Below are 144,179 nucleotides of genomic sequence, written 5' to 3' on the forward strand. Positions count from 1 at the left end.
TGTGCCTATGAGGACAGTTTTATACAAATTAAGTACACCTTGCTACTTAACTCTTGTTGGCACTTATGTAAGGAAGCTGTGGACAATGGGTGGGCAGACTCAGAATGTTCTTCCCACAAGGTAGCTTTCTAGAACGAATTGCATAAACCACGACACAGAAGAGGACCTGACAGCAATGACATGAAGGAAATGAATTGGCATCTCAACAGTATCTCTTGGAACTGTGTTGTTTTTCTCCTGACTTCTGAGGCCAGACTTAAGGGCTCTGAAGCTAAGCAGCATCCTGTGCATCATTGAATGAGGTTGAGGAGGCTATTGCCTGGTTCACCTGAAGATGGGAATGGAGAGGGAAGACATGAGCTGACCTCTGAGTAAGCCCTCCATAGAGACATGTAGACTAGACTTTAATAGCAATTGCATCTCAAATGTGATCTTTGAGAACAAGCTAGGCAACATCTTATCTGTCAGTTTCCTTCCTGAACACCCCAGTGTGCCAAAGGTGGGCTGAGATGAAGCACTGTAGAAGTTAGGTGCTCTCCCTTATTAGCTGACTCTCACAGAATACTGGGAAGCTTCTGCTAAGGGAGATCACTGTGATAAGAGATAGGCAGATATGTGTTAGGGTTCAGTATGAGTTTGCCTGGGGTCCAGTAACTGTATATCCCAGGCTTTGGTTTTACTCATGGAAATGTCATGTCTCACAATTATTTGAGAGAAAAGACAAACTGTCTGAAGTCCCAAGAATCTTTGGCTCCAGGTCTCTTATTTGTTGGGATTTGCAGGAAATCTTTCATATTTTGATTTCTACATCCAATGCCTCAACTCTGACTTTGTGTTTGCAAGGAATAATCTCTAATTCTGTCTGTCTGTCTGTCTCTGGCTCTGGCTCTCTCTCTTTCCATCTCTCCTATTTTCTTTTCCACCATTCCTCTCTCTATGTTCAGAAAATATTTCATAACAATTTTTGCACATGCTTTACTCATAAACTACATTGTGGCCTCAATTTGCTGGCCTCTGATCTCTACCAGACACTATTTAGGAATACAATTGAGTCAGTTGTTATATGCTCTGGCCTCTGCAACAATTCAGAAACTTGGTCAGCCCGTGCCCTTGCCGCCTGCTAATGCTGCCCACTGGTCTCGTGGCTCTAGACTATGTCCCTGGAGGCCTGGTCTAGGCTGCTGTGTGCAGACTGTCCCTCAAGTCTCTGGCCCCAAACCTAAGTCTGAAGCATCCAGCAAGTGACTTGGACTTCCCTAAACTACCTGACTGCTTATGGATTGTATCAGTTTTCTCAAAAATTATGAAAGTTCATGGCTTAGGGCTCTAAAACCAAGTTGCCTACTGTGCAGCTGTGAATAAGCCTGAGCAGGCTGATCCCTGGGTCAGCTTGTGCAGGGAGGTGGAAGAACCCAGATTATCATGAGGCACCCACCTCCCCATAGAGAGACGGGAGAGTTGACCTCCACAGTGGGGGAGACTCAAGTCTCTCAAGCCAGCTAGGGCAAAGTATCACCTGTCTGTTTACTTGTTGACCACCCTTCTGTGTGCCAGGTTTGGGCTCAAAAGAAGTAGTCTTTAGGGAATGTGCTGTCACTTCACTTCTCTAATTGGGTATTGCTAAGGTAGCTAACCTCATCTAGCGTATCTTGCCAGTGTGATACAGAATGGTATCAGCTCTTCATTTCGACAACTGTCACTGATTTTTAACAATTGTGAAATAAGACTCTGGTAATTCTCTAGGGCAAAGGCACCTTAGTAATCTGTTTCCTTGTGAACTTTGCTTGCCCTTCTTATGTTCCAGTGAAAATGTAGCTGGCTATATCACCCTTCCTAAGAGCATATGCATTGTCACTTCAGGCTCCAGATCAAGAAATTGGAATTTTTTGTATCTCTGGGTGGAGAACAATAACAGTGACACACCACATATTCTCCACATGACTGATAGATTTTTTTATTCATTTTAAATTTATATTCATTGTATAACTTAATTGTAGCTCCCTCCTTTAACTCTCCTCATTCCAAACCTCCCTTCCTCTTCCCCTCTATCCTTTTCCTTAGTCCATTGAAAGGGCATTTGTCCTCACCTGCCATCTGCCCCTGGCTTATCAAGTCTCATCAGGATTGCCAGAAACCTTTTTCTCTGTGGCTTGGAAAGACCTCCTTACCAGGGGTCAGTCATTAAGGAGCAGGCAACTGAGTTCATGTCAGAGGCAGCCTCTGCTCCTCTTAGCCAAGGAGCCACATGGAGACTGAGCTGCCTTTGTGCTACAAATGAACAGGGGGTCTAGATCCTCTCCATGCTTCATGATCCTTAGTTGGTGCATCAGTCTCTGTAGACTGATTGATATATTTAATTTTGCCACTGAGAATGCTATTACATAGCAGAATCTGCCCTCACACTAGCCAGTCAACATTCCCAAAAACTTGTTGCAGATTGGGCCATGAATCTTCTTGTGAGTGTTGGATCCTGGTGTCTGAGGTCTCACCTGGGATCCCAAGTCCTTATGATCTTCTTCCTACCCTGTCAATAGTTGATCACACATTTGTTAACATTATGGCTAGAATGTTGTTCTGTTGAATCTCTGAGGGAAATTTTCATCATTACTTATCTTTGTTCTAACAGGACCCCCACATCTCCTAAAAAACCCAGAACATTGTAACAGCTCTATGGATTATCCTTGACATGCTTCTTGATATCAAGGGGAATGATATTTCTTCCCCATCATCCTGACCTAAATTCCTAGCAACCTTTAGTTTTTATTTTATTGTTAGAGACTTTAAGGAGGGGGAGAGCCAATGCTTATCTGTGTTTGGAAAATGAGTCTTCTTCTACAGAAGTAGTAGTGACAGGATCCTAATGAACCAGAGAGATATGTGGATAGGAAGGAGGAGATGCTAAAGGCCTTCCCTTGTGTCTCAAGGAAGGCTACTGAAAGGGACAGTTTGTCTTTGGATGATTTAGGGCAGAGCTATTTAGAATTTTGATGAGGGTTGCTGCAGGGGACTCAAACAGTCCCTTTTCTGGACATTTTGTTGTCTCCTAGTGAGCTCTCTGCATTCTCTCTGATGTCATCAGTGTTGTGGCAACAGTAAATACTGTTGTTGACATTTGGTCAGTGCTCATAGGTTTTTCCTGTAGAAATGTTGTCTAGGCTGAGCAGGCTATTGGGAAGAGCAAACTGAGAATGTGGTGAGGCCAGAGGTAAGCAGAAGGAATCTGACCTTCCATCTTGGTGCAGAAGAACAAGAAATAAGTGGTTCTGTGGAAATCACAGTGAGTTGAGGGCAGGGGTTGGTGAGCTTCTCAGAAGAGATGGGGTTTGAGCTAGGCCTTCCAGGAATGGGGCTCAACAGCTGATCGCCTCTGGGAAGGAAAGGGTCTATCCTGATTTTGTTTCCTAAAGAACAGACCCAGGTCAAGGATTTGTGATAGTGATTTTGGCAGGGAGTCAGCAATTGACAAGACTGTAGCTCCATTCTTGGAGACCCTTAATTTCATCCCTAGGGTGGGAGAAGGCCAGCATAAAGATTAATGAGGTGTCTTTCTCAGGGAAGCCTGTGGATGCACTACATTTTCAGAAGATTTCTGTAGGTTCCTTAGGTATCTGATACCAATAATAGGAAAGAATATTCTCCTGGGCAATTGCCAAGGACTGAGACATTTAGATCCATTGGGTGTAGGCATGTGATCAGAGCTTGGTGGTGCTAATAGTGAAGGATTTTGGAACTTGCTTTCATTCCCTTAGATATCAGCCGACATTCCCCTCTAAATCTGCATGTCTGGGCTAGCTATAACTTGCAGGGCCAAGCAGAATGCAGCACATAATGAGACACATATCTAGCCAGGGTGGTTAGGGGCAGAGCATGCCTTATGGACTCCAGCTTGAGGATAACTCCCTGTTCTTTCAGGACTTCACTGGGTCCCTCGTAATCCCTCTCACTTAGGCTTGTTTTGAGACTCAGCATGATGGTCTCTCTGTCCCTGAGCCATTCACCTGTAAAAGTTCATTTGTGTTCATCTACCTATAGGCTCTACTGGAAAGGCATCAGCCCATTGCTCCAAAATCAATGAGCAGAAGTTGGAGAAAATGATCATTCAGCTAAAGGCAATGACCTGTGATAGGGATGAACTGCATGGAATCCTGGCCAATTATGCTGATAAGGATTTGAACATCAGGTAGTCACTATGCCAAGCTCTCTGTTGACTGTGTTGACCCCTATGTGTCATCCACATCTTTCCTCCCATCACAGGAGGCTGCACCTCCAAGGTGTCCTCATGCCCAAACTAATTTTCCTTAGTGCATCTGAAAATCAGACCTTGAAGCCTGGGTAAGAGTAAGATATGGACATAGGCATATGCTATTCTGCTTCCTCCAAATGAAAAGCAGATCCTATGGCATGAATCACAGTGTGGGGATAACGCAATAGTGTGTGAGCTATCATCATGCATTTTAAAGGCCTTAACAGATGTTGGCTTGAGGGAGATGCTAGGTGCTGTGAGTTTATGGTGAATCTGTGTATTTGACGAGCAGGTGCATGGAGACTGGTTGCTCTTGGCAGGAGCTGGAGGAGCCTGATCCCACATGGTGCATCTCAAGGTGTGACTACTATGCCTGGAGCTCATCACTGCTCCTCTCTGATCTTGTTCACTGTACTCTGAGACAATTTCACCTCCCTGAATTTGGAATCCTTTGAGTGAGTGAGTGAATGTGTGTGTTTGTGGGTGTGTTTGTTTGTCATCACATTCCCAAAGGCACATGCATGCATGAGTGCTGTCTAATGTGTGCACTCCCTTAAGATTCTGGAAGTTGGTGGTAGGTGATGTGACCTGAGAATTTACCTGTCTCATAGTTTTCAGGGGATGCCAGTGCTAAAGCCTGGGTGCCTCTCTTTGGGAACCACAGCAATTGGCCCTTGTCCTCACCTTGGTGGCCCATTGGAATCTCCATGGGAGTTAATAAATACTCCTATCTGGAAATATTTATGATGTACTCTCGGCATCTATTGTAGCAACATGAACCCAGCACTGAGAGTCCCTGCTATGAAAACAGGAGAACTGTCATCACTTGTTTCTGGGAGGTCAAGGTGTGTGGCATGGACTTTTGCAACTTCTAGAAAGCTGATCTCTTCCTTCAGGCCAACAGGGGAGTTCATGCAGCTCAGATTTTGATATCCCTGCCTCTGCTGGCATGAGGCCAGCATGTTAAGTTTATTAAACACCCTAAGGTCCTAGTGCTTAGGAGTCAGGATATAGCATCTCCTGGGATGGGGTAATCCAGGATGCAGACTAAATTTGTGTGTTCCTTGAAGCCTATGTTTATAGGTTTCTTTGCTTCTGAAGTCCATACTTTAAAACAGGTTCCATTTTGAATTTATACCACTGAATATGGAACATCAGAAGGTGATATAAGATCTGAAGACATTATCCCAGAATTTAAGAGAGGCCTCAGTATGACAGGAGTCTACTGAGCACATCTGAAAGACTCTAACTAGGAGTGTTTTCAAAGCAAAGACTCATGACCAAACCTTTGGCAGAGTACAGGGAATCATAAGAAAGAAGGGGAGTTAGTCAGATGGGGAAAGGATAGGAGCTCCACAAGGACCAAATATATCTGGGCACAGGGTCTTTTCTGAGACTGACATTCAATCAAGGACCATGTATGGATATAACCTAGAACACCCCACTCTCAAAAAAGGACAAGTCAACAATACAGAAACTAAACAAAGACACAATGACTCTGACAGAGGTCATGAATCAAATGGACCTAACAGACATTTACAGAACCTTACACCCAAACACAAAAGAATTTACCTTCTTCTCAGCACCTCATGGAACCTTCTCCAAAATAGATCATATAGTTGGTCACAAAGCAAGCCTCAACAAGATTCAAATAATCCCTTGTATCCTATCTGATCAACATGGAATAAGCTGGACCTCAACAACAACAGAAATAACAAAAAGCCTACACACACTTGGAAACTGAACAACTTGCAACTAAATGACAGCTTGGTGAGGGAAGAAATAAAGAAAGAAATTAAAGTCTTTCTAGAACTCAATGAAAATGAAGACACAACATACCCAAACTTATGGGACATAATGAAAGCAGTGCTAAGAGGAAAGTTCATAGCACTAAGTGCCTTCAAGAAGAAATTTGAGACAGCTCATTCAAGCAACTTAATAGCTCACTTAAAAACCCTAGAAATAAAGAACCAGACACACCAAAAAGGAGTAGATGTATGGAAATAATCAAACTCAGGGCTGAAATCAATCAATTAGAAACAAATAAAACAATTCAAAGAATCAATTAAACCAAGAGCTGGTTCTTTGAGAAAATCAATAAGACAGACAAACCATTAGCCAAGCTAACTAAAAGTCAGAGAGACACCATCCAAATCCACAAAATCAAAAATGAAAAGAGGGACAAAGCTGCAGACACTGAGGAAATCCAAACAATCATAAGTACTTACTTCAAAAGTCTGTATATCACAAAATTTGAAAATCTAAATGAAATGAACAATTTTCTTGATCGATTTGACTTACCACAGCTGAATCAGGACAGGTTAATCAATTAAATACTCCCAAGGAAATAGAAGTGGACATAGAAAACCTCCCATCCAAAAAAATTCCAGGACCAAATGGTTTCAGCGCAGAATTCTACCAGACCTTCAAGAAAGAGCTAACTCCAGCTCTCTTTAAACTATTCCACAAAACAGAAGAAACATTACCAAACTCATTCTATGAAGCCACAGTCACCTTGGTACCTAAACCTTACAAGGAACCAACAGAGAATGAGAATTTCAAGCCAATCTCCCTTATTAACATTGATGCTAAAATACTCAACAAAATATTTGCAAACCGAATCCAAGAACACATCAAAGATATCATCCAATATGACCAAGTAAGCTTCATCCCAGGTATGCAGGGGTGGTTCAATATATGGAAATCCATCAATATAATCCACCATATACACAAACTGAAAGAAAAAAAAACACATGATAGTCTCCCTAAATGCTGAAAAAGCATTTGACAAAATCCAACATCCATTCATGTTTAAAGTATTGGAGAGATCAGGGATATAAGGCACATATCTAAACATAGTAAAGGCGATATATAGCAAGCCTATAGCCAACATCAAACTAAACAGAGAAAAACGTAAAGAAATCCCACTGAAATCAGGCTCAAGACAAGGCTGCCCACTCTCTACAAAATTCTTCAACATAGCTCTGGAAGTCCTTGCTGCAGCAATAAGACAGTTGACGGAGATCAAGGGATACAATTTGGAAAGGAAGAAGTCAAATTATCACTATTTGCAGATGATATGATAGTATACATGAGTGACCCCAAAAATTTTACTAGGGAACTCCTACAGCTGAGAAACACCTTCAGCAAAGTGGCCAGAAACAAATTTAACTGAAAAGAATCAGTAGGCCTCCTGTATACAAAAGACAAAAGGGCTGAGAAAGAAATTAGGGAAACAACACCCTTCACAATAGCCACAAATGACATAAAGTACCTTGGTGTAACCGTAACCAAGCTAGTCAAAGACTAGTATGGAAAAACAAAACAAAACAAAACAAAACAAAAAAAAACTTTCAAGTCTCTGAAGAAAGAAATAGAACATATTAGAAGATGCCCATGCTCATGGCTTGGCAGGATTTACATCCTCAAAATGGCCATCTTACCAAAACCAATCTATAGATTCAATGAAATCCCCATCAAATTACCAACACAATTCTTTACAGAACTGGAAAGAAAAAATTCTTAACATCATTTGGAATAACAAGGAACTAAGAATTGCTAAAACAATCCTCTACAATAAAAGATCTTCTCTACTCTCTCCATCCCTGCTCTAAGCTGTACTATAGAGCAACAGTACTAAAAACTGCATGGTACTGGCATAGAAACAAAATGGTTGATAAATGGAACCAAATAGAAGACCCAGAAATAAACCCACAAACCTATGGACACCTGATCTTTGACAAAGATGTGAACACCATACAATGGAAATAAAGATAACATCTTCAACAAATGGTGCTGGACTAACTGGATGTCTACATGTAGAAAAATGCAAATAGATCCATACTTAACACCCTGCACAAGACTAAAGTTCAAATGGATCAAATTCTTCAACATAAAACCAGACACACTAAATTGGTTAGAAGAAAAATTGGGGAAGACCCTAGAACTCATTGGTACAGGAGAGAACTTACTGAACAGAAAATCAATAGCTCTAAGAGAAACAATCAGTAAATGGGACATCATGAAACTGAAAATCTTTTGTAAAGCAAATGTCAGCATCATCAAAGCAAAATGAATGCCTACAGATTGGAAAAGAATGTTCACCAACCCTTTATCTGACAGAGGGCTAATATCCAGTATATATAAAGAACTAAAGAAGCTGAGAAGCAATAAAAAAAAAGTAATCCAATTAAAAAATGGGGATCAGAGCTAAACAGAGGATTCTCTGTAGAGGAAAAACTCAAGTGACAACACATGCTGGAAAGGTTGTTGAGAAAGTGTAACCCTCCTCCATTGATGGTGGGATTTTCCTAAACTAGTACAATCTCTTCGGAAGTCAATCTGGCACTTTCTCAAACAATTACGAATAGTGCTTCCTCAATACCCAGCTATACCACTGCTGGGTATATATCCAAAATTTGCTCAAGTACACAACAAGGACCTTTGCTCATCCATGTTTGTAGCAGCTTTATTTGTAATAGTTAGAACCTGGAAACAACCCAGATGTTCATCAATGGAGGAATGGATACAGAAATTGTGGTATTTTTACACAATGGAATACTACTCAGCAATCAAAAAGGAGGAAATCATCAAATTTGCAGGCAAATGGTGGGATCTAGAAAAGATCATTCTGAGTGAAATATCCCAGATGGAGAAAGACAAACACGGTATATACTCACTTATATAGACCTATAAGATATGATAAACATAATGAAATCTATACACCTAAAAAAGATAATCAAGAGAGTGGACATGGGGTAAGATGATCAATCCTAGTTTAGAAAGAGAGATGGGATGTGCATTCAACTTTTGACAGGAGTCTACTGAGGGCATCTGAAAGACTCTAACTAGCAGTGTTTTCAAAGCAGATACAAAGACTCATGACTAAACCTTCGACACAGTACAGGGAATGATATGAAAGAAGGGGAGTTAGTATGATGGGGAAAGGATAGGAGCTCCACAAGGACCAAATATATCTGGGCACAGGGTCTTTTCTGAGACTGACATTCAACCAAGGACCATGTATAGATATAACCTAGAACCTCAGCTCAGATGTAGCCCGTGGTAGCTCATTTACCAATTGGTTTCCCATAGTGAGGGGAACAAGGACTATTTCTAAAAGGAACACAATGACTAGCTCTTTGACCTCCCCACCCCCCAAGGGAGGAGCAGTCCTGTTAAGAAACAGAGGAGGGCTTTACATCCAGTCCTGAAGATACCTGATAAAACAGGATTGGATGAATGGGGGGAGCCCCCCCCCCCATGGACTTGGAAAGTTGCACAGTGGAGATGAGGGAGGGAGGGTGGGATTGGGAGGGAATGAGGGAGCAGGATACAGCTGGGATACAGAGTTAATAAAATGTACTGATAAGAAAAAATAAAATTAAAAAAAAAATTTACTCTATTGCATGTAATAATCCAATTCTGTCTTTAGATGTGGAGGAAAAAAGACCTGAAGAAAAGATGGCCCCACATAACTTCATTGTTCCACAAGGGTTCTGTGACCCAACATGACAAAATGAGCACTGCCCAGGCATTGGAGAAGCAAGGAAAAATATTCGGAAAAAAATGGTTGCTATTTGCAAGGATGGCATTCTGCCCAGTGAAATTGTGGTGGGTCTCACAAGGTTCTTTTCTGGCTGTCCTAAGGATAAGAGCTGCTTCTTAAATACCCCCTCCCTAGCCTTCAATTCTGTCCTCAAGTTGAGAAACTATTGTGATTCAAAGGGATGGCTTCAGAATAGGTAGGTAAAAGAGGGCTATTCACCTAAAACAGGTATTGGGAATGGTGGGTATATTCACTTTACTATGGTGGAAAACATGATAAGAAAATGTTTCCTGGGGTTTCAATTATCATTAAGGCGGTATGAGAACAAGATATGGGGGCAGCCAAGCAGTTCAAGGTCCTCTTCATCCATGCCAGCTTTTGCATTGCACCTGTGAGCAGGGTTGGTATGGTTCATAAAAAGCAAAGAGTGACATGTGCTGTAGATGGAATGACAGGTTCTTTCCTTTCATCCACTCAGGACATGCTGTCTGTCATCAAGCAAAAAGAGCCAAACATTGGGGGTGTTTTTATATTATCAGCAAACATTACTTCTTGCCATGTTTTGAAAGACAAACTAGACTGTGGGTAGCATGTAAATCTAAACAACGAAGGTGTTCATCATGTCACTTCTGTCCTAAAGGTAGGGAGATTCCTAGTGTCATCTATTCTGAAGATTCCTCTAGAGCTCTGTTAAGTAGTTTCTTCATAATGCATTTCCTGAGTGACAGTAGATACCACTGTTAGAAATCTGGTAACCTCAAAGGTTCCCCTGATATTCACAACAGAAGGAATAAGGATTCCAGCACAAATCATCCATCATAAACTGTAATGTAATGAAGACTATTCCATCCTCCTCATGGGACACATGAGCACTCATGGGACACATTGCTACACCCACTCCAGCATCTTCAGTGTAGCATATAAATAGATTTTGCTACTACGGGAGAGATACGCTTTCTTTGGAAATAGGCTCCCTGGAGGTCCCTAGCAAGTGTCTCCCAGACAACCTAAGCTATAAAGGGGCATTCTGAGATTCCTACACTTTCTTGGTTGTGGTTGTGGGGTTGGATTAATGAGTCTTTTGATCTTTCTCTATAATTCTTGGAACAGCACAATTAATTATTCAAGGAAACATATTTTTGATAGATTACTAAAAGCTTTAACAAGAACAGAATGGAAGAAAAATTATTTTAGAAGTACTGAATGAGATTTAGTATTAAAAACATTACAAGAATAGTGAAAAATAATCTCCTTCTTAGGTAAAGATAGCATGAGAAAGTACAGCTGGCTAGAGCATGCCTCCCTTTGGCCTCCTGTTTTTAAGGAAGATTATAAATCTTTAGCAAGGCATAATGGAGAATAGTTAACAAAGGTGTATTTAGACTTTAATGCAGAGAAAGATTTTGGCAGATATCTGACTTAACTCCTGACTTTCCTCTTCACTGGTTAGCAATAATGAAACTGCAGTGTGACGTGTTTTTTTTTTTTTTTTTTTTTTTTTTTTTTTGTCCCTTGTTTGCTTTGATCAGAAAGTCAAAAAGTTCTCAGGCCAAGATTTCTTGTGGGCACTGCTTTATGTTTGGTGTTTGAGTTAAAATGTAAACTTTGTATTCTTGGTAAAAATCTAACTGTTCTGGGAAGCATGCCAACTTTAAGGTGTTTCCTTATGTAATTACTATAAAATTATTAGCCTGACTTCAGTAAAATCGCAGCAGAATCAAACACTCTTCAGTGTGGTCTCTGACTGTCATTCCCCAAAACTGTGTCTTCCTGATATCCAAATCCCTGATTCTCCCGTGGTTTGTGGGACCCGGCTGGGTCAGTCCGTGGCAACACATATAATTTCAAAATAATAATAGTGTGTGGGAGGGTTCATTTCATATACACATGTGTCACCTGTTATGCATGTCTTGTCATACGCCTTTGTGACCAGTGTTCTCCATTTTCTGTCACTAAATCATTTCTGAGAGGCAGGTTTTTCTACCTTGATATACAGCATGTGTCTCTTTCACATATATCTTCATTACTGATCCCTTTAAGATCTTGTGATCTCTCTCTCTCTTTTTCTAACACACAGACACAAACATAACTAGTACTCAAATACAAATCCTCATGACAGGGAAACAGGTGTTCTTAATCACTGAGATATCCCCTCAGCTCCATGAAATGATATTTGTATTTCATTATTAAAATTAAAATTCAATTGCAACATTTCATTTCTTCCATTTCTTTTTTCTAAGATTCTTTTCCCCACACCCTCCCACTTCCTGTCAAATCTATGGCCCATTTTCTTTAATTGTTATTATTATATAAATACATATAAATCTGTTACTATGTTCAAACATCCTGATGAGTCCCTTTATGGTTGGTAGTATATGTATTATTTCTGAGCTAACCATTTGGTATTGGATCACCAATTAGGGGTTTATCTTGAGAAAGTCTAATGTTCTCACACTCAGTAGTATTTATGTGCTTATAGTTCTTTGTCTAGAGTTTGGCTTCAAGACATTTCTTCATCCAACTAACTTGGATGATGTTTCTCGTAAGGTATTATTAAAGCAACCATATTGTTGGATTATCATGACTGAAGCCTGCCCCTCATTTCTAGGAGACCCAGATTTAAGACAGATTATCTGATCCTCTGCTTTATAGTCTTTCAGAGTATTTTAATTAAGTTCCCTGAGTCCAGTGTTCAAGAGTTACCTTCATATGTGTCCATTGAGTTACAAACCACTGGAACATTTATTTTCTGTATTTTGAACAGCTATGGTTTTCTGTAATAATGTCATTCCATTGCAAAGAGAACCTTTGATGAAGGGGTAAGAGCCATATTATCTGTGTGTATTAGCTTAAATATTTAAAATGCCTTTAAGACAAGACCTTTTCCTCTAATAGGCATGACCTTAGTTGCAAGGTTTCCAGGACCAGGAATGGTTTTCTGCTGCTGAGAAATCACACAATTACTTACCACTTGTCATTTTTGTGGTTCATAGGTGCAGTTGTGTAGGATTAATTTTCCTGTCCCCAGCTCCTGCTGTAGCTTGCTTAGCCCCTTTAAATACTATTAAACCTGGTGCTCAGGGAGGAGCTTTACATGTCAGACCCAGCTGAGATCTTCCATCGCCTAAGTCTGAATTAATAGAGGATAAATTTCAAATGGTTACTTTGATTCTCAGTATTTGAGTTTCTGAGTTATTATTAATTGACCAATTGCTTTTGGACTGTAAGGAGTACATTAGAGGAAAGCCTAACTCAGAAAATCTTTCCCTCATGTTGTGCAGAATGAAAGGACAGGAGAAAAAAGTAAGGTCCCCTATATCCCTTATTCCAGGTCCTCCAAATCTCCCTGTTATTCCTCCCATGGAAGGTTCAGGAGATTCCCCAGGATGAAAGTGTCTTTCTCTACCAAAGCCACCTTGGTCCAAGAAAGAGCTATCTCAGAACTCACCTTTGCCTCTACATCTGAACATTCCTCCAGATGCACCAGGATCCATAAGTCCTCCTCTTCTTCCATGCATGCCATCAGGCCCACAGTCACCATCAGGAGGTGGGAAAGGTGGCAGAAGGAAGTCCTTGGTCCCAAAGGAATTACAGTGACATATTCTATTCCCCAGCAAAGTTCTGGTTTCCAGAACCCATGCTAGGATACTGCCACTTGCCACCTCAGGCTGGACTAATCCTCTTCTAGAGGAGGATCCCCCTTGAGCCCTGGCGTCCATTTCAGGGTGTAGTCTCCTAAGAACTGGCATTGCAGAAACATAACTATCCAGTTCTCCACAAAAAGGCCTTAGTTCAAATACCTTTCAATATAACACGCTTGTGGATGAAGCTTTTACCTTTGAGTCTGCACTGAGCAATCAGAGACCATGACTGCTGCTGCTAAAGTGGTTTTTCCTGTGTCTTCTTTTTCAGCACCTAATGGGAATGTTCAATTGGATGGTGCCCACTTTCAAAGGTGCTACATTCCCTTCTGAGTTGTGTTTCTATGAGCATCCTTTCAGAACATGCTCATCCATGAGAGTGACAAGTGGAAGTAAAATTACTCAGGTTGACACTATATTCTAGCCATTGCAATGAGAAAACTGGAAGTCACCTCTGTTATAGAAGATTCCACAGTGATGATCATATTTTAACATCCGATCTCAAAATCAACTTTTAAATTTCTAACAGAAAAATTCACCCCTTTATAACAGCTGACTCTTTCTCAGAATATTGCAATGCATATTGTTAGCCTCCAAGACTCATATATCAAATGTGATTTAAAGACCTTTGCTATTTCTCTGTTTCTGACACAGATTCCTTTGGTAAATTTTCTTATTAAAAACTTCCCGCAAATATTTGGAGAGCACACGGTTTGCTACGAAACATCATTGTTAAATCCACACAGAAAGAAAACTTCAGGTTCCCTGCAAAATATAACTGATGTTGGTGGCAGAAAAGAAATACAACAACCAGACAACCACTCACACAGTGGGATGACATGCCCCACAGATAGTGGCAAAGTGCTCAGAAGTCCAACAACTCCTATTGACAATGAGGGGATTATATGTAAGAATAGAAGTTCTATTATTGTTAATTTTTTTCACCACTTGTTTTAATGTTTCTTCACAAATGGTGACAATACTGAAGTAGAGCCAAGGAGTAATCAAAATGTTGCTGCCAACATTATAAATATGGAATTATACATTAAAAACTTTTTCTGGTGTAAAAATGAAACTGATTGTCAGTGAAGATCTGCAGGTCTCTAGTAGGGTGGGTCTCTGTATTCTTGAAGTTGCTTCCCTTTATCCCTTATCCCAGGTCCTCCATATCTGCCTGTTCTTCCTCCCATGGAAGTTCCAGGAGATACGCCAGGATCAAAAAGTCTTTCACCACCAAAGCCACCTCTCTCCAACCAAGGGCAAACTCAGAACTCAGAACTCACGTTTGTCTCTACATGTGAATATTCCTCTAGATCCACCAGAGTCCATAAGTCCTCCTTTTCTTCGTATGCCACCAGACCCACAATCACCCTTCGGAGGTGGAAAGGGTGGCAGAAGGAAGTCCTTGGTCCTCTGTGTATTACAGTGATTGCATTCTATTCCTCAGCAAATTTTCTGGTTTCCAGAGCCCATCCTGGAATACTGCCACTCTCCAGCTCAGGCTGGACTAATCCTCTTCCAGAGGAGGATCCCTCTTGAGCCTTGGCATCAATTTCAGCATTAAGTCTCCTCTGTCTCCTCCACAGACTTCCATGTCGCCAGTGTGTCCTCCCAAACTTCCTTGGCCACAAGGATCTCCACAATATCAATGCTTGATTGACCAAAAAGTGGCATTTACTGATTAAACCTAAAAGTATGAACTATATGTAATTGGCTATCAAGTGCCTCGTGATACAATCTTTTTATTATAAATATTACAATATTGATTATTTTCTGTGCATTTGTGGTGAGGCAGAAGGTATGCATGCTATAAAATGAAAAGAGCATCCAATCCTTAAGTGAGTTCAATTAGGATATACAATGACTGCCCTTTTTTCTTAGCTTCTGAGACATCTGAGAAGATATCATTCATAAATATGACAACTATATCAGGACCTGATAAGAACAATGAAACTGTGCACATAACTCCACCAGCACCCAATGAGGAAGATATCACTGTGTTTTCTTCCTCTCCACCAGGACCATTTGTGAGACACCTATTTGGCAGGTTTCTCATAAGCATTTGTAAGGATAGCAAGCTGCTCTCTGTTATGCTTGTAAGTTAATTTTTGGTCTCTCTGGCTGTCCTGTCCCACATATTTTCTGGGGAACCTGTGCTCTCAATTAATAATTTATCAAACATGTGAATGTTTAGTTAACCTATCCATGAGGGTGAGATCCTTTTAAAATAATGTCTCCAAGAAATTAATCCCAGTAAAATTTGAGTCATGTAATTAAACAAACTTGAAAAACAAATGTATAATATGCCCAAGTTTACCCCTGATTTCAGCACAAATCCCAATCCACCATCTAGTTGGAAGAAAGGATTCTATGGAAGCCAGTCCGTTGGTGTCCCCAACTGTCAAATCTTCCAGCTTCTTTTAACCTCCATATTATTCTAGAGTCTCCTTTAATAGCATTGCCTCTGAGATCATTCAGCCTTATAAGTCAATATATCTAGAGTGTTTTACATTACCATATCAGGGAATTAGGTGTAATCATTTTTCTTTGCTATATATTATCCTTTCATCCTAGAAAAATATATTTCAAATTAATCTAATATGGCTTGATCTATTTTAAATAAGTTATTAAATTGCCACAGAGAATGACAATATGTACTGTTCAGCAAGCATTTTAAAACTATATGGTAGCATGTCAACAAGATTATCATGTCAGACACATGACAATTACTGCACATACCTTGAGTATTTTACAGCAAACTCTTTTGGTAACCATGACTATAAAAATTCCAACATTGAAAAAAGCAAAAATAGTGAATAAAGCAGTATATGGTAGTTATTTTACACAGTGAAAGCATGAAAGAGGAATTAAAACTCCTTGGGTCTTTGACTGGGACAACAACTTTTTACATTGATAGCAAAAACTATAACATCTCAGGAGTAAGAAATGAAAATCTCTTTCAAAGGAACTTTCCTGATAAGCAAAATGTTTCCTAAGAAGACAGATTTTAATATTTACAACAGTATTCAGGACTGACAGGATGCGTTTGTGTTACTAAAAAAGAAATATCTCAATTGGAACTGGGAATGGCATGCTTGGGAAGGATATTCCTAAAGGAGAAGGAAAAAATAAGGGAGGAACAATCACCACAACTATTTAGGGAACCCAATTGTGACTCAATGCCAAGGAGGATCTGATTCCAACAAACCCCAATGTTTAAAATTGGGAAAAATGGATTGGGGAGAAAATATATTCATTAGTAATGAACTCAAGGATAGGCTCCTTTACCTCCACCCACTCCAAAGGGAAGAACACAGCTTTTCCTGGACACAGAGGACATTGCATCCATTACTGAAGATACCTGATATGCTAGGGTCAGATGGAAGGGGAGGAGTACTTCTCCTAGCAGTGGACTTGGAAAGGGATAGGAAGGACATGACAGAGGGGGCGGGATTGGGAGGAAATGAGGGAGGGGGTTATGTCTGGGATGCAAAGTAAATAACCTGTGATGAATATTAAAGAAAGAAAAAAAATACAAAATCTTCTTCATTACTCCCAGTTGTAATTACTGACTTATGATTGCCATTGCTCTGGTTCACAGTAACAGACACATTCGTTCTTCAAACTTTTGGATGTATAATAATAGAAACATGTGTTTATTTCATAGAGGACATGATATCAATCATTGGTGAAAATGGACTAGATGAACCCCATTTATTCAGAAAATTAGTAACCAATCCATACTGGGACCTACAGAAAAAGATTGACTTTCAACAGAAAGTAAATTTAAAAGAGGAATCTGTGGTTGTCATAGCAGCGGGCTTCATGGTAATGTTTTTACCATACTCCATGATTAGCATCCCTCTAGACATGTGTGAGTACTTTCCTTCCTTGAGATAAACTGCTGCTGACAGATTCCTTCAACTATGGAAACTGATGACCTGAGGACAAAAGGAAGATAAAATTCTGAGAAGCTAAGGGATTCATTACAATAGACCATTGAAAACCTTCTGTAGGCACATAACTTCCTCCCATGTCAGATGTGCTTTAGTCTGGCAATGCAAATCATCCTGCTGATTTTACCTATGACCATACTATTTGAGGTCACAACAAAAGAAGTAATAATACTGGTAATAATGTGACTTTAAAACTCAAGTCTTGAATCATACTTACCAAAAATATATCCTTCATAAATAAAGACAGTTCAATATGGTTAATGCATCACCAAACTGTTGTTTGTTGCCCTCTGTCCAGTACATACATGAAATTGTTTTCCTTCTCTACCAAAAAAATAATCAAGTACTTTTATATTTATTATATTATTATCCCTTGTCAGAAAATCAAGTGTTTTCTGAAGCTACTCAAAGTACTCTACTACAAGCTAAACTTACACAGGAGCAATCAGTGGTTCTAGAGAAATAACATTGCTTGGTTCAAATTGGGCCATTCTCTTGAGTTCACCACTCAGTAGACTCTGGAGCTATAGCCTCAGACATAAAGAGAGAAAGTACTGTTCTGAGAGAAGACAGGATAGGTAATATCAGGCAAAGCCAGCACTTGATCTCTCCTTGAACTAGAGCTTGCCATGTATGGCTTGCTCTCATTGCCAGAAAGCTGGGACCTCATAGTCAGGAAGAAAGTAATCATCAGTGATCAACAAGGCAGGGCTGTACACTTAGGGTACTTTAAAGGTACAGAAACATCTGGAGTTTTTCCATTATTCTCATTTCCCTACCATTGGAACCTCAAAACATAGCTGACACTTCACAGATCAGAAAGCATTGAAATTAATCATCCTTTACTGAATTATGAATTGTGTTTTTTACTGAACTAGTTAGTCCTGAACAATTTTGGGCTATTTAGTATGAAGAGAAGATACGTGTATTATGAGCTATATAATTTGATATCTCTTTTTATTACTCAGGTAATTAGGGATTTTTCCAAATTTTATTGGCATGTTTATTTTTAATTTTTATTTATGTATTTGCTTATTTATGTATTTTGACACATGTCTGTGTTGGACACCCACTCTAGTCTCTAACCTAAGGCCCTACTGATTCATTCTGAGTTGGGATTCTAAGTATATAGTATAAATGCTTGCCTTGGCTTCACACTTCTCAATGTCCCTAGTCTTTTGAAACTGCAGTGTATGTGTGACTAAGGACCAAGGTTGGAAGATTGAAATAAAGTCTTTGCTAGAACAATAAGACAATAAAAGGAGATCAAGAACATACAAATTCGAAAGGAAGAAGTCAAAGTATCACTATTTGCAGATGATATGATAGTATACAAGAGTGACCCCAAAAATTCTACTAGAAAATTCTTACAGCTGATTAACACCTTCAGCAAGTTCATTGCATGCAATCAGACTTTTTACATACTTATGATAAACAGAATGTAAATAGTGCTCCCTTGAAGAATACAGTTGTACTTGCTGGGATGTTATGACATTTGCAAGTTCTAGAGGGTACAAAGGATTAATGTCTAAGACTAAATGCTCTTTAAAGCTTCTTTATGCTTTTCTGAGTTCTAGGGAATGCAGAGCTATACAGGTACCCTGAATGCTCCAAAGTCTAAGGGAGGGCTTCGGGTTTCAGGAACTGAAATGGACACAGTATCCGAGGAGCTCCTGACTATAAATGGAAAATACCATGGCACATGTTTCTAAAGGCACCAATACTAGATCAATTCCATGACTTCCCAGAGTTCCCGATTTTTTATGTTTTTTTTGTTTGTTTGTTTGTTTTGTTTTTTATTTTCAGAGTCTGCAATTTGAACTTCAAAGCAGACATGCAGTAGAAAAATCAATCTTAGGGATGTAATTCTTTCCAGCATAATGAACAAAAAATGTCTAGACACCAAATTTTAAACGTTCAAATAGAATCAGAATAGTAATGACCAATAATTTTTGTTAGATTATGCACATCAACAAAAGAGGGTAATTCATCTTTCAGCGCTGAATAGCTAATATTTCATCATGAAAGGCCTAAACATCAATGGTTTAATTGTTGCATGACCACATTTACCTAAGAAACAATATGATCAGCAATAACATGTGCATTCAATAGAGACACCATAGCAAGGAGCAGCCGTTCATCAGTCATACCCTTCACACTTAGATTTCACTAACTAGTTTTCCTCAGTCACTAGTTTCTACATGAGTAGTTGGTAAAGAGACTCTGTTTTTCCTGGCTCCATATTTTAACTTATACTAACTGGGGACAAAATTAACATATGATCTGGCAGTAACCCTCTGGGAGTTACTGCACAAGAGATTAGAAGCTTGACTTAAACATAAAGGACATTTGTTAGCAATAAAGGGAGCCTGCTCTTTAGTTAGTGAAAAATGATATTTCAATGCTGATGAATTTTGATGAAAGCATTCCTGAAATCCTTGTGCTCTCTGTAGTTTAATACCTCCTAGGAAAAGAGGCAGTATTAAAAGGGAATTCTCCTTTGCATTTCTCTCAGATGAAAGTCTTAGAAGATTAGAATGTGATCTTCTATGACCAACATAAACTGGATATTCCTATGTTCTTAATTTCTGTTGAATCAATTGTAAAAAATCATGAATGGAGGTACCCGTTTAAGTAATCCATACTGATCCTAGATGCGACACTGCCAGCACTGGGCACTTTGAGTCAGAATATAAGTTTAAAGGTTGAGGGTAACATTTTAAGGCAATGCAAATTATGTGGAATTCCATTTGTTGTACAGAAGCTCTTGGGTGAGAAAAAAAATTATTGAAGCATCTCTAGAAACCAGGGATGTCTTACCATCTTTTGTGATATCTACAATTATTACTTTGCATAGGGTATGCTCTGAAACTTAGTACATTTAGCAAATAAATCCATTATCATGACTCTTAATTTTTCTTCTTGTTGTTTGCCCATATTATGGTTCTGTTCCCCCAAGAGGGCTAGAGTAAGAAATATATGCAGCCTTCAGTATATATAGACCCTTAGAGCAGTACAAAGACAATATAATCATTAATAACATCTTTATTTCCAAAGGGACAGAACCTATCTAGTATGCTGAATTAAGATTGTAATATACAAGTTTTTTGACAATAATAACTGCTGCCTCTTCTTCAGCAGTCAGGAGATTGATAGCCTGCAAAAGATGAGAAACAGAATCTTGATAAGGCTCATCAGACTGCTAGGCTGCTGTCTAATTTTAGAAAGTTCTTTTTTTTTTTTTTTTTTCAGAATTTAACTTACACCATGTTCGCAGTACCAAAGCATTTATTTGCCCATAAGCCTCAGATATGTAATGTGTCATTTCATGTGTCATTACTAAACAAGATTTCTCCTGATAACATCTCAAAAGTTTTAAGCACATTGTTTTGGTGAGTTTGTCAGCTTAGTATTGACATGTTTCTTAATAATCATTAGTACACAGTAAATATACACACCCAATAAGAGTAGCTATTGCTAAGATCTTCCAATCATAGAGAACAAAATTATCTCCAGAGACAGAATAAAAGACAGCCATGTAACAGGAGCAGTATACTCATATTGAGCACAAGGCTACTTAAGATCCTTAAGGGTCTTAAATGAAATGAGCATATAAGCGTAACTTGCTTCCTCACTTTATCTGAATCAGACACCTCACCAACGTGGAAAAGAGGAAATTGAACCATGTCTTCTTTCATCTCATGGACTTAATAGAGAGGTTATTGCATAGCATACCTGAAGTGTGACTTAAGAAAAGGTGATACTTTTATCTGGAGGCTACAAACCTTCTCAATAACCTCAGTAAGAGATGAAATGAGGGGAGAGCCAAGATGGCAGCGCTGGGAGAGCACTATGTCTGAGAAGCGGGATAGCACTCTCCATGCAGTGACCAGGAGACTGAACTCTGGGCCCTAAAACTAGAGCAATCATGTTTCCCAGATGAGGGGAGTCTCCCACAGCATGGGAATTGGTCGGGTCCACTCTCGGGCCACCCAGCCAGAACCCTGAAGAGATCCAGGGTAATGTGGGAATTGGGTCTCCAGGCTGCAGCTCCTGATCACTTTCCCAGGCTGATTGGTGGCCATTTAGGGTGCCAGAGACTGGGAGTCCCAGTCACAAGAAAACCCCATGGGGAAGGAAAGTTGCAAGTCTGATCACGGGTCACCCAGTCTTTCCCTGGAAGGTCTCACAGACCACAGGTACCTGATGCCATCACAACTGAGCTCCTGCCACGCAGAGAGCAGCTGCATGCCCAGCTCACCAGTACAGACGAGCTGCATGCCCCAGTGCAACAGAGACTGTGAACCCCCGTCCGGAGAGGGCCCCACAGGGAAGGTAGAAACCGTGCTGCTTGGGTCACCTAGGCTTTGCCTGGAGAAAGTCGCACAGACTGCAGATCATCTCAAACAGGAGAGTATGCACAGCCAATATGGATCCAGGCCCAGGCAGGGAGCACAGAGTTATTGGGAACCCAGATCCTTCAGACTAGCAGGCTGGCACATGCTCCACCAGCCCAGAGGCCTGCTTTGTACCAACTACTCCTTAAAGACAGAACTGTGTGCCCCAAGACACCAGAGTCTAAGAGTCACTGTCTGGAGAAACTCTCACAAGGAATAAGGAACGAAGCAAAGGCGATGGACTTAGGCAACCCAGTATATCCCCGGAAAAGGTCCCACAGAGTAGCCCAACCCAGGGAACTGCTGTGCACCAGATAGCCTGCTGTTACCAAGAGAGCAGTACTTACCTGCCACAGATTATCTCTTGGGTTCTGGGGCACAGAGCCCCAACCTCAGACCTATAAAAGACCGGGAGCCCTGAGATCAACCCCCAGATATTGCTCCAAGGGGTAACCAGTTATCCCTAACAAAACCCACCAAACCATGGGACACACAGGTTACAGCAGCTGAACACTAAATTTACAGCAAGAAACCCAGAAGGAGGGCAACTGTCTCCAGGATTTCTCCCAGTGAGAGGAGAGCCCTCCGGACTAATCAGGACCACAGTTACCACACAGGTCTCTATGCCTGAGGTGAGCTGTAGCAACTCCTGAAAAATACCGGCCATCCAGTGACTATACCCAAAAAGCTGAGAAGGCTTCCTTCGGGAAAAACCATCTTCCTGCCAAAGGGATTCTCTCCTCCACAGGAGTCCAGGAACAACCAGAAACTAACTTCAAACACCTGCCATAGCCTAATGTGTAGAGGACAGCATAAAAGTTTAACCAACAAAAGCCAGAGCAATATGGAATCTCCAGAACCCAGTTATCCAGGGGCAAATAGCCCTAAACACCCCAGCATAATTGAAATTCAAGAAGATGACCTAACATCTATGCTCGTGAAGAAGATAACAGAGGAAACAAATAAAATACAAAAAAGAAATAGAGGAAGCTGCAGCCAAACAGTTTCTGGCCTTTAGAGAGGAAATGCTTAAATCACTGAATGAAATAAAAGAAACAGAGAATTGTTCAAACAAACAGCTGAAAGAATTGATGGAAAAACATGAAAATACAGTCAGACTGGTGAAGGAAACCAACAAAATGGCTCAAGACCTGAAGATAGAATTGGAAAAATTAAAAAACACACAAATGGAAGAAATTGTGGAGAGAAAGAACTGAGGGAAGAAAACAGGAACTACAGAGGTTAGTATAACCAATAGGCTACAAGAAATGGAAGAAAGAATCTCAGGTGTGGAAGATACAATGAAGAAATAGATGCATCTGTCAAAGAAAATGTTAAATCTAAAAAATTCCTGACACCGACCATCCAAAAAATTCAAGACAATATAAAAAGACAAAACCTAAGAATAATAGGAATAGAGGAAAAAGAAGATTCCTTGCACCAAGGAACAGAAAATATTTTCAACAAAATCATTGAAGAAAATTTCCCCAAGTTAAAGGAGAGGCCAATAAGAATACAAGAGGCCTACAGAACACATAATAAATTAGAACAGAAAAGAAAATCCTCTGGGTCCAAAGCGGCTGACCCTGAGTGCAGTGCTTAGCCTCGCATCCTTAGCGTAACATTTTAGCTTTTTATGGTATCCAACCATGCTTAGGGAGAATGTCCTGCTTCAATGGCTGTAAAGGCCTGAATGATTATGGCTGCATCATACTGTTGTGAGACTCTAATCTTGCATATATACCACAGGCAAACCAAGGAGACCAACACCAGAAGACCTGCTAATGCTCCCATGCCCGCCCATTCCTTCAGATGATTCATGGCTGCAGCAATCCATGATGATAATCCTGTGGCTAGTCCTGTGTCCACTCTGGTAGAATTTACTGTGACAATGGCCACTCTCAGCTGCTCCATCATAGTATCGAATTCTCCAGTCCAATTACCTAAAAGAAAAAGGTATCGGACGGGTCTGATGCTCTTTGGGTGGATGACACCTAAATGAACATCAGTACAAAGTCCCAATTTATTTCTAATATCAGAGATCTGACCTCTACTCTTGCCTGATGCATCTAAAACAAAAAGGGGGAACTGTAGAGAGCTGCATAATGCCGTGCCTTAAAGATGGAGCTGGTTTCCGCCTTCCACCTTCCCGATGGTGAGTGCTCTCTGTCACGAACAATTCCACATTTGGCTAAGGCTGAGGATCTGGCTTGCTTCCATGTATGTGGACCTATCTGCATTGCCCACGTGGCACGCCTGGGTTGGCTACCCAGACGCTATTTAAGCTGTGGGCTGGCTTTCCCCAGGATCAGATGATTGTTCAAGGTTCCTGAATAAACTGCATTGAAAAAAAGAAGAAGAAGAAAATCCTCCCGCCACATAATAATCAAAACAGTAACTATACAGAACAAAGAAAAGATACTAAAAGCTGCAAGGGAAAAAGGCCAAGTAACATATAATGGCAAACCCATTAGAATCACACCTGACTTCTCAACAGAGACTATGAAAGCCAGAAGGGCCGGGACAGATATCATGCAGAACCTAAGAGAACATAGATGTCAGCCCAGGCTACTATACCCAGCAAAACTCTCAGTCCTAAAAGACAGAAAAAAAACAAGATATTCAATGACAAAAACAAATTTCAACAATACCTACAAACAAATCCAGCATTACAGAAGACACTAGAAGGGAAAATACAATTCAGGAAAGAACAGGAAATAACCTCACTACAGTAAAACAAAAAGCAACCAAGCACACAGCGGTATGACCACAGCCAACGTAAAATTAAAACGATCTAATAGTCACTGGTCATTAATCTCTCTCAACATCAATGGACTTAATTCTCCAATAAAAAGATACAAACAGACAGAATGGATGCCTAAACAAAACCAAACCAACAATCTGTGTATAAAAGAAACACACCTAAGGCACAAAGATAGACATTACCTGAGGGTAAAGGGATGGAAGACGGCTTTCCAAGCCAATAGATACAAGAAGCAAACAGGAGTACCAATTCTAATATCTGATAAAATCAACTTTCAACCAAAATTAATAAAAAGAGATGGGGAAGGACACTTCATACTCATCAAGGGAAAACTCCAATAAGAAGACATCACAATCCTGAACATCTATGCCCCAAATACAATGACACCTTCATTTGTGAAAGAAATGTTGATAAAAGTTAAACCACACATAGATCCCCACACACTAATAGTGGGAGACTTCAACACCCCACTCTCAACAAAGGACAGGTCAACTAAACAGAAATTAAACAAAGAAAAAATATCTCTAACAGAGGTCATGAATCAAATGGACCTAACAGACATTTACAGAACCTTACACCCAAACACAAAAGAATTTACCTTCTTCTCAGCACCTCATGGAACCTTCTCCAAAATAGACCACATAGTTGGTCACAAAGCAAGCCTTAATAGATACAAGAAGATTGAAATAATCCCTTATATCCTGTCTGATCACCATGGAATAAAGCTGGACTGCAACAATAACAGAAATGGCAAAAAGCCTACACATACATGGAAACTGAACAACTTGTTACTAAATGACAGCTGGGTCAGGGAAGAAATAAAGAAATAAATTAAAGTCTTCCTAGAACTCAATGAAAATGAAGAAACAACATACCCAAACTTGTGGGACACAATGAAGGCAGTGCTAAGAGGAAAGTTCATAGAACTAAGTGTCCTCAAGAAGAAAATCGAGACAGCTCATTCAAGCAAATTAATGGCTCACTTAAAAACCCTAGAAAAAGAAGAAACAGACACACCAAATAGGAGTAGATGGCTGGAAATATTCAAACTCAGGGCTGAAATCAATCAATTAGAAACAAGTAAAACAATTCAAAGAATCAATGGAACCAAGAGCTGCTTCTTTCAGAAGATCAAAAAGATAGACAAACCCTTAGCCAAGCTAACTAAAAGGCAGAGAGACACCATCCAAATTAAAAAAAAAAATCAGAAATGAAAAGGGGGAAATAACTACAGACACTGAGGAAATTCAAACAATAATTAGGACTTACTTCAAAAGTCTGCATGCAAGAAAATTTGAAAATCTAAATGAAATGGACAATTTTCTTGATCGATTCCACTTACCAAAGCTAAATCAGGACCAGGTAAATCAATCAAATAGTCCTATATAACCCAAGGAAATATAAGCAGTCATCGAAATTCCCCCATCCATAAAAAGCCCAGGACCTGATGGTTTCAGTGCAGAATTCTATCAGACATTCAAAGAATAGCTAACTCCAATTCTCTTCAAAACTATTCCACCAAATAGAAACAGAAGGAACATTACTAAACTCATTCTATGAAGCCACAATCACCGTGGTACCTAAACCTCACAAAGACCCAACAAGAAAAGAGAACTTCAGGCCAATCTCCCTTATGAACATTGATGCAAAAATACTCAACAAAATACTTGCAAACTGAATCCAAGATCACATCAAAGATATCATACATCATGACCAAGCAGGCTTCATGTGAGGTACGCAGGAGTGGTTCAATATACAGAAATCCATCCATGTGATCCACCATATTAACAAAGTGAAAGGAAAAAAACACATGATAATCTCCCTAGATGCTGAAAAACATTTGACAAATCCAACATCCATTCATGTTTAAAGTATTAGAGAGATCAGGGATAAAAGGCATATATCTAAACATAGTAAAGGCGATATACATCAAGCCTATAGCCAACATCAAACTGAACGAAGAGAAACTTAAAGTAATCCCACTGAAATCAGGGACAAGACAAGGCTGCCCACTCTTTCCATATCTCTTCAACATAGTGCTGGAAGTCCTTGCTAGAGCAATAAGACAGCTGAAGGAGATCAAGGGGATGCAAATTGGAAAGAAAAAAGTCAAATTATCACTATTTGCAGATGATATGATAGTATACCTGAGTGACCCCAAAAACTTTACCAGGGAATGCCTACAGCTGATAAACAACTTCAGCATAGTGGTCGGATACAAAATTAACTCAATAAAAAAATCAGTAACCCTCCTGTATACAAAAGATAAAAGGGCTGAGAAAGAAATTAGGGAAACAACACCCTTCACAATAGCCACAAATGACATAAGGTACCTCAGAGTAACCCTAACCAAGGAAGTCAAAGACTTGTATGAATAAAATATTAAGTCTCTGAAGAAAGAATTAGAAGAAGATATCAGAAGATGTAAAGATTTCCCATGCTCATTGCTTGGCAGGATTAACATAGTAAAAATGGCCATCTTACCAAAAGCAATCTACAGATTTAATGCAATTCCCATCAAATTACCAACACAATTCTTTACAGACCTGGAAAGAAAAATTCTCACTTTCATATGGAATAACAAGAAACCCAGAATTGCTAAAAGAATCCTCTACAATAAAAGATCTTCTGGAGGTATCTCCATCCCTGATATAAGTTGTACTATAGAGCAACAGTATTAAAAACTGCATGGTACTGGCATAGAAACAGATTGGTGGATCAATGGAACTGAACAGAGGACCCAGAAATAAACCCACACACTTATGGACACCTGACATTTGACAAAGACACCAAAACCATACAATGGAAAAAAGATAGCATCTTCAACAAATGGTGCTGGTCCAACTGGATGTCTACATGTAGAAAAATGAAAATAGATCTATACTTATCACCCTGCACAAAACTGAAGTCCAAGTGGATGAAAGACCTCAACATAAAACCAGACACATTAAATCGGCTAGAAAAAAAAAAAAAAAGTGGGGAATACCCTAGAACTCATTGGTACAGGAGAAAACTTACTGAACAGAACACCAACAGCACAGGATCTAAGAGCAACAATCAATAAATGGGACCTTACGAAACTGAAAAGCTTCTGTAAAGCAAAGGACACTGTCATCAAAACAAAAAAACTGCCTACAGATTGGGAAAGAATCTTCACCAACCCTTTATCTGACAGAGGATTCATATCCAGTATATATAAAGAACTAAAGAAGCTGAAAAGCAGCCAACCAAGTAATCCACTTAAAAAATGGGGAACAGAGCTAAACAGAGAATTCTCAATTGAGGAATATCGAATGGCAGAGAAATACTTAAAGAAATGCTCAACTTCATTAGTCATTAGGGAAATGCAAATCAAAACAACCCTGTGATTTCACCTTACACCCATAAGAATGGCCAAAATAAAAAACTCAAGTGACAACACATGCTGGAGACATTGTGGAGAAAGGGGAACCCTTCTACACTGCTGGTGGGAATGTAAACTTGTACAACTACTGTGGAAATCAATCTGTGCTTTCTCAGACAACTAGGAATAACACTTCCTCAAGATCCAGCTCTACCACTCCTAGGCATATATCCAAAAGAAGCTCAAGTACTCAACAAGGACATTTGCTCAACCATGTTTGTAGCAGCTTTATTTGTAATAGCCAGAAGCTGGAAACAACCTAGATGCCCCTCAACTGAAGAATGGATGCAGAAATTTGGTACATCTATAAAATGGAATATTACTCAGCAATGAAAAATAAGGAAATCATGAAATTTGCAGGTAAATGGTGGGACCTGGAAAGAATCATCCTGAGTGAGTTTTCCCAGAAGCAAAAATGCATACACGGTGTATACACACTCATATAGACATACAACATAGGACAAACCCACTAAAACCTGTGCATCTAAAGAAACTAAGCAAGAGAGAGGACCCTAACTAAAATGTCCAATACCCATCCGGAAAGGCAAAGAGGATGGACATCAGAAGAAGAAGGAAACAGGAAAGAACCTAGGAACCTGCTACAGAGGGCCTCTGAAAGCCAGAAGAAGAAAACAGGAAACAAACTAGGAACCTACTACAGAGGGCATCTGAAAGCCTCTGCCCTGCTGACTATCAAAGCAGATGCTGAGCCTGATGGCCAACTGTTGGGCAGAGTGAATGGAATTTTATGTAAGAAGTGGGAAATGGTAAGAGTTGGAGAGGAAAGGAACATCACAAGGAGAGCAACAGAAAAAGAAAATTTGAACACAGGGAACTTCCCAAAGACTCATACTCCAACCAAAGACTATTCATGGAGATAACCTAGAACCCCTTCACAGATGTAGCCCATGGCAGTTCAGTGTCCAAATGGGTTACATAGTAATGGGAAGAGGGACTGCCTCTGACATAATCTGATTGGCCTGCTCTTTGATCACCTCCCCCTGAGGGGGGAGCAGCCTTACCAGGCTATAGTAGAGGACAGTGCAGCCACTTTTGGTTTGAACTGATAGACTAAGATCAGAAATGAGAGGAGAACCTCCCCTATCAGTGGACTTGGGGAGGGGCATGCATGCAGAAAGTGGAGAGAGGGTGGGATCGGGAGGGGAGGAGGGAGGGGCTTATGGGGGGATACAAAATGAATAAAGTGTAATTAATAAAAAATAATAAAGTAAAAAAAAAGAGATGAAAGAAACAGTGAAAATTTTTTCCATATTATCAGGAAATGCACATGATAGATAGTGATTAGGAGTGATGGAAATTGGTGGTGGAGGTGGAGCAGTTTTTGCAGCGGAAGGAGTAGGAAGTCCATCAATAATCAAGGAGACTACATATAAATTTACAATAGATTATAATTTTATATTTTATTCATAATATATATTTTATTTATAATATATATTTGTATTCCAATCCAGATTTTTCTTTTATTCCCACTGTTAGTTCTGCTCTTTCCTGATCACTTTTACTTTTAATATTAACTGGGTCACTTTTTATCTGTTATGATTTTTATTTCTTTCAAAAGCTGAAATGCATCACTAGAATTTTTTTAGTTCCATTGCATCAAATTATTCCTTAATATCATTTCCTAAATTCAGGATTTGGACAGAACAGCAGACAGTAATGAGTGCCAAAGGTGAAAAGGATTAAGATGAGGGTGACTTAATGACAAGTTTTGAATTGATTCCTTTAAAAAAATACAAAAAAAAATGCTTTTATTTTAAACCCATGTATAAGGTTGTGGGACTGCTTAGGACTGACCACCGCAGCTGACTATGATTTGTCCCATAATCCAGCAGAGGAGTGCTTTGGCAGATAATTTCTGTGGTTGTGTGACATTTGAAATTCTGGAAACATTTCAAAAGGTATACAAATGCTAAGGCCCCAAGAGGCAAGGTTGTTGTTTGTTGGCTATCAGGGGTTTTTCCAGATTATTAGTAGTTGTGCTCATAAAGAAAAATGCAAGAACTAAAAGCAATTATATTCAGGGATCTCTTCCATTTCCTTTCTCTCCTTTCTTGTTTTTTCTCTCCTAGTGAAAGGGTAAAAAATGGATGGATAAGAGTGGAAAAAGCCCAAAGAGTAGCTAAACTAACTACCTACAAAATGAGTTATATGGGGAAACAAAATTCTCCAGCTACAACATGGCATATGCACATAAGAACTCCAAAAGACTGTGACAAAATTAAAAATTCAAAATTCAAAATGATTTATATGGGAAAAAGGGTCTTGGAATAGTTTGTGTTCATTTTATGAGCTATCCAATACCAATTTATATATTAAAATTGAAAGTTTAGAATTTAGGCCTTCACTACCAGTGTTCAGTGTGTATTACAGTCACAAAAAGACTAAGAGCCACAATCATATGACCTGTGTGAGGTCTTAGTTATGTTAGCCCATAGACAGGTTAAGAGTATAGAAGTAAGGTAAATTCATCAAGTTCATCAACCTGGTACGTTCTCTGGGTTTTAGATTTACCAAACTGTCCTAGACAAAGGAAGGCATTCCTAGACATTTCTAAGGGTTAATAATTTGTGAAAATTACCTGGAGCTTTTGACCAAATGGGTTCCTGAAAATGACCTAGGAAGTTTTTGGTTTTATATAAAGATTTCTTGGGAAATGGGAAGTTAAATGTAGCTTCAGGGATTTCTTGCCAGTCTGTACTTCCTGGACTATTTTTCTAGAGAAGACCATTTTAATTTTAGAGACTGCTTTGATCTGGTTATCAGCATACACGTTGTGGTAGGTGACTAGTTAGATGGTAACAGTGTGTAGGAAGGGGTTTTAACATGGAGCAGGGGTTTCCAGCAAACATTAAGGGAAATGGAAATTTCTAGGATCCAATTTTAAACTGTCTCTCCCTAACTCGTTATCCCCATCTTTCTCCAACCACTTTCATGATTACTACATCAAAATGCAGAAGACCTTAGTGAGTTTTAACCCTATAGTGTTATTTAAATCTTAGACTGTAAATATATTATTAATACTCACACACATCCTTTATCTGTGTACACTCATCCAAGTGATTATTTATTCCAACAAAATCTTACAATGATATCAGTACATGATTCCAAGGAGTGAATTGCCATGGAATACATTTGTTTCTGTGTCCTCCTCAGTTGGAGATATCAGAGAGATTGCTGGAGTTAGGTTGAGGCCAACCAGATCCACACAGAGGCCAAGAGAAAAGCCAGATTGAATTAGTGAGCTGGGAGAGGAGTTTGAGCCAGAACAGTTGAGCTGAACTTGCCAGTCCAGAAATCAGAAAGAGCAAGGAAAGGTGAGCTCATTCAGCAGTGAGGCTCAGAGGTTGAAAACATTCTAGGCCTGGGCTAGATTGTATGGAGGCTATCAGCTTTAAGGCTAAGCCTAGCATAGCAGAAGAGGGAATAAATTTCTCAGACGACAACCAAAACAGGAGAATAAAAGCTACTTTTACAGAAAGGTGCTATGACATTGCTGGATGAGAAAAGCAATATTCAGTCTCACCCAGATGTGAACTATTCTGACCAGCCTGAAATTTATGACCTCTGGTGCAATTGTGGCACAAATGTTATGGAAGTTAACAACCACTTTTAAAATTGGACTTCAGGCCCACTCTGTAAGATGGAACCTATGGCTGATACTGTCAATGAGGCCACAAAACAGAGAGCAGATAAATCATGAGCCCTAGAAGAAAACCTGCTACTATTGACATATTAAATTAATGTAACAATAAAAAGATTCCTAATGACACACAGCTATATCTGTAAAATAGTGGATGACTCAGTCCTTATCAGAGAAGCTTCATCCTGCAGTATAGAGTAATTAACAAGGAAACTTATGACCTGTAAACGTGAATGTTAGATACTTTGGAATTCTCAGCTCTCACTTAGGATGTTTATGTCATACCTCTCCCCTCAAGACCCAGGGATCTGTATGGAATAAAAGGCAGAAAGTTTGGAAGAACCAGAGGTAGTAGATGGCTTCAAGGAAACAAAATTTTCAAGCTACAACATGGCATATGCACATAAGAACTCCAAGATACTATGACAAAATTAAAAAGTTATGCACAAGATCAAACAAAGCAAAATCCTAGTGAGAAGGTTCTCAAAGTCCTACCCCTTGCTAAAGAGATATTGTCAACTGAAAGCTCCTGAGAGAGGAAACGTCCATTTTCTTTGATGGGGTGGCACGGGGTATATCAACTACTCTCCAGAGCAGGCCTCACGCACAGGGGTAGTTATCTAATATGAACTGGACTCCTTAGGTTTGGTTTTGTTTTGCTTTGTTTTGTTGTGAATCATTTGGAGAGAATGTAAAGGTAGTTGGGAACAGAAGTGGGAAGAATATAGGAGGAGATGGAGGAAAAGAACTAATATAATAAAAAAACATTGAATGATGCTCTTAATGAATATAAAACACTTTTAGAATCAGGTTTTTTGAAAGAGATGTGTATTTATATTTTATTGTAACTTTTATTGCAGAATATTGCAACTAAAACATCTTACACAGATTTTACAATTTGAGTTGTCACTATAGTTCATGTTTTCATCAAAAATTATTGATCAAAATACAGATATCTGGTTAATCTCAAAATAGCTCAAAAGAAATAGATGGATTCAATCACATGTGAATGGAGATGGTCCCATGAGAACCAGACATGATGAATTTCCTGTCCTGTTACTGACTTAGTCTTCTCCTTTAAATGATATGGATCTCTGTATAGACAGAGAAACATCAGTGGGTATACTGAATCAGGGCCAGTTGATTAATCCCTATCTCCATCTTGATTTTATTCATGATGAAAATTAAAGAGTTCAATGTTCTTCATCACCACCTTTCTGAAAAGCACAGCAGAACTCCTTGAGAGAAAGTCATGCTCCAGTTATGATTGCATCCCTTGACACAACCTTTAGAAAAATGGGTTTTTCTGGTTGAATAAGTGCTTTTCTGCTTAATTTCAGAGGTATCTGCAACAGTGGAAGAAAAATATTGAGAGGCAATGAATGAGCCGAAACAACTCCAGAAGAAAAGTAAAACAAACATTCAGTATAAGAATGCTTTGCAGAAACATAAAACCTACATTTGTCATCATATTTTTTACTTCCCCTTCCCCAAACTGTGTCAATTGGATGGTGAGAGTATGCAACCAAACATGCATTGGGTAAATTGATTGATACTCTACTTAATTCAGGCCCGAAACAAGTCATGTTGGTTCATATTATTTTTGTTCTCTGGTCATTTAGAGTAAAACAGGTAAGCTTAACATTTTCATCCTAATTTTTAGTTAATATGTCATACTATTGTTTTAAGTATTGAAAAGCTATTTTTGGTTTGTTGAAACTTACATGTTAATCCTGAGAGGATGCACTTCACATCAATGAATTATCCTCAGCTCCTAGGTCATGTATCAGTACTACAGTTGAGCCACTAAAAGCATATCTTCACGGGAAACTCACTTTATTGCCTTTCCTAGCGTCTGTTTTTTGTTTCAAAATACAGAATGAATGTATGGTGGAGAAAGTCTCAATTGCAGGAAATGGAAGGGAAACAAAGTTGTCATGGAGATAGAGAAATGTCAAGTTTAAGATCACTGGTGCTTGCCAGAGCATCTTCCCCTTGCCAATTGTGCCATGGGCTCTCAAAGCTAGACCCTTGCTTTGATTAAATCCTTGCACATGATTTAAATGCTTTATTGACAAGTACTAAAATTAGTGAAGTTGTATGTAGATAAAACTATATAACTTCCTTAAGCCACAAATCAAAGACTAAACACTTCCATTCCTTCATTTGCCCTGAAGTAAAACTAACTGTGAAAGAGAGCCACACTTCAGATAAACAAGTCCTGTAAATTTTAGCCATCCATTCACATGAAACAAAGAGCAAGTTGCTCAGGAAAATATAAATACTTTATCTAAATGTCTTATCTTATACTATTAAAACTTTAAGTACTACACAGGAGTCTTCCATGGAAACATACAAAAGATACCTTTTAATTTTAATTATTGTTTTTATGAAAGATGTTATAACTGTAAACCATGCTTTAAAACATTAACAAAAGGGTTCAATGTGCAAACCCTCCTCAAAGAACAACTTGGAGTTTGTAGAAGGAATAATATGAGGTGATACATAAATGAGAGGGGAGATCCTTTAATAGAAAATAAATGTAACCAAAATGGACTTTTTAATGACAAAATATTACCATAGGTAATGACAACAGCTTGTAGAATACAAAGGTAGAGCATAAATTAAATGAGGTTGGAAAGGTAACAGAAGATTAATATGGGGAGTGACTAAGAATATGAAGTATGAGAGAAGAATAAAGAGAAAAAATAAATTATTTCTGGAAATATCTGTCTTCTGGAGCAGAGCTCCTAAGAAATGATGCAAAATCATCTAGTTAGGATAGAGTCATCAAAACCAGCAACTTTTTTATAGGTTAATATTTTATGTATATGAGTGTTTACCTGCACATTTGCATGTATAACACACATGCACACTTTCAAATGATGCCAGAGTAGGACATCAGAACCCCAGGAACTGGTGTGACAATTAGTTTTTAGCTACCACATGGGTGCTGGAAACTGACCTCAGGTTCTTTGCAAGAATAGCAAGTGCTCTTTACCACTGAGCCATCTCATGAGCCCCAGAAATTGTATTTTGATTTTCAACTTGGCATAACATGGGAAATCAGAGATGAGCTTTTAAAGCCACATTCTGGGTGAACTGTTGTATGACCAGGCATCATGAGTTTCTGTTTTAATTTTTGAGACTGGTTGTCACATGGCCCATGCTGGCTTCATATTTACTAAGTGGTCTGGGATTCTTTGAATTTCTGATCCTCTAGCCTCTAGTTCAGAGATTAGAGGTAAACAATACCACCTCTAGTTCTTGTAGTTCTGCCAACTGAGGAACATCTATGAGTTTTAAATATCCTCATTGATTCTTATGATCAGTCAATGGTTGAGAGGACTGTGAGAATAAGACTTCTGTGAGATCTGTAAAAAGAGTTAACCACTCAACAAACACTGAAAATGTGACCATTACAACTCCTGGTGACACAAAACATAACCGATTTCAAATGGACATGATTATAACTTCAATAAAATGCATATAATTTGGTCCCATTTGTCTGCACTGAGCCTTCATAATGCTAAGTTGCATTATATACAGGCATAGAATAAAAGGCCCCTTAACTAATTCTTGAAGAGAAATAGCTCATTTGGCCAGAAAAAAACTTAAACCCCAAACAAATATATTCATTTTTATACACAAAACCTCAGTTTGAAAAATGTCTCCTGTAAAACTTCATTTATACAGATAATTTTCTCTCTCACCTGTGTTTCCTTACAAGGTTGGAAGGAGAAGTTCTGAAGGACTTTAGTGAGAGCAAGTTTCATATTCATGAGTGCAAACCTCATGCCAATGCAGTTTCTGGGTCCATATCCAAAGGGCAGGTATAGATAAGGATCAATTCTGCCCTTGTTCTCCTTGCTAAACCTGGAGACACAACAGTAGGTGACAAGTTAATGAAGAATAAAATCATAAGGACTACCTATGTGAAATTGCCTTACAACATCTATCCAGCAGCATACAGATAGTTTGGGTTAGATTCATTGAAGTTCTTCCTACAGGTATTTGGCCCAGAGAATTGTACATTAAAGGTCTTTTCCATTCCCCTTGCCTTATCAGGGTCCCCATATGGTTGAGATGAGACAAATGCTATTTGAAATAAATGAATCACTATGTGTTCACTAGTGTAATCATGGTGAGATGGCTAGATATAAGAACCATTTTCTGATTATAGTGGCAATCCAATTCCAAGAGGAAATTAATGTCTGGTATTGTAAGTATGGCTAGTGAGGTCACAGGCACTATAGGAGAGCTTACTACTATTGCTTTGCTAAGCAGATATGGTAACAGACTGTCTTCTAAATATTTATGGTTAGACACAAAAATTAGGGTTTATCTCAGCCTTGGTCAGTTTGCAGTGGGAGACAGTTAACTTAGAATCTCATCACTGGACAAAGTGCTGAGAATAAGTGATGGTGGAGTGCTCAACCTCCTCCAAGGCTCAGGGAACATCACAGAAATGGGGCAGCAAGAACTTGAGAGCCATAACATGAAATGGATGCTGTGAAATACTATCTTCTGAACATGGCATGACACTGCACACATGAACAAACATGTAACTACACAAGACTCTCAACACTCAACATGGGAAAGGGAGTTCATGAGACTCCACCTCCTTAAGAAGCTACTGCCAATTAATAGATGCTAGAGGAGGAAGAAGTTTATCTTCAATAGTGTAGCCATTGATGAGTAGCCCATTCTCCAGTAAACAACTGCTATACTTATATTTATTCAAGAAACCCCAATTAAACTTATAGTTCCAAGAAAACTAAAAGACATAAAAGCAGGAGAATTGTTGAGGAAAAGCAGGGATTCAACATGAGTTGGAAAGAGAAATAGCAAGATAATGTGATGTGAAAATGAGCAAAATACATTATACATTCACACAATTCTCAAATAATATGAGAAAGTAAGAGAGAGAAAGTAAGAAAGAGAAATACTCCTTTAAAGAATAAAAATCCGTTCAGTATAATGGCGTGTTCCAAGTCTGAAAAGCACATAACATTTAAACTGAAATAAAGTGGGTTCCTGCCTCACACTTAAGTTGCTCATTTACTACTTAAAGAATGAGGAAAAAACATTCTGTATTTAAATTGTCATATTGTCTTCCCAACTCATGCCCCCTCTCCTCTCTTTCTTCCTTTTCTCTGCCACTCTCATCACAGAATGCAGATGGATACAAAAATCAGAATTTTTGTATCTTCCTACAAGAGACACCATAGCATGAACAGACCAACATAATTCAGGGTTGCTTCTCATTCTTGGGATTCTGGTACCTTTCAGGGCAGAATTTCTCAGGCTCTGGCCAGTGCTGTGGGTCATGTTGAAGAGCATAAGATGGTATCATCACTATAGACCCTTTGGGAATAAACACACCATTGATTTCAACATCTTTTTTACAGACTCTCTCAAGTCTATTAGCAATTGGGTATAATCTGAGGGTTTCATTCAACACCATGTCCAGGTACTCCATCTCCATCACACTATCATAGCTGGGAGATGCCTGAGAAGAAAGAAAAAGATTTGTGATAAGATTTTCGAAAACTTTCAATTCCATCTGCTTTGTACTGGTGAGTTCTCTGTAGCGAAGCACAGCATCTCAGAGCACCTTCATTAGCACAACACATTTTAAATGGTTTTAAAACTTGTTTTGTTTGTTTGTATGTTTTAATTATTTTTATTAATTACATTTTATTCACTTTGTATCCCCCTTGTACCTCCCTCCCTCCTTCCTCTCCTCCCAATCCCACCCTCCCTCTTCTCCACCCATGTCCCTCTCTCAGTCTACTGAAAAGGGAGGTCCTCCTCCTCTTCCCTCTGATCCTAGTCTATCTGTGGCCTGGTAAGGCTGTTTCCCCCCTCAGGGGGAGCTCATCAAAAAGCAGGTCAATCAGTTCATGTCAGAGACAGTCCCTGTCCCCATTATTATGGAGGTCACTTGGATAATGAACTGCCATAGGCTACCTTTGTGCAGGCATTCCAGGCCATATCCATGAGTGGTCCTTGGCTGGAGTATCAGTTTCAGAAAAGACCTCTGTGCCCAGAATTTTAGGATCTGTCACTGTCTTTGTGGAGCTCCTGTCCTCTCCCACTTCTTTCATAAGAGTCTCAACATCTGCCTCAATACCCTGCAGGATAGAACCTTTCAGAGGTGTGTGTAGGTGTTTTGCCTACATATGTGTTGTGCCTCACATGGGGTAATTGCCCACAGAAGCCAAACAGGGCATCAGATATCCCATGACTAGTGTTCAACAGAGTTGACAGCTGCCATGTTCGCACTGGGACTCAAATATGGATAGAACCTCTGTAAGAACAACCAGTGCTCTTAACCACTGTGCTACCTCCCCAGCCCCTTACACAGCAGTTTGTATAACTATCACATGAGGCTGGGAGGATGTCTCAAGTAGTGAAGTGTCTGCTACACAAGCCTGGGGACCTGGGTTTAGACACACGTCATTCATAAAGCCAGACAAAATGGCACACATCTACAGTCCTAGCAGTTGGGGGACAGAGGATCATTGGTGTTCATTGTCCAGATACCCTAGACAATCAATAAGCTGCAGGTTTAGTGAGAGTGACTGTCTCAAAAAATATGTTGAAGAATAATTTAGACAAATACACACACACACACACACACACACACACAGCATTGCATGTGATGAGAAGCTGTTTTTGATCAGCCTTCCTCATTCCCCTCCTATGCCAAGCACCAACCATTCACCTTATTGGGCAGAGCCCTGTCGATCTCCTCCTGCAGTTTCTTCTGTATATCAGGGTGAGTGGCCAGTGAATGCAAGACGAAGGAAAGTGTGGTGCTGGTGGTGTCATAGCCGGCAAAAATAAAGATAATTGACTGTGCCATGATCTCCATGTCAGACAGTGCTGGAAGAAAAAAAAAAAGATATCTCATGTAAGTCATGTCAATATGGACTATCACAGATGGGATGAGGAAAACCAAATGAGGCTCCGGTTTTCTTAGAGATAAATACAGAGAAGCTATTTGCTCACCCTGAGCCTGTTATCATTATGACATCTGAGTGACACATCCAGAGATGGGGGAGATCACTTCAGCCAGGTTGTCCCAAGGTGTGTGCTATGTTCCTCATCGTCACCGTCACCATTGGGCAACTTCGAGACATGGGATTTCTGAGACTCATAACCAAACTTTGGGCAGAGAGCAGGGAATTGTATGAAAGAAAGGGGAGATAGTAAGACCTGGAGAGGACAGGAGTTCAACCAAGAAAACCACAGAACCAAAATATCTGGGCACAGGGATCTTTTCTGAGACTCATAATCCAATAAAGGACCATTTGTGGATATAACCTAGAACCCCTGGTCAGATGTAGCCAATGGCAGATCAGTATCCAAGTGGGTATACTCTAGTAAGGGGAACAGGGACATTCTCTAACATGAACTCAGTGATAGGCTCTTTGAACACTCCCTCCTGAGGTGGGAGCCTCCATGCCAGGCCACAGAGGAGGACAATGCATCCAGTCCTAATGGAACCTGATAGGCTAGTGTCAGATGGAAGGAGAGGAGGACCTCCCCTGTCAGTAGAATTGGAGAGGAGCATGGGAGGAGATGAGGGAGGAAAGGTAGAATTGGGAGGGAATGAGGGAGGAGCTACAACTGGGATACATAGTGAATAAACTATAATTAATATAAAAAAACTAAAAATTTAATTTAAAAAGGGGATTTCTTATTTTTAAGATTTAATTTTACTTTATTCGTGTGTATTTTTGTGTGTGTTTTTGTAGAGATGGATGCCACATAGGTGTCAGTGGTATGCCCATGGAAGCCAGAAAAGGCCATCTGATCCCTTAGAGAAGGAGTTATAGAAGGTTGTGCACTGTCAGAGGTAGGAACAGAAAACTGAACTCCAGTCTTGTTGAGCTTAAGCTTTTTTTTTACTTTTATTTATGTGTGTGCACACACATGTGTACAAGTATCCATGTAGGCCAGAAGATGGTATTGGAGACCATAGAGTTAGATTTACAGGCAGTTGTAAACCTTCTGACATGAATTCTCTGATTCTGTTGTTGGTAAATTCCTTTTCCCAAATAGTATAAGCCCTTGCTTCTATATTGAAATGGGACCATAAGCCCACAATCAGTCGCTATTTTTTAAATGAATATCTATTTTAGCAATCAAAATGAACCAGAAGGGTTGAGGATGTGTAGCTCAGTAGATGGACTGCCATGGATTCATTCCCCAGAACATGCTTAAAGGTCATGCCTTCTCAGGCATATTATGAATGTGAGGTCAACCTCACCCTCAAACAGGGCCATGCAAAACTCTGTTTCCAAAAGAAGATGAAGTACAAAAGAAGTTAACATTAGCTGATCACATGAGAGGGTTTCAAGTGGATAAACTGGAAAGAATTTATACAAAAAAGAAACAGTGATTTTGAAAAGTATAATTATATATGTTATATATATAACAAGTGGTGTGTGTGTGTGTGTGTGTGTGTGTGTGTGTGTGTGTGTAAGCAAGTGTACGCACTAAAAATAAGCAATGAGGTAACAATGCAAGACTCCACTTACATTAGCTGCTGAGGCTCATGGAGAAGAAAGTCTGTAATTGAAAGGCCGTCATTTTGCCACCATGAAAGTAATGGTGGTTTTAAAATTGAAAAGAAACATACATGGAAAACTAAAGAGATGGCCCAGTGGGTAAGAGCACTTGTTACACAGCTTGAGGACATGAGTTTGAATATTCTGTCCCCATGTGAAAAACCAGGTGTGGCAGCACACCACTGTCACCCCAATGCTGTGTATCATTGCGACCTGCTGGCTGCCAGCTTAGTTCTAGGTTTAATAAGAGGAAATAAAGCAAAGCAAGATTAGGAGAGATGCTTGGTGCCTTCTCTGTTTTCTGCACACACAACTAGGGTTTTGCACATGTGCACCTACTCGTGAACACACATACATATACCACACAAAGAAGATAAAAAAATATGGGTAGTTTTTAAGTGTGTCAAAGAATTGGAGAGAAGCAGCGTGTTTTTACAAAGGCTTTCCTTGGAAGCTACTTATTCATCAGGCAAAGGAAAAGTCAATCTCTACCATAGATTAAGGTATAGTACACATACATACTAGGGGTTCACAGAATGCACCAGCACTGTTTGGGTACATGCCTCCTGTCTGGATGTTTAGACTCAGATGTCTAGGCAGAGTTTCAAGTCAGTGTGTGGGAAAAGAAAGAAACAACACCTATAGTCTCATGGATAACACACAGGCATCTGAAGTCTTCCATTGTGACTATCCTTCACGTTTGGAACAGTTATGCCAGTGTGCTTTCAGAAAATTTCATGAAGATGGTAGCCATGTCTGCTTGCACCAACTTGACAGAGATATTCCTCTACATAGAAAACCCTCCTTGCATATTTTCTGAGTTGCCTGCCCACTCTATGAGAGCTTCCCTATGCATAGACCAGTGAGTCCATGTTTACCTTTGTGAGACTCTTTGTCTTTGGCATTCTTGTGAGCTTTCATCATCAGCTGGAGAAAATCCACTCGATGCTGGAGGCAGAAAGAGAAATCACAAACGTAGAAGGTCAGTGATGGAGTTAAAGATGGAACAGGAGTGCAGAAGCTTAATTCGTTCTTTTTTAAGTACATGGCTCCCTTACACTCACAAGTATGACTAGTGTCACTTGAATCAGCAAAGAATGAAAGCACAAGTGACTAAAGCAGGAAGCAACCCAGCCACCATATCAACTGCTTTCACAATAAATAACAATTAGGTGCAATTTTAAACAGTCACTTTTGCCCTTTGCAAATGCTTTTGAAGGACAGGAAAATAGTAATTCTCCCTCTTGAATCATTTTTATTTGTTACCAGAAAACTTCACATCTGTACACAATGGTATATGGTCATATCTACCTCATTCTTTCTTCTATCCAGTTATTTCTACATCCTCTGCAACATTTCTTTCTCTAAACATTATGCCCTCATTTTAATAACTCACTGAGTCCAACTAGTGCTGCCAACATAAGCACGTCTGTGGGGACATCCACTGCTACATCAGAATCCTTCCAGTGTCCACAGCCTCCATCAACAGCTATTAACTGCCAATTGTTCCTCAGTAAGGGGCAGAGCTTGGAGAGTTCCCCTCTGATATATGTTATAGGTTTATGATCTTGATCTTCTGTAGGTCTTGCACTGTGTCTAATTTTTTTGAGTTTTCAATTCTTATGCCTGACACTGTAGTTTTCATTCTAATTGCTGAGGGTTAATTCCTGGCTTATTCTCAATAAAAAAATTAAAAACCCAAACTTTTCCTTCCCCAGAAAATGTAAAGATTCTGTCTTGCTCTAAATCGAGCCTTCTCTATCTACCTTTAGTAACAGATGAAGGGAAGTACACAGCTCACATGTTCATAGCCCAACATGTTTTCAACGTATGGACCTCTCATGAGATCACCACTTTTTACCTTCTCATTAGAATTCAGGCGGTTTTCCTTCATTTTGTCCACAAATTTTTTGAAAAATGCTAAGGAATCCTTTGGGAACATGGAGATATTTAACGTCTCATATATTGGGGTGAGGAATGGAAAAAGTACTGGAAAGAAAAAAAATAAGGTTTAATGGAGATGCAAGATTCATCTAGAGAAATCAAAACACAATCCAAATAAGCCATTTTCTTAGCCAGAAACTGTTCTCCCCTTGATCTTGCTCACACTGTGACCTTGCTCATGCCATGAGCATGCTCACTTCGGGTTACCTCCTCACTGCTCCACAACAGTGGAACAGCCAGGCTGCAAATCTGACTTTGTATTGAACTCTGTTCCTGTAATTCTTATGGATCCAGAGAGAAAAGATGGGGGTTTTTGAGATGGTTCAAGAGATAAAGGGTCCTGCAGACAAGTGTGACAACCTCAGCTTGATCCCTGGATCGCATGCTGTGGAAGGATACAACCACAAAAACCAAGGTGCACATACATAGATGTACACACAAATAAAGACAGCTGATGTTACACAGAGAAACCATGTCTCAAAAAAAAAAAAAAAAAGACAAGCTCAAAGACAGGTGACCTCAACTCAGAAAAAAGACAAATCACATAATGTTTCTAATTTCACAGTTGCAGCCTATAATGGATAAATGTAAATATGTAAACAGGTATACATATGGATATTACATAACACTTAAATGGAGACCAAGAAGATAATATTAAGTGGTGAGGAAGGAATGGAGTGTAGGGAAAAGGACACATGAGCTGTGTATGGAAATGTAATTAACAAGGAAAAGCATTAAAGCCCTAAATGGAGCACCACTGTTAAATGGATATATATATATTGTCACTCTACACAGACTGGAGATATGGCTCAGCAGTTACCACTGGCTGCTTTTGCAGACAAGCTAGGTTTCATTCTCAGCCTCCACATGGCTGCTCTCTAAGAAGGAGATGGGGAATTAGGAGGAGGCTTATGCAAGAAGACAGAGACAGCAAAGAGAGGCTGTTATCAAAATGTTAAGTGAATAAATAAATAAATTTTTAAAAATAAAATATTTCCACTTTAAAAATTAAATATAGAGTTGCCTTTTAACTCAGCAATGATGATTCTGAATATATACTTCAAAACATAAAAAATGAATATACCCTTCTATGCATATTCTCATATCAGTAAAATTCATGGTAAACAGATGAAACTAACTTCATCTATTGATAGATACGGAGCATTGTTTGCTCATGGACACAGGAGATAGTGATGTTTGCTTCATTTACTATTGTGCTAAATAAAAGATGCCTGCCACAGAGACCACATAGTCGATGATCCCATTGATGTGAAATGCCAAGCATATGTAAATATACAGAAAGTGAACTGGTGGTTGCTTGGGTCTAGGCTGCTTAGGTCTAGGTGAAGGATGATGGTTAAAAGATTCAACACCATGGCTACAACGAAGTACTATACAGTCCTCAGTGGTAAGGAGCCTTGTGGTTCTTCAGTCATTGCAGATTTCCAAATGATCAAAGTGCTGTGAATCAGTGACTGCTGAGTACTAAGCCCTAAATGGAGCAACTGTATCAACACCCCATCCCTCAAAGCTCAAGGAACATCCTGAAAGAAGGTGTGGAAAGAAAGACCCAGGAATGGGGCATCTGAAGTGTCATGGCATGGTCCACTCATGGACTGAACACTAGCATAAGATAAAGCCAGTAATATTGTTTGGTATCATAGTAGGCAGTGACTGGGCTCACTGGGTCACCAAAACAAAGAATGGGACATGAAATCAGAAGGAAAGTGTGTTGGGGTGTCTGAGAGAAGTGGGAGGGAAGAGTTAGGGTGGGTCTAATCAAGGTATGTTGTATTCCTATATAATACAGTCAAAGAATAAATAAAATGATTCTAAAGCAAAGCCAGGAATTCTGGTGTGCACTTTAGTCCTCAGGTGGTAGAAGCAGGAGGATCACTGTGAGGTCAAAGCCAGTCTGGTCTACACAGCAATTTCCAGGCCAGGTAGAGCTACACATTGAGACCCTGACTCAAAGTAAAATAAAGTTATAAAAAAAACATAATGGGCTACATGTCTCTGAATACACTAAAAACTTTGATTTGTGCCTTTAAGGGGATGAATTACATGGCAACTGAATTATATACCAGTGGAGAAGCAAGTTTGGGGGAAAGTATGGAAGAGAAAGGCAGAGTGACAAATGCAGCCACAGACAAGACCAATAGCTCAAAAGGATGAACTGTCCACATACCTACTGACAAGAACAATGGATCAAAAAAGTCAATTCTTAAGAGCTTCTTGGCATTCTCCACAAAAGGATCCTTTGGGTTGTTGAGGGAATCGATGTTCACTCCAAATGATGTGCTGGTGACCACATCCATGCTGTAGGCCCCAAACACTCTGAGGAGGGAGAGACATGGGAATTTAAGACAAGCAGAAAGAAGCCTGAAATAGTTCATAGTTTGAGGCAATACAGGCAAAGCCATTTCAGTATTGACCAAGCACCTTCCCATCCTACCCAACATCTACACTTGTGACTTTCAGACCATTGTGATTCTTCTTTCTAAACTGTATGTTTATCTAATATACATATTATATATATAATACTTATAATATACACATACATGAAATATATATAGTATCTAAAGGTAGAGTATATGCAGCTAGGTCATGTGATATATACAAGAAAAAAGCCCCTCTGTCCCAGTTATCCTTCCGCTCCCAAAACCACCTTGGATGCACCATCACTTACTCTTTCACAGGGACAGGCTTGCCTTTCTCTGCCTTTCCTCTCAAGTATTTTACCAAAATATCTCCATACTGTTCAACAATGGGGAACATCTAAGCACAAAGCACAAAAATAGCAGTAGTTAGGTGTGGAGAGTCAGGTCACACAAAGATTTCACTCTTAAGTCCTCTTAGTCACCTCTTTGAGTTTTCCACTGGTGAAGGTGGGAGACAGCAAGGCTCTGATTCTCTTCCACTCCTCATCCTCAGATATGGAGACAGCTTTTTTCATAAACCCCACTGGGCCAAAATTCTATGGTCACAAAAGAAAAAAAAAATGGCTATGTGTAAGTCTGGAACTCTCCAAGTTTGCAAAAATGCTGAGCAGATAGCACCATATAATAAGTAGTTACTGTCTGCTTATGGTGGGCTGGACCTCATGTTAGAGGGAAAGGAAAAAATTAAAAAGTCAGCATTTCTTCATAGCCTACATGAAATCCAGTGCTCACCAGGTAACCTGTTATGGTTGCAAACCTCTATATCCCAGGATCCATTTAAATTTAAATCTCTCTGCAGATTTAAATTAGGTCCAGGTGTTGGGGAAAGATAGGAACAGGAATTAGCAGGTGCCCTAGAGTTGTGCAGATGCCAAATGGCTTGGAGACAAATAGAAAGTGAACTTTGCATCAGAGAGCTTCTCCAGCTCACTATTTACAATACTTGCAATGTGAAAAGAGATGTCTTGATATGGTGTATGTGTCTCTGTGTGTGTATCTCTCTGTGTGTATGTGTGTGTCTGTGTACATATGATTGCTTGTATACATGCCTGTGTCTGCCCTTGTGCAGACCAGATGTCTATCATCTTCCCCTATAACTCTCTACAGTACTTTTATGAGACAGGGTCTCTCACCGAACAAAAAAGACTCTGGTTTGGTTGGAATAAGTTAGCAAGCAACTGCCTAGGGTCTACCTGTAGCTATGCATGGCTCTGGAGGCTCACAAGCATGTCACTCTGCCTGGCTTTTATGTAGATACTGGGGATCCAAACACAGGATATTTTCCCTTTGATGGAGCCATTCCTTCTGATCCTAGTCTATAAGGTCTCATCAGGAGTGACTGCATTGTCTTCCTCTGCGGCCTGGTAGGCTTCACCCCCCCTGACGGGGAGGTGATCAAAGAGCAGGCCAGTCATTTCATGGCAGAGACAGTCCCTGTTCCCATTACAATGGAACCCACTTGGACACTGAACTGCCATGGGCTACATCTGTACAGGAGTTCTAGGTTATCTCAGTGAATGGTCCTTGGTTGAAATATCAGTCTCAGAAAAGTCTCTTGTGAAGTCATTTTTTTGATTCTTTTGCTCTCTTGTCCTCTCCAGATCCTATTAATTCCCAATTCTTTCATAAAATTCCTTGCACTCTGCCCAAAGTTTGGCTCTGTGGTAGGCTCCTGTCCTGTTCCCTGTTTTCTTCCTCCTCTGATATTTATCCTCTTAGCCTTTCTGAATGAGAATTAAGCATCTTACTCAGAGTCTTCCTTCTTGATTAGTTTCTTTAGGTGTATAGATTTTAGTATCTTTATTCTATATTATATGTCTAATATCCATTTATAATTGAGTATATACCATGTTTGTCTTTCTGATTCTGGGATACCTCAGCCAGAATTATTGTTTCCAGTTGCCACCTTTGTCTTCAAGTTTCATGATTTCCTTGTTTTTACTTGCTGAGTAGTATTCCATTGTGTAAATGTACCACAATTTCTGTATCCATTCCTCAACGGAGGGGCATCTGGGTTGTTTCCAGCTACTGCCTATTGCAAATAAAGCTATTACAAACATGATTGAGCAAATGTCCATATTGTATACTTGAGCATATTTTGGATATATGCCTAGGAGTGGTATACCTGTATCTTGAGAAAGCACAATTGCTAATTGTCTGAGAAAGTGCCAGATTGATTTCCAAAGTGGTTGTACAATTTTACATTCACACCAGCAGTGGAGGAGCGTTCTGCTTTCTCCACATCCTCTCCAGCATGTGTTGTCGCTTTATTTTATTTTTTTTATTTTAACCATTCTGATGGATATAAGGTGAAATCTCAGGATCTCAGGGTCGTTTTGATTTGCATTTCCCTGATGACTAAGGACGCTGATCATTTCTTTAAGTGTTTCTCTGCCATTCAATATTCCTCTTTTAAGAAGTCTCTATTTAGCTCTGTACCCCATTTTTTAATTGGATTACTTGATTTGTTTCTGTTTAACTTCTTTAGTTCTTTATATATTCTGGATATTAGTCTTCTGTCAGATATAGCTTTCATTGGTGAAGATCCTTTCCCAATTTGTAGGCAGTCGTTTTGTTCTGATGACAGTGTCTTTTGCTTTACTGAAGGTTTTCATTTTCATGAGGTCCCATTTATTGATTGTTGATCCTAGAGCCTGTGCTGTTGGTGTTCTGTTCAGGAAGCTGGCTCCTGTGCCAATGAGTTCAAGGAACTTCTCCACTTTTTCTTCTAAAAGGTTTAGTGTGTCTGGTTTTATAATGAGATCTTTGATCCAGTTGGACTTTAGTTATGTGCATTGTGATGAGTATGAGCATGCAGTTTTATACATGTAGACATCCAGTTAGACCAGCACCATTTGTTGAAGATGTATCTTTTTACCATTGTATGGTTTTGGCATCTTTGACAAAAATCAAGTGTGCAGAAGTGTGTGGTTTTATATCAGGGTCTTCTATTCTAATCTATTGATCCACCAGTTGGTTCCAATCCCATTTCCATTCAGTTTTTACTACTGCTGCTCTATAGTGCAGCTTGAGATCAGGGATGGAGATACCACTATAAGATCTTTTATTGTAGAGGATTGTTTTAGTAATTCTGGGTTTCTTGTTATTCCATACGAAGTTGACAATTATTTTTTCAAGGTCTATAAAGAATTATGTTTGTAATTTGATGAGAATTGCCTTGAATCTGTAGATTTCTTTTGGTAAGATGGCCATTTTTACTATGTTAATCCTGCCAAGCCATGAACATGGGAGATCTTTCCATCTTCTGATATCTTCTACTATTTCTTTCTTCAGAGACTGAAAGTTTTTTTTTTTTTCATACAAGTCTTTGACTTGCTTGGTTAGAGTCACACCAAAGTACATTATGTCATTTGTGTCTATTGGGAAGGGTGTTGTTTCCCTATTTCCTCAGTCCTTTTGTCTTTTGTATATAAGAGGGCTACTAATTTTTTTGAGTTAATTTTGTATACTACCACTTTGCTGAATGTGTTTATCAACTGTACAAGTTCCCTGGTAGAATTTTTTGGGGTTTTTCATGTCTACTATCATATCATCTTCAAATAGTGATACTTTGATTTCTTCCTTTCTAATTTGTATCCCCTTGATCTCCTTTAATTGTCTTATTGCTCTAGCAAAGACTTCAAGAACTGTATTGAAGAGATACAGAGAGAGTAGGCAGCTTTGCCTTGTCCCTGATATCAGTGGAATTGTTTTAAGTTTCTCTTTTAGTTTGATGTGTGCTGTAGGCTTGCTGTCTATTGCCTTAACTGTGTTTAGGTATGTGCCTTGTATCACTGATCTCTCCAAGAATTTAATCCTGAATGGGTGTTGGATTTTCTCAAATGCTTTTTCAGCAACTAAGGAGCTTATCGTGTATGTGTTTTTTTTTTTTCTTTGTTTATATGATGGGTTACATTGATGGATTTCCATATATTGAAACACCCTTTTTTACCTGAGATGAAGCCAATTTTTTTTCTCGCCTAATTTATTAGGTATTCTGTAGGCCTCTTGTATTCTTATAGGCCTCTCCTTTAAGTTGGGGAAATTTTCTTCTATGATTTTGTTGAATACACTTTCTGGGCCTTGGAAATGGGAATCTTCTTTTTCCTCTATTCCTATTATTCTTAGGTTTTGTCTTTTCATATTATCTTGGATTTCTTGGATGAATTGTGTCAGGAATTTTTTAGATTTATTATGTCCTTTGACAGTTACATCCATTTCTTCCATTGTATCTTCTACACCTGAGATTCTTTCTTCCATCTCTGGTAGTCTGTTGGTTATGCTTACCTCTGTAGGTCATGTTTTCTTTCCTAAAATTTTCCTCTCTGTGATTTCCTGTTTGTGTTTTCTTTAATTTTTCCAATTCTATCTTCAGACCTTGCACTGTTTTGTTTATTTCCTTCATCTGTTTGACTGATTTTCCTGTTTCACCTTCACATGTTTGTTTGAACATTCTTCTGTTTCTTTTATTTCTTTCAGTGACTTAATTATTTCCTCTTTCACAGCCACAAACTGGCTGCATCTTCCTATATTTCTTTATAGATGGCTATAATCTGTTTGACTTTTTTTTCCATCTAATTCTTTTTGCATTTTATTTGTTTCTTCCATTATCCTCTTCATAAGCATGTAAGGTCATTTTCTTAATTTTCACTTATATTAGGGTGTCCAGGGCTACTTGCCAGGATAAATGGCTTCTGAAGGTGCCATATTGCTTTGCCTTTTGTTGGTTTTGCTTTTACTCTGGCATCTATCCTTTTGGTGTCTCAGGTGTTGGCTGTTAATTTCTGGTGCCTGCTGGAATCCTGGGGTGGGGAGAATCCCCCTGGCAGGTTTCTAAAGGAAGCCTCCTCAGCTTTTTGGGTATGGTCAACTGAATGGCTGTGCTTCTCAGGAATTGTCACAATTCACCTCAGGCATATGGACCTATGCGGTATCTATGATGTTCAGGAAGGTTGTCTTCTCATCAGGAGAAGGCCTGAAGATGACTGCCCTGCTGCTTGGTTTGTTGCTCTGAATTTAGTGAGCTGCTGCTTCTGCTCTTACCCTATGTTTGCTGGGCACAGCCTGCTTGAAGAACTAGGGAGCCCTATGGTTTCTTCAGTTTAGCTAAGGATACTGCTAGCTAAAGGTGAGATACTGCACCTTCACGCAGTATCTTAGGGCTGCTCCAGTGGCTCTCAGGCTTCTGTAGGTTTGAGGTTGGAGCTGTGTGCTCAGGTATCCAAGCTGTAATCAATGGCAGGTGGGCACAGCACTCATGCATACAGTAAGAAGCCAGAGCTTAGACCCAGCAGGAACCCAGAAACTTTTCTGCAGCTAGGTGTCCTGAGGTTGAACCCTATGTTTCCCCCTCTGTGGGGTTTTCTCCCAACAGGAACACCTAGTCTGTGGTGTTTTCGCGTCTGCAGTTCTTTCTGAGATGGCAGGTAGAAACACAGGAGCAGACATGTGGCTCCATCTTGCTGGCTACTGGGTGCCTGGGTACCTGAAGGAACCCAGGAACGTTTTTTTTGGGGGGAAGGGTTGTCAGCTGAGTGCTCTGATGTCAGAACTGCTCTTCCCCTTACTGTGGGGTTTTCCACTCAACAGAGAAACTTAGTCTCCAGTGTCCTGAGGCTCTCAGTTCTGTCTGGGATGTTGAATCAGGCATGCAGGCTGGACTCTATGCTGGCAGCTGTTCACCCCACTCTGGGCTGACAGCTCTGCACCTGCTGGACCCCTGGGATTTCTTGGGATTATCTGGGTGACCTAAGGTCAGTCCTGATTGCTTCCTGCACCATAGGGTTTTCTCTCAACTGGAAATTCCAGTCTCTGGTGTTGTGGGGCTCAGAGTTCATTCTGGGATGGTGATCAGAGTACACAGGTATGTGGCTCTGGGCTGGTGATTGAGCACCTGGTGGGACATGGGAACTTTTCTGTGGCTTAGATGGATGACCTGAAGCTAATTGATTCCCATTCCATGGGGTTTCCTTTCACCTGGGAAACATAATCCCTGGTGTTTTAGGGTCCAGAGTTCCATTTGCTGGTCACTATGCATACTGTGCTGTGCTGCTGGTCAGAAAGAGTGTCCTCCCAGCCCTGCATCTTGGATCTACCTTAATTCTTTATACAGTGATAAAGGGAGGAAAATAATCCTTTTTCCTTAATAAGACCTTTTTTCTATCTTCCACATTTATATTTTATATTAATGTGGAGGCATCCAACATACCCTTATATTACAGAACTCAGCACAACAGGAAAAAAGTTAAACAGTATGACTTGATGAAGGGCATCTGCAAACAAGGCCTTCAGTGAACTTCACCAAATGACCAATGGCTAAATGAGGACCTGTGAGAGGCCTCAGTAGGTAAAGGTGATGCTGCCAAGCCCAATAACCTGAGTTTGAAACCCAGGACCCATAGGGTGTAAGGAGAGAGCAAACAGGCTTCCTTACATAGAACAGTTAGATAGCTATGGTTTAAGAGAGAGGCCATGCATGAAAGGACCTAGACCTCCTGTTCAAAGGAAGCCCATTGCTTGCTCAGTTTCTAAGTGGCTTTCCTAGTATTGGGAACAGGGGCTGTCTCTGACATGAACTCAGTAGCTGGCTCTCTCCTCCACCTAGGGGCTGCAGCCTTGCCAGGCCACAGAGGAAGATGATGCCGCCAGTCCTTATGAGAACTGATAGGATAAGGTCAGAGGGAAGGGCTGGAGATCTTCCCCTTTTAGGGAACTAGGGAAAGAGCACCGGTGGAGAAGAGGGAGGAAGGGTGGGACTGGGAGGAGACAGGGAGGGGGTTTCAGCAGGGATATATAGTGAATAAATATATAAATAAAATTAAATTTAAAAAAGACAGAGGTGGGGACATTAAAGTAAGTAGTATCCCGCACAGAAAAATTGAGATAAATAAAGCCATAGATTTGAGATCAAATTTCAAGAGTAAATCCACATAGATGTGATAGGTAAACAGTTGTGATACTTGATACCTGAAAACACAATCCATGAGAATGAAAATGGATACAAAATGTGAAGGGAAGACAGGCTGTACATGGCAGCTAATGGGCTAGCAAGAGGGAGCTGACTGGTCAGGGAGCTACTCGGTATTTGACGCCACACAAATCAACACCACACAGACATAAAAATGGACTTGTGAAATGGGAAATGTGAATTACTCTAGGTGGCAAGTGTCTATCGACATCTAGATTACACTTCTATAGTATATTTAGACTTGCTCAAGCAATTCCTATTAGCAAAATTAATACTTACACTCTGCTTGTACATTATTATAGAAGCCACTGTGAATCTATATTCATTTCATTTTTAATTGAGTAAGTAAAATATAAAGGTTTACATTATTAAAATGTGAGGCTGGGGAGATGACCCAACAGTTAAGAGTGCTTGCTTCTCTTTTGAAGGACACTGATTCTGTACCTAGCACCCCTGTCAGACAACTCACAACTGTCTGCAAGGCCAGCTCCAGGGGATGTCATACCCTCTGCTGGCCTCCACATGGAGGAACTTGGCAGTCACTCACTTGCACACACATTTATAAGTGTAGGCATAATGTTATTGTGTAAGTGAAATGCTGATTTCTGTGCCCCCCACATTCTGTCGCCATCCTTGTTTTGAGAATCTCCTGTCTCAGTGTTGTGTAAACACTGCTCCCCAATTTACCCTGATATGTCAAAAAAGCAGTTTACAACCAATAGCTGAGCATGGGAGAGAATAGGGTGAGAATCCTATCAGACAGGGGAGGAGAATTTAGGGAAGGAAGTAGGGGATGAAGCCACAGGAAAGGTTGAAGAGACATGAGGTGAAGGAGCTGGAACAGGAAAACAACAGAATGCAAGTACCTCTGGGATGTATGCTGGGAGGAAGCCAAATTAGCTTAGAGGGTTGGGAATAGATTAATAACTGCTTAGCTATTGTGTCATGAAGCTTATTGTTAAAAAGATATAAAAGTCTCAATTATTTGTGGAAAATCTACATATAGAGAGAAACTAAGAGAAACAAACACAGTTTTATAAAAATAGCATTAACGTATACTCCTAAATAAAATAACAAAAATGAACATTTAAATTTTTTAATTAAAAAAAGGTTACCTACCCGCCGGTTTGTGAACGTAGAATAGCATTCTTTCACTAGTATATTTCGGATCATCTCTGTGTCTGTGATGGCAAATGCAGGGATTTGACCATCAAACAACCTGTGTGAGGAAAACAGCTGATTATTCCAAGCCAGGCTCTAAAGCGAGAGCCACACCCAGACTTTGATTATAATGTAGCATGACCCTCACTCTCATCATACAACTGTCACAGGAGTTCAAAGTTCTTCCCCACTTTTTCTTTTAACATATTTAGTGTATCTGCTTTTATGCTGAGATCTTTGATCCACTTGAACTTTAGTTTTAGGCAGTGGACAACTAGCCAGCCCACAGAGGAAGAGGATCCAGGCAGTCCTGATGTTAACTGTTAGGCTAGGGTCAAGCAGTAGGAGAGGATAATTTCTGTTATTTTTGCACTAGGGAAGAGGAACAGGAGATGGAACGAGAGGGAGGATGGTACTGTGAGGAGAGGAGAGGGTGTTACAACAGAGATACAGTGTGAATAAATAACAATAACAACAATATTACTAATAATAGAAAAAACTACTGAATTAGATCAACTTGTATACTTTAAAGTTGTTTTGGCATTAGAAAGGCAGTCAGGTAATGAGTTATGTTGGAGAAGAGTTTTTTTTTTTTTTTTTTTTTTTTTTTTTTTTTTTTTTTTTATTTCCACAGGTCATGAAAGAGTATAGATTCCATCAAAATTTATAAAGTTACAATTTGAATAAGAGAAGCTTGCACTTGAAAGACACAACACAAAATAGGAAGAGATGCAGAGAGACATCAATGCTGAAAAGAGAGGAAATTGATCCCCTTGCATGGGGACAGCTCAACAAACTGGCCAATGGGGGAAAAAAAGACATATTATTCAGCAGACTGGTAGACTGGAAAACCTTGATGCTGAAATGGACATTTTCTGAAGGACGGATGATGAGGACTGCAATTATGAGGGGTCATTGCAGTAAAAGTTTGTCATATGGACTATTAAATTTATGAGCTTGATAATTGTTTCTGCTGTAATCATTAAACTGTGTGTATTTTTTAGCTTAAATAGATATGGAGACGATGTAGAAAATTTTTCAACCAGGAACATGGCTGCTTTGGCAAGGGATCACATCCAAAGACTGTCTAGGTCCTTGTGACCTAGTGGAATAGAGACACACTCTGGATTACAATATGTTATGGCTGGAATATAGTCACACCATTATTCCTAAACAATGAAAGTATGGTTCATTGATAAAAGAAATCAGCTATGTTTGAAAGTGATGTCTAATTGAAGAGCCTTAGTAAGTATGTTTTTTTTTTTTTTAATAAATATAGAAATGTTATGTGAAAAAAAAAAGAATGTGGAACAAAGAGAACCCTCCTCCATTTCTGATGGGAATGTAAACTTGTACAGCTTTGGAAAGCAATCTGTAGGTTTCTTAAAAGTTCAGTGTCCAAGTGGGTTACATAGTAATGGAAAGAGGGACTGCCTCTGAAATAATCTGATTGGCCTGCTCTTTAATCACCTCCCCCTGAGGGGGAAGCAGCCTTACCCAGGCCACAGAAAAGGATAATGCAGCCACTTTTGATGAAAACTGATAGACTAAGATAAGAAAGGAGAGGAGAACCTCCCCTATCAGTGGACTTGGGGAGGTGCATGCATGCAGAAAGGGAAGGGAGGGTGGGATTCAGGAGGGGCTTATGGGGGGATACAAAATGAATAAATTGTAATTAATAAAGACATTTTAAAAAGTTAAAAAAAAGTTCAGGAATAGTTGTACCTCAAGACCTAGTTGTGCCACTCCTGGGCTGGGCACATATACAAAAGATGCTCAAGTATACAACAAGGACATTTACTCAACCATGTTCATAGCAGCTTTATTCATAATAGCCAGAATCTGGAAAAACCCAGATATCTCTCAACTGAAGAATGGATGAAGAAACTGTTATATATACACGATGGAATACTTCTCAGCTATTGAAAACAAGAGCATTGTGAAATTTGAAGGCAAACTTGAAAAAGTCATCCTGAGTGAAGTAACTGAGAAGCAGAAAGATACTCGTGGTGTGTACTCAACAATAAGAGGATATTAGCCATAAATACAAGAAAGCCATACCAAAATTGTCAGACCCAAAGGAGATAACAACAAAGAGGACCCAAGGGAGGGTGCTTTAATCATACTCAGAAGGGGAAATATAATAGATAGCAGAAGTGATTGAAGAAAGGGATCAAGGTAGGAAAGGGAGCATGGAGAGAAATGAGGATGGAGATCAGACTTTGGGAAAGTGGAGGCAAAAGAACAGAGGGAAGAGAAACTGAATGGGGCATCCCTGACAAGCTGGAGACCTATGATAAGGTAGGCCTCTGGAAGAATATGGGGTGACTCTAGCTGAGATGACTAGTAGCAGAGGTCATGGAGACTGAAGAGGACACCCTCTAACTAAATAGGACTCCTTGTAGAGGGAGGGGAACACCAAACAACACACAAAAATGTCAACTCAAAATTTACTCTACCTACAAGATGCACAAGGATAAAGACAGAGCAAAGATTGAGGGAATCAACAACTAATGCCTGCCCCAACCTGAGACCCACAACAGAGAGAGAACAAATTCCTGCCACTATTAATGATACTCTGCTGTGCTGGCAGACAGGAGCCTAGCATAGCTGTACTCAGAGCCTCCAGCCAGCAGCAAATCAAAACAGATGCTGAGACTCAGATCCAAACACTGGGTAAAGCATAGGGAGTCTTGTGGAAAAGTCTGTGTGTTGGGGGGAGGGAGGAATAGAAGTATCTGGAGGCGACAGGATCTCCACAAGATGACCAACAGAAACAACCAACCAGGGCCCAGAGAGTCATGCTGAGACTGAAGCACTAAGGACCATGCATGGACTGGATCTAGGCACCCTATACAAATGTAACCAAGGCCTCATATGGGTTTCCTAATAAGGGGAGCAAAGGCTGTCTTTGACATGGACTGTGTTGCCTGCTTTTTGATTGCTTATGTTTGGTGGGGCTGCCTCAACAGGGGAAGAGGATGCACTCAGTCCTTATGAAATTTGATGTGCTCGAGTGGATTGGTAGGGGGCACTCCTTACTGATGAGTACGGGAGGGAAATGGTGGGAAGGAGGGAGAGTGGGACCTAAAGGTGGGAAGGGAGAGGCTGTACTTGGGATGTAAAAAGAAGAAATGAAATAATTAATTAAAAAATAAAGAAAGAAATTAATGAAGCACCTATAACAGCTTCTCCAAGGCTCAGATAATGTTTGGAAGAAAGGGCAGAAAGAGCATGAGAGCAAGAAAGTAGATAGGAGAGCAGCCAAACGCTGACTTCTGTACTTTTGAATTCACCGCAGGTGTGATTACTTCCTGAGGCCTGTGCATGATTTCACTGTCAGCACTCCAGCAGGAAGTTTAAGGTCCTGACCAGTCTGAGGATGTACATATAGCCAGTTTCTGGAGAGTGAAAGCAAAATGGCCTAATGGTAAAAGCACCTGATGATATCAGCTCAATCCCTGGGACCTACATGGTGGAATGAGGGAACTGACTGCCACAAGTTGCTGTCTGACCTTACATGTGTGCCAAAGCACATATGCTCCTCTCTGACAAATAAATCAATATAATAAAAAAAAATCAAAAAGAAAATAGTTGATCTCATGAAACTGAAAAGTTTCTGTAAAGCAAAGGACACTATCTTCAGAACAAAACGACAGCCTATAGACTGGGAAAGGATCTTCCACAACGCTATATCTGAAAGAGGACTAATATCCAGAATATATAAAGAACTCAAGAAGTTAAACAGCAACAAATCAAGTAATCCAATTAAAAATTGGAGTACAGAGATAAACAGAGAATTCTCTATAGAGGAATATAGAATGGCAGAGAAATACTTAAATAAATGTTCAATGTCCTTAGTCATCAAGGAAATGCATATCAAAACAACCCTGAAATTTCACCTTATACCCATCAGAGTTGCTAAGATAAAATACTCAATAGACAACACATGCTATAGAAGATGTGGAGAAAGGAGAACACTTCTTCATTGCTGGTGGGAATGTAAACTTGTACAACCACTTTCAAAATCAATCTGGTGCTTTCTCAGACAGTTAAGAATCATGCTGCATCAAGATTCAGCTATACCACTCCTAGGCATATATCCAAAAGATGCTCAAGGACACAACAAGGACATTTGCTCAACCATGTTTGTAACAGCTTTATTTGTAATAGCTAGAATCTGGAAACAACTCAAATGCCCGTCAACTGAGGAAAGGACACAGAAATTGTGGTATGTTGACAAAATGGAATATTACTCAGCAATTAAAAGCAAGGAAATCATGAAATGTGCAGGCAAATGATGGGAATCTAGAAAATATCATTCTGAGTGAGGTATCCTAGAAACAGAAAGACTGACATAGTATGTTCTTGTTATACTGTCCTTTTGGAATGTATACACCTTATCTTCTTCGTTCAAGTGCTGATTTCTCTCCCCTACTATCTTTTCAAACCGGACATTGCATTATGATGCTTATTCTGTACATCACCTATCTCAAGTTTGTGAAAACATGCCACTATTTGTTCCATAAATTGTCAGTTAAAACAACCAGCCACATTGCTGAGCAATGGAGAGGATAGGGTGGGACATCCTTGTCCAAAAACGGGGGAAGAGGAAGGAAGTAGGAGGGAGGAGAGTCCTGGAATCACATGGAGAAATGAACCAGACCTAAGATATCACTAAAAGCAAGTATAATGGGTGAATCTGAATGGTAGGAAATTATGCAGGCTTGGAGGTTTTGGATGCAGTGACTATTGCCCAGCATTGTGTTCTAGGTTACTTAAAAATATCCTAGTCTCTGTGTGGTGATTTGGTTATACAGCTGTTTAGGGTAACCGAAGCTTTACTAAAATATGTATCAATAGTATATATTAATATGCCACAACAAAATGGTGCCCAACAAATCTAAGTATCCACATCCTTTAAATCATACTTTATCATAATTTGGTAGGGGGAATAAGCTCCCGGTGACATAACATAAACTTAAAACCTAAAAACTCCCAGGTCAATTACTGTCTTTTTAAGAGAGACTCTTAAACAGGCCCTGGAACAAAAGGCAGCCTACTCTGGGCGGGCCTGAGACTTAATATAACAAAACTGGATGCCACTACAATCTAACAGGATGGAAAAAAAACAATAAAACAGACTTCTTAGAGAAATTATGACTATGGTTACATCCATAGCCCTCAATTTAACTTTAATCATTGGATTAGCCTCTTATGTCTTCTCTAAGGCAAAGGTTTTAGAAAAGATATTAGAAGAATATAAAGAAAAAAAAATGAAGGTTGAAAACAGGTCATAAAACAAGCAATAAAAAAACTTACAGAATAGAATAAACAATAGGAACATAGGGCAGAGGTTTTAGAAAAGATACTGAAGAAAAACTAGAACAATATAAAGAAAAATTAAAAGTTGGAAGCAAAGCATAAAACAAGAGATTCAAGAGATTATTGAACAAAACAAACAACAGAGAGATAGGTATGAAATATGGGAGCAGACTTTAAGAGAAGAGTTTAGAATACTAAGTAAAGAAAATACTAAGGCAGAAGCAAGAGACAAAAATAAAGAAAACAAACGTTAGCTTATCCAGTCAGTATACAGCAGATATCAGCAGATGATGATCATCCACATGATTATCATGAAGCTTAATGGTGTCCTGTGGAAGTGCTAGATCTGAGGAAATTTAAGGAAAGTGTCACTAATTTTGGGATGCATTCACCATTTGTAAAACAAATGCTGACTTTCTGGTCAATCAAAAGTAGAGAAATCCCAAAGGACTGAGAGGATAGGGCAAAGGCAATAGTAGAACCTGGGCCATATTTACAATGGCTATCATGGTGGAGAGAAGAGACTAGAGAGATCACATGCAAAAATAGCTAGAGGTGCTGGTGTTTCTAAGGAACAGCTACTTGGTGATGGTTTTATGCTGACACAGAGATACAAGCTATATATAAAATGAAGAAACTTTACCATTATGTCACCTAACAGCCTTAAATGCCTGGGACAAGGTTGAGGAATCAGGAAAAAGGCTTGAGCCATTCTCCCAGGTCATCCAAGGTCCAAGTGAAACATTCACTAACTTTTTGCAAAGATTGACTTCAGCTGTGGATAGAAGTATATCACATCCACTAGCTAGAAAAGCACTAATGGAATCTTTAGCTTTTGAAAATACTAATTCTGAATGCAAAGAGGTAATAAATCCATAGAGAATTACAGCTGCCATTGTTACTGCCATCTCATTGGCGGCTGTTGGAGCTACCACCGCGGCATTAGCCATGAGTCAAACTGTGCAGACTGCTCAGACCCTGAATAATCTTTTAGCCAATGTAGCTCATGCCTTAGATGTACAAAAAGGAATTAATGCTCAACTAAAAGGAGGCTTGATGGTGTTCAATCAGAGGATTGACCTCGTGCAGGAGCAAATTGATACCCTATGGCAAATCGTTCAACTTGGCTGTCAAAGGAAGTATGCTGGACTTTGTGTCACTAACATACAATATGAGAATTTTTCCTGTGCTGCAAATCTGTCTAAACAATTGTCTAGCTATATTTTAGGTAATTTGACTGGAGAATTCGATACTATGATGGAGCAGCTGAGAGTGGCCATTGTCATGGTAAATTCTACCAGAGTGGACGCAGGACTAGCCACAGGATTATCACCATGGATTGCTGCAGCCATGAATCATCTGAAGGAATGGGCGGGCATGGGAGCGTTAGCAGGCCTTCTGGTGTTGGTCTCCTTGGTTTGCCTGTGGTATATATGCAAGATTAGAGTCTCACAACAGCGTAATGCAGCCATGACCATTCAGGCCTTTACAACCATTGAAGCAGGATAGTCTCCCCAAGCATGGGAGCTAAAATGTTAAGCTCAGGATGCGAGGCTAAGCACTGCACTCAGGGTCAGCAGCTTTCTACCCAGAGAAGAGCAAGTCTGATTGCATGCGCGTTGATGCCCCAGGTCCCGCCTCTGAGAAAAAGGTATCAGACAGGTCTGATGCTCTTTGGGTGGATGACACCTAAATGAACATCGGTACAAAGTCCCAATTTATTTCTAATATCAGAGATCTGACCTCTACTCTTGCCTGATGCATCTAAAACAAAAAGGGGGAACTGTAGAGAGCTGCATAATGCCATGCCTTAAAGATGGAGCTGGTTTCCGCCTTCCACCTTCCCGATGGTAAGTGCTCTCTGTCACAAACAACTCCATATTTGGCTAAGGGTGAGGATCTGGCTTGCTTCTGTGTATGTGGACCTATCTGCACTGCCCACGTGGCACGCTGGGGTTGGCTACCCAGAGGCTATTTAAGCTGTGGGCTGGCTTTCCCCATGGTCAGAAGATTTTTTAAGGTTCCTGAATAAACTGAATTGAAAAAAAAAAAAAAAAGAGTAAGATTTGCACCAATAGATGAATGGTTTAGACATACAATTGACATCAGACCTCATTGACCCAATTTGGCCTTGATAGGAGAAGCTACCTCTAAAGACCTTGGGAAATGTCTTAATTCTGATGGGCAAGGTTGCTACAAAGGAAATTACTGAGAAAACCAAAATTATTCAAAAGGGAGCCTATGCTTCCAAATATGCAGAATATTTGGCAAGATTCGACATTGGATTAGTGAATGTAGAACAGTCACAGATAAATGGGGTAATTCTTTATCCAAAAATGCTGAAGGGGACCTCTCATAGGCCCTAAAACAAGACATGGATACTCCTCCACAAGAAAGTTAAATGCCACTGCTCTGGAAATAAACATTAAAAACTTAGTGAGGCCAGAGCAGGTTTTATAGTTAAATCAAAAAACCAGGAAGGGAACAAAAAATAAATATATTGGAAAACCTCTATAAATGATCAAAGGCCAAAGTTAAAGATAATTTTAAATAATATTGAAATTGAAGGCATGGTGGATACTGGGGCTGATGTCACAATTATCACTCCTAAATCCTGGCCCCAAATTGGCCACTTCAAGAAGTGGATATCCAATTTTAAGGAGTTGGAACTTTGTCTAAAGTAAAACAAAGTGTCAGATGGCTTAAATGTACAGGACAAAAAGGTCAAATAGGAAAATTAAGTCCATACGTTGCTGAGATAGCCAAAAACTCAAGGGGAAGAGATCTGTTACAATAATGGAAAACCCAGATTAACATCCCCTGAATGTCAGAGACAAGCCAAAAAGCAGGTAATACTCCTGATAAAGAAGTTTAAAATATTTTTTAAATGTCATCAAAAACAGTTACAGACTGTCCAGGCTATCCATAAACAAAATACAGCAGAGGCATTCCTTTCAACTTCATGTTGGGAAGGCCCTGCTAATAAAACTTCCACAGCCTTACCACTAAAGTGGTTGGCCTACCAACCTATTTGGATTGAACAATGATCTATGAGTAAAGTAAAATTACTGGCACTAGAACAGCTAGTCCTGGAACAGCTGGAGGCTCATCATACAGAGGAGTACAACAGCCCTTGCAATGCTCCTGTATTTGTCATCGAAGAGAAATCTGGCAAATGGAGGATGTCAACAGATCTCAGAGCAATTAACAAAATTATTCAGCCAATGGGATCATTACAATCCGGAATCCCATTGCCTTCCTTGTTACCTAAGGAATGGCCTATTTTAGTGATCGATTTAAAGAATTGCTTTTTCAGAGTTCCTTTACATGAACATGATAGGGAAAGGTTTGCTTTCTCAGTACCCACTTTGAATAGAAGCTGTCCAATAAAGAGATATCACTAGAGGGTCTTACCACAGTGGATGTTGAACAGTCCTACTTTGTGCCAATATTTTGTACAATGGCTGTTGAAGATAAATTGTAAGCAATTGCCCCAATCCATATTTACCACTACATGGATGATATCTTATTAGCTGATTCATATAGGAAAACTTTAGAAAATATTTTTGATGAAATAAATAGAACTTGGCCTTGTTGGGGATTACAGATTACAAAGAGGAGATTCTATTAATTACCTAGGATACAAAATAAGTCTACAGAAAATTCGACCACTAAAAGTGCAAATTAAAAGAACCCAAATAAGAACTCTTAATGATTTTCAAAAAATTGCTGGGAGATATTAACTGGCTATGGCCTACCATTGGTTTAGCTACTCAAGGGTTAAGTAACTTATTTAAAACCTTATAAGGTGATAAGGACTTACATAGTCCAAGAATGTTATCAACTGAAGCTGAAAAGGAATTGGCTCTGGCAAAAAGGAAATTACAAGATGCATATATAGGCCATATTGATCCAAAGAGGGCCCATATTTTAGTTATCTTGCCTTCCACTCATTTGCCCACAGGAATTCTTATGCAGAAGGACTGTGTCTTAGAATGGATATTTTAGCACACAAACAAAATAAAAATCAAAACCTGTATAGAAAAGGTTTCTGAATTGATCCTAAAAGGAAAAATGAGACTTCATTGATTCGCTGGAATAGATCCAGCTGAAATTGTGGTTCCCTTTGCCAGTGCTGAGATTGTGTCATTGTGGGAAGAAAATGGATATTGGCAAAGAGCATGCTGTGCGTTTTTGGGAAAATCAACAACAGATACCCAAAAAGCAAGTGACTTCAGTTTATAAAAAGAACCAACTGGATTCCAATTCTCCCTATTATAATAAAAGGAACTGCAATTTTATATGCATGCTAATCAATAAAAAAGGGTAGCTTATAAGTCAGAAAATCTCAGTAAAGTGGTGGAGAGTCCCTATGATGCAGTTCAAAAATCAGAATTATATGCAATTCTCTTGGTGTTATCCGATTTTCAAGAATCTCTTGAAATATAGTCACTGACTCTCAATGTGCTTAATGAGTTGTTCTGCATATAGAAACTGTAGATAATTCAGACCTAACGTCACTGTTTCTTCAATTACAATAAGTAATCAGAAATAGAAATAATCTATTGTATATAACACATATCAAATCTCATATGGGTCTACCAGGCACTCTAGCAAAAGGCAATGATGAAATCGATAACTTTTTTTTTTTTTAGGGCTAGGTTTTATTTTATTGTAACATTAAAAGATGAATTTATTATCTCTAAGCTATATATACTGACACACAAGATTTTAAAAGTCTGTTTAAAATGCTCCCACAGTCCTCAAAGCACTCATTTGACCACAAGTAATGATAAAGAGACTCTCTTGTAATCAGCAGCAGGATTGGAGTTGAGCTACCCATCATCATATCAGAATAGCAAATCAAAACTCCTTATAGCTGCACAGAACTGTGATAAGCTGAGACCTACAGTCCAGTAAATGTGCAATACTTGGAGCAATAAGAAAGATTTTCAGCTTTATCCAGAAGCAAATTACCTTTGTTTGTCACTGTCTTGAGGGGTGGGGTTGGCTACCCAGAGGCTATTTAAACTGTGGGCTGGCTTTCCCCAGGGTCAGATGATTGTTCAAGGTTCCTGAATAAACTGCATTGAAAAACAAAACAAAACAAAACAAAAAAACCACTTCATGTTATTCGAAGCATTCATATGCCCATAAGTGGGACATCACTGGGACTCTTGTAATTAACACTGGACTAGTGACCTGAGCTGCCTGTCAGCGAATCAGAGGAAATACCTTGTCTCCTACTAGTACAACAAAAATGCATGCTGCTGAGCTATAATTTGTGTTAGTAATATAAGTCCATCCTCTACCTGATTATGTAGCTTGGTCACATTTTTAGCAAGTGTCCTCATTTATCTGAAGTAATCATAGGTTCTTGATTCTGACTAGGAAATCGATAACTATTGATAGGAAGCATGTTAGAGGCCTCAGAATTTCTTCAAAAAAACAAACAAAAAACAAAAAACAAAAAAAAAAAAACACCATGTCAACAACAAAGGTTTAAAAAGAGAGTTTTCTATCACTTGGCAACAAGCCAAAGAAATTGTGAGGAAATGTCCCTCTTGTTCTTTACAGAATCAAACTCCACTACCTGCAGGAAGTAACCCTAAAGGTAATCAAAGAAATAAAATTTGGTGAATGGATATGCTTTATTTTACAGAGTTTGGTAAACTGAAATATGTGCACCATACTATAGACACATATTCAGGGTTTCAACAGGCAACAACCTTAAGCTCTGAAAAGGCTGATTCAGTTATTATGCATTTATTAGAAGTGAAGGCAATTATGAGCATACCTAAACAAATTAAGACTGATAATGCTATAGCATATGTCTCTAATAAAATGGAAAGATTTTTTTACATATTGCAAGATAAAGCATGTAACAGGTATACCTCACAATCCTACTGGTCAAGCAGTCATTGAAAGATCCAATTGTACTTTCAGGGACAAGCTTAACAGAGAGGGGTGTTAAAGAAAAACAGAGATAAATTACATTATGTTTTATTGACTTTACATTTCTTAAATGTTAATTAACAACAAACAACAGCTACAGAGACACACTGGGTTATAAAAAAAATATCAAGTTATTTCAGCCTATATATTTCAAAGATACACCAACTTCACAATGGAGAGGGAATATGTTATGCTGGGGAAGAGTTTTGGGGTATGTTCATACAGAAGAAGAAAAATTATGGGTTCCTTCAAAACTAATTTATAATTTTAGAACTGTATAATGCTTGTGAGAATTTATATGTTTGCACAACAAAAGGACCAGAGTGAAACAAGGTTATACCAAGGGATTTCTCTCTTTTCCTTTTTCTTTTCTCTATCTTTCTTTTTTTTTTTTTTTTGATAAGGAAAAAGGGGGTTGAAAAGAAAGAAAGGAGTATACAGAGATATCTTATGGGAATAAGACAAAAGGTACATTATCATCAAATCTACTCAACTTAGGGTTTTATTTGTTATTCTCAAACAAAGTTAATTTTAACTCTGGTATAGGATTTTGCATATTGATGCAAAATAAGTCTATTTTTGTTACATTGGTATAAGCTTTAATATACTGATACAAATTCAAGGTTACCTGCAATAATTTTAAACTGCTATTAAAACTGGTTAGGGTATTAGGTAATACAAGTTAATTCCTAGTTAATCAACTCATAGTCATGTCAGACAATAATTTATACAGTAGTATACATACTAGGTTTAACAGATAGATTTCATAGACAGATTGATTACATAAAGATAGGTAGTTTTAGTTGTCTGAGAAAGCGCCAGATTGCTTTCCAGAGTGGTTGTAGCTCAAGATCCAGCTATACCACTCCTAGGCATATATCCAAAAGATTCTCAAGTACACAATAAGGATATTTGCTCAACCATGTTTGAGTAGCTTTATTTGTAATAGCCAGAAGCTTGAAACAGCCCAGATGCCCTTTAACTGAAGAATATTACTCAGCAATAAAAAAAAAAAAAAAAAAAAAAAAAAAAAGAAAATCATGAAATTTGCAGGTAAATGGTGGGATCTGGAAAAGATCATCCTGAGTAAGCTGTCCCAGAAGCAGAAAAATGCACACCGTATATACTCACGCATATAGACATTTAATATAGGATAAACCTACTAAAATCTGTATACCTAAAGAAAATAATCAAGAGGGAGGACTCTTGTTAAAATGCTCAGTTCCTATCCAGAAAGGCAAAGAAGCTGGATATCGGAAGACGGAGAAAAGAAGGAACAAGTCAGGAGCAGGCTGAGGACCTCTGAAAAGCTCTGCCCTGCAGACTATCAATGCAGATGCTGAAACTTATGGGCAACCTTTGGGCAGAGTGCAGAGAATCTTAGGAAAGAAGTGGGAAACAGTAAGCTCTGGAGAGGACAGGAACTCCACAAGGAGAGCAACAGAACCAAAAAATCTGAGCACAGGGGTCTTTCCTGAGACTGATACTCCAGCCAAGGACTATGCATGGAGATAACCTAAGACCCCTGAGCAGATGTAGCCCATGGCAGTTCAGTATCCAAGTGGGTTCCATTGTAATAGGAACAGGGACTGTCTCTGACATGAACTGATTGGCCTGCTCTTTAATTACCTCCTCCTGAAGGGGAAGCAGCATTACCAGGCCACAAAAGAAGACAATGCAGCCACTCCTGATAAGACCTAATTGACTAGGATCAGAAGGAAGGAAAAGAAGACCTCCCCTATCAGTGGACTTGGGGAGGGGCATGCATACAGAGGGTGGAGGAAGGGAAGGATTGGGATGGGAGGAGGGAGGGAACCACAGGGGGGATATAAAGGGAATAAAGTATAATTAATAAAGAAAAATGTAAAAATAAATAAAAAAAGATAGGTAGTCTTCAAAAACTTCAGAGAACTACAGAACACGGCAATTAAAAATGTCTGTATTATTTTAAAGATTTTTTGACAATGAGACAGGTTATCTCCTGATAGCACCCCTTCAACCTCAAAGAAGATGATGAGCATCAAAGAACCCCCATATGGTGATGTCTTCAAACATGGCAAATGAGCCACTCAGGTAAAGAGAATACCTTTGCTTCATGACAGACAGATTCTGACAAAAATTGATAAATTTATAAGCAGGACAAGTTGACTGCCAAACTCTGCTGAGACAGGGTAAGCAAGTCCTAAATAGTTCCTGCTTCACATTTATGTCTGTCAAATATTCTGAGACAGAAGGCTGAAGATGATGCTCTAACATAGAGAGTTATGGGTGACTGTTCAGGCAGTCTTTTTTGATACCTGCTGACATGAACTTCCTATTTACTCCAATAACTAATTCTATTCCTTCTCAAGTCTCTGATGGGGTTGAAGACCAAATACTCATAGTTCCACAATTAAGTTTAAGTTGTTTAGAATTTAAGAAAATGTTTTAATATAGTTAAAATCAATAGGGATAAAATTTAATTTAGGTATAGAATAAATTTGTCAAGATAGATAGTATAATCAGATACTTTCTCCTAAGTTGCTAAATACTCATCGACTGGACATTGCACATATAGATTTTGAGTAATAGTTTTCATAATTTCGTAATTATTATTGTTTTGAAAGAAAAGGAGCCTTTTATTTGACTTAAAGGGGAAAATGTTGATATAATGTTCTTTTGGAATACCTTAACCTTGTTCATTCAAATGCTGATTTCTCTCTCCCACTATCCGGTTTCAAATTGGACATTGCATTGTGATGCTTGTTCTAAGCATCACATGTCTCAGGTTTGTGTAAACATGCCACCATTTGTTCTCTAAATTTTCAATTAAAACAATAGGGTGGGTCATCCTTGTCCAAAAACGGGGGAAAAGGAAAGAAGTAGGAGTAGAGGAGGAGAATGTGGAGGGGAGGTCTTGGAACCACGTGGAGAATCATATCACTAAAACAAGTATAATGGATGAATCTGAATGGTAGGAAATTATGCAGGCTTGGAGGTTTTGGATGGAAAAACTATTGCCCAGCATTGTGTTCTAAGTTAATTAAATAAATCCTAGTCTCTGTGTGGTGATTTTGTTATAAAGCTGTTTAGGACTAACCACAGCTTTACTAAACGATATATCAACAGTAAATATTAATATATCACAATAGTATATACGAACATATAACTGGCTAATTAGACATATAATATAGGATAAACATACTAAAATTTTTACACCTAAAGAAGCTAAGAAAGAAGGAGGACCCTGGGTAAGATGATCAATCCCCTCCAAGAAAGGCAAACCAGATGGACATCGGAAGAGGGAAAACACAGGAAACAGGACAGGAGCCTACAACAGAGGGCCTCTGAAATACTACCCAGCAGGGTACCAAAGCAGATGCTGGAGCTCATATCCAAATTTTGGGCAGAGTGCAGAGAAACTTAAGAAAGAAGGAGGAGATAGAATGACCTGGAAGGGATAAGAGATCTACAAAGAGAGCAACAGAACCAAAAAATATGGTCCCAGGGTTCTTTTCTAAGACTGATACTCCAACCAAGGACCATGCATGGAGATAACCTAGAACCACTGCACAGATGTAGCCCATGGCAGCACAGTAACCAAGTGGGTTCCCTAGTAAGGGGAATAGGGACTGTCTCTGACATGAACCCAGTGGCTGGCCCTTTGATCACCTTCCCCTAAATGGGGGAGCAGGCTTACCAGATAACAGATGAAGATAATGCAGCCAGTCCTGAGGAGACTTTATAGGCTAGGGTCAGATGGAAGGGGAGGAGAACCTCCACTATCAGTGGACTTGAAGAGGAGCATGGGAATTGATGAGGAAGGAATGGTAGGATTGGGAGGGGCCTACAGCTGCTTTACAAAGTGAATAAAATGTAATTAATATAAAAGATTAAAATTAAAATTAAAAGAAAAGAATATAGTTTCTGGGAGAGGAAGATATCTTCTTCAGTGATGAACCACTGGTGAGTTGCTCATGGCCAGGTAAATAGCCTCTCACTCACTCATGATTCTGTAAGTCCAATTAAATTCACTGCTACACACAGAGACACACAGAACTAGTTTTTAAAGTAAGTCAAATGCTTGATATCAAAATGACATTAGGGCCAGGCATGGTGGCACATGTCTCTATTTCCAGCACTTGGAAGGCAGAATCTGGTAAATCTCTGAGTTCAAGGCCAGCCTGGTCTACATAGTGAGTTCCTGTATAGTCAAGGTGACACGTAGAGACTCTTGTTGTGATTAATTTAAGGGTATGGTCTAATAATGTTTATTATTAGCCCTACAATTATTACACTGTCACAATCAGTTTAAGACACAGACAACTGACAGATTTTAGAACAGTCTTATATCACCTGGGGCAAAGCAGATAGTAACCTTCTAAATTACCTTTTCTTTTAAGCCCATACCAGGCTACCTCCCATCCATAATTCCATAAATACTTGTGCATCTATATCATTTCCTCCATCCATGCCAACATGTGCTTCTCCCATGTTAGGCCATAATGACTCTCAGCTTCCTTCCTCTCCCTCTTCTGGAACCTGTCTTTCTACTAAAAATCCTTTCTGTCCCCAAAGCCAGAGAACCTTAGCCACACCTACTTCCTTCTGCCCTGCCCAGACATAAGCCATTTAACCAGCAAGCCAGGGATTACTGGGGAACATTCCTTCACATCACACAGTTACAGGAGTTCAGTATTATAATAATGCCCATGGCAGGGCAATAACCAGCTCTCAAGGCACTGAAATCAGCCTTTGAATAGCACCAGACCAGCACACAGCAGACAATGTTTAACAAATAGGTAGATGGATAGGGAGATAGGTAGATAGATAGATAAATAGATAGACAGACAGACAGACAGACAGACAGATAGATAGAGATAGTTAGGTAGATAGAATAAGATATTAAGTCAGTGAAAACTTGAAAAATCACTGTCAATTGATGACAAGCAATAATTTTGCATTGGACTGAAAGCAAAACCTGCTGTTGGCATTGAATGACATGGTTTTTATGGGCTATATCAACCCAGCAGTCCCTTCTGTTCAGGCCTGTGGTTCCTAATAATGGAAAAGAAGAGATGAAGAGCAGGGAGAGCCAGAGCCCCCTTCTACTTGTTTGTATCTCTCATAATAGTGACACTTGTTCCAAGGCTCTCACCAGACCCCCAGTGTCAATGACAGGGAACAGATGCTGCGACTGACTCAGCCACTTTGCAGAAAGAACTGTTACATACATAGATTTGAGGAAGAATGCTTTGGTTTTTAAATTGTCTTTCAAAAGTCAGTTTAATTTGACAGGACACAAAGATGTACAGTCATAAAACAATCTTAGCTGGAGCTGATGATATAGGGCAACAGATAAAAGCACTTGTACCAAGCCTGATGAAATGTGTTCAATCACCCGAAAGTACAGAAATAACTTTTACAGTTGTCATCTGATCTACATATGCCCCATGTCACATGTTCCTTATTTCAAGCCAAGGGAGAAATGTGCCATGGCTTGAAATAAAATATAAACAATCACAACAACAAATTCTCTACATGTGCAGATTTTTTTTATATGCTAAGCATAAATCATTTACACAGCCTCAGCTGTGTCATCCTGTCCCTGCTCACAAAGGACATGTTAAAGTCAACAATGATGTGACGAAGTGTGGGCTTCTAAAGAGAAGTGAGTGGGTGTGGTAAGAAGATGGTATCACACATTTGTCAGAGCACATTAAAGGAACCTGACACAACGAATTTCACATAATGAAAGGGAAGTTTCAGAAGAGAAAAAAAAATGAGATTGGGACACTGGATAAAACACCAAAGTCTGTCATAAAGCCACAGTGTGCAATGATCTCGTTAATTAGTTAAACCTCTGAACAGCAGCACTTAGTGATGTGTGAAATCACCTTCACAATAGAGAGGTACATTACCACAGTTCTGGGCTGACACTGTTCTTGCACAAGTGGGATGCCTTCTCCTAAAAAGAGTTGACTGAATGCAACTCTCCAGAATACTCACCCCCATATTTTTCCATACTTTTTATGGCAGTCAACATCAAATTTCCATAAACCCTGGAAAGACAAATAACATGAAATCCATTACTATCCTGTATGCAGTGCCCCTTCTGCAGCCAGAGCACAAAAATCCTCAGATCCCTTGAAATCAGGTTTATAGTCTCTGACAGAGAAAATTTCTTTTTCAGAGATGTTTGAGATATCACCAAGATTTCTCAGTTGGAAAAGGCAGAGCCATACAGGAAGACCCCTGACAGTTTCCTGTGGCCTCTGCATGCACACTCATGAACAAAAACATGTACACAGACACCAGATACATACAACACACACATGCACACACAAATAATGATGATGATGATGATGAAATTGTTTAAAGAATGTGCAAGGTAAGCCTAAAACCTTAGGAAGAAACCTGAATCAAGAAGAGCACAAGCTTTGCCACTCACCTTCTGGATGACAGCTTGGGAATATCTGTCTGGGGCACTGACTATGGGTCAGGTTTGTCACAAATGATCCACCTAGACTGAAAGCCTACACAGTGCATTACATTTTCATTACCTACTTTTTTGGTAATGTTATTAAATCAAACTTTCCCTGGTGGGAAAGAGACAGAAAAAAATAAAAATTGCATTTTGTATTTAAGTATCTGAAGCAATTGGCATCCACCATCCTGTCTCAGATATTTGCAACTAAGACTTGTGCCTAAGATGCTGCCTTCAAAGGAAGAAAAATAGCTGTAGCTCCATTTGAGTTGTAAAGTACTTTGACTAGTATGAGTAAGGTACTGGGTCTCATCCTCAGCCCTGCAAAAACAAAACAAAAGTTAAAATGTTGTCATTGGGGCTGGAGATGTGGCTCAGCACTTAAGAGCACTGGCTGCTCTTGCAGAGGGTCTATGTTCCCAGCACACATATCCAGCATTTCACACCTTTCTCTCACTCAGGATCCAGGGACTCCAGCTCCCTCTCTGTCTACACTACACTACACTCATGTGTACGAACCCACACACAGATAAACACAAAAAAATCTTCTCACTAATTGTAGCAATCATTACCCATAAGCCCAGTTACTAAAGAAAAAGAGTGAAACAAAATATTCTCTAGTTACTCTGGTTATCAAGAAAAACCCAATTATACCATGAATAGTAAATGTTAAGACAAGAACCATAGAAATAACTCCAGGGGTTCAATAATTACACAGAGAACTCAAATATTTGAAAACTCCCCCAAAAGTATGTATGTGGGCCTGTGTTAAGTGGGTGCTTCAGAAATATTCAGCATAAAAAAGAAGTGTTGCTTATAAGCCCTGGTACAACGAGGAGAATTTTTATCTAGTGCATACAGATCAATGTTTGAGACCTTGGAAATCCCTTCAAGATTTGCTCCAAATAAGTACAACAGGGCCTTCAAAGAATCTGTACTGGGTAAGAAACAAACTCTTCCCTGATAGCTCACACAGCAAGAATATCATGTCCTGACTATCAAGACTGAATGAGCTGGAGAGCTGGGCACTTCTGATGTAGAAGTTTCAAAGTTTTTTTTTTTTGTTTTTGTTTTTTTTTGTTTTTTGTTTTTTTTTTTTTTTTTTGAAGACTCAGATGTGTCATGTGATATTTTGCTAGAAGCTGCCTCATGCTTGTGGAAGGAAGGGGTTTGACTTTTTTTAAAAAAATTTTATTAATTAAAATTTATTCTCTTTGTATACCAGGTGTGGTGCCCTTCCTCAGCCACTCTCAAACCTGCCCTCCCCCCTCCCACACCCTCCCCACGTCCATGGATAGGGACTGTCCCCTTCCATCTTATCCTAACTTATCAGGTCTCATCAGGACTGGCTGCATTACCTTCCTCTGTGGCATGGTAAGGTTGTTCCTCCATCAGGGGTTGGTGATCAGAGAGTCAGCCACTGAGTTCACATCAGAGAGAGCGCTCTTTCCATTATTAGGAAACCCACTTGGAGACTGAACTGTCCTGGTCTACATCTGTGCAGGGGTTCTAGGTTATCTCTATGCATGGTCCTTGGTTAGAGTATCAGTCTCAGATAAGACCCTCAGGCCAAGATTTTTTGGTTCTGTTGCTATCTTTGTGGAGCTTCTGTCAGCTCCAGGTCTTTCTGTCTGCCCCTTCTGTCATAAAATTTCGTCCACTCTGCCCAAAGTTTGGCTATGAGTCTCAGCATCTGCTTTAATACCCTGCTGGATAGAGTCTTTCAGAGGCCCTCTGTGGTAGGCTCCTGTCACTCCTGAGGCCTATCCCATTTAGAGGGGCATGACATTGGACAGCTGAAAATATCCATGGTTAGGCTCTGAGGAGAGGAGTTATATAGCATCCCATGGTAAGTGAGACAATATTTTTGGGATCAACATGGCTGTTTTGATCTTTGTGCTTTGACACATGACTTCAAAGAGAAGTATTCCAGAAAATTTCTCAGAGCAATCCAACCGAGGCTTGATGCTTTCACTGACTTGTCCCCATCTTCTGAATCATGCTGGTTGGTGTTGCTGTTTATTGTTAACCTTTGGACTGGACTACTGCTATCTAGACAACAAACAGTGGACTCACCCCAAGGAACTACTACTGAAAAGGTCTGTAACCTCTCTTTCCTAATAACCTTTCTCCCAGTCAGTGGGTGGAAGGGAGGTAGATGCATTGAAGAACACTAAATAACATAGGTTTGTTGAAAATCTAAGCCTACACACTTCACCTAACATGATTTTGAGGCTCAATAAACTGGCAATAGCACCAGTGAGATGGCCCCAAATGAGAAGTCACTTAACACCAACACTGATAACCTGAGTTCCATCCCTAGGACTAAGATGCCTGTACACACACTATAAAAATCACACATAAAAACACACACTATAAAAATCACACATAAGGCTGAGGGGCAAGATGGCGGCGCTGGGAGGACTCTCATTCTGAGCAGCAGCACAGCAGGATCAGCACAGTGAACAGCAATCAGAACTCTCGGCCATAAAACACAGTCATTGTGTTTCCCAGGTGAGAGGATACCCCACGGTGGGGGATTCAATCAGCTTTTAACTCACCCGGCTAAACCGCGGAAGAGATCCCGGTTCCGCCAGACGCTTGGCTGCCGGCCGCCAGCCCCAGCCCCAGCCCAGAGCCACAAGCCAGTGTCTCTGGTCCCGGTCCCAGACTGAACCTTGGGCACCACACTATCAGAGACTGGAATTTTCAGTCGAGAGATAACCCCAGGGTACAGGAAACGATTGGGACCGGCCTTAGGTCACCCAGACATCCCCTGGAAAAGACTCGGGCGGGTTCCACGGGCACCCCAGGAGCCAGCCTGGAGCCAGAGCCGGGGACCCAGGTTCCGGCACAGAGCCCTGCCTGCCTGCGTGCCTGATTCGCCGCCAGAGATAGAAACGGCGGGTCTGATCTCAGAGCACTCAGCTCACCCCCAACCTGAAAAGGTCCCCGGAAAATTACCCAGCTTAGGGAGCCACTCAGACTCCCAAAAGCCACAAAGGCAGACACAGGCAGTTTCTGCGCACCAGACAGCTGGCAGAGACTGAGCCGCCATCACACAGCTGTGCTCCAGGCACAGGCAAATTTCTGTGGCCAGCCAGCTGGCGGACACTGAGCAGTGTGCACCAGGGCAAAAAAAGTCACTAGGAGTCGGTGTCTCCAGAGAATCCACGGGGAAGGAAGGAAACTGTACTGATCTAAATCACCCAATCCTTCCCTAGAAAAAGTCTAGCAGTCTAGTGGGGCCGAGGCGCCAGCACTCAGCTGTGCTCCAGACACAAGCACAAACAGTTGAGGCGCGCCTGATGTCCAACTGGGTCACAGCAGCTGATCATTAAATTTGCAACAAGAAACCCAGAAACAGGGCAGCTGCCCCCAGGACTTCCCTGGGTAAGAGGAGAACCCTCTTGACTAACAAAGACCACAGTTACCACTCAGGTCTATATCCCTGAGGTGAGCAACTCCTGAAAAAACACCAGCCATCCAGGGACGATACCCAAAAAGCTGAGAAGACATCCTTCAGGAAAATCCAGCTTTCTGCAAAGGGGATTCTCTCCACCACAGGATCCCCAGGAACCACCAGAAAATAACCCCAAACTCCTAAGATAACACAATGGGTAGAGGCCAGCGTAAAAGCTCAAGCAACAAAAGACAGAGCAATATGGCATCTCCAGAACCCAGTTACCCAGGGGCAAGTAGCCCTGGACACCCCACCATAACTGAAATCCAAGAAGATGACCTAACAAGTATGCTCATGAAGATGATAACAGAGGAAACAAATAAGATTCGTAAAGACATAGAGGAAGATAAACTCAAACAGAATATTGCCATCCGTAAAGAAATAGAGGAAGCTGCAGCCAAACAGTTTATGGCCTTTAGAAAGGAAATGCTTAAAACACTGAATGAAATGAAAGAAACAGAGTTGAAGGAACTAAAAGAAAAACAGGAAAGTACAATCAGACAGGTGAAGGAAGTAAACAAAACAACTCAAGACCTGAAGATAGAATTGGAAAAATTAAAGAAAACACAAATGGAAGAAATAATGGAAAGGAAGAATCTAGGGAAGAAAACAGGAACTACAGAGGTAAGCATAACCAACAGACTGCAAGAGATGGAAGAAAGAATCTCAGGTGTAGAAGATACAATGGAAGAAATCGATGTATCTGTCAAAGAAAATGTTAAATCTGAAAAATTCCTGACACAGACCGTCCAAGAAATGCAAGACAATATGAAAAGACAAAACCTAAGAATAATAGGTATAGAGGAAAAAGAAGACTCCCTTCTCCAAGGCCCAGAAAATATTTTCAACAAAATCATTGAAGAAAATTTCCCCAAGCTAAAGGAGAGGCCAATTAGAATACATGAGGCCTACAGAACACCCAGCAAATTTGACCAGAAAAGAAAATCCTCCCGCCACATAATAATCAAAACAGTAAGTATACAGAACAAAGAAAAAATACTAAAAGCTGCAAGGGAAAAAGGCCAAGTAACATATAATGGCAAACCCATTAGAATCACACCTGACTTTTCAACAGAGACTATGAAAGCCAGAAGGGCCTGGACAGATATCATGCAGACCCTAAGAGAACACAGATGTCAGCCGAGGCTACTATACCCAGCAAAACTCTCAGTCCTCATAGATGGAGAAAACAAGATATTCAATGACAAAAACAAATTTCAACAATACCTACAAACAAATCCAGCATTACAGAAGACACTGGAAGGGAAAATACAACCCAAGAAAGCTAGCTACATTCAAGAAAACACAGGAAATAAATAACCTCACTTCAGTAAAACAAAAAGCAACCAAGCACACAACCTGATGAGCACAGCCAACATCAAAATCAAGAGATCTAACAACCACTGGTCATTAATCTCTCTCAACATCAATGGACTCAACTCTCCAATAAAAAGACACAGATTAACAGAATGGATACGTAAACAAAACCCAGCAATCTGTTGCATACAAGAAACACACCTAAGACACAAAGATAGACATTACCTGAGGGTAAAGGGTTGGAAGACGACTTTCCAAGCAAACGGACCCAAGAAGCAAGCAGGAGTAGCCATTCTAATATCTGATAAAATAGACTTTCAACCAAAATTAATCAAAAGAGATGGGGAAGGACACTTCATACTCATCAAGGGAAAATTCCACCAGGAAGACATCACAATCCTGAACATCTATGCCCCAAATACAAGGGCACCCACATTTGTGAAAGAAACATTGATAAAATTTAAAGCACATATAGATCCCCACACATTAATAGTGGGAGACTTCAACACGCCACTCTCAACAAAGGACAGGTCAACCAAACAGAAATTAAACAAAGAAACAATGTCTCTGACAGAGGTCATGAATCAAATGGACCTAACAGACATTTACAGAACTTTACACCCAAACACAAAAGAATTTACCTTCTTCTCAGCACCTCATGGAACCTTCTCCAAAATAGACCACATAGTGGGTCACAAAGCGAGCCTCAACAGATACAAGAAGATTGAAATAATCCCATGTATCTTGTCTGATCACCATGGAATAAAGCTGGAACTCAACAATAACAGAAATAAAAAAAAGCCTACACACACATGGAAACTGAACAACTTGTTACTAAATGACAGCTGGGTCAGGGAAGAAATAAAGAAAGAAATTAAAGTCTTTCTAGAAATCAATGAAAATGAAGACACAACATACCCGAACTTGTGGGACACAATGAAAGCAGTGCTAAGAGGAAAGTTCATAGCACTAAGTGCCTTCAAGAAGAAATTCGAGACAGCTCATTCAAGCACCCTAATGGCTCAATTAAAAACCCTAGAAAAAGAAGAAGCAGACACACCAAGAAGGAGTAGACGGCTGGAAATAATCAAACTCAGGGCTGAAATCAATCAATTGGAAACAAATAAAACAATTCAAAGAATCAATGAAACCAAGAGCTGGTTCTTTGAGAAAATCAACAAGATCGACAAACCCTTAGCCAGGCTAACTAAAAGGCAGAGAGACACCACCCAAATCAACAAAATCAGAAATGAAAAGGGGGATATAACTACAGACACTGAGGAAATCCAAACAATCATTAGGACTTACTTCAAAAGTCTATATGCCACAAAATTTGAAAATCTAAATGAAATGGACAATTTTCTTGATCGATTTGACTTACCAAAGCTGAACCAGGACCAGGTAAATCAACTAAATAGACCTATATCCCCCAAAGAAATAGAAGCGGTCATCAAAAGTCTCCCATCCAAAAAAAGCCCAGGACCAGATGGCTTCAGCGCAGAATTCTACCAGACCTTCAAAGAAGAGCTAACACCAATTCTCTTCAAACTATTCCACAAAATAGAAACAGAAGGAATATTACCAAATTCATTCTATGAAGCCACAGTCACCTTGGTACCTAAACCTCACAAAGACTCAACAAAGAAAGAGAATTTCCGGCCAATCTCCCTTATGAACATTGATGCAAAAATACTTAATAAAATACTTGCAAACCGAATCCAAGAACACATCAAAGATATTATCCACTATGACCAAGTAGGCTTCATCCCAGGTATGCAGGGGTGGTTCAATATACGGAAATCCATCAATGTGATCCACCATATTAACAAACTGAAAGAAAAAAACCACATGATAATCTCCCTAGATGCTGAAAAAGCCTTTGACAAAATCCAACATCCATTCATGTTCAAAGTATTGGAGAGATCAGGGATACAAGGCACATATCTAAACATAGTAAAGGCGATATACAGCAAGCCTATAGCCAACATCAAACTGAATGGAGAGAAACTTAAAGCAATCCCACTGAAATCAGGGACAAGACAAGGCTGCCCACTCTCTCCATATCTCTTCAACATAGTGTTGGAAGTCCTTGCTAGAGCAATAAGACAGTTGAAGGAGATCAAGGGGATACAAATTGGAAAGGAAGAAGTCAAATTATCACTATTTGCAGATGATATGATAGTAGACGTGAGTGACCCCAAAAACTCTACCAGGGAACTCCTACAGCTGATAAACACCTTCAGCAAAGTGGCAGGATACAAAATTAACTCAAAAAAATCAGTAGCCCTCCTGTATACAAAAGACAAAAGGGCTGAGAAAGAAATTAAGGAAACAACACCCTTCACAATAGCCACAAATGACATAAGGTACCTCGGAGTAACCCTAACCAAGGAAGTCAAAGACTTGTATGAAAAAAATTTCAAATCTCTGAAGAAAGAATTAGAAGAAGATATGAGAAGATGGAAAGATCTCCCATGCTCATGGCTTGGTAGGATTAACATAGTAAAAATGGCCATCTTACCAAAAGCAATCTACAGATTCAATGCAATGCCCATCAAATTACCAACACAATTCTTTACAGACCTGGAAAGGAAAATTCTCAACTTCATATGGAATAACAAGAAACCCAGAATTGCTAAAACAATCCTCTACAATAAAAGATCTTCTGGAGGTATCTCCATCCCTGATCTTAAGTTGTACTATAGAGCAACAGTTTTAAAAACTGCATGGTACTGGCATAGAAACAGAATGGTGGATCAATGGAACCGAACAGAGGACCCAGAAATAAACCCACACACTTATGGACACCTGATCTTTGACAAAGACGCCAAAACCATACAATGGAAAAAAGATAGCATCTTCAACAAATGGTGCTGGTCTAACTGGATGTCTACATGTAGAAAAATGAAAATAGATCCATACTTGTCACCCTGCACAAAACTGAAGTCCAAGTGGATCAAAGACCTCAACATAAAACCAGACACATTAAATCGGCTTGAAAAAAAAGTGGGAAATACCCTAGAACTCATTGGTACAGGGGGAAACTTCCTGAACAGAACACCAACAGCACAGGCTCTAAGAGCAACAACCAATAAATGGGACCTCATGAAACTGAAAAGCTTCTGTAAAGCAAAGGACACCGTCATCAAAACAAAGCGACCACCTACAGATTGGGAAAGAATCTTCACCAACCCTTTATCTGACAGAGGACTCATATCCAGTATATATAAAGAACTAAAGAAGCTGAAAAGCAGCAAACCAAGTAATCCACTTAAAAAATGGGGAACAGAGCTAAACAGAGAATTCTCTGTAGAGGAATACCGAATGGCCGAGAAGCACTTAAAGAAATGCTCAACCTCATTAGCCATTAGGGAACCCTGAGATTTCACCTTACACCCATGAGAATGGCCAAGATCAAAAACTCAAGTGACAACACATGCTGGAGAGGTTGTGGAGAAAGGGGAACCCTTCTCCACTGCTGGTGGGAATGTAAACTTGTACAACCACTCTGGAAATCAATCTGGCACTTTCTCAGACAACTAGGAATAGCGCTTCCTCAAGATCCAGCCATACCACTACTGGGCATATATCCAAAAGCGGCTCAAGTACACAAAAAGGACATTTGCTCAACCATGTTTGTAGCAGCTTTATTTGTAATAGCCAGAAGCTGGAAACAACCCAGATGCCCCTCAATTGAAGAATGGATGCAGAAATTGTGGTACATCTACACAATGGAATATTACTCAGCAATGAAAAATAAGGAAATCATGAAATTTGCAGGTAAATGGTGGGATCTGGAAAGGATCATCCTGAGTGAGTTGTCTCAGAAGCAAAAAGACACACATGGTATATACTCACTCATATAGACATACAACATAGGACAAACCCACTAAAACCTGTGCATCTAAAGAAACTAAGCAAGAGAGAGGACCCTAACTAAAACGTCCAATCCCCATCCAGAAAGGCAAAGAGGATGGACATCAGAAGAAGAAGAAAACAGGAAACAACCTAGGAACCTACCACAGAGGGCCTCTGAAAGCCTCTGCCCTTCAGACTATCAAAGCAGATGCTGAGCCTGATGGGCAACTGTTGGGCAGAGTGAACGGAATTTTAGGTAAGAACTGGGAAATAGTAAGAGCTGGAGAGGACAGGGTCTCCACAAGGAGAGCAACAGAACAAGAAAATTTGAACATAGGGAACTTCCCAGAGACTTATACTCCAACCAAGGACTATTCATGGAGATAACCTAGAACCCCTGCACAGATGTAGCCCAGGGCAGTTCAGAATCCAATTGGGTTACATAGTAATGTGAAGAGGGACTGCCTCTGACATACTCTGATTGGCCTGCTCTTTGATCACCTCCCTCTGGGGGGGGGGGGAGCAGCCTTACCAGGCCACAGTAGAGGACAATACAGCCACTTTTGATGTGAACTGACAGACTAAGATCAGAAAGGAGAGGAGAACCTCCCCTATTAGTGGACTTGGGGAGTGGCATGCAAGCAGAGGGAGGAGGGAGGGTGGGATTGGGATGGGAGGAGGGAGGGGCTTATGGGGGGATGCAGAATGAATAAAGTGTAATTGATGAAAAATTTAAGAAAAAAGGGAAAAAAAATAATTTAAGAACCTTAAATGACTTTCAAAATTGGAGGAAAACATGGAGTTAGTCAATTGGCATGGAGCATGTCTCGCCCCTGGGGGCAATGGTCTCCTGAACCTACTCAGACCTCGGACACCACCACTGCTAGTTCTAGAACTGATGCAGGATGTTCCAACGAGGGGTTAAGGCTTCTCATAATATTTCCTATAAGCCCACACCTGTTTGTCTATATCCCCCATTTTTATTCATTATTAGCCAGATAGAGCCAAGTAATTGTGGTAATGATACTTGCTTTTTTGCCCAATGCTGGAATGCTAGTAAAGTTAGGTATGCCCTGGTTACTCGCATGCCTCACTGGGTGCCTATGCCCATTGATGCCCCTCACGCTATGACTCTCTTCAGACAGAAAAGGGATCTTGGAACTACAGCCACCATTGTTACTACCATCTCATTGACGGCTGTTGGAGCTACCACCAGGGCATTAGCCATGAGTCATACTGGGCAGACGGCTCAGACCCTGAATAATCATTTAGCCAATGTAGCTCATTCCTTAGTTGTACATAAAGGAATTAATGCTCAACTAAAAGGAAGCTTGATGGTGTTCAATCAGATTTGACCTCTTGCAGGAGCAAATTGATACCCTATGGCAAATCGCTCAACCTGGCTGTCAATGAAAGTATGCTGGACTTTGTGTCACTAGCATACAACATGAGAATTTCTCCTGCGCTGCAAATCTGTCTAAACAATTGTTGAGCTATATTTTAGGTAATTGGACTGGAGAATTCGATACTACGATGGAGCAGCTGAGAGTGGCCATTGTCACAGTAAATTCTACCGGAGTGGACGCAGGACTAGCCACAGGATTATCACCATGGATTGCTGCAGCCATGAATCATCTGAAGGAATGGGTGGGCATGGGAGTGTTAACAGGCCTTCTGGTGTTGGTCTCCTTTGTTTGCCTGTGGTATATATGCAAGATTAGAGTCTCACAACAGTGTGATGCAGCCATGATCATTCAGGCCTTTACAGCCATTGAAGCAGGACATTCTCCCCAAGCATGGTTGGATACCATAAAAAGCTAAAATGATACGCTCAGGATGCGAGGCTAAGCACTGCACTCAGGGTCAGCCGCTTTGGACCCAGAGAAGAGCATGTCTGATTGCATGCGGGTTGATGCCCCAGGTCCCGCCTCTGAGAAAAAGGTATCGGACAGGTCTGATGCTCTTTGGGTGGATGACACCTAAATGAACATCTGTACAAAGTCCCAATTTATTTCTAATATCAGAGATCAGACCTCTACTCTTGCCTGATGCGTCTAAAACAAAAAGGGGGAACTGTAGAGAGCTGCGGAATGCTATGCCTTAAAGATGGAGCTGGTTTCTGCCTTCCACCTTCCCGATGGTGAGTGCTCTCTGTCACGAACAACTCCACATTTGGCTAAGGCTGAGGATCTGGCTTGCTTCTATGTATGTGGACCTATCTGCATTGCCCCCGTGGCACGCCTGGGTTGGCTACCCAGAGGCTATTTAAGCTGTGGGCTGGCTTTCCCCGGGGTCCGAGGATTGTTCAATGTTCCTGAATAAACTGCATTGAAAAAAAAAAAAAAATCACACATAAAAACACACAGTCACTCACACAACACATTCATTATTAAGTTTTAAATTGGCAAAAAAGCCCCATGGAACACATGAAAAATCTCTAGAACCACAAAAACACACAGTATGAGCCTGATGTCTCAGATTCCTCCCAAGGAGCACTTACTAGAGATGAGTCATTATTAGTCATCAGGAGAAGACACATGGAATGCTCAGTCAATACTCACCTTGTAGTAATTCAGCACAGTTCCTAAAAAAGGCAGAGGTTTGGGTCCAGGAATTCCCTGTTTCTTAAAAACTCCATGTGTACGTGTCCCAAACCTATAAGGTGAAACAGAGAGCCTTGTGACCACACACTCAGAAGAGAGACACAAACATGTCCACAACCAAAACAAGAAAACAAATCAATAACATGGCTGCACCACACAGTTTTCAGAGAGCTTAGGGAATGGTGATGGATCTTCTATGCATCACACCATTCTCTTCCATGTCTACTGAGTTCTGGTGGATCTAGGGTTAATGAAAAAGCCAATCATGCCATACCAGATGTAAGCCTTATCAGCAAACCTCACCAAGAGGGAGTTGAGGGGGAGGCCAGAGTTATCCAGTATATCTGCGTAACATCAGTATGAACTTTAAGAGTTAGTATCACTGGGGCTATAGCTCTGTAGTTAAGGGCTTGCCTAGGCTCTGGCTTGATACCCCATACCACCAAAAAATTAAAATGCAAAATTAGCTCAGCTGTTATTTCATTTGGGCCCCTCAGGATGACTCTAGTGGTAGAGACACTGGCTGCCAGTGTTGACAATGTGATTTGGATCTCCCAGAATCCACCAATAGGAGAAAACTGACTCCCAAAAATTGTCTTCTATCTAAACACACACTTACACACAAATAAAAACCACTAATGAGCACATTGTAGTATGTGCTGCCCCAAACCACAATGAATAAAAACATGAAAAATTTAAATGTTTTTACAAGAATTCATTTTAACTTCTGCTTTCACCTTTTAAACTTTTGTTCTCCTGCCAGTGGAGGGTGCCAGATCCTCTGAACAGTTGTCACAGATGATTGTGAGCCACACATGAATGTTTAGATGCAACCCTGAGTCCTCTAGAATAGCAACCAGGGCTCTTAATCACTGAGTCATTGCCTTGCCAGTCCCTCCTTCTGAAACCAGTTTTGACCTTCCAGACAATATAGGTCTGAGTATTACCCCAATCACAAGGACATGGTCAGGGTAGGAACTTTGGAGACTACTCACCAGTAGAGGAGCACCAGGCTCATTGCCAGGAGGACCCAGGTTTCCAGGTAGAGAGTTGAAAGTAGATCCATCTTTGCTTCTCTGTCAGCAGTTTCCTCCTCAGTATTCTCCCTCCTTCTGTATGTGCTACCCTTTGCAGGGATTCCCTTCCACCCAATTGTGCTGCAGTGAGCATAGCTTGCAGGATTTATATGCTGGGCAGATGGGTGGGAGCAGGGCTCCAGCCAATAGATTGCTCAGTTCTGTATCATCTGGACTTCGGTATCCTGTCCACCTTGACAGTTCATAAAGTTTGTCCACAGCTTATTTTGACCTCCCGTGAGTTGACATTGTGTGTAACATCAATAATCAATGATGCCATATCAGTGAGACCAAAGGTTCTTCCTTCCTATCAAAATTTCAAGCAAATTCATTGTTGTGAAATGTCCTCTCACCAAGGCAGACTTGATCCAAGAATACATGAAATAAAGCCAAAGTTGTATCATCCACAGAACTTTACAGAATGTCTTTGTCTGCCCCTGACAGATTCTTCGTCATTTATCAAAACTCAACTCAGAAAAAAGATGGCATTCTGGTCTGTGTCTGTCCTTACCTGGACCCCTAACAACAAAGTCATCTTCTTCCCTCCAGACCACAGTGAGGGGCTTCCTGCACATCCCACTTCCTAGACTGTGAGAATGTTCTGAGCATTGGTCACCACCATGCAACAGAGTGGTCATTCAGACAGGCTAGTCAAGTGGTGCTAGGACAAGTAGCTGGCTCTCCTATTTCCTAATGCAAGAGTTAAGAGTCACTGGGCACAGTTCAGTAGGGGATCATGATTTATGAATGTTGGAAATAACACTCAAGGCTGCAAGTGGCTCCTGACAGCTATGGGTCACAACAGAAGACTAATATGAAAGGTAATATGAAGCCAATAAATCCCTCTGATCAGTTGCTAGTAAATGTTAGGGGAGGTTTGTTTTTCTGTCTGTTTGATTTTTGTTTTTTGAGTGATGAAAATGTTCTAAAAGTGAGCAAGTGTGTAGCTTCTGTAGAACCATACAGAAACATATTTAAAAACTTTGAAAATTACAGTGTAAATGAGCCAATCATGCAGCATGTGAAATATGCAAGTCAGTAATCTGGTGTATTGATTAAAGTTTTTGTGTGTTTATAAGAATATGTATGCAAATGCCTGTGAAGGCACAAAGAGGACACTGGGTCCCTAGAGCTGGAGTTACAGGTGCTTGTGAACTACCCAAGATCTGCAACTCCCACATAGATTCTGGGAACAAAACACCAGTCCTCCAGAAGAACAACAAGCATGCTTAACCCATGAACCATCTATCCACCCCATGCTGTTTGTTTGTGAGAAAAAATAATATCAAGAAGTATATTGAGAATTAGTGAGGAGATGCAGGGTCAGCCAGCCTGGCAGTCACAAAAGTATGGCACCAACCAGAGCACTACATCTTTGATAGCACACTTCTATAATCTCAGTGATTATAGAGTAGAGGCAGGGGGATTAGAAGTTCAAAGAGAAAGTCCAAAGCTGTATAGGGAACTTGTGACTAGCATGGCAGATATGAGACCCTGTCTACAAAAACTTTCCTCTGCTATGCCAAACCACCAAAATTTAACATCTGCCACCCATGACAATGGTCATGAGAAAGAGACAGGCCATACCACTTACTGCTAAACACTGACCAATAATGGGTTCTGGGAGAGAAGGAGGCATTGTATTCAGTTGTGAACCCATTTGTGAGCCCACAGACTATAAAAGACAGTTATAAACCCACAGTCACACAGATGATGTGAGTTCAAGTCTTCAGGGCACAACACAAGTCATGAATATGGAAAAGAGATTTGCAGGGAAGAAATGAAATTGACAATATCGGGAGAGAAACAAGAGAGACTCAGTAAATTTAACCAGAAATCATTATATATACATGTATACTTGCCACAGAGAGAGAGAAAGAGAGAATTAATTTTTAATGAAAACTATAGCTGTTGAATTACAAGTTGTAATAGATACTATGAAGTTAATCAGCCTTGAACTTCAGTATCTCAGCAGGATTTAACATCCCTGAGCATTCCTTCAATTTTCTCTCATCTGAAAAAACAAAGATGTGACATGATGAATGAGAAAGGTGAGGTCTCTGATATTCCTAGACTTGTTTCTTCATCCATGTGAAAGAATAAATGGACAGAATTCACCCAAGAAACACAAATTCCTGCATACGCCAAGCATAATATCTTTTTAATACCTCTTGCCCCTCTCAAGCTTTCCCCACATCTAGAATTTTCTGGCACCCCCATTTCTATCTCATTGCTCTAGTCTTATTACTAATCTCCCAAGGCCTCCAGTCCAACCCAGGATCCAAGAGATCCTGGGTGTACTCTGAAGCACTAAGCTAGAAGATGGACTTCACAAAAGTCATTCAACCACTACTGTAGCTTTGAGGTTGAACAACTGAATTGTTTTCTCAACTGGAAACCCAGAGTGTGGTGGGCCACACAGGTGCTTGCATACATATGTCCCCTCTACTCACCAAGTTTGGATCAGACAATGATTGCAAATATATAGTGTCCTAAGTACTTTGCCCACCTTAGGTGATATCATTCCAGTCAACAACCCTGTGAGGCTGTGTCACAGTGACCAAACCATCCTCCCAAATGACAACTGGTTCATTCAAAATTATTTAATAAATCCCTAATGCAACCATGATCCAAGAGACCATATACCTTGAAAACTCATAAAGTTATATCGTTCCCTTTTTTCTCCCTAATTCCCTACCATGCCTCTACTTACTCTCAAATTCATGGCCTCTTTTTAATTATTATTGTTACACACATACAAGTATACATATATAAATACAACATGCTGAGTCCATGTAGTATGGCTTATTTGTATATATTTTCAGGGCTGACCACGAGGTGATGGATAGCCAAGCGACTCATACATGGGCAAGACTGATTCTCCCTCTTATAGTGGTTATTAATTTCCTACAGCCCTTAAACTGGGGAAAGAGTCTTGTCAGAATCCCCCATTCAAGTTAGCATGACCATTCAAGATGTCACTGTTCAGATATTGTTAATGTGATTGTACTGTTGACATTTCATGAGTGTGTCTTCCCTATCATTTCTGGGAGATCCCATGTGACATCAGAAACTCTAATCCTTAAACTCCTAAAATCTTACTTTTCCCTCTTCCTTGGTGGTCACCAGAGACTTGGGTGTGGGCTTGTGGTATAGATGTCAAGGCCTTCACTTTAAACAGGCTGAGTCATGCCCAGTGCCATACAGGATTAGTGGAGAAACAGCACCTCATTGAAAGTCTTCCCAATGGGCAATACCCCAAGCTCTTCCCTCTAAGCAGGGGCAAGGTGAGGAGGTTCAACAGTGAGGGACGGGGAAAAGTGAGGCAATAATTTCATGTTGACCTTCTTGCTCTAAAAAAATAATCCCTGCCATTGATTTTATAGGAGAGAAAACCAACAAGGATTTCCACATGAATGGCCAAACTTTCAAATTATTTCCAGAGACACTGTCCTGAAGTTAGCTTGTTACTAATATACATAGAGCATGTCATGGTTTGTAAGTTCCTTTACACTTTCTTTGTGATCATCAAGACAAGCTCCTGAGATAAGTAAGCTGTTCTAGTCCCCATGTTGCAGCTGAAACCATGGCTCAGCACTTCAGAGCACTGGATAGGACCCAAGTTCAATTCCCAACACTCACACTGTGGCTAACAACTGTCTAACTGCAATTCCAAGGAGTGTGCCACCTTTTTCTGAACTCCACAATCGCTAGTCATGCATGTGGTACGCAAACATACATGTAGCCAAGACACTGACATGCATAATTTTTTTAATCTCTAATTCCCAAATTATAGAAGTGGAGACCTACAGCTGACGAATGAATTTGCCCAAAGGGATTGTAACTGGATTTATTTTATTTTTTTTTAGGATAAAAACCAAAAGACTTCACAGTGCCATATCAAACTAAATACTTCATAAGGAGAGCACTGTGTCCACAAGATTCTATAATTTACTCCATTTTAAACTCAAAAAATAGGATAACAAAGGAAAATTCACATGCCTTTCATGCGAGAATCAATAAAAAAAATTCTAAGAAAAATAATACCAAACAAAAACAAATGACAGTGGTCAGAAGACAACACTCCATGACAAGCTGGATTCAACCCCAATTCAAGAGTGCCTTCAGCTGATAAAAGCCTTTAGCAAAGTAGCCTGATGCAAAATTAACTAAAAGAAAAAAATAATCAGGAGCACTGCTGTATATGAAAGACAAAAGGACAGAGAGAGAAATTAGAGAAACTACACCCTTCACAATAGCCACTAGTAACATAAAGTACCTTTATGTGACTCTAACCAAGCAAGTGAAAGAACTTAAAAAAAAACAAAAAACAAACAAACAAACAAACAAAAATGTCAAGTCTCTGAAGAAAGAAGTAGAAGATATCAGAAGATGGAAAGATCTCCCATGCTCATAGATCAGTAGGATTAACATAGTAAAAATGACAACCTTAACAAAAGATATCTATAGATTCAATGCAATTCCCATCAAAATTCCAACACAATTCTTTACAGACCTGGAAAGAGGAATTCTCAACTTCATCTGGAAAAACAGAAAAGGATAGGTAAAATAATCTTTTACAATAAAAGATCTTCTGGAGGTATTTCCATCCCTGATATCAAGCTGTACCACAGAGCATTACAAGCCACAGACGTAAAGAAGATATTTAGCAAGGAGGACCCAAGGGAGGATCCTTGAGTCTCACTCAGAAAGGAAATAAAATAGACATCTGAAGTATATGGAGGGAGGGAGTTGGCTGGGAAAGGAGGTGGGTGTCAAATTAGCATCTATTTGTGGATGTAAACATGTTTTGTTTTGGTCCCTGGGGTAGGATGTGGGAATGATTTAGATTGTTCACAGCAGCAAAGTGTTTGCCTGGTGCAAGCTCTGAGAGGGGCCCTTTGCCAGTGGCATAGTTTAAATCTGAGGACTCTGAGAGGGAATAATGGCCGGAGGCCAGAGAGAAAAAGGGACTAGGGTGTGTTGGGATCCATAAGCGGGCATCTCTATGTCCAACACCAAGGGACCTGACAAACCTAATATCAGGCATCTGTGAGGCCACCTATAGACCACCCACGGACCATCTGAAACTATCTGCACATGCTGTGGAATACATTATAACAGAACTTGCACCACCTGCTCTCTCTCTCTCTCTTGCTCTCTCTCTTTCTTCCTGCACAGAGACGGACTCTGTAACCCCTTCCCCTTAATAAATCCTCCCACATGGAACGAATCATAAGGAGCGATTTGTGGACCTCCCATGTAACTTTGATGCACAATCAAAACATTGGTGCATTGGCCAAAGAGGCGCCTTCAGTGGCCATGACACATGGTTGTTGCTTTTGGTGCCAGCACCACCACTGGAACTGCTGGAAACCTATTTTATTTCAAAACCGCCTGTGACCCACTTTCTGGCAACCAGATTGCTACCTCCTACATGCAGCACTGGCTAGATTGGTGAGTTCCTCTCATTGGTCAATGTAAATACATCTCTCTTTGTAGGGGAAGATTGACCATTGAGAGTCCAGTAACTTCCAGGTATTTTTGTAACCATAGCCTTCACTGGCCACAGTTGACCTTTTGCTGACCTCCACTTTGGGCTTCCTTTTTCCCTTAGGTGAGATTTTTTTTCCCTTCTACTGGCACAGTTTCACCCCCCGCCCTTGTCACTCATCTACAAAAATCCTTGCACTAGGTAAACTCTGTCTCCTATGGGCAGCTGTGCCCTTAGTCTCTGGCCAACACTAACGAGCTGTTGGATTAGGTAGTATCATACTACTTTACTGAGCTAAACCTTGTTTTTGGGATGCCTCTGTAGGTCACTGACGGCTACTCTCCCAATGGGAAATGCCCATTCATCTGTACCTCCATTATACCCACTGGGATGTCTTCTGAAGAATTTTAAAACCGTACGCATGCAGCCTGACTTAAAGGTCTCATAGTTTTGATGCCTCTGTAATAAAACTTGGCCTACATATTCCTTAGAAAATTGTTCAAATAGGCCAATTAATAGCACATTAAATCCTAATATTTTATGGGATCTTTTAAATTACTGTCAGTGATCTAGTAAAAGGAAGGAGCTATCTTAATGTTCAAGCATTCTCTCTTCTCCACTCTAAACCTTCTCTCTTTTCTTCCTGTTCTCCTACCCAACTTCTTCTAGGTATGAACTCTCAACCTTAAGAGTTCTCTACCTTTAACCCCGCAGAAGAACCTCCACCTAGCTGCTGTCAACCTCTGGCTTCTTTTCCTTCCTCCTCTGCTTCCTTCTCTTCGTCTTCAGCTTCTCCAGCATCCTCACCCTTCTCTCCAGCCCCCTTCCCAGCAACAAGCTGTCCTAGTCATTCTACTTTGGAATCCACTTTCACCCTACCAACAGCTATTAGACCCCCTGCTACCTGCTCTCGCTCTATAGTGAAGCCCCTTCTTCTTCTACTCAGCATAAACCAGCCTCAATTCTTCCCTTGCGGGAGGTGGCCTGTGTGTATGGCTTAGTTAGGGTGCATGTTCCCTTCTCATTAACTGAACTTTCCCAACCAAAAATGAGACTAGGATCACATATCTCTAATCCTACTACTTTCATTAAAGAATATCAGTATCTCAATCAATCTAATAGTCTTACCTTGTAGGATATGTACATATATGATTCTTACCAACAACCTATTACCAGAGTGGCACCGGTGAGTTTGGGAGCAGGCTAGAATGCATGCAGACGAGGCTCACCAAACAAACACAATACACCTAGTTGTGGCTGACAGGGTGCCTGACCAGGGTCCACAATTGGATTATAATACCTCAGAAGGCATTTTAGCTAGAGATGAGTTCATGACCTGCCTTCTGGCTGGTCTCCACAAGGCTGCCCTCAAGCCAGTTAATTTTGAGAAGCTCCAAGAGGTCATTCAGGATAAGAATGAAAACCTGTCTCAATTCCTCTTACAACATACTAAGCTAGACCCTGAAAGTACAGAAGGTAGACAACTCCTGATGACCTATTTTCCCCCAGAGTTACCCCAACATCAGGGCTAAGCTTAAATGCCTGGAAAGAGGACCTCTGACTCCACAGGCAAAGGTCTTAGTTCTGGCCTTTAAAGGCATACCGTAGAAGAGATGAGAAATCCCACAAGCAGAAAATACGAAATGCTGACCAAGACCATCTGACTGGCCTCAATGACTACCCAGGTTCCCTTGCCTCCTAAGGCATGAGGACCATGACCTCCCTGTTTCAAATGTGGTCAAGAAAGAAACTGGGCCCATTTTTGTTCTAATCCCTGCAAGCCACCAGTACCATGTCCAAAATGCTACCAAGAGGGACATTGGAGTGTTTAATGCCACCGTTTCTCCCATTATATGGGGTGTCAGTCCCAGATAACACTCCAGCCAATATCCTAGGACTGCCTACAGACAAGCGAAGGTTCCAAGGTTCTCTTGACTTAACCACTGCCATCACTAGTAGTGAGCCACAGGTAATTATAATGGTATCAAGACGGCCCATCTCCTTCCTTGTGGACACCTGAGACACTTATACTCAGGCCTGATAGAATATTGGGGACCAACCTTTCCTTCTAGTACATCTGTTTCAGGGTAGAGGGTCTGCCTTGCCAACCTTGCCAGATTCTACCACTCAATATTCAGGAGTGTTCCCTTGACTCATTCCTTTTTCAGTGATGCCAAACTGTCCAGTTCCCTCACTGGAAACTGACTTTTAGCCAAAGTGGGAGTCCTTATCTCCTTTACTCCACCCATTTACCTGATCCCAAGCTTATCAGTGTCCTCTCTCCTCCTTCTAGCTAGCCTACCTACCAGTTGTGACATGCCAATTCCTTTACAAGCTTCTCAACTGGACCTCCAAGTCTGGGATGTCCAAAACCCCTCTTTTGCTAGGCACCATTCCCTTGTGGTCATTCAGCTATAGGATCCCACCCTGTATATCACCTAAGCTCAATACCCACTTTCTCTCAAGAGCCTCAAGGGACTTAAACCTATTATTTCTGACCTTCTAGGAAACAAAACAAAACAAAACAAAACACCCTTTTGCTCCACTTCCTCTCCTTTTAACAACCCTGTACATGCATTTACAAAGCCCAATGAAACTTATCTCCTGGTTTGAGACGTCGAGCTTCTCAATCCTGTAGTTTTTACCTCCATCATGTTTTAGCTAACCCCTATAGTCTCCTCTCCATTAAGCCCTGAGGCACCTCCCATTTCTCAGTTCTGGATCTCAAGGATGCATTTTTCTTTATTCCCCTGATGGCCAGTCACAAAATATCTTTGCATTCACACTGACTGATCCTGATGCCCTTATTTATACTCAGCTTACCAGGACTGTCCTACACCAGGGATTCTGAGACATCCCACACCTGTTTGGCCTAACCCTAGCCTCTTATCTACTTTCCTTATCTCTCCCTGAGTCTAAACTTATATAATAATAAGATTGTCTTTTCCTCTGAAGCCCGTTTCTATGAGTTAGCCAAATTAATAACTCTGCACTTCTAAATTTCCTATCCATCAGGGGTTATTGGGTCTCACCATCCAATCTCCAATTTTCCACCTCTGAGATCACTTACCTTGGACTAACAGTAACCCCAACCCACAAGGGCATCACCCTAGATAAAAATGACCTAATATGTTCTCTGTCAGTTCCCTTTACCAAAGATGAAATTTTATTGTTTTGGGGAATGGCTGGTTTCTTATGGTCCTGGGTTCCTTTCTTTTCCCTTCTTGCCCTCCCCTTATATGAAGCAGCCTTATTCCCCTTGCACAAACTCATTCTTAGGCCCATTACTAAACCTTTTCGGAGGGTCCAACAGGCTCTTCTTGAGGCCCCAGGCTACATCTTCCAGACTCAACCCATCACTTCTCCCTCTATGTAACAGAAAAATAGGTCCCTGGGTCACCAACTGGGACCCTCCTTTGTACCTGTAGCATACCTATAAAAAATTAGACTTGACAATCCAAGGATGGGCACCCTGCATCTGTGCCTTAGTGGCTGCAGAGATCCTTGTTTGAGAGTCCAAAAAATTAACTTTTGGGTCACCTTTTACTTGTTTTCTTCTCACAAACTGTCTTACCTTTTAAGGTGTAAAGGCTTACAAACTCTACCTCCCTCCAGGGTTCTTTCCCTCCAGGTGGCACTAACAGAAGACTCTACTCTTACTTTCCAACCATGCCCACCTCTTAATCTTTCAAACCTTCTTCCTCAACCTGATTACTCCCCTTCTCATTCTTACATTGAAACTTTAGAGGAACTGTTGCCACAACCACCTACCTTTTTTATATCACCTTTTTGGCATGGCAAGCTGTTTTAAGGCATCTGGGATGAATTCTGTAGGAATGCTAAGTTCATTAGACTGTAATAAAACTATAATCTTTGATATTTCATCTCAACCCCAATGTCCTACTGCTAATAATACCTTGATCCTTTGCGGTACTCAGGCCTACATTGCCTGTTGGTTGGTTGGTCAGGAGTTTGTATGCTGGTGCTATTCTTACCCAAGCTGGGGTGATAATTGAAAAGGAACCCCTAACAATCTCTATCATGGACCCAAAACCTGGCCAGCAGGACAAAAGGGCAATTCAAATATTGATTGTCTTGGCTGTTGCAGGAAACATGGCATCTGTTAGGACCAGGACAGCCACTTCACTAACTTTGTATTATCAGTTTTCTTCCCAGTTTATCCAGGACTTCCAGCAAGTGGCTCAGACAATAGTAACTCTCCAAGGACAGATCGACTTTCTGGCAGCAGTAATACTTCAAAACTGAAGAGGAATGGATCTCCTCACAGCTAAAGTAGGTGGCCTTTGTATCTTCCTCCAGGAGGAATGCTGTTTTTATGTTAAACAGTCAGGCATAGTAAAAGACAAAATCCAACAACTGCAGACAAATATATAAAACTGAAGGGAACAGCTTGAGGCCTCTAGCTCTTGGGCCTTCAAGAACCCCATGTGGAAAATGATTCTACCCTTCCTCATACCTCTTCTGCTCATCCTTCTTTTTCTTTCTGCACCCTGCTTTATTAACTTCTCTACATTCTTCCAACAACAAATGCAAAATTCTCTAAACAAACCATTAATCAGTTACTCCTGTTGAATTATCAACCTCTGCCCACAGAACCAGATGACAATGACCTTCCAATCAACCCTGATGGTTAGGACCAGCTATACCCTGAGAATGACAATGCCCCTAATAAGAAAGAAGCAGATTGAAGAGTGAAAGTAGCCTATATACCCTTCCCACCATCACCCCCTTCCTAACTCCTCACTTTTTAATAAAACAAAAAGGGAGGAATGTTGGGATCCATAGGCAGGCATCTCTAAGGCCATCCCAAAGGAACCTGACAAAATGGATATCAGGCATTGATTAAACCACCTATGGACCACAAACAGACGACCTGAAATATGCTCTGGGTCATCTTATAAGGGAACTTTTACCACCTCATCTCTTTCTCTCTCTCTCCCTGCCTAGGGACTGTCTCTGTGACCCTCTTCCCCTTCCCTTAATAAAACTCCCATGAAGAACCAGTGACATGATTTGTGAACCTGCCCTGTAATTTTGCTGCACAGTCCTAATAGGGTGGGAGAGGGAGAGAAAGAGGATTAGCGAATGTAAATAAAATAGATATTAACAGTACCCTAACATCATATTTATCATATTTACCTACTCAAGTCTAAGTGAATCAAAGATCTCAAAATAAAACTGGACACACTAAACCTAATAGAAGAGAAAGTGGGAAAGAGTTATGAAAACATTAGTACCTCAACCTTCCTGAACAGAACACAAACAGCTCAGGCACTAAGATCAACAATGAAACTGAAAAGGTTCTGTAAAGCAAAGGACACTGAGAGTAGAACAAAATGGCAGTCTACAGATAGGGAAAAGATCTTCACCAGCCAGGTGCAATACCACATGCCTGTAATCCCAGCACTCCAAGAAGCACAGACAAGTGGATCTCTGTGTCTGAGGCCAGCACAGGTGCTGAACAGCCAAGATTACACAGAGAAACCCTTTTTCAAAAAAACAAAAACAAAACAAAACAAAATCTCAATTTAAAAGAGAGCTAATATCCAAAACAAATAAAGAACTCCAAAATAATTAACCACCAACAAAACAAATAATCCAGTTAAAAAATGAGGTACAGTGCTAAACAGAGAATTCTCAATAGAGTAATGTCTAATTCATGAAAAACACTTAAATAAAGGTCCAACCTCCATTGTCATTAGGGAAATGCAAATCAAAATGACTCTGACATTCCATCTCACACCAGTCAGAATAGCTAAGATCAAGAACTCAAGTGACAACACATGCTGGAGAGGATGTGGAGAAAGGGAAATCCTCCTTCATTGCTTTTAAACTTGTCCAACCACTTTGGAAATCAATCTGGCACTTTCTCAGACAAATAGAAATGGTGCTAACTCAAGATCGAGCTATGCCATTCCTAAGCAGATATCCAAAGGATGCTCAAGTGTACAACAAGGACATTTGCTCAACCATGTTTGTAGCAACTTTATTTATAATATCCAGAAACTGGGGGAAAAAACTAGATGTCTCTCAACCAAAGAATGGGTAAAGAAAATGTGCTACATTTAAACAATGGAATACTATACAGCCATTAAAAACAAAGACATATTGAAATTTGAAAGAAATAGATGGAACTAAAAAATATCATTCTAAATGAATTGACCCAGACCCAGAAAGACTCGCATGGTACATACTGACTTTTAAGTGGATATTAGCAATAATGGGCAGGATAACCATCCTACAATCCACAGACCCAAAGAAACTAAGTAACAAGGAAGGCCCAATGGAGGATGCTTGAATTTCACTCAGAAGGAAAAATCAAATAGACATCTGAAGTTGATGGAGGGAGGGAACTGGGTGGGACAGGAGGTGGGGACAAGGTGGGAAGGGCGCAAGATGGGAGGATTGGGAAAGTAAACATATATTTATTGAAGGAATATCTGGGATGGGGGAGGCCCTTGGAAGTCTATGGGGATGACCCTTGCTGAAACTCCTAGCAGTGGTGGACATGGAGCCTGAACTGGCCACCTCCTCCAGCCAAGCAGGACTTCCAACAGAAGAAGACATTATCCAAAAATTTGTCCTGACTACATGATATGTGGGAGTAAAGATGGAGCAGAGATGGCCAACGAATGACCAGCCCAAATTCAGACCGACCCTAGTGAGAAAGCCAACCCCTGACACCATTAATGACGATTTCCTATGCTTGCAGGCTCCTGTCTGCACACAGGAGCCTAGCATCACTCTTCTGAGAGGCTTCATTCAGCACCTGATAGAAACAGATCCAGAGACACACAGGCAAACAATAGAGTGCACAGGGTCTTGAAGAAGAGTGAGAGGAAGAATTGAGGGGTCAAGGAAACCACAAGAAAGCCTACAGAGTAAACTAACCTTGGCTTACAGAGACTCACAGGAACTGAACCAAAGAGCATGCATGGGCTGGAACTAGGCCTCCTGCACATGTGTAGCAGATGTGCAGCTTGTTCTTTATATGGGTTCTCTGACAACTGGAGTCAGGGGCTGTCTCTGACTCTGTTGTCTGTCTTTTGGAGCTCTTTCCCCTATTTTCGATCTCTTTCACTATTAGCACATCCAAATTTTTCACCAGATCTCTCCCACCTCAAATCTTCAAAAATGACACATCATGGGAGGGAAAGATGGATCAGAGGTTAAGAGTACTGGCTGCTCTTTCAGAGATTCTGAATTCAATTCTCAGCACCCACATGGTGCCTTACAACCATCTATAATGAGATCTGGTGCTCTCTTCTGGTGTGCAGGCACACATGCTGGCCAGAAGAGAATACTGTATAAATATTAAATATTTTTTAAATGACACATCAATTAAAAATTAAGACTTTCAGTTGACTTGTTGCTGCTTATGTATAGCTTCATTTCATGAGACCCACTTATGCATCTCAGAGCTATCAGGAGGCAAACTTTGAAATCAATGGATTTCAAGGGATCCAAGATAGTGAACACTATGCATTGTATCTGAGGGGCAGAGAAACTGAAACTCCAAAATTGGTGAGTGAAGTGGCAGCTGAAGCCAGAACATTAACATTGAGGGTTCCTGGGTAAGAGGGGACAACCCATGAGCTGAGACCATTTGGATCCAGATCACCTGCAGACATCTCCGGGGACTTAGAGTGGCGAATATTCAACCCCTCTGCATTTCCCTTTGATTCCCCTCCCTCCTCAGCAGAAGTGGCCTACAGTGCCCCCTTCTTCTAACACACAACTCCTTGCTCGGTAACTGAGACAGCAGAGGAGGGCCTCCCAGTTCCTCAGTGGCTGGCAGCCAGCTTTACAGGCCTCCCAGATCTGCAGGTGTCTGTACAAGTTCCCCAGGGCCTCCCAGCCAGCAACTGTAAAGGACTCCAAGTTTTGCAGCTGCAGCACCACTGACCTGACATATCTCTTACACTCGCATTTGGCCCTACAGCCCCAAATTTGAGAACAGAGAACACGGGAAACCCCTGTGCATTCTGATTAGGCCTGCAAAATTAAGAATGTGCCTTCAAGTGAGTTCATGCAGGTCCTCATATCTGGGAACTCTCTATGCTAACAGCCAGATATAAGATCCCTCCCACCTACAGCCCCACTGTGGGCAACATAGGAATTCTTGGGACAGTGTTCTCAACATTGAAGTGTCCCTGTTTTGTGGGTCTACCAGTGGAATCCAGGCAAACAATGCCTGGAGCCCAGATAGATTTGAATAACAAGAGGACAGTATGACAGGCCTATAGGCCACTGAAGTATTCAAGAAATCTGTGCATGCACATTGTGCCTGAGAACAGCACCAGTGCCCACACACCCTCCTGAACCTGCACACACCCTTAACAATAGATCCAGGCATCTACACTCTCTAGCACCAACACCATGTCCTTCAAGGACACTTCAATGCATGCACCTGCCCTTGCTTCCTGCACTTCTGCACCTGCACTGGGACCTTCCTTCCTTTGCTACAGGTGAAACACCCCCACACAAAACCAATGGACCTCTCTCCTCTTCCTGGAAGAATACTCCAAACACCAGAGAAAGATCCAGTCTGAAGTACAAACTCCAGTAACAACAAGCAAATGTTACAGGTAGTCAGATGCCTAGAGGTCAGCATAAGAATACAGTCAACAGAATCAGGACATCATGATTTTACCAGAAAACCCAATAATCAATGGCTATTTTAATTCATCAGAAACACAGGAAAATGATGTCAAAGCAATGCTAATCCAGTTATTAGAGGCACATAAAGAGTAATATCATAGAAGAAAATTTCCCAACTTAAAGACTGAGATGTTCATAAATATACAAAAGGCCTACAGAACACCAAATAGACTAGACCAGAAAAAAAAAAATATCACATAATAGTGAAAACACTACATGTACCAAACGAAGAAAAAATATTAAAAGCAGCAAGGGAAAAAGCCAAGTAACATATAAAGGTAGACCTATCAGAATAACACCAGACTTCTTAACAGAAACTATGAAAGCCAGAAGGGCCTGGGTAGGTGTCATGCAGACTCTAAGTGACCACAGATGCCAACCCAGACTACTACATCCAGCAGAGTTTTCAATAAACATATATGGAGAAAACAAAATATTTCATGAGAAAACTAAACTTAAACAATACCTACAGAGCAACCCAGCTGTACAGAGTATACTAGAAGGAAAACTCCACTCCAATGAAAACACAGGATATAGATAACTTTGCAACAAAAAAAATCAAAACAAATCAAGCATAGAAACACAGTAACTCCAACACACCAACTCCACAATAAGAAGGACTAACATTCATTGGTCACTATTATCTATCAACATCAGTGGACTCAACTCTCCAATAAAGACACAGACTAATGGAACGGTTACATAAACAGGATTCAAAATTCTGCTGCATCCAAGAAACACACCTCTGCAACAAAGATAAAAACTACCTCAGAGTAAAGGACTGGAAAATGTTTTTGAAGCAAATGAACCCAGAAAGCAAGCTTGACTAGCTACCTTAATATCTAATAAAATATATTTTCAATCAAAATTAATCAAAAAAGATGAGGAATGGCACTTCATTCTCATCAAATGAAAAAAATCCACCAGGAGGACATCACAATCTTGAATATCTATGCCCTAAATAAAAGAGAACTTGCATTCCTAAATGAAAAAAAAATATTAAAGCTGAAATCACACATCAATCCCAACACCTTAATAGTGGGAGACTTCAACACTCCATTCTCACCAAGAGACAGATAATCTAGACAGAAGCTAAATACGGAAATAATGACACTTACAGAGTTCTTAAATCAAATGGACCTATGAGGTGTCTACAGAACTTTCCACCCAAACTCAAAAGAGTATACCTTCTTTTCAGCACCTCATGGAATCTTCTCCAAAATTGACCTTATAGTTCGTAACAAAGCAAGCCTCAACAGATAGAAGTTTGACATAATCCCTTGTATACGATCAGACCACCATGGCCTAAAACTAGACCTCAACAACAAGAGAAATAACAAAAAGCCTACATTCATATGGAAACTAAACAACTCTTTACTCAGTGACAGCTTAGTCAGAGAAGAAATGAAAAAAAGAAATTGGAAACTTCCCAAAATTCAATGACAATGAAGGCACAACATACCAAAACTTATGGGACAAAATGAAAGAAGTGCTAAGAGGAAAGTTCATAGTATTAAGTGCCTCCAGAAAGAAGTTGGAGACGTTTAATACAAGTAAAGTTATGGCACACCTAAAAGCCCTAGGAGAAATAAAAGAAGCAGACACACCAAATAGGAGTAGACAGTTGGATATAGTCAAATTCAGAGCAGAAATCAATGAATCAGAAACAAAGCAAATAATACAAATAATCAATGAAACCAAGAGCTGGTTCTTTGAGAAAATCGACAAGATAGACAAACCCTTAGTCAAACTAACTAAAAGGCAGAGAGAAACTATTCAAATCAGCAAAATCAGAAACAAATAGGGGGACATAACAACAGACACTGAGGGAATCCAAATAATCATTAGGTCCTACTACAAAAGCATATATGCCACAACATTTGAGAATATAAACGAAACAGACAATTTTCTTAGTAGATTACATTTACCAAAATTAAACCAAGATCAGGTAAGTAGATTGAATAGTCCTATATCTCCCAAGGAAATAGAAGCAGTCATCAAAAGTCTCCCTTCCAAAAGAAGCCTGGGGCCAGATGGTTTCAGTGAGAATTCTACCAGAACTTCAAAGAAGTGCTAACTCCAATTCTCTTCAAACTATTTCACAAAATAGAAACAGAAGGAACATTACCAAACTCATTTTATGAAACCACAATCCCCTTGATACCTAAACCATGCAAAGACCCAACAGAAAAAGACTTCAGACCTTTCTCTCTTATAAACATTGATGTTAAAATCCTCAATAACATAGTTGAAAACTGAATCCAATAACACTTCAAAGAAATCATCCACCATGACCAAATAGGTTTCAATCCAGGAATGCAGGAGTAGTTCAATATACAGAAATCCATCAATGTAATCAGCCATATAAACAAACTGAAGAAGACAAACCAAATGATACTTAGATGCCGAAAAATTATTTGACAAAATCCAACACCCATTCATGCTTAAAGCATTGGAGATATCCAGGATACAAGGCACTTACATAAATATAGTAAAGACAACAGACAACAAGTCTATGACCAAAATCAAACTAAATGGAGAGAAACTTAAATCAATACCACTGAAATCAGGACAAGGCAAGGCTGTCCACTGTCTCCATATCTCTTCAACATAGTACTTCAACATAGTCTTATCTAGAACAATAAGACATTTAAAGAAGATCAAGGAGATACAAATCGGAAAATAATAATTCAAAGTATCACTATTTGCAGCTATAATAGTATACACGAATGATACCAAAAATGCAAGCTGAGAACTCCTTCAGCTGATAAACAACTTCCAAAAGTGTCTGGATACAAAATTAAGTCAAAAAATTCAGTAGCCCTCTTGTATACAAAAGACAAATGGGCTGAGAAAGAAATTAAGGAAACTACACCTTTCACAATTGCCATGAATTACATAAAGAACCTTGGTGTGACTCTAATCAAACAAGTGAAAGACCTATTTTAAAATAAACTTCAAGTTTCTGAAGAAAGAAACCGAGAAGGTATCAGAAGATGGAAAGAATTCCCATGCTCATGGATAGGTACAATTAACATAGTGAAAATGCTCATCCTACCTAAAGCAATCTACAGATTCAATGCAATTCTCATCAAAATACCAACACAATTCCTTACACACCTTGAACAGACAATTCTCAACTTTCTATGGAAAAACAAACAAACAAACCAGAATTGCCAAAATGATCCTATACCACAAGAGATCATCTGGAGGTATAGGAATTGCTGATTTCAAGTTGTACTACAGTGAAATAGTAATAAATAGTAATAGCATGGGACTGACATATAAACAGAATGGTGGATCAATGCAATAGAAGACCCAGAAATAAACCCACATACCTACAGATACTTGATTTTTTATGAAAAAGCAAAACCATATAATGGAAAAAAGAGCATCTTCAACAAATGGTTCTGGTCTAACTGGATGTCTACATGTAGAAAAATGCAAATAGATCCATACACGAAATTAAAGTCCAAGTGGATCAAAGACCTCAACATAAAACCAGACACACTGAATCTGTTATAAAAAAAAAAAAAAAAAAGTGGGGAAGAGCCTTGAACTCATTGGAACAGGAGACTACTTCCTGAACAGAACACCATCAGCACAGGCTCCAAGATCAACAATCAATAAATGGGACTGTATGAAACTAAAAAGCTTCTCTTAAGCAAAGGACACTGTCATTAGAATAAAGCAACAGACTATAGACTGGGAAAGGATGTTCACCTGTACTGACATAGGTTTAATATCCAAAATATATTAAGAACTCAAGAAGTTAAAAGACAAAACAATAAGTAATCCAATTTAAAAAATGGTGTAGAGAGCTAAATAGAGAATGCTCAACAAAGGAGTATGGAATGGCAGAGAAACACTTAAAGAAATGCTCAACATCCTTAGTCATCAGGAAAATGCAAATCAAAACGACCCTGAGATTTTACCTTACGCCTATCAGAATGGCCAAGATCAAAAACTCAAGAGACAACACATGCTGGAGAGGATGTGGAGAAAGCAGAATACTCCTCCATTGCTGGTGGGAATGTAAACTTGTACAACCGCTTTGGAAATAGATCTGGCACTTTCTCAGACAATTAGGAATAGTGCTTCCTCAAGATTCAGCTATACCACTTCTAGGCATATATCCAAAATATGCTCAAGTACAAAACAAAGACATTTGTTCAACCATGTTTATAGCAGCTTTATTCATAATAGTTAGAACATAGAAACAACCCAGATGGCCCTCACCTGAGGAATGAATACAGAAATTGTGGAACATTTACACAATGGAATACTACTCAGCAATTTAAAACAAGGAAATCATGAAATTTGCAGGCAAATGGTGGAATCTAGAGAAGATCATCCTGAGTGAGGTATCCCAGAATCAGAAAGACACACATGGTATATATTCACTTATAAGTGGATAATAGATATATAATATAGGATAAACATACTAAAATATGTACACCTAAAGAAGCCAAGCAAGAAGGAGAACCTGAGTAAGGTGATCAATCCTCACTCAGAAAGGCAAAGGGGATATACATTGGAAGTAAGATAAAACAGGGAACAGGCAGGAACCTATGACAGAGGGACTCTGAAAAAGTCTACTCAGTAGGGTATGAAAGCAGATGCTGAGACTCAGCCAAATTTGGGCAGAATGCAGGGAATCTTTTGAAAAAAGGGGAAGATAGAAAGACCATGAGAGGATAGGAGATCCACTAGGAGAGCAACAGAACTAAGAAATCTGGTCCCAGGAATCTCAGTTTTCTGAGATTGATACTCCAACAAAAAACATGCATGGAGATAACCTTGGGCACCTGCACAGATGTAGCCCATGGCAGCTCAGTTTCCTAGTAAGTGCAACAGGGACTGTCTCTGACATGAACTCAGTGGGTGGCTCTTTGACACCCCCCCCCCCCATGTGGGAGCAGTCTTACCAGGCCACAAAGGAAGACAATGCAGCTAGTTCTGGTGAGACCTGATATGTATGGGTAAGATGGGGGAGAGGACCTTCCCATAATTGGACTTGGAGAGGGTCATGTGAGGAGATGGGAGTGGGAGGCTGGGATTAGGAGAAGATTAGAGAGGGGGCTACAGCTGGGATACAAAGTGAATAATGTATAATTAAAATTAAAATATAAATTTAAATTTACAAAAGAATACATCAAGAGAATAAATGTTTTTTTTTCTACCTATTTGTTCTACTTCCTTCACCATCTAGTAATGAGCATAGGAAAGGGAAGAGAAAATGCTTGTATCCAAAGGTTCATTTACCCAGGATCAAGTGGGTCCATGAGTTAGAACTGAATCAAGAATTGATAACAGAAGGAATCTGTTGCTAGAAACTCAGTAAACACCACTCCCTCTTGCATTTTTAATAGTAAATAAATGTTTTTATTACTTAGAAATTCCATGGTTTTGCATATAGTTTTTATTTTTTATTCATTACACTTTATTCACTTTGTATCCCAGTTGTAGCCCTCGCCCTTATCCCCTCCCACACTTTCCTTTCCTCTTCTTCTTTCTTGCCCCTCCCCAAGTCCACTAATAGGAGAGGTTCTCTGTCCCTTCCATCTGACCTTAGCCTATTATGTCTCATCAGGACTGGCTGCATTGTCTTCCTCTGTGGCTGGGTAAGACTGCCTACCTCAGGAGGAGATGATCAAAGAGCAAATGAGTTCAGGTCAGAGACAGTCCCTGTTCCCCTTACTAGGGAATGCAGTTGGACACAGAGCTGCCATGGGCTACGTCTGTGCAGGTGTTCTAGGTTATCTCTATGCATGGTCTTTGGTTGGTGTATCAGTCTCAGAAAAGAACCCTGGGCCCAGATATTTTGGTTCTGTTGCTTTCCTTGTGGAGCTCTTATCCCTCCAGGTCTTTCATCTATCCCTTCTTTCATAAGATTCCCTGCACTCTGCCCAAAGTTTGGCTATGAGCCTCAGCATCTACTTTAATACCCTGCTGGGTAGAGCTTTTCTGAGGCTCTCTGTTCAATCAGTGTTGAAGATGGGACTCAGACCTTCTTGTGGTTGCTAAGTATTCAGTCAACTGAACCACACCTCCATTCCCTGATGTGACCCTTTCATTTCTCCATGCACTTTGCCTGCTGAGAGAATTCTAGGAGGCTGTGCTGATCTATTTGGATATCAATGGGGGTACTTTTGGGATCAGTGGGACTGTACTGACTGCCAGCTTCCTCACCTCCTGCCTTCTATCTTCCTGTGGTTTAAAGTTCCCTCCATGAACAACTCCAGGACACTCCTGGGAGGTAAACCCCAGGAAAATGTCAGGCAGAGTTGTCCAGTTAGGAGAGCCATTTTTAGCTACAGGGAAATGAAGAAAAAAATGAAACAAAACAAAACAAAACAAAAAACAACAACAAAAAACCCAGAAAATAGCTTTCAGGAACCTCCAAGATTTGTTGGAGGACAGTCTACCCTTCTTCATCAGCTCTTCACAGAGGTGGGTGCTCTTCTGGTTTCACTTTGTTGCTGTGGTGACACAACTTTCACCCAGAAGCAACTGAAAGAAAAAAAGGATTTGACTTAAAACTTCTAGGTCACAATCCATCGATGAGGGAAGTCATGACAGGACACACGGTGGAACAACACTGCTTGCTAGCTTGCTTGCTCACAGGCTCACGCTGAGCTACCCTTCTTTTACTGCACAAGATTACTGGAGTTGAAATAGTGCCATCAAAATCGGCTGGGTACTCCTGAATCAATCAGTAACCAAGACAATTTCCCATAGATATGCCCTAAGGCCAATCTAATCTAGACAATTCCTCAGTCGAAGCTTTCTTCTCAGATAAGCCTCCTATGTCTCAAGGTGACAATAAAAAATGGGTTTAGAAGATAGGGATGCCACATGATCAAGGTACCAGCAACCATTAGTTTCATCTAAAACAGATTACTACAGCAAGGCTATATGTTCCTTCAGTGAACAGTCTGAAGAACCAAAGGTGGTTTCCTCTTTCTAAAGTGTGGCAAATTTGTGTTAGCCTACCTAAAGCTGTCTGAGTATAGTTTGCACTCTCACAAGTTTATGTGGTCAGTGGAGGTATTAGGTTAATATTTAATAAAAATTTGTGTTGGCCTACCTCAAGTAGTCTGAGTGTACTTTTAACTCTCTGAAGTTAAGTGGTTAGATGACAACTTAGTTTAATACTTAACAAGCCAGATTGCAGGAAACATCACATGTATGTCACCATTACTTTCTTTCTTTATTTGGGAACAACTTTCCAAAGGAAACTTTGAGAACATGGAGCCTGGCACAAACCTTTGATCCCAGCCCTAGGAAAACAGAAGCAGATGGATATCTAAGTTTGAGGCCAGCCTGTTCTATAGTGGAGTTCCAGGACTGCCAGGGCTAAATAGAGAAACCATGTCAGAGAAAGAGAGAGAGAGAGAGAGAGAGAGAGAGAGAGAGAGAGAGAGAGAGAGAGAAGGAGGAGGAGGAGGAGGAGGAGAAGGAGAAGGAAAAGGAAATCAAAGGTAGGAATGCTACATAGAGAAAATGAAGAGGGATTTGTCAAAAAGAATAACAGCAGTCCAGAACCCCTGGCCAGATCCATCATTCACTCTTTTATTTCTAAGATTTTATTGTATTTCAGTTTATTACTTTACATTTCATGGGTGCTCCTCCATCCTCTCTTCCCAGTCCTCCCCTGCACCTCCTTCCCCCTTCTCCTCTCCCTTTCCCCCATGTCAACCCTCCCAAGCATATCAAGTCACATCAAGACTGAGTACATTCTCATCCCCTGAGAATAGGTAAGGCAGCACTGCTGGAGAAAGTGGTCCAAAAGCAGGAAATAGAGAAGTGCAGGGATAAAGAGGGGACAAAGATTGAGGGACTGCCCAACCGATAATTGGCTCAACCTGAGACCCACCCCACAGTAGAGAGTCAGCCCATGACATTACTAATGATGCTCTGCTATGCCTACAAACAGGAGCCTAACTTGATTGTTGCCTGGGAGGCTCCATCCAGAAGCATTTTGAGACAGATGCTGGGACATAAAGCCAAACATGGGGTGGAGCTCTGGAGGTGCTGAGGAAATGGGGGAAAGATGGTAGGACCTGGAGAGGACAGGAACCATACAAGAAGACCAACAGACAAATAATGCAGACCTAAGGCGATTGTCAGAGACTGAGACATCAACTAAGGAACATTCATGGTTTAGACCTAGGCCCCATGAACGTATGTAGCTGATGAATGGTTTGGTCTTCCTGTGGGTTGCCTGGAGAGTGAAGGGGGTGCCTGTTTCTAACGTAGATTCTTTTTAAGATTTTTGTGATTAATTTATTTTTCATTGATTACAGTTTATTCATTTTGTATCCCAGCTGTAGCTCCCCTTCCTCACTCCCTCCCAATACTACCCTCCCTCCCTCATTTCCTCCCATGCCCCTCCACAAGTTCACAGGTAGGCCTTCACCCATTTCCTCTTACCCTACCCTATCAGGGCTCATCAGGGATGGCTGCATTTTCTTCTTCTGTAATCTGGTAAGGCTGCTCCCCCCTTAGGAGGAGGTGATCAAAGAACCAGCTATTAAGTTCACGTCAGAGACAGTCCCTGTTTCCCTTAGTAGGAAACCCACTTGGAGACTGAGCTGTCATGGGCAACATCTGTGCAGGGGTTCTAGGTTATCTCCATCCATGGTCCTTGGTTGGAGTAGCAATCTCAGAAAAGACCCCTGGGCCCAGATTTCTTGATTCTGTTGCTATCTATCCTTGTAGATCTCCTGTCCCCTCCAGGTCTTTCTATCTCCCCCTTCTTTCCTAAGATTCTCTGCACTCTGATCAGAGTTTGGCTATGAGTCTCATAATCTGCTTTGATACCTTACTGGGTAGAGTCTTTCAGAGTCTCTCTGTGGTAGGCTCCTGTCCTGGTCCCTGTTTTCTCTCTCTTCCTGTGTGAGACCTGTTTGCCTTTCTGAGTGAGGCTTGATCATATTACCAAGGGTCCTCCTTCTTGCTTAGCTTCTTTAGGTGTATAGATTTTAGTATGTTTATCCTGTATCATATTTCTAATATCCAATTGTAAATGAGTATGTACCATGTGTATCTTTCTGTTTCAAATACCTCACTCAGGATGATCTTTTCTAGTAAATTTCATGAATTCCTTGTTTTTAATTTATATTCATCACTCTATGTGTGTTCGTGTGTGTGTGTGTGTGTGTGTGTGTGTGTGTGTGCGAGCGCGTGTGTGATGAGAACCAAACTTGGGGCTTTTGGAAGAGCAGCAGGTGATCTGAAAGATAAAACCATCAACCCCAGCTCCTTGACTTGAGCTCACTTCACCATGGAAAGCCATCTGTACTCTTAATTACCTGACCTGGCACTCAGAAATATGTATTCTTGGTGTGCAGATCCTGGAATTTTGTGAGCCAAACCGAAAACTTCAAAGACAGCTGACACAGAAGATAAATTGAAGGAAGGGCTAGTGAGTGACTGACAAGAAAAAGAAAGAAAATAATGGTGACATACATGTGATGTTTCCTCTCACTCTGGCCTGTTAAATATTAACCTAATACCTCAGCTGATTACATAAACTTCAGAAAGTTAAAATTACACTCAGACAACTTTAAGTAAGCCAACACAAAATTTTGTTAAATATTAACCTAAGACCTCAGCTGACCACATAAACTTCAGAAAGTTCAAACTGTACTCAGGCAACTTTAGGCAGGCTAAAAAAAATTGCCACACTTTAGAAAGAAAGGACTGTTAGGAACAATCCTCCTATCTATCACAGAATGCTAATATCTCATCAATGGTCTCTAATTTCTCATAACACAGTTGCCAAACCAGAACCTAAAATGGCAGTTGCTTTTCTGCCTAGGATAGTGTAACCGATGTTCTCTCAGCCCTGTCCTAATCCCCTTGCTGTCATAACCTTTGGTAAATATTAAACAAAGACCTTGCCTGACCACAAAATCTTCTTTTTTTTTTTCAGACAAAGAATTTTTTATTCTAAAAATGTGTGAATCTTGAAAGAGTATAGGAATACTATCTTATAACACACACACACACACACACACACACACACACACACACACATATATGCAGTGATCACAAACCCATGACATGAATATGTATATTTTTCACATTACTTTCTTCCTATATGTACATTTCCTTCTATGTTTCTGAATACTTTGTTCTGTCCTGAAGTTTACTGTTCAGCTCACCAGTACTTAATGTTGTTAGCCTGTATAAACACTCAGACACATTGGAAGGGGATTTCTGCATCTCTCTGAAAAGTGAACGAGTAAATAAGCCATTAAAGAACTCAGACTATCACCTGTAGGTTCACTCTAGAGGCTGAGTGGAGTTAGTGCCTCGATGTATACCACTGGGATGAATGACACATTCCTCCAAAGCACATATATCAGCAGCCTCAATGGGCTTATATTGGTGCAGATGACACACGTAAGGTTCTTTGACAAAGACAAGATATTTGTCCCTTTCCAGTATCTGGATGTCCAAATCTACAAAATGCAACACAAAATCTTTAGAAAGTTCAGGTGATAGATTATTTGAAGAATGCTAAGGACATGAAGTGGGTTTTCCTCAAGAGTGCAGGACCAGCCACAGTTAATTATAACTGTTCTCAAGCAGTTACTTGAACACCTCCAAAAATGTGTTTAACAAAAGCAAATGTTCTGTGGAAACTTCTGGGAAAATAATAGAATTGTACACATTATGTTATCTGGGGAGCCAGGTATGGTGACATTCGCCTTTAATTTCAGTACTTGGGAAACAGAGGTAAACTGATCTCTGAGTTATGGGTTAGCCTGGTCTACAGAGCAAGTTCCAGGACAACCAGAGGTACATGTCTCTAAAATAATTATCTGAGAAGGAGGGTGGGAATTGGGAGAAGATGAGGGAGAGCTACAAGATGAGGGGATGAGCTACAGCTGGGATACAAAGTAAACTGTAATTAATACAAAATAAATTAATAAAAAAAGAATTATCTGGGGAAATTTAATGAAAAGTGCTCACTTCTGGCTTGTCAGGACAGAGTCAGAGGGTTCCCCAGAATGTTTGGTAGCAAGGATTAGTGAAATCTGTAAACTCTGGGTTCAGCAAAGGACCTGCTTCAGTTTCATGAGGTCCCACTTATTAATTGTTGATCTTAGAGCCTGGGGTGTTGGTGTTCTGCTCAGGAAATTGTCTCCTGTTGCAATGATTTCAGGGCTAATTCCCACTTTCTCTTCTAACAGATTAAATGTGTCTGGTTTTCTGTTGAGGTCTTTGATCCACTTGGACCTGAATTTTGTACATGGTGATAAATATGTATCTATTTGCATTTTCTGCATGTAGACATCCAGTTAGACCAGCACCATTTGTTGAAAATGCTGTCTTTTTTCTATTGAATGATTTTGGCTTCTTTGTCAAAAATCAAGTGTTCATAGGTATACGGGGATTAGTCTGGATTTTGTTACTTTGATCCACCAGTCTGTTTCTATGTCAGTACCATGGAGAAACTGAAAAGTGGCTGGTGCCCCTTTGAGAGCAGCTTGTACAGATCAGGCAGCCCTGGGCTGGCTGCCAGCTTGATCCTGGCAGGAGATCCAGGCAGGAGGCAGAGCTTCAAAGGCAGATTCAGTTTATCAGTTTTTGCTGCCTCAATTTAGCTGTCTTTTTTTCTTTTCTGAAAAACCCTTGAAAAGAGATAAAACTAACTTAAAGGAGTGACTAAATGGTTGGCAGGTGAAGTCTAGCCTTTTCCTCATAATATGAAACACAGAGCAATGTTCAAGCAGTTAAACAGAACCACAGTCAGAAACTGACAAAACTGTGTTTCAAAGACAGACAGAGTGCTGAGAGTTATGATTCTCAGATAAGCACCCCACCCAAATTTGAAGGGGTGGATCGTAATCGGTACTCCTACACTGGATGGAGAAATGGAGTACCCTCCGCCTCCAGTAAAAGGCACTTTTATTATCCTCTATTCCATTATTGTCTTGGAGGATCATTGCCTTTTGCTGACCTAAGCTTAGTCCTGGAAGCTTCTAGCCTTCATGTAATCTAACCTAGGCCTAGAATGTTTTCAGCACCTGAGACTTACTGCTTAAAAGCTCACCCTTACTTATACTTACTGAGCTCCAAGGTGCCTGGTTCAACTCAGCTGCTCTGGCTCACACTCCTCTCCCAAGTAACTGATTCAGTCTGGCCTCTGAATTGCTTTGCTTGGCCTCAAACTAACTCCAGCAATCTCTTCTAATATTCTGGTTCCTTCTCATTCTCTGGCTCATTCTGTCTTCTCCAGTGTCTAGTTTGTTCTCTCATTTAACATTTCTCTGCAAAACTCTCCTGGTAAAACTACCTTTTCTTTCTCCCTTTGCCCCTTTAGTAGCTTCCCTTTCCTCTCTCTTCTCCTGAGAGGTGGGTGTATCCTATTCTGTCAAGTCTTTCTCTGGTTCATCACCGCTTCTGTCACTCAATTAGACATCACTTTCAAACATGACTGTTTCCTTCTACAAACTGACTTTACCTTCATTGTTTGGGACTAAAAGCATGCACCAACACTTCTGGACCTAATCTTTTCTTTACCTGAAACTTGCTCTACACTAGGCTGGCCTTGAACTCAGATTTGCTTGTCTCTGTCTCCTGGATTAAAGGCTGGCTCTTTGTATTTCAGCCAGATGACACAGACCTGGAAGGATGTGATCTCTCACCAGAGAAGCCGTGTTCTGAATTAAGATTTTTATATAGCATCCGGCTTTCTTCTGAGTCACCAAGCATCTAGACTGTACCCAAAACAAGACAGAAACAAGGAGATTAAACAAACTTACGTCCTTACGGATGAGCCAGCCTTTTGGTGGCATTCACTCATTAAACTAAGGGGTAGTCCAGTTTAGTGAGCAATCTCGGTGGAACTTCCAAATATTGTTGCCCAAGAATAGTGAAACCACTCAGACACCAAACTCAGAGATGGTTGTTTTATTGGAAGCACACTGCAAGACTAGTCATGATTAGGGACACAGAGTGAACTCCGGAGCCAAACTGCCACATCAACCTGTCTTTATGTCAGTCTTTTTATAGGAAAACCAAGTGCAGAGACAAGGGGAGGGCACTAATACATTATAATACATTTTGGCTAACTAGATAATGTGTTAACAGCTAGCCTTTTAGCTGATTGGTCCCAGTGAGGTGGTGGTTAACTGTGACTCAAGTTATATTGCTAACTAAACAGGAAGTTCTAGCTGACTCTGAAAGTATGCCTGGAAGTTGGGGCCTGCTGTGCTTCTGGTTGGAAAATTTCCAGGAACAACAATGTCACAGAGATTCTCATTGAACATAAACATTGTTTATGGTAAACCTGACCTTGTACAAAGATTCTTTTACCTCAGCAATGAGCTCAGATCATGTGGCTGAAACTAAAATGGCTGTAGTTATGCCAAAAGGGCCAGACCTCAACAATAATCTCCCAAACCACTCTCCATAGTATAAATATTTAAACAGTAATTAAGCAATTAAGACCTAATAAACTCCATAATGATTAAATTTGTGAGTATCCTGTGATGATACAGGTTCTCCTGAGTGACAATTACATATTCCCACAGGGTATAGTGGCTCACATCTGGAATCCCAGCATAAAGGAGGCTAAAGTTCAAGGCCAGCCTGGGCTACATAGTAAATTCAAGGCTTGCCTGGGATCCAGGTATGATGGCATTCACCTTTAATCCCAGAACTTGAGAGGTAGAGATAGAGACAGGTGGATCTCTGTGAGTTAAAGGCCAGCCTAATCTACATAATGAGTTCTAAGAGAGCCAGAGCTACATGGTGAGATCCTATCTCTTAAAAAAAGGAAACAAACAGAAAGCCTAGCCTGGGCCACGTAATGAGACCCTGTCTCAGAAAAAAAAAAATATATATATATATATATATATATATATATATATATATATAAATAAATAATAACTATTGCCTAATACTTGCAACAGAAATGTATTCTAAAGTAAACAAGCCAGGTGGTGGTGGCGCTGCATGCCTGATCCCAGCACTCAGGAAGCAGAGGCAGGGGGATTTCTGAGTTCAAGGTCAGCCTGGTCTACAGAACAAGTTCCCAGGTCAGTGCAAATTCTAGAAGAGCCAGAGTTGTTATACAGAGAAACTCTGTCTTTGAAACAACTACAAGAACAAGAAAAATAAAATAAAATAAAGTAAACATTATCATAGATAGATAGATAGATAGATAGATAGATAGATAGATAGATAGATAGATTGATAGATAGAGCAAAGTGCACACATATGGTGCACAAACACCTAGAGTCTAGTCACCAAGGAGCAGGAAGATGACCCTTCTTCTTGGTCAGGGCGGTGAGCTCCAGCTCCCATCCAGCCACTGGATCACAAAGTAAGGCCAATCATGCGACATGGAATTCAGCCATGCTGAACTGTCAAAGCTGGTCTGTTACCTGTGAAGATGGTCTGTTAGTAAGTGTCAGGTTACTGAAATTTAAAAATCTTGATTGTTGATTGATGGAGAAAGTCCCAGGGTCTTGTGGGCAGAGGTATTCCTGAGGCAGGGGATTCTGAGCAGTGTAAGAGATAAGCACTTGGGGGCTGCAAAGACGGCTCAGCTGGCTGCTCTTCCAGAGGTCCTAAGTTCGATTCCCAGCACCCGAACAGCAGCTCACAAGCATCTACACTGATATCTGATGCTGTCTTTTCTTCTGGGATGTGATAAAGCACTCAAAGAAATTATTACTGTTTTTATTATTGTTGTTGTTGTTATTATTATTATTATTAATTTTTGTTTTTTCAAGACAGGGTTTCTCCGGGTAGCCCTGGCTGTCTTGGAATCACACTGTAGAGCAGGCTGGCCTCAAAGTCACAGAGATCAGCCTGCCTCTGCCTCCCTGAACACTGGGATGAAGATGTGCCCCACCATGCTGGACTTGTATTTGTTTTTTCGTTGTTGTTAAAAGATTTACTTTTTATTTATGTGCTTACGACAGGAGAGGGAATGGTGCCTATGTTGACCAGAAGAGGTTGACAGATCCTTGAGGGTTGGAACTACAGAGTTTTTCAGCTGCCTGGCATGGGTGTCCGGAGCTAACCTTGGGAATATGTCTTAAGCACTGGGACATCTCCTTGACCCTTGCCTTCTGCATTTCTAGGCTTAAGTGATGCAGGTAGTGTGCTGAGTTTCCCCTGATATTCATATGTTTATGTATGTGTATATGTGTATGTATGTATATGTGTGTATATATGTATGTGTGTATATATATGTATATGTGCATATATGTATATATGTGTGTATTCATGTATATGTGTGTATGTAATGTATTTGTATGTATATATGCATATATGTATGTATATATGTATATGTTTGTATATATATGTATGTATGTATGCATACATATATATGGGTGTATATATGTATGTATCTATGTGTATGTATGCATATATGTGTATATAAGTATATTTGTATGTACACATATATGTATTATGTATATGTGTATATATGTATATATTTATATATATACTAAGTATTAACATATATTTGTATGTATATATGTATGAATGTATACATGTATATATGTATGTATATAAGTATGATACATGTATATATGTGTATATGTGTATGTATATGTATATATTTTTCCTCCTTAAGGAAAGGAGTAGGACTCCCATCCAGTTCCACAAGCATGCCCCAGCCCTGACACTGACTTGCTGCAGCCTCTCTGGAGTCATTTCATTCACCACCCCTAATGCTCACTGCATTCTGTGCCTGTGCACACCAGCCTGTGATGCCCTGCCGTGCAGGTGTCCTGAGCACTTCTGGGATCCATTTGCCAATCCTCCTCTGCCTCTGTTGTTCATTCATTCAGGCAGGAACCTGTTGAGTCAACTTATCAGAGTCCACCAATGGCCCACTCTGGGCTCCTGACCTCCCTGACCAGCACCACCAGAAGAAGAAAATTGTAAGCTGAAGAGAGTGCGAGCCCAGCGAGTCACCCTGTTAGTTCTTTCAGTCCTTTTAATTGCTCAGTGCTGGGCAGGGGCAGCAGTTGAAGCCTGGTTTTTGCTTGTTTTGATTTTTCTGAGGTGGGGTTTTACTGTGTAGTCCTGGTTGGCCTGGAACTCACAGAGATCCTTCTGCTTCCTGAGGGCCTAGAACAACTATGGTGTTCCTCTTTCATCTCTTGAGCCTTGTTAAGATTTCTAAACGTCACTTAATTATCATCTGCAGTTCAGGGATTAAAACTGTCAACATGTGAATGAAGGTTTATTTTACTTGATACAAAAGTGAGGCTTAAAATAGCTGAATGTCTATAGGAAGCCATGCCTGACTGTGTGTTCAGTTATAGAAGTTGACTGATAAAACAGCTGTGGAAGTAATCCTGCTATTCACCTCTTTTATTAATCAGAAGCCAGCCTGGCCTACATAGTAAGACCCTGTATCAGATAAAAAGACAGTAATCACAGCATTTAGCAGGCAGGGCCAGGGGGACCTCTGGGAGACCAGCCTGGTCTACATAATGAGTTCAATGCAGCCAAGGCTACAAAGTGAGAAGAAAGGACATTTCATCCCAAGCACATCATTCATCACTCTATCATGGCCAAGAGTGTTTCTGCCCAGGGCCATTCCATTATCATATCTAGAAGATGAAGATAATTTCATGCTGTTACATAATAATCATGTTCAAATTCAAATTAGTTACCCAGCACATGTCTTTTATGGATATTTTTAAACATACCTTTATAATCAACTGTCCTTTATGAAATTTGATTTTCATGACTTCGTTAGAATCTAGTACGGACTCTTCTCTCTGCCTCCAAGTGCTGGGATCCCAAGCTGTTTGCTACCATGCCTGTGCCTATGGCCTTTTAAAATAGTCCAGACACCTTGTTCTCTAGAGTGCCAAGAGGGGGAAACAGAGATGGAGAATGACAGAGAGAGAGAGAGAGAGAGAGAGAGAGAGAGAGAGAGAGAGAGAGGCTGGACTGTCTTCCCTGTTTTTATTGAGAGAGAATGCTCTTAGTCCTGCCTGATGTGATGTGTCAGGGTGGGTTGGTACACATAGGGAGCCTCTCTGAAGAGAAAGAGAGAATGGAGGAGGGGAGAATGGTGGTGTGACTGTGAGGAAAGAAGGGAGGGAGCCTGTGATGAAGATGTAAAATTAATAAAAAAATTAATTAGTGGGATAAAAGACAGGGTATTTCTAGAATATTTAGGGAATGAATATAGTTCAAAAAGGGATGAGGCTGTTTGGGAAGGCACAGGAATCTAGATAGGTATTTTGAGATATATAACAATTTCATTTACTTCCCCTTCAGGGAACCAGGAGGCCAACATGGGTGTTGGTATCCTGATAGGAGCAACAGGTCAATAGAGAACCATAGGTCCCTTTTGTCGGAGCAAGAAAAATGGTTATTTTACTGGACAAGGACTACTTCACAAATTTTTGATGAACGCTGTTTAATGTTTGTCTGTTTGTTGCTTGTTTGTTTGTAAGCACCAGAATCCCTTCGATGATGCATGTTGAGCAGGTCCAGGACAGCATTTTTGGATATTTGCACTCCCTGGGATCTAACTAGTTTAAATGATTAGAAAAGCGTCATTACTTTCTTCACACCTATTTATGTCCTTTTAAAAAGTAATGGGTTTATTTCTTACATGGCACTATGTAGATATCCTTCTGATGTGTTTTTATTTCCCATACTCAAAATTTATCTTAACTTTTAAATCATAATTATTCAGCAGAAGATCTTTATGAGGAACCTTGCAGTCTGGAAGAATTTTGCTATCATAATTAGAACTTTGTAAAAACAGGCATTAATGAAATTGCACACTTTGCAGAAAGCAAAAATGTTACTATCATCAAAATATAGTCATTTTAAAGACAAGCATTCTAATTTTGAAGGATTTGTCCATGATTATTAAATGTCCAATGTATACTTCATATTTTATTATGAAATTTAGAGTATTTCCCATGTTTTAGTTATGTCCCTATGATTAATATATAAAATTAACTATATATTCAAAAGCCTATATACTCCTCTCCACTGTTCAAAACTTTCTGACTTCTCTGTGCCTGAAGCTTTCTTACTTTTTTTTTCAGTAAAACACATTCATCTTTAATGTATGCTGTGATTTTTGCATGTGTTAGATTCTAAGGTTCATAGCCCTAATGATTTTGTGTGCTGCCTTCTTTTCACATGGACCTTAACAGGTTAAAAAATTTAGGAATTGGTAATCTTTGGAGATGAGTATAGATTTCATGATGCTTTTTACATTACTGTTTTTTATCCTTTTTATTATTATCATTCATTACAATTTATTAAAATTTTTATAGTGGCTGATGCCCCTCCCTCATCTCCTTCCAATCACACAATCCTTCCTTCTTCTTCCCCTTTGCCCTTTCCACCGATAGGGAAGGTCTTTCTCCCCTTCTATTTGACCCTAGCCTATCACGGTATTTTATACAAGGACCATTCACAGACATGACCTAGACCCCTGCACAGATGTAGCCCATGGGAGCTCAGAGTGCAAGTCGGTTCTCTAGTAAGGGGAACAGGGACTGTCTCTGACACAAACTCAGTTGCTGGCTCTTTGATCACTTCCCCCTGATGGGGGAGCAGCCTCCCCAAGCCACAGAGGAAGACAATGCAGCCACTCCTGATGAGACCTGTTTAAAGCATTGGAGAGATCAGGGATACATGGCACATATCTAAACATAATAAAGGCGATATAAAGCAATCCTATAGCCAATATCAAACTCAATGGAGAGAAACGTAAATCATTCCCACTGAAATCAGGAACAAGGCAAGGCTGCCCACTCTCGCCATATCTCTTCAACATTGTTCTTGACATCCTTGCTAGAGCAATAAGACGATTGAAGGAGATCAAGGAGATACAAATTGGAAAGGAAGAAGTCAAAGTATCACTATTTGCAGATGATATTCGAGTATATGGGAGTGACCCCAAAAACTCTACCAGGGAACTCCTACAGCTGATTAACACCTTCAGCAAAATGGCTGGATATAAATTTAACTAAAAAAAAAAAAAATCAGTAGCCCTCTTGTATGCAAAAGACAAAAGGGCTGAGAAAGAAATTAAGGAAACAACACCCTTCACAAGAGCCACAAAGGACATAAAGTACTTTGATGTAACCCTAACCAATAAAGTCAAAGACTTGTACGAAAAAAATTTCCAATCTGAAGAAAGAATTAGAATGAGATATCAGAAGATGGAAAGATCTCCCATGCTCATGGCTTGGCTAGATTAACATAGTAAAAATGGCCATCTTACCAAAAACAATCTATAGATTCAATGCAATTCCCATCAAACTACCAACACAATTCTTTACAGACCTTGAAAAAAAAATTCTCACCTTCATATGGAACAACAAGAAACCCAAAATTGCTAAAACAACTCTCTACAGTAAAAGATCCTCTGGAGGTAACTATGTTCCTGATCTCAAGCTGTAATATAGAGCAACAATACCAAAACCTGCATGATACTGGTATAGAAACAGACTGGTGGATCAATGGAATTGAATAGACAATGTTGGTGTAAATCTACACACTTATGGAGACCTGATATTTGACAAAGATGCCAAAACCACTCAATGCAAAAAAGATAGCATCTTCAACAAATGGTGCTGGTCTAACTGGAAGTCTACATGTAGAAAAATGAAAATAGGTCCATACTTATCACCCTGCACAAAACTGAAGTCCAAGTGGATCAAAGAACTCAACATAAAACCACACACACACTAAACTGCTTAAAAGAAAAAGTGGGGAATACCCTTGAACTCATTGGCACAGGAGACGACTTCCTGAAAAGAACACCAACAGCACAGGCTCTAAGAGCAATAATAAATAAATGGGACCTCATGAAACTGAAAATCTTCTGTAAAGAAAAGGACACTGGCATCAGAACAAAATGATAGCCTACAGATTAGGAAAGGATCTTCACCAACCCCATATCTTACAGAGTATATATAAAGAACTAAAGAAGTTAAACAGCAAAAAATCAAGTAATCCAATTAAAATATGGAGTTTAGAATTAAACAGAGAATTCTACATAGAGGAATATCGATCGAATGGCAGAGAAACAATTAAAGAAAAGCTCAACCTCATTGGCCATCAGGGAAATGCAAATCAAAATGACCCTGTGATTTCACCTTACACCCATCAGAATGGCCAAGATGAAAAATTTAAGTAACAACACATGCTGGAGAGGTTGTGGAGAAAGGTGAACCCTCCTCCATTGCTAGTGGGAAGGTAAACTGGTACAACCGCTTTGGAAGTCTATCTGGCCCTTTCTCAGACAATTAGAAATAGTGCTTCCTCAAGATCCATTTATACCACTGCTAGGCATATACCCAAAATGTGCTCAAGTACACAATAAGGACATTTGCTCAACCATGTTTGTAGCAGCTTTATTTGTTATAGCCAGATGGTGGAAACAGCACAGATGCCACTCAGTGGATGAATGGATGCACATATTTTGGTATATCTACACAATGGAATATCACTCAGCAATAAAAAACAAGGAATCATGAAACTTGCAGGTTAATGATGGGATCTGGGAAAGATCATCCTGAGAAAGCTATCCCAGAAGCAGAAAGATGCACAAGGTATATACTCACTCATATAGACTTATAATATAGGATAAACCTACTAAAATCTGTACACCTAAAGAAACTAATCAAGAGGGAGGACTCTTGCTAAAATGATCAATTCCTATCCAGAATGGCAAAGAGGATAGACATCAGAAGGAGAAAAGAGGGAACAAGTCAGGAGCCTGAAAAGGAGGACTTCTGAAAGGCTCTACCCTGCAGACTATCAAGGCATATGCTGAGATTTATGGGCAACCACTGGGCAGAGTGCAGGGAATCTTAGGAAAGAAGTGGGAAACAATAAGATCTGGAGAGGACAGGAACTCCACAAGGAGAGCAACAGAACCAAAAACTCTGATCACAGGGGTCTTTCTTTAGACTGATATGCCAACCAAGGACTATGCATGGAGATAACCTAAGACCCCTGCACAGATGTAGTCCATGGCAGTTCAGTATCCAAGTGGGTTCCATTGTAGTAGCAACAGGGACTGCCTCTGACATGAACTGAATGGCCTGCTCTTTAATTACCTCCCCCTGAAGGGGAAGCAGCATTACCAGGCCACAGATGAAGACAATACAGCCACTTCTGATGAGACCTAATTGACTAGATTCAGAAGGAAGGAAAAGAAGTTCTCTCCTATCAGTGGACTTGTGGAGGGGAAGGCATGCAAAGGGTGGAGGAAGAGAGGGATTGCAACAGATGGAGGGAGGAAACAACAGAGGGATACAAAGTGAATAAAGTATAATTAATAAATAATAAAAACATAAAAAAATTTTATTGAAATAGCCAAACAAATAAATCTTACTTCATAAGCCATAAAACAAACAAACAAGCAAATAAAAACAAGTGTCCATAAGTGTGTGGATTTTCTTCTGTTCCTTTGAGCTGGAAATTCTCTCCTTCTATTCCTATTATTCTTAAGTTTGGTCTTTTCACAGTGCCCCAGCTTTCCTGGATGTTTTATATCAGGATTATTTTTAAATTTTCCATTTTCCTTAAATGATGTATCTATTTCTTCTATCATGTCTTCAATACTTGAGATTCTCTCTTTTATCACTTGCATTTTATTGGGGATGCTTGTGGGTATAGTTCCTCTTCACTTACATAGACTTTCCATTTCCAGAATTCACTCATTATGGGTTTTCTTTATTGATTCTATTTCCATTTTTAGGTCTTGGACAGCTTTTTTTATTTCCTTCAATTTTTTCTTGGCTTTCTTAATATTCTTTTAGGCATTTATTGATTTCCTTCATTTTCCACTGCCTTTCCTCCATTTCTTCAAGGGATATATTCATTTCCTCTTTAATAAGATCTATTATCTTCATAAAGTTGGCTTTAAGATCATTTTCCTGTGTTTCAGCCGTGTTGGAATATTCATGGCTTATTGAAGTAGAATGGCTGGGCTCTCATGGTGATATCTTGTACAGGTTGTTGTTGAGTATGTTCTTACCCTGATGTTTCGGCATCTGGATTTGGAGTGGTTATAGGTTTAGCTGATGATTTCTGGGTTAGTCTTTATTAGATGGGTGCTTGCTTCTTTGGTTTATGTTTCTTCTTTGGTATGTTGGCTACAGTACGCTGTGGTTTAGTATAATGTCTCCACTGGAGTTGGAAACTCGACTTCTGATCATCTGGATGGCCTCTGATCCAGCATGATGTTTCAGCCCAAGTTAAGGGCTGGAATTCGGGCAATGCATGTGGCCTCTCATCTTCCTGGGGTTCTTCTGGACAGGTTTCTGGATAGGTAGGGAACTTCTGCCTGGTTTAAGGAAGATGACTATTTTTTGATGGGGTAGATACAGATACATTTCAGAAAGACTAAAACTCTGAAAACCCTGACACCAAAAGGAATTCAAGTACCTCCAAGATCCCCCATCTGTGTTTATCATTCCATGATATTTTTTGAAGACATCAGCACATATAGAACAAACCATCTTTAAGCTAAGACTACAGTTCTTTCAAAATTCCAGAGTATTTATGGGTCCCATCCAAACGAGCTATTTAAATCAACTGCCAGAGTCCCAGAGGACAACCCTTTCATGATGCAAATATTTTTTTTCCTCTCTAGAGGCTCTTGAGGATGGCAGGACAGTGCTGGGAGGGGCTCATAGTCTCTTCACACTGAACAAAAGTGAGTCCAAGTGGTACAAGTCCAAGAACCAAAAGGCAGGCTGCTTGCTCAGAGACAGACAGGCTAGAACCAGAGCCTTCACTTTGGATTGAAAACAAAGAAGAGCAGATGCAGTACCATTCAAGTGCTGAGGTCCCAGCCAAGTCAGTCACTCACCTGAAGGATTCAGTCTCCTTAGTCAGCACTTTGTCCTTGTCCAAGGCCTCACTTAACTCCTGGGGCAATCTCTGCAGGGCTGACACCATTTTCTGATGTTCCAGATTCAGGATTGCAAATTCAAAATTGAACCTGTTTTAAGGTGTGGGGCCCAGAAGTGAATAACCTCATGAACAAAGCCTCAAGGGTCACATGAATTTAGGCTGCATCCAGGATTACCTCAGCCCAGGAGATGCTACATCCTGATTCCTAACTACTAGGACCTTCAGGTGCTTATTAAAGTTAAGATCCTGGTCTCAGGCCAGCAGAGGCAGGGGTATCAAACTGAAGGAGCTGGGCTGCATGAACACTCTTGATAGCACTGAAGGAATATATCAGCTTTCTAAGAAGTCCCCAGGAGTCCATGCCACAGACCTGGGCCTTCCAGAATTTTGTGATGACATTTATCCTATGTTTATAGCAGGGACTCTCAAACCTGAGGTCCTATTGTTACACAGATGCACGGAGAACATCATCAATATTTCCTGGGAAGAGGTTTTATTAACTCCCAAGGAGATTCCAATGTGCCGCCAAAGTGAGGACAAGGAACAAGTGCTGACTCCCCAAAGGGCAGCTCCATGGCTTCATCACTGGCATCCCTTGAAAACTATAAGAGAGCAAATTCTCAGGTCCCATCACCTACCACCAACTCCCAGGATGTAAAAGTGGTATTGACAGAAAACAGCAATCATTCATGCATGTGCCTTCAGCAATTTGGTAAATAACACACACACACACACACACACACACACACACACACACACACACACTAACTAGCAATTAGCATGCCAAATTCAGGAAGGTGGTATTGTCTCAGAGTACAATGAACAAGACCAAGAGGGGCCCTGATGAGATCCATGCTTTTCAGGCACACCTTAAGATGCACCAAGTGTGCCCAGGCTCCTCCAGCTCCTGCCAAGTGCAACCAGTCCCCATGCACCTGCTGGTCAAGTGCAAAGACTCACCATACATGCACAGCACCTAGCATCTCCCACAAGCTAACACCTGTTAAGGCCTATAAAATGCATGATGATAGCTCGCACACTATTGTCCTATTGATACACTAGGATTCATGCCATAGGATCTGCTTTTCATTTGGAGCAAGCAGAATAGCCTATGTCCCCAGGCTTCTGGTACTCCTAAAGAGGCTTCAGGTTCTGCATTTCAAATGCACTCAGGAAAATTAGTTTGGCCATGAGGACATTATGGAGGTGCAGCCTCTTGTGATGTTAGGAAAGTTAGGGATGACCCACAGCAACCAAGACAATCAACAGAGAACTGGGCATAATGACTACCTGTTGTTCAAATCCTTGTCAGTATAATGAACCAGGACTGCAAGCAGTTCATCCCTCTCACAGGTTATCCTCTGTAGCTGAATGATCATTTTCTCCAACTTTGTCATCTGCTGCTCCAGTTCATTGATTTTGGAGCATTGGAATGATTCCTTCCCAGAAGAGCCTGTTGGTAGAAAAACACAAGTGAACTGGGACAGGTGAATGGCACAGCCACAGTAGAGACCATGCATTGTCACAGCATGGAGTCCATAAGCTATGCTCTGCCCATAACCACCCTGGCTAGACATGTGCCTCATTAAGTGCTGCAATCTCCAGAGCCATGCAAGACATAGCTAGCCCAGACATGCAGATTTAGAGGGGAATGTCAGCTGATATCTAAGGAAATGAAGGCAAGTCCCAGAGTCTTTCACTATTAGCACCAACAGGCCCTGATCACATGTGTCTATGACAAATGCATCTGAATGTGTGAGTCCAAGGCAATTGCCCAGGGGAGTATTCCTCATTGTTATTGGTATCAGATACCTAAGGAACCTACAGAAATCTTCTGAGAATGGAGTGCATCAACACGCTTCCCTGAGAGGGACACCTCTTTAATATCTCTGCTGGCCTTCTCCCAACCTCAGAATGAAATTAAGTTCTCACAAAATGGAGCTAGAGTCTTGTCATTTCCTGAACCCCTGCCAAAATCACCATCACAAATCCCTGACCTGGGTTTGTTCTTCAGGAAACAGAGAATCAGGAAAGACCCTTTCCTTCCCAGAGGCAATCAACTGTTGAGCCCTATTCCTTGGAGGCCTAGCTCAAACCCCATATCTTCTGAGAAGCTCAGTAACCCCTGCCCTCAATTCACTGTGCTTTCCACAACACCACCTGTTTCTTGTTCTTCTGCATGAAGATCAAAGGCCAAATTCCTTCTGTCTCCCTCTGGTCTCTCCACACTCTCCCTCTGCTCTTCCCAATAGCCTGTTAGCCTAGACAACATTTCTACAGGAGAAACCTAGAGGCACTGACCAAATGCCACCAACAATATTTACTGTTGCTACAACACTGATGACATCAAAGAGAATGCAGAGAGCTTGCAAGGATACAACAGAATGTCCAGAAAAAGGACTGTTAAGGTCCCCTGGAGCAGCCCATATCAATATCCTAAAAGCTCTTCCCCAAACCTCTCAAAGCCAAACTGCCCTTTCCACTAGCCTTCTCTGAGAGACAGTGGAAGGCCTTCAGCACCTCCTCCTTCCTATCTACTGAGCTCTCTGTTTCAATATAATCCTGTCACTCCTTCATCTAGGGTAGATAAAGGCTCATTTTCCAAACACAGCTAAGCAGTGGCTCTTACCTTCCTTAAAATCTCTAAGCAATAAAATAATTAATAAAGTTTTCCAGGAAATTAGGCCAGGGTGATGGGTAAGCAACAACAGTCCCCCTGTCATCAATAAGTATGTCAGGGATGATTCGTACATCTGTTACAATGTTCTGGGGTTTTTAGGAGATGTTGGGGGTCATGTCAAAACAAAGATAAGTAATGATGAAAACTTCTCTCAAAGATTCAGCAGAAGACATTCTAGGCTTGATGTTCACAAAGGTGTGGTCAACTATTGACAGGGAAGGATGAAGAGGATTTGGGATCCCAGGTGAGACCTCAGACACTAGGAGCAAACACTCACAGGAAGATTCATGGCCCAAACTGCACAAGAGTTTTTGGAAAATTTGACTGACTGGTGGGAGGACAGATGGTGCTATGTAATAGTATGCTCAGTGGTAAAATTAAATACATCTGTCAGTCTGCCGAGACTGATACAACCAACCAAGGTCCATGACACATGAAGAAAACCTAGACCCCCTGATCATTTATAGCCCATAGGCAGCTCAGTTGGTCCCAAGGTAAAGGTAGCAGAAGATGCCTCTGACATGAACTCAGTTACCTGCTCCTCAATCACTTCCCCCAGGCAATGTGACCTTGCCAGGCAACAGATGAAGAGGATCCAGGCAGTCCTGATGAGAATTGATAAGCTAGGGGCAGATGACAAGTGAGTAGAACTCTGCATATCAGTAGAATAGGGAAAGGGAATAAGGGGAAGAAGAAGGGAGGGTGGGACCAAGGAGAGCTGAAGGAGAGAGCTACAATCAGGATATAAAATGAATATTTTTTTTTACTGTTTATTTATCTGCATATTTTATTTTTTAGATATTCCCTTAGATTTTTTTTTAATCTTTTATGATAACATTGGCTAACACTCTTGGATCTTATATAACATTGCCAATATTTTTTTTCTGTTAGAATTCTATAAAAATTATCAGCAACATATATTTCTATTACAACATTTTTTATTTATTTAACATTTATTAGTTACACTTTATTCAATTTGTATCCTCACATAAACCCCTCCCTCCTCCCCCCTTAATCCCACTCTCCCTCCCATTTTTTCATGCATGCAACTCCCCAAGTCCACTGATAAGGGAAGTCCTCCTCTCCTTCCTTATGATCTCAGTCTATCATATCTCATCAGGAGTGGCTGCATTGTCTTCTTCTGTGGCCTTGTGTGGTTGCTCCCCCCTAAGGAGGAGGTGATCAAAGAGCAGGCCAATCACTTTATGTCAGAGGCAGTCCCTCTTCCCATTACTATGAAACTCACTTGGACACTGAACTGCCATGGGCTACATCTGTGCAGGGGTTCTAGGTTTTCTCCATTCATGGTCCTCGGTTGGAGTATGAGTCTCTGGAAAGACCCCTGTGTTCAAATTTTCTGGTTCTGTTGCTCTCTTTGTGGAGTTCCTGTCCTCTCCAGATCTTTCTATTTCCTACTTCTTACATAAGATTCCATGCTCTATCCGTCATGTGGAAGTTATGTGGTGAGTCTCTGCTATGATTCTTCTCCCAGAGCTACACTAAATCCAAATTCCTTGATCTGGAGCCTGTACTGACAACACCCATGCTCTTAGGAAGGAGGACATAGCCAGCTTTTAAAAACTATCACTGGAGCATGAGAAGGGCAAGCAAAGGACACAAGGAAACAGACTACTAAGGTGCCTTTGCCCTAGAGATTTACCAAAGCCCCATTTCACATTTTTTAAACTTACTGACAATCCTGGAAATGAAGAGCTGATACCATGCACATCCTTGACTGCAAATTCTCCAGAAATCTGGACTGTAGCCTCAGAAGTTTCCTTGGTGGACCTCAGGCCAAAGAAGGATGTGTGGAAACCATTGTCTTTCATATGTTGTATCAAAATGACAAGATATGCTAGATGAGATTAGCTACCTCAGGAATACCCAATTATAGAAGTGAAGTGACACTCATGTCCAAAACACTACTTCATCTCCCGTCCCAATTCCTCCCTTCCTCCACTGTCTGCATGCATGCCCCTCCCTAAGTCCACTGATAGGGGAGAAATTCTTTTCTTTCCTTCTGATCCTAGTCAATTAGGTCTCTCTCATCAGGAGTGGCTGCATTGTCTTCTTCTGCTGCTTCTCCCTCAGGGGGATGTGATCAAAGAACAGGCCAATCAGTTCATATCAGGGATGTACTCCTGGAAGAAAGCATGGATGATTCATGAGTAATTTTCCATCAATCCAACATCCTCAAGTTGTACAAATGTTAAAAGCTCCCCAAGCATGTAATATGTGGAGATCAAGGCCAAAGTGAAGGATGTACAACAGTGGTTGTATCATTCTGCTCAGCTTTGCTGGATCTCTGTGCTGTGTTTTTATGACTTTTGCTGTTCCAACTAGATATGGCTGTGCCACTGAAGAAACAATTCAATGTGCAAGATATACATTTATAATTTCAGTTCCAATATTATGAAGAGAATGCAGAAGGGGATAAAAAATTATTAAATATATTAATTTGAAAATTCTAGTAGATCAACCATAAGTGTTAACCAAATGTGATGCACAAGATACAGTGTTCTGTTCTTTGGGGAAAAAAAACAAACAAAACAATAAACTAACATCAAGACAATGGATGATGAGAAAGCCAGGAGAGGAAGGTTTTTAGAGGCACAGGAAGAGGAGAAGTGTGTTTAATATGCAAGAAGAGTCCTTTTCTATGGATTTGGTATAGCAGAGTCTAGTATAGACGGTATTGATGTGTTTCAACAGAACCATGACAGCTCATTGTTTGGGTAGGGAACTAGAACACTTCTGGAGGAAACACATATAATGGAAAATTCCTTAAAAGACCTACATGACTGGTCTGTGAAATAGTCTCTTCACATTTAGCAAATACATATAACCTATCAGCAATATTATAAAATAATTTCTGTTTCTATGCATTTATCACTCTGAACTTGTACGTCTTTGGGGGATGTTTAATTTTGGAATAGGAATCAGCAGGTGTTTGTTGTCTCCAAATTACACAAGTCCTTCTGGAGAAGACACTGGAATGGGTTTGTCATTGGGCATTTCCTTCTTTCGGAGCTGTTGGGAGTTTTACTATGTGTAGAAATATAGTGATATCCCTTAAATTCAGGCTTCTTAAAATTCTTTCCCCTTTTTATTGACAAATAGAAAATTGCATAGAACCATGTAAACCTGGAGACAGTGACTGGGAAATGGAACAATTAAACCAGGACAGTAATTTTATCTACTTATTTAACAACTATCAAAAGCAAAGCAAAGTTGTATGCATTCATATAGTTATTAAATTTATATTTGTATAGTAGTATTGTTATATTTATGTATTTATTTATATAAGTTTTAATGTTATTATGGGACCATTGAAAGAAAACTAAAGAACAGTGATAAGCCCCCATGTGAAGATTGTCAAAATAAATACAACAGAAGAAATGGAGCATCATATGTTTACATTTTTGGATAAAATATAATGACTAAGAGTTTGTTATGAAATGTTTTGTTTGCAGCATCAATTTTATGAGGGTGGTAACATATAATAAATGGCATATCACTCAATAACAGAATCAAAAAAGAACACACAAAGCAAACAAGCATGAAATTTACACAAGTTCAAGCTAGATAAAATTCCAGCATGCAAAGGGCAGGTGGGCATAGAATCCTATCTGTAGCTAAGGATTATTGGCAATTTATACCTGCTTGAAGAAAGATCATCAGTTTTAAATGTTTGGTCCCTGGCAAGTTGACCTCCCTCCACACATGCAAGAATATCTGGGGAAACAATGACTGAACTTGATTTAAAACAACAAAGAAAAGGACCAAAAATTGGGTGAGTGCAGAGGAAGGACAGATCCTGGAGGAGTCAGGGAAGTGTGAATACAATAAAAATACAGTGTGTGAAATTCTTAAAGAACTAATAATGGGAGAAGCTTCTTTTAAAATTTTCAGTATTTGAAGGCCGGAGAGATGGGGGTTTCTCAATAGTTATAAAACACTTAATGATTTCCCAGATGGCCCCAGCTTTGTTTGTAGCACTGAAGGAGGATAGGATGAGAGATATGTGGGCACACAAATGCATGTAACTCCAATTCCTGGTTAATTCTTCTCACCCATTTCTGGCCATTTTGGGGGCATACATATATACACATGTACACAAGCAAAATATTCTCACACACACCCTAACAAAAATACACCCTCAAATTTCTTTATAGGTAAGTGTGTGTGTTATGAGTCTTTTGGACATTTGGGCATTATAACACCTTGGAAAAGAGTCTGGGGAAATTATGGTATAAATCATATTTCTTTATCAGTTTATAATTTAGATTGGAAGAGTCAGAGAAATAAAATCTTTACTAGTAAATTATTTGCTGACCATTCAATATTATCTTGAACTTTTGATGGTGTACAGGTACAAGTTAGAGAAAAATCACTTTTAAAGTGAGTGTGCTCTTTTAAAGATAGGGTTCATGAATACCACCAATTTATACAGTCTGTTCTTGTACCTGGTACAGAAGCAGTGCTGTGTGATCAGTTCTCTTACAGGGAAAAAGATAGATAGAAATAAATATAATATCAATAATTCTGACTTTTTAAAGAGTAGGAAAATCCCATTGGCGATTTAGAGTGCACAGAGGTTTATGCCAGCTGAGGAATCCCTCATAATTTGTAAGGTTGAAAACAGATTTGAAGTGGCTCGGCTGTCTGCCCCAGGAGGAAATCCTCATTTGTCCATCAACCTATATGATAAACAAATATGTTTTATGTGATTTTTTAGTTTGTATAATATCTATATGGAACACTGCCTGGGGCAACTTGAAAATGCAACTATAAAACATGATTGTGTATAATGGTTCCCTGGACTCTTCTTCACCCATAGACAATGCTCACAGTGAATGTTGTGTCAGCAATATTTGACATGTCTTTGCAGAAATTGATTTAACCCCTGGCTATAATTATTTTTAAATACTGGAATGAACTATCTACAAAAAATACTTCCATGCTTCTGAGACCTTTATGATGAGAGCCAAAGTGAAGTTGAGGTGGAATTACTGCCCAGGGAAGGTTGGCCACTCCTCCAGCCAAGTCTCCCTTTCTTGTAAAGGGAAGTTACCCTTTCTTGTAAATAGCATCAGAGTTTCGATCTAAACTTATTGGCTTATTAAAGCATTAATTTTTGTCTTCTTGTAAAGTTTAATGCTTTACTTCCAAGAAGTTTAAAAAAAATTAGAAAATGACTTTAAATCCCTTATGATTTCTAGTACTATTGAAAACTATTTTATTTTAATATTCAGTTGATTACTGCTGCAGAATGAATAATTACTACAGTAAATGTATGTTTCTAAGAAACTGTAGCAAAATAAATCTAATATGAACTGCATCCCTTTATCATATTTTGCTTGGTCCTGTTCAGTGGGATTCATTATTTGAATATTGTTGTGTAACTCTCATTACAGCCATCTTTAGAACTCCCATCACATTGGAAACTTGTAATTAAGTACCCAAGAAGTAGTCCTTCCCACCCACTCTGGCCAGCCTCTGGCAACAAACCCCACTTTTTATATCCATCAGTTTGATATCTCTAAATGTTTCTTATGAAGAGAACCATTCATGTATTTGTGTTAGGACAGCGGGCTTATTTCTCTTGGCATAAAGTGTTCATGTTTCTTAATATTGAAAACTGTCAGAGTTTCCACTGCTCTGAAAGATGATTAATATTCCACAGTTTTTAATTGTATTTATATATTCATCATTCATAGATATTTTGGCTGCTTCTATTGTTTGATATTTATAATTAGAGCTGCTAGTTCCCTAGTCAAACTTAGTTCTTGTTCCTGGTTTTGATTCTTTTGGGTGTACACACACAGATCATACTAAATTATTTAGTAACTATATTTTAAGATTTCCACAGTGACATTTACTCTTTATATTTGCAATAGTGTAAACAATGCTTTAGCATTTTCCATTTATTTTGGTCAGCATGTGTTTGGTTAACTTTTTTTTCATTTTCCTCCATCTTTTCTTCCCATCTCATCCTATTTTTGTTCCTCCTTTTTATTTTTTTTTATTTTATTTTTTTTTGTTGTTGTTGTTAATATTTTACTTTGGTCACACCAACTTGAATTGTGGTCCAGGCAGTCTTTGAACTAAAAGGTGCACACATACTACAGTATGTGTGTGGAGATGGGGGGACAATTGATGGGAGTCAGTTCTCCCATTCTATCATGTGTGTCTTTGAGCCTGAATTTAGGTTTCCAGGCATGATGACAACTGCCATTATCCACTGAAGCATGTAATAGAACAGTAGGTGTTATACATCAAAAGCTACCTCTATTCTTAATAGAATATAGCTGTCTCTGTTCCTTTCCTGTCAATCACTTTTCCCATTTTCTACTAACTTCCTTTACCACCTGATTTATTCTCTTTGAATGTGTGACTATTGGTAGGTTTACCCCCTCCATCATTCCCTTCCAATCTGACCCTCTCTCTCCCATACCCTGGCTTCCCCTCTCCAAGTTCACTGATGGGGGATGACCTCTCCCCTTCCATCCTACCCCAGCCCAACAGGACTCATCAGGACTGGCTTCAAATTCCTCTTCCTTGGCCTAGCAAGGTGCTCCTCCCTCAGTGGGGGGAATGAGGTCATAGAGCCAGCCACTGAGTTCATGCCAGAGACAATCCCTGTTCCCCCTACCAGGTAATCCACCTCGATCCTGAGCTGCCATGGGCTATGTCTGAACAGGGGCCCCAGTTTATATCCATACGTGGCCCTTGGTTGGAGAATCAGTCTCAGAAAAGACTCCTGTGCCCAAATGTATTAAGTCCTTTTGGAGCTCCTGTCCTCTCCAGGTCTCACTAATTCCCACCTCCCTCATTGATTCCCTGCACTCTGCCCAAGGTTTGGTCATGAGTCTCAGCATCTGCTTAGATACACTGCTAGACAGTTTTTCAGGGGCCTTCTATGGTAGGCTCCAGTCCTGTTTCCCATTCTATCCTACCTTCAATGTCCATCACATCTGTAAAAATTTTAGTATGTTTATCCACTTTTATGTGTTTATATACCCTGTGTGTCCTTCTGTTTCTGGGATACCTCATTAACAATGATCTTTTCTAGGTCCCACCATTTGCCTGCAAATTTCATGATTTCCTTGTTTTTAGTTGCTGAGTAGTAATCCATTGTGCAAATGTACCACAATTTCTTTATCTATTCCTCCATTGAGGGACATCTAGGTTGTTCCAAGATTCTGGCTAGTACCAATAAAGCTGCTATGACCATGGTTGAACAAATGTCCTTGTTGTATATATTTTGGATGTAAGCCAAGGAGTGGTATAGCTGGATATTGAGGTAGCACTATTCCTAATTGTATGAAAAAGCACCAGATTGATTTCCAAAGTGGTTTTACAAGTTTACATTCCCACCAGGAATGCAATAGTGTTCTCTTTCTCCACATCCTCTCCAGCATGTGTTGTCACTTGAGTTTTTGATCCTAGCCAATCTGATGGGTATATGGTGAAATCTCAGGGTAGTTTTGACTTGCATTTCCCTGATGGCTAAGGACATTGAGCATTTCTTTAAGTGTTTCCCTGCCATTCATTGTTCCTGTTAGAAAACGGGCAGCTGTGAAGGTTACATGGTGGGTTCACAAATCATACCACGAGATGGTTCCATGTGGGAAGTTATATTAGAAGAAGGTAAAAGGGGTCATAGAGAGAGTAGGCAAAAGAGAAAGAAAGAGGGGAGGGGCTCCATGAGTTCTCTTATATGGCGTCCCAGAGCATGTGCAGGTGGTTCCAGCTGATCAGCGGGTGGTCTTCTTGGTGGCATCAGGAATGCCTGATGACCAGTTTGTCAGGTGCCTTGGAACTGGCCATAGAGATGCGTGCTTACAGTTCCTCTATTGGGAATTCCCTGTTTAGTTAGCTCTGTATCCCATTTATTAATTGGACTACTTGCTTGTTGCTTTTTAACTTTTTTAGTTATTGATATATTCTGGAAATTAGACCTCAGTCAGACATAGGGTTGGTGAAGATCCTTTCCTGGTCCATAGGCTGTCATTTTATTCTGATAAAAATTTCCTTTGCTTTACAGAAGCTTTTTAGTTTCATGAGGTCCCATTTATTGATTGTTGATCTTAGAACCTATGATGTTGGTGTTCTGCTCAGGAAGTTGTCACCTGTGCCAATGAGATTTAGGCTCTTCCCCACTTTTTCTTCTAACCGATTAGTGTACCTCGTTTTATTTTGAGGTCTTTGATCCACCTGGAATTTATTTTTCTGCATGGTGATGAATCTGGATTTATTTGTATTTTTCTGCATGTAGAAATCTAAGTAGCCCAGCACAATTTGTTGAAGATGCTGTCTTTATTCCAATGAATGGTTTTGACTTCTTGTCAAAAATCAAGTAAGCATAGGTGTGTGCATTTATTTATGGGTCTTCAATTTGATCCCATTGATCCACCATTCTGTTTCTATGACTGTACTATGCAGTTTTTATTACTATTGCTCTGTCATATAGCTTGAGAGCAGGGATCGATATACCTCAAGATGATCTGTTGTAATGATAGTAATACTTAAATCCTACTAGTGTTACATTCCCTGCTCAGTTCTCTTGCTTCAGTATTCATTGCCATCTGTTTGTCCACATAAATTTCAGAATTAGCTTGTTAACATTTACAGAACATTCCCCTGAGATTTTGATTATAATGTTTTCATAATTTTCGGTCAGTGAGGGAAGAACAGACATCTTAGTAAATATCACATCTTCACATTTCTAAACAAAGACTATGTCATGATTTGTTTTGTTTTCAAGGTGGCCTTTTAGTTTCTCTAGCTTCTTGACAACAAAATTAAAAAAAATCTCTTAAATGAAATCTCTTTTAGTAATATAATTACATGAGTGCTTTAGATGGGCAGATTCTATCATAGGCAAGGAAAGGAAAACAGATGTCTTAGTTTCTATGGGCAAAGACTTGCCATCCCCAACTACAAGAAAATCAGAGAACAATTTGTGCGAGTTTGTTCTCTCCATCAAACATGTTTGTCCCATAGAAAGACCTCAGATATGTGGACATAGCAACAAGTACCTTTATGTGCTGAGCCATCTCATCAACTGATTACTTAAGCCATGGAATTGAATGAGCTCTGTATCTGTATGGATGTTCTGTGTGCATGTCTTCCTTCATTTACAAAGAGTGGATTCTTTTAATCCTTGGTATAATAGCACAAGTTTAAGAATACATAGTATTACATACTCCACACATTAATTCTCTCACACATGGACAGTCTCAGGAGTCAGATCCATTCCAGGGAATCTTCACCAGATAAAAATCACTCACTTGGAAAACAAAACAAACAAAACAAAACAAAACAAAACAAAACAAAAACCCACTTCCCAGTATACTTTGATATCTGCTGTGGTGAGAGAGCAGCATGAATCATTCCCCTGCCTTCATAGCCTTGCACAGACATGCTTTCCATCAGACACCTGTGACCTCTGCTACAGGCTCCATCCATGCTGGCTCATATGATGCTTCTTCCCAAAAACTGTTTAGCTGGAGCCTCAAGAGGGAGTCCTTAAGACAATCAGCATGCCTACCTCATGTATGTGTCTTTACAGGTCTCCAGAAACTTCTCTCTGTGGTTGTGTGTCATCCAGCCAATCTAATAAAGTACATGAGGTGAAGTAGAAAAGTCAAGTGCAGAGGCTTCCGAGATGACTCACACATTTTGAGCCTTTGTTTCTCAGAGGACACAAAGTCAGCTGACAATCCTCTGTAACTTTGGTTCCGGTAGAATCCAGTGCCCTTTTATGGCCTCTGGGAGAACTGTATACATGTGGTGTATAGTCCTTCATCAGGCAAAATACCCATACATATACAATAAATAAATAAATAAATACAGTAAAAAAAAAAAAAAAAAAAGGCGGCAACTACCTAATCAAGGCCAACAGCATAAAACTTGAACATGGTAACAACAACAACAAAAAAAAAATTAAAAACAAACAAACCAAACTCATCCCAACAAGTCTTTGAATTCATTGTCAATGCTGTGTAGTTCTCACTGATGCTATATTTCAAGGAAAACAGAGGCAGATAGTTCTGGGTTTTCTGATTTCTTTCATAGTCCTTTAGTAAATATTTAAATTTCCTAAAAGGCATTATAGCAAAGCTGTTGTGTTTCTCATTAATTTGGTTCATGTGATCATCCACAGAATACCATATTTTAGGAGTACCTAAATATATGACCACAGGGATAGAGTATGGACACTATTTCCACAAAATGAAGTTGTTATCCATAGTGTTAGACACACTATTATGCACTTAGATTGAACATTCTCTCTGTGTAGCCTTGACTGGATGGCAATTTACTATGTAGCTCAAGAACCCTGCAACTAGAAGAGATTCATTTCTGCCTCTGAGTTCTGGGGTTACATGACTATGATACCATATCTGATTGAAGAAGAGTCTGAACAATTAACAGTTGAAGATTCATTTTTATTTCTAAAAACACAATTATTTTACACAATAAGGGATTAAGAGGGACAGACATTATATACAGGGTATAACCTTAGCAAACTAGCAAGTCAATAACAACATCAAATGAAATAATAAATAAATAACAAACTTCAAACCAAAGATAATTAAAAAGAAAACAATACCAAACAAAATTCAACCCCAAAACCAAATAACAAATTAAGCTAAACATCATTCTCTTGCTAGAGATTTAGCAGCACAGACATATAGCATTTGGCTGGCCCTGGAAACATGGTAGAAAGGTAGTCACTGATTACAATAACCCTTTCAAGATGAGTGTTGCCATACTTCTTTGAGGGGTTTGTAAGTCAAATACTCTCAAGGCAAAGGATGTGACAAGTTACAGGCTTTGGCTCAAAGCCTTTCAAATTCTCCTTCCTGATTTCCATTAAAATATTTAGATCAAGCACTAACTTACATGCTCAGGCTTCTCCTGGATGACCAGCATCACTGAACGTGCCTGAGAACCTCTCTGAAAACCTCCCAGGTTCATATTCCACAAGAGGGGTATCCCAATATCTGTGTGGAAACCCATTTGTGTGTACTTTATACTCAGCTGTATATGATCAGAACCTATATGGATGGGAGTCAACATTTTTTGTGCTGAATAAAGGTCAGCACACTGCCTCCAGATAATTTCGGAATGGCTTCTTGTTTATGGATGCTTCTTAGCTGATTTCACATTATCCAGCAACAGATGACATAGCTCTTGAATATCACTTTATCAGAAGTTTCCCAGCCAAATGAGGATTAGTCCCTATTGGCCATGATCTTGCCATTGTGTGCTAGTTTCTAGAGCACCTTTTGTGGTTCTACAGGGTGCTTCTTGGTGTATTATCACCCACTCTTGGCATAATATACAAAGCCTTTATTCCATGAGAAAGAATAAAGTCTACAGTGTACTGATCCTGTAATATGACCCTTTCAGCCAACATATGACTGTGAGTGCTAATTTGAGATCCAAAAATTCTAGAAGGAGAATCTGCCTTCCCAGAAGATGTCAAAGATTATTCAGACATCCTCTCTAAATCCATTTTCTGGACTAGTCACTTCAGAGTCCAGGCTGTGGAACTGAAGAATACCCAGTAGTTTTCCTTATTGAAGAACAAATGATTACAACAAGGAGTAAGGGAAGAGTGAGGGACACGAAGAGTGAGGGACACAAGGAGTGAGGAACAGTTGTTATCTCTGTAGAGCATTGAGTTCAGCATCACATCTGTGTGAGATGGAGTAGCTTCAACACTGCACTGGAGAGAGAATATGATGCTTTTGGTTGGTCTGTCTGGATTTACTACCACATATTGAGAGCTGACAATCTAGTCAACTTGCCAAACCTCTTGATGGAGTCACACTTGCTCTGCAACTTATCCTCAGTGTTGCTGTGTCTCTCACTGTAACCATTTGCCAGTGAGTTTCAGGATTCTGTGTAAGCCTTTTCTCAGAGTTTTTCTATCTCAAGCTTAGTTTTGATGGTTTTTTTCCTCCTGGAATAGAGAGCCAACAGACATGTGGATCAGATTGGGGCTGCATCACCTGGAGGTCAGTTGATATTTGCTTCACAGGTGAGTTCACATTTTAAAAGGGGTGTCTTTTTTTTTTTTTTTTTTTTTTGAGGAGGCCCTGATCCTAGAGTTGAAAATGAATGTTGTATTCAAGTTGTCTGCATTTTTTTTTTTTTTTTTTTTTTTTTTTTTTTTTTTTTTTGTCTTCTCAATTCTCTCAAGGGAGCTGTCAGAGAAAAGGCAATCAATCAGTCAGACCCAGAAACACCCTGCTAGGCCTCAGGCAAGACAAAACTGAGACCTATTTATAAATAGGAAACCAAAGTCAAGAAAGAAAAGCCCCACAAAAATTGCCAGGTGCTGAGGATAGGATGGGATGATCGCTGCCTGGAAAACTCAGTTTTTCTGTTGCAGAAGCTCTGTCTGCAGGGAGCTCTCTTCCTCGGCTGTGGCTCCTTCCAGGTCAGACTGGAGTATTTCAGACCTACAGGAGGAAGGAACAGAGGCCTAATAAAGGTAAAGACAGCTGTTGACTTTGTACCAGCTCTATTCAGCTGGACAATCCAGCATGGCCTTTCAGCTGAGGTCATTCATCAGAGAGTATGTGGCACTGGATTTTTTTTTTATCAGCTTTTAAAAACTGTAGGAAAATGAAATGAAAACTACAAACTGTGCTGGAATAGAAAAATAAAAATAAAAAACAGCACATTTATTCCATAGTTCAGATGCAATGCTTTGAAAAAATTATTAGTGTAGCAATGTCTGAGTCACAATTCAGAAAAGATGTGAGCAACCTAGTAACCTATGAGGAGGCCCTCTTTAGAGCCTACACACTGCAATGAAGGCCTTGATTATTCCTAAAATGCAGAAACCTCTCTGGGTTCACCCTGTCAACCCCTTACTCTGTTTATAACCAAAGAAATCATCTCACAGGAATGCCCTGACACTGGAGGGAGCCTGAAATCAGCAGGAATGTGCTGCATGCAAATCTGTCCAAGGGTAGGAACTAACCTCTAAAGGTGATGTTCCTGAAGGAAAATAACATGTCAGGGGACACACTGTCTTCCAAAAGTGATGCTCCCCTTGCTAGGTTTGGGACAAGGAAAATTTGTGGGGAGACCAAGGGACAAGGTACTTAGATCACACTAGAAAAGTCAGAAGGGAGGAAGAGGTGCACCATCCCCAGAAACACTAAGGAGCACAAGTTGTTTCCTGGACAGAGAAGTTCTTGGTGAATGGACAAGCAAAATGCTTTGAGGTGTTCTTTCCATGGCTGTGGCTGAGATCCATGCAGATGGCCAGAAACCCAAATGGAAAAGACAGGCAGCCACAGGGTACCCACCTGGCTCCACCCACTTCTCCATGCCTGGTTTCCTACCTCATCTCAATGACATCAGTGCGATGCTGCATCTTTTCTGCCAAGTCTCTTTCTTGGGTTTCCAGGCTTTTCTTCTTCAGTGGGTGCTGAAGTCTTTTCTCCAATATTTCCAGATCCTGTTTTATAGAAGATTGTGTTCAGAGGAGTTGTGGACATGATTGTGCACAAGCACACATGCACACATACACACACACACAGACACAACACACACACTCCTGAACACACAGAAGTACATGTGTGCACACATACAACTATACTGCATTGCCGTAACATGTTTAGTTTCCTAGTTGAAGCTAATTTAAGAGATCTCCCTTGATTCTATATAGAACAATGTTACCTTTCTTTATAAGGGATAAGAAAATAGTGGACAAAGGGTATAGACAGTTCAGTGGATGAAGTACTTTTCCTGTAAACCTACTGGGCAGACATCTGGAACCACTGGGGTCTTGACCTCTTAGCTAAACCTACATAGCAAGTTCCCAGGCTGTGCTATGTTGGCTTGTTCCCCAGCTCAGGACCATTGGATGGTGGTGGAGCAGCTCTTTGTCCTGTCCCACTCTTTCCCAGTTGTTCCAAGGTAAGCGTCTTCCTAAAAATGGAGCTCTGTTATCCACAGGCTGCATCATTTCACACCCAAAGCATGAGCCTGGGAAAAAAAAAATCTCTACAACTAGGAGGAAAAAAAATTGTTCCTCTTTTGAGTGTTATTTGATGAGGGATATTTTTGAGTAACAGAAGGCTGACTAACTCAAGGCTAAATGATAGCATGTATTATTTCATGATGAACAATTTTCCCCTGAAGGGTGGACCACATTGTACTTTTATACTAATCAGCTAATGGACATCTGGATAGTTCCAACCTGTGGCTGCTCTGAAGAAGACTGCTACAACCCTGATGCCCTCTAGTTTCTCTGTGCACACCTACTTCTTGTTCTGGAATTGCTGTGTAGTCCTGTAACTGCAGTTTAGGATGTTGTAAAATTATGCATGGCTTCTCACAGGAATACCCCATTTACACCACCAGCAATGTCTGAGGGTCATCACTTTTCCTAGCCTTCTTAAGGCTCTTTTTCAATTAGATTTGAATGATTTAGAATAAAAGCAGTTACTGAGTGCTATAGACTCATAACAGGTTGAATATTTTAGGCTTTCATGAGATTAAGGGGGCTGCACTGACAGAGCCCTGTACGCAAACTTCAGCATGGCTATAGGATTCTGCTGGATGAGATGCAACCACAAGCAACTCAAAATCTCTCAAAGAGTAAAATCTCTTAAATGAAAACTCTCTTAGTGATATATTTACATGAGTGCTTTAGATGGGCAGATTCTATCATAGGCAAGGAAAGGAAAACAGATGTCTTAGTTTCTATGGCAAAGACTTGCCATCCCCAACTGCAAGAAAATCAGAGAACATTTTGTGTGAGGTTGTTCTCTCCATCAAACATGTTTGTCCCACAGAAAGACCTCAGATATGTGGACGTAGCAATAAGTACCTTTATGTGCTGAGCCATCTCATCAACTGATTACTTAAGCCATGGAATTGAATAAGCTCTGTATCTGTATGGATGTTCTGTGTGTATGTCTTCCTTCATTTACAAAGAGTGGATTCTTTTAAGAGTGCTATCCTTGGTATGATAGCACAAGTTTAAGGATACATGGTAGTACATACTCTACAAATTAACTCTCTCACACATGGTCAGTCTCAGGAGTCAGATCCATTCCAGGGAAGCTTCACCAGATAAAAATCACTCACTTGGAAAACAAAACAATACAAAACAAAAACCTTCCCAATATACTTTGATATCTGCTGTGGTGAGAGAAAAGCCTGAACCATCCACCCACCTCAACAACCTGACACAGACCTGCTTTTCACCAGACAAGTGTGTCCTCTGCTGCAGGATCCATCCATGCTGGCTCATATGAAGCTTCTTCACCAAAACTGTTTAGCTGGAGCCTCAAGAGGGAGTCCTTAACACACTTCAACCCCCAGAGGGTCCTCCCAATTATGCCTTTTATCGGTTGAGCCTAATCTACCTTGTAATGCGGGATAAGATGTAAGAAATCTGCTCCAACCCTGAAAATAAGAGATGCCTAGGCATGATACTGAACCCAAGAATGCCCTGCATGGATGCCTGGCAGCCTAAGACAATCAGCATGCCTACCTCATGTATGTGTTTCTACAGGTCTCCCGAAGCTTCTCTGAGACAGCACTGTTTTCACTTCAGCATAGCTATAGTACTTTTGTTGGATAGAGTCAGCCACAAGCAACTCAAAATCTCTCAAACAGCCAAGCTCCAAGGCCTTAGTTTACTGAGCCAAGATTAGGCAAAGGAGGAAAGAAAAGCGTTGCTGGAAATGATGACAACAAAAAAGGAAGCAAGGAAGACACAGTAAGCTACATGACTGTCCAGTGGACAGCAACTATTAGGGACAAAGACCCTTAGCTACCGTTTCCTGCCTCTCAAGCACCTTCTTTTGCCACAGGAGCCTTCTTATCACCTCCATATAGCTCCTTGCTTTGTTTTCCTACAAAGGATTTCTTTGCTGATAATATTCTTGCCTCTACAAACACCTGAAAGTCTATGAGTTATATCAGTTTTTGTGTCCTTTGTTCTAGGGAACTAGGTGGGAATGCAGAATGATAGTCAGCAGCATGTGATTTTTGATGTCTGCAAAGCCAATCAACATGATACTTTCTCATTGAAGTTGGTTCTATCATCATTTAAGATGTTCCAATAGTGAATGAACATATATGCAGGAACATAAATACAAATCACACACACAGACACACAGACACACACACTTACAATACAAGCACCTAACACAAACACCTAAACAAGTACTTACACCAACACATACATGCAACCTAGCAACAAGCAACTGACACATACCTGGGCACATGTACACACACACAACATGGATAGGGATAGTAATGTGCAAATATGGTCTGTACACATGCATAAGCACACAACTATTAAAACACATACATAAAAACATTCATAATCACAAGCACACATATATGCACACTAACAGTCACATGTTCACACAGATGGTCACCAATTCACCACACACAGACACACAGCAAGCAAAACACACACACACACACACACACACACACACACACACAAACCAGGGAGATACCTTTTCTGCTATATACCTTTTCTGTATATACCTTTTCTGCTGCATAAGGAGTTACTAGGGCCTACGTACTGTACACAAGGCTCTTAGACTCAGCTAGGTTTGGTGTCTTCACTTGTGCTTACTTCTTCTTCCAGGAACCTTTTCTATCCTAACACACACTGATATCATGGGCAAATTACAAACTCTGCCCTGGTTCAGCTAAGTTGGACCACACAAGACCACGTCCCCAAGAAGGAGGTCTCCCAGCTAACCTTCCAGCTAGCTCCGTGTTGATCCATCATGGTCTCCTCACCTAACCTACCCTGGCTCCTGCAAAGAAGATCTTGGTAGTTCTAGAGGAAGTCAGTGACGCATGGTCATTATGCAAAAGCATTTCAAAAGATTACAGTTCATATAATAGGAAAACAGCTCTCAGGCCAGGCAGGATGAAGTAAGTGAAGTCACCTGCAGGGCTTTTCTAAAATGCAGCATTCTGTATAACTATGAGGGGGAATCTGTCCTGAGCTACAGGCCCCTGACATCATCGCTAAAAGCCCTGTGTAACTACCTAAGTGGGTATCCACATAGTGGATAAACTTGTAAATGATCACAGAAATGAAAAATTGGATGGGATGTACATGAACAGATCGATGGGTGGGTGGATGGGTACATGTGTGTGTCTGTTTATGGTTGGACAGGTAGGCCTCCTGCCCGCGTTGCCTCAACCTACCTGCTGCTTCTTGGCACAGAGGTCACAGATCTTCTCGAGGACCTCATCACAGAGCCTGTTTTTCTCCTGACAGGAATTTCGCAGCACAATATACTCCCTTTGAAGCTCTCTGTTGTTCCTTGTCAAAGTAGTAACTTGAAGCTTCAGCTTAGTCCAGTCAATCATGAGCTGGCAGAGAAGAAAGCTGAACCAAAGCCAAAATATGGTGAGCCCAAAACAGCCAGTATCTGTCTCTAAAGATACAAGTACCATCATCCCAGCAACGACTGTGGTCTGCAGAGAGCCCCAGACTGGGGCCTACACTAGCTATTCCAGCATCACCTAGAGGCATGCCAAAACCAAAGAGCCAAATTCCAGAAAGACTCAAAGTTCTTCAGAAAACCCTGGCACTAAAGAAATTCATGTACATCCAAGTGAAGGAAATGTTTATCAGTCCATGATATTTGGAACACATAGAGAACAAACCATCTCTAAGTTAGGATTTAGAGATTCAAGAATTCCAAGGTATTTATGGGTCTCATGGAAACCAGCTTTTTAAATACACCGCCAGGGACCAAGAAGACAACTCTCTATATGTGTGTGTGTGTGTGTGTGTGTGTGCATATATATATGGGTGTATATATATGTATATATGTGTATATATATATAAATATATATATATAGAGAGAGACAGAGACAGAGAGACAGAGAGAGACAGAGAGAGAGAGAGAGAGGTTCTTGAGAATGGCAGGACAGTTAGGACAGTGTTGGGAGGGTCTCATATTCTCTTCCCACTGAACAAAAATGAGTCCAAGAGTGTACTAGGTGTTTGCTAAGAGACACACAGGCTAGAACCGGGGACCTCACTTTGGATTGAAAACAAAGAAGGGCAGATGCAGCCCTATCCAAGTGTTTGTGTCCCTGCCAAGTCAGTCACTCACCTGCAGGATTCGGTCTCCTTAGTCAGCACCTTGAACTTGTCCATGGCCTCACTTAACTCCTGGGGCAATTTCTGCACAGCTGACATCAATTTCTGATGTTCCAGATTGAGGAATGCCAGTTCAAAATTGAAGCTGTTTTAAGGTATGGGTTCCAGAGGTGAATGATTTCATGAATAAAGGCCTCAAGGATCACCTGAATTTAGGCTACATCCATGATTACCCTAGGCCAGGAGATGCTAGATTTTGATTCCTAACTGCTAGGACCTTCTGGTGCTTATTAAACTTAAGATTCTGGCCTCAGGCCAGCAGTGGCAGGGGTATCAAAGTGAATGAGCTGGCTGCATGAACTCCCTTGTTGGCCCTGAAAGAATAGATCAGATTTCTTAGAAGTTCCACAAGTTCATTCCACAGACCTTGGCTATCCAGCAACCTTGGATGACATTTTTTTTATTTTCATAGCAGGGACTCTCAACCCTAGGTTCCTACTACTACACAGATGACCAGAGTACATCATCAACATTTCCAGGAAGAGGCTTTATCAACTTCCAAGGAGATTCCAATGTGCCACCAAGATGAGGAAAAGGGTCAAGTGCTGTGCTACCCAAAGTGAAGCACCCAGGCTTCAGCACTGGTGTTCCCTGGAAATTACTAGAAAAGAAAATCCTCAGGTCCCATCTCCCCAGGATCTGAAGGGAGTACACACAGTAGACAGCACTCATGCATGCATGTATCTTCGGAATTCTGCTGACAAACACACAAACACACACACACACATACACACACACACACAGTTATGAGGCCAAATTCAGGTAAAAGACATTGTCTCAGAGTACAATGAACAAGACCAGAGAGGAGCAGTGATGAGCTCCAGGCTTCCCAGTCACACCTTGAGATGCACCAAGTGAGTCCAGGCTCCTCGTGCTCCTGACAAGAGAAAACAGTCAAGTACAAAGACTCACCATAAACTCATAGCACCTACCATCTCCAACAAGCTAACACCTGTTAAGGCCTTTAAATTGCATGATGATAGCTCACACACTATTGCCTTATCCCCACACTGTGATTCATGCCATAGGATCTGCTTTTCATCTGGAGGAAGCAGAATAGCCTATGTCCCCAGGCTTCTTGAAATCCTACCCAGGCTTCAGGTTCTGACTTTCAGATGCACTCAGGAAAATTAGTTTGGGGATGAGGGTGTTGTAGAGGTGCAGCTTCTTGTGATGTAAGGAAAGATGTGGTAGACACATAGGGCTCAAGACAGTCAACAGAGAGCATGGCATAACAACTACCTGATGTTCAAATCCTTGTCAGTAGAATGGGCAAGGATTCCAAGCAGTTTGTCTCTCTCACAGGTCATTCTCTGTAGCTCTCTGATCATTTCTCCCACCTTCATCACCTGTTGCTCCAGCTCACTGATTTTGTTGCATTGGGTTGATGCCTTTCCAGAAGAGCCTGTAGGTAGATAAATGAAAATGAACTTGCACAGTTTGAATGGCACAGTGACAAGAGAGACCATGTTGAGTCACAAAAAGAAGCCTGAGAGAGAGGTACTACTAGAGACCCAGTAAAGCCCTGAAAGAGCAGGAAGTTATCCTCAAACTGGGGTCTATAAGCCAACCTCTGTCCTTAAACTCCCTGGCTAGACCCATGTCTCATTGGTACTGCAATCTCTCTGGTCCTGCAAGGCATAGCTAGCCCAGACACACTGATTTAGAGGGGAACATCAGCTGATATCTGAGGGAATGCAGCAAGCCCAGGAGTCCCTCACTGTTAACACCACCAAGCCGTGATCATGTGTCTAAGCCCAATGCATATGAATGGCTAAGACCCTGGTATATACCCAGGGGAGTATTCCTCCCTGTTATTGTTATCAGATACCTAAGGAACCTACAGAAATTTACTGAGATTGGAGTGTATCAACATGCTACCCTGAGAGGGACACCTTATTAGTCTCTCTGCTTGCCTTCTCCCACCCTCAAAATGAAATTAAGGAGCTGCAGTCTTGTCAATTCCTGGCCCCTTGACAAAATAACTAAAAGAAATCCTTCACCTATGTCTGCTCTTTAGGAAACAGAGAATCAGGATATATCCTTTCCTTCCCAGGCGACCAACTGTTGAGCCCCACTACTGGAAGGCCTAGCTCAAATCTCATCACCTCTGGGAAGCTCACCAAACACTGCCCTCAACTCACTGCGCTTTCCACAGAACCACTTATTTCTTGTTCTTATACACCATGATCGAAGTCCAGATTTCTTGTGCCTCTTACTGGCCTCTCCACACTCTCCGTTTGCTCTTCCCAATAGCCTGTTCAGCCTAGACAACATGACTACGGGTGAAACCTATAGGCACTGACCAAATGCCACCAACGGTATTTACTCTTGCCACAACAGTGATGACATCAGAGAGAATGCAGAGAGCTCTAGGATACAACAGAATGTCCAGAAAAGGGACTGTTAGGGTCCCCTGTAGCAGCCCATTTCAAAATCCTAACCAGCTCTTCCCCAAATCAGCCAAGGCCAAGCTGTCCCTTCCAGTTGCCTTTCGTAGACAGAAGGGAAGTCCCTTAGCACCTCTTCCTTCCTATCCACAAATCTCTGTGATTATTTAGAATCCTTTTACTACTTCATCTATGGAAGATGAAGACTAACTTTCAAACACAGCTAAGCAACTGCTCTCCCCCTCCTTAAAATCTCTAAGCAATAAAATTAAAAATAAATGTTGCTATGAAATTAGGTCAGGATGACGAGGAAGAAAGATCCATCCCCCTGATGCCAATAAGCATGTCAGGGATGATTCATAGAGCTGTTACAATGTTCTGGGGTTTGGGGGACATATGGGGTCATGTCAGAACAAAGATAGGTAATGATAAAAAATTTCCCTCAAAGATTCAGCAGGACACTTTCCAGCCTTGATGTTAACAAAGGTGTGGTCAACTCTTGATAGGGAATGGTGAGAATATTAATGATGTGGGATCCTAGGTGAGACTTAGACACCAGAGGCAAACACTCACAGGAGGATTCATGGCCCAACTTATACATGAGTTGGGGGATAGTTGACTGACAATTGGGCGGCATGGTGTTGTTATGTAATAGTATTCTCTGTGGCAAAATTAAATATTTCAATCAGACTGCAGAGACTAACATATGAAGATGACCTAGACACCCTGCTCATATGTAGCCCGTAGGCAGACCAGTCTCCAGGTGGGTCCCTGGGTAAGGGGAGCAGAGGCTTCCTCTGACATGAACTCAGTTGCCTCCTCCTCAATCACTTCCCCCTGGTGATATGGCCTTGCCAGGCCACAGAGGAAGAGGATCCAGGAAGTCCTGATGAAACTTGATATGCTAGGAGGGAGGAAGAGTGTGAATGAGGAGAGTTGAGGGAGGGAGCTACAATGAGGTTATAAACTGAATAAATTTTTTTAATTAAAAAATCCCTATCTATAATATGGAGAGTATGTGGTGTGTCACTCCTATGGTTCTGCCCCTAGAGCTACACAAAATCCAAAATCCT

The 144,179-nt window shown here is 40.3% G+C and overlaps 1 protein-coding gene and 1 long non-coding RNA gene across 3 annotated transcripts; one reads left to right on the forward strand and one right to left on the reverse strand.

Annotated features, from left to right (window-relative positions):
- Positions 1-4,038: 4,038 nt before the first annotated feature.
- Positions 4,039-11,513, forward strand: LOC132656420 (uncharacterized). 2 transcript variants are annotated; one of them, XR_009594165.1, is made up of 2 exons: positions 4,039-4,180; positions 9,678-11,513. It is a non-coding gene; the product is annotated as an uncharacterized LOC132656420 (long non-coding RNA). The 2 variants fall into 2 exon arrangements; XR_009594166.1 differs by lacking the exon at positions 4,039-4,180 and adding an exon at positions 6,156-8,910.
- A 20,911-nt stretch (positions 11,514-32,424) lies between these two features.
- On the reverse strand, positions 32,425-82,862 carry LOC110543942 (cytochrome P450 3A1-like). The gene is made up of 13 exons (XM_060390924.1): positions 82,691-82,862; positions 81,654-81,747; positions 69,977-70,029; positions 52,667-52,766; positions 45,003-45,116; positions 44,829-44,917; positions 44,328-44,476; positions 42,057-42,184; positions 41,074-41,143; positions 38,344-38,504; positions 36,899-37,125; positions 35,327-35,489; positions 32,425-32,959 (listed from the first exon to the last, which is right to left on the reverse strand). Exons 1-13 carry the CDS (start codon positions 82,759-82,761, stop codon positions 32,864-32,866), a joined length of 1,515 nt encoding a protein of 504 aa, XP_060246907.1. The 5' UTR covers positions 82,762-82,862; the 3' UTR covers positions 32,425-32,863.
- Positions 82,863-144,179: the final 61,317 nt, after the last annotated feature.

Source organism: Meriones unguiculatus, chromosome 9 (assembly GCF_030254825.1).
Source record: "Meriones unguiculatus strain TT.TT164.6M chromosome 9, Bangor_MerUng_6.1, whole genome shotgun sequence".
Classification (NCBI taxonomy): Eukaryota; Metazoa; Chordata; class Mammalia; order Rodentia; family Muridae; genus Meriones; species Meriones unguiculatus.

Bases quoted from the DNA above. Each gene is read 5' to 3' on its own strand.
- LOC110543942 (XM_060390924.1), bottom strand. From the start codon at position 82,761: ATGGATCTACTTTCAACTCTCTACCTGGAAACCTGGGTCCTCCTGGCA. The intron at 45,117-52,666 runs GTAGGTAACCTT...TTGTGACCATAG, and splicing joins CTACGTTCACAAACCGGCGG to AATTTTGGCCCAGTGGGGTT. The intron at 38,505-41,073 runs GTAAACATGGAC...TTTTTCTTCCAG, and splicing joins AGACAAAGAGTCTCACAAAG to CACTGTCTGACATGGAGATC.